The sequence below is a fragment of the Lissotriton helveticus genome, chromosome 5_1, assembly GCF_964261635.1.
Source record: "Lissotriton helveticus chromosome 5_1, aLisHel1.1, whole genome shotgun sequence".
NCBI classification, from domain to species: Eukaryota; Metazoa; Chordata; class Amphibia; order Caudata; family Salamandridae; genus Lissotriton; species Lissotriton helveticus.
Genome location: NC_136065.1, coordinates 380,313,670 through 380,457,848, shown reverse-complemented (window position 1 = coordinate 380,457,848; position 144,179 = coordinate 380,313,670). Strand labels below are relative to the sequence as shown.

The 144,179-nt window shown below is 44.4% G+C and overlaps 1 protein-coding gene across 1 annotated transcript; it reads left to right on the top strand.

The window, feature by feature from the left end:
- Nucleotides 1-29,546: 29,546 nt before the first annotated feature.
- On the top strand, nucleotides 29,547-120,883 carry LOC144752477 (taste receptor type 1 member 1-like). Its single transcript, XM_078640399.1, has 5 exons — nucleotides 29,547-29,852; nucleotides 49,856-50,605; nucleotides 53,573-53,785; nucleotides 57,237-58,206; nucleotides 119,886-120,883. Exons 1-5 carry the CDS (start codon nucleotides 29,547-29,549, stop codon nucleotides 120,815-120,817), a joined length of 3,171 nt encoding a protein of 1,056 aa, XP_078496525.1. The 3' UTR covers nucleotides 120,818-120,883.
- The last annotated feature ends 23,296 nt before the right edge of the window (nucleotides 120,884-144,179 follow it).

The window sequence follows — 144,179 nt, the reverse complement described above, 5'->3', positions numbered from 1 at the left end:
ACCCCAGGCCATTAACGTTCCAAGTGAGCACGGTGATCCCTGTATCATGTCTGTGCGGAGTATCTAGTGTACTTGCCATGTTTCAAGACAACGTCTTTCCCGAGCAGGAGCTCGGCATGGGAAAGACCCCCGGTGTGGGTTGGTAGAGCTCTGCTGCTGTGTGATGGACTTCCCCCCCCCTCTCCCTAACTCTCTCAACAACCCCAACGTGGGGTAACACTGTAACCAAACCCCATCCCACACCCCCCTCCCCACCTCCCTCCCCTTCCAGTTGCATCCCAAACCGGGCCTCAACTATCCGCGGGAGAAGGCCTGTCGCCCTCCCACACATCCCACCCTCAATAAACAGTAACCAGCGTTAAAAACACAAAAACAGTGGTGGGGACGTGCCGACTTGCTTGCTCCGCATCGCCGAGCCGCCATCTTTTCCCGCTCCCAGTGTACCTTAGTTCACGAGTGTGAGTCTTGTGTGTCCACTAGCCCCTCATGGCCTGTAGAGTCTTGTTCCAGTTGCCGGATTTCCTTTGCCAGAGGGTGCAACGAATCACTCCTTGAATCTTCCTCCTCCCCTCCGGATGCGCGGCCTTCCGATTCCTCCACCTCGTCTTCCTCAGAGCGGATTCCATTCCTCAGGTTACCAACTCTCGAGCCCGCCACTGAGTCGGCACCCGGTGACAGCGATCTGCCCCGTCTCCCGTCCTGCAAGTTCCTTGTCCTGTATGGAGTCACCGGCGTCTTGTTCTGTGTCCTCCTCATTCTACGACGCTGCGGCTTCGGTCTCTCCCATGCCGGCTGGTCTCGCAGTGACCGGTCGAGCGCTGCCCGACCCGCCGCCTCCCTACTATTCAGGATAGGGCGCTCCTCGAGCCACTGCCAAGCGTCGTCTGGGTGTGAAAAGAAGATGGTTTTGCCCTGATAGATGACCTTGAGCTTGGCCGGGAAGAGGAGCATATACTGGATATTGAGGGATCTCAGTTTCGCTTTTACAGCGTCGAAGGAGCGGCGTTGTTTGGAGACCTCCTGACTGTAGTCCGGGAAAATCATTATGGTGGTATTTTCAAAGCGGATCTCGCCCATGCCCCTGGCTTCCCGTAGGATCAGATCTCGATCTGCAAAGTTCAGAAATCGCGCTATGACCGGTCGTGGTCTCGCACCCTCCGGTGGCTTGGCCAGAAGCGCCCTGTGCGCCCTCTCTATGATAAAGCACGAGGAGAATCGCGCCGTCGGGAAGGTCCTTTTGAGCCAGTCGAGGAGGAAGGCGGTCATGCTTCTTTCTTCAATCCCTTCTCGAAAGCCCACAAAGCGTAGGTTGTTCCGCCTTGACCTATTTTCGGCGTCGTCCACCTTCCACAGGAGTTGGCGGTGGGAGGCCTGGAGTTCTGCCATGTCCTTCTTAAGTTCAGAAACCGATTTCTCAGTGTCTGTCAACCTTGACTCGGCTACCGTGACTCTGTCGGTCAAGTTTCGGAAGTCCTGGCGTAACAGCGTCACTTCGGACCCCACCTCCCCAATTTTGGTTTCCAGGGCCGCTCGTGAAGCTTGGATGTCCGTCCTAGACGCCTGTATGGCCTCCAGTAACATATCCGTATCCTTGCGTGTGCCAGAGTGTACGGGTTGTGTGTCCACCATAGGTCGCGGAGCAGCGAAATTGTCCATTGGGCCCTTGCTCCGCGTCTTAGGTATCGTGTCCCCCTTGCCCATGCCTGGGTCGTTCAGATGCCAGGAGCTACTACGCCGGAACCCCGCTCCTCCGTGCTACCGCTTCACTTGTCCGTGTATCAGGCTTCGCCCTCGCGATGTGGGGCCCACCGTCTGTCCACCTCTGGGGCCGGGCTCTGGTCGCAGATTCACCCCGGCTGCAATACAGGAGGGGGCCCCGTCGTCGCCCCTCTCCGCGCCGCGGGGGCCAGGGGGTGCTCCTCAGCCTGCGCCTCGTGCGCGTCCCCCCCGAGATTCTCACTGTCTCAGTGCCGGATCACCAGGCGTGGGCACAGGCGGTGTGGTGCCGGCGGTGACATCCAGCCGCTCCCGAACCGGAGCGGGCCACAGGGGTTCCAGGGCAGTAGGAGCAAGCCCTCCCCCTCTAGGCAGGCCTCCGTGGTCTTTCGCGGCTCGAGGGCCGTCTCTCCGTGGGTCTTCAGTGCGCGGCCGCCATATTGGTAAAGGCGGGCGCCGCCACCGAGATCAACCCCAGTTCCAGGCACTGGACAGGTGCGGCCCTCCTCACCTCGGTGGAAGGCTCACCGACACTCCGTCTCTGCTCCCGGGCACAGAATCTGCACAGCGTCGGGATCAATGCGGGGATCTCGCCGTCGCTATCTCCCCATCACCACGACGGTCGCCATCTTGAGTGGGTGGTCGTCGGTCACCTCTGTCCCGCTCCCGTTGTCCGGCGGAGGCGGTGTGTGATCGTCCGCCCGGTGGCCGAGCACCCGATCAAGCCTCTATCAGCCCGCAACAGCTATTTGCGGGAATGCCGGCTCTTGGCGCGCGCCTCTTTCTCCTGTCTCCCAGGCCGTCAGGACGATCTCCGGGGCATGGAGGAGACACCGTCACATACACTGGCCAGGCGGGGTCGGCTCCGTTTCGGGACTGCAGCAGCCCTTGGCAAGTGTCCGGGCGTCAGGTCCTCACTTTTGGTGGCGGTTCTGGGTCTTGGGGGATAGTGAATGCCGGATAATTAGCGGGCTCGGCCGGAGCTCTGGTCAGGCACGTCTAGTCGGCCATGTTGCTGGCCACGCCCCCCTCTGCCGCACCCTTGACGTACATCCAGCTCCCCACCCATAGACCTTAGCCAATCGGCCGGTAGGAGGAGGAGCTTGGAGGCGGGGCCGAGCATTTAAACTCGCTGCAGCGTGGGAAGCGGGCAATTGTGTGTTTTGTTGCTGCGCGGACCTTGCCTGCTAGCGCTTGTTTAAAAATTGAAAACCTGCTTTAGAATCTGTTTTAAATACTCACTCGATTCGCGAATCTATTTTATTTTGTAAATTGCACTGTTGTCCTCTGCCGCACCCCTGACGTACATCCAGCTCCCCACCCATAAGCCTTAGCCAATCGGCCGGTAGGAGGAGGAGCTTGGAGGCGGGGCCGGGCATTTAAACTCGCTGCAGCACGGGAAGCGGGCAATTGTGTGTTTTGTTGCCGCGCGGACCTTGCTTACTAGCGCTTGTTGTTTAAAAAAATTGAAAACCTGCTTTAGAATCTGTTTTTAATACTCACTCGAATCACAAATCTATTTTATTTTGGAAATTGCACTGTTGTCCTCTGCCGCACCCCTGACGTACATCCAGCTCCTCACCCATAGGCCTTAGCCAATCGGCCGGTAGGAGCTTGGAGGCAGGGACGGGCATTTAAACTCCCTGCAGCGCGGGAAGCAGACAATTGTATGTTTTGTTGCCGCGCGGACCTTGCTTGCTAGCGCTTGTTGTTTAAAAATTGAAAACCTGCTTTAGAATCTGTTTTTAATACTCACTCGAATCGCGAATCTATTTTATTTTGGAAATTGCACTGTTGTCCTCTGCCGCACCCCTGACGTATACCCAGCTCCCCACCCATAAGCCTTAGCCAATCGGCCGGTAGGAGGAGGAGCTCAAAGGCGGGGCCGGGCATAAATGTACACCTCCACGCGGAAGCGCAGCGGACACACGCAGTGGGCGCGCCGACGGCGCCCCGAAGGCACGCCAAAGGCAAGCCCGTCTGCGCCTGTCCGTGCCCGAATGGACCCAGGGGCCCTGAACCCTGGCCAAACCATCATCTATTCTTCTTTGGCACTAAGATCGCTAGAGCAACCGCAAGTCCTGTTAGCTCCCGCTGTTTACAACCGTATTTTAATCAATGGAATCCTACAAGATCAAGTAGGCCACTCCACTCTATCTTCCTCGGTTCCTTATTCTTCCCCCACTATTGGCCCCTTATTAGTTCATCCGATTTCCCTCCGTGTTCTCTACCTCAACACTCGTTCCCTGGTTAAGCACCAGTTAGATATATTCATGCTGTTAACTTCAGAAAAACTGGATGTACTGTTGATCACGGAGGCCAGGCTTACCCAGGACTCCACACCAGATATTCTAGCGGCACTCCCCTCAGATTATTATATTCTGACTGTCAATCGGCCCTCAGGGAAGATGGGTGGGGGTGTTGCTGCTATTATACATAAAGACCATACGTTTGTCATTATGACCTCACTTGTATTGCCAGAAGTAGAGAACATTGTCATTTCACCTGACACCAATACTGGGTCTTTGGCACTGGTGCTCATCTATCGCCCACCCCAGACCATGCCCTCCTTTCCTCTCTCCTTAAGTGAACAAATGGCCAACCTCATTATGAACCACGATAGGGTCCTACTTATTGGGGACTTGAACTACTGGTTCAATTATGTTTGTGGCGGGCCACAGACGGTAGAACTTTCTGAATTGCTCTCCAACTTAAATTTGTTCCAGCACTTGTCTGCCCCAACTCATTTAAAAGGGCACACCTTCAACCAAATCTGGTATTATAACCTCACATTGTCGCTACCATTAATCTCTCCCTACATCTGGTCTGGCCACCATTTGATTACATTTACAGCCACTTTCAACGGCAGGATCAAGACCCCCCAAGGTGGCGGGAGGATTGATGAGAAAATGGAGAATCCTTGATACTCAGGGATTTATTAACACCCTAGCCAGCTCTCCACCTACTTTTAACTCTAATATTAATTCCATGGAAAAAGGCATCGTAAACTGGCTATTGGTGGCCAGTGATATACATGCTCCCCTCACCAAATTTTCTCGTGCTAGACACTCTGATGCCCATAAATGGTTCACCACCGAATTAAAAGACCAAAAACGTAAGCTCCGTCAATCAGAGAGGAAATGGAGGCTATGCTATTCCATTGAAGATAGACAGCAGTAGCTCGCAAGGATTATAAAAAAGCCATACTAAATACTAAAGCTGCTCATTTCGCAGCGAGAATACTCAACGCCCATAATAAATCTAAGGAAATTTTTAAGATTGTTAGCGACTTAAGTAGTGATGAGAGAATATCACCCAGTCAGGCCCAAACCCAAGAACTGTGCAATTCTCTGAATAATTTTTTCTTGGAAAAAATCGCCATCATCAGGGCCAGCATTCCCCCACTGTCAACATGGAATCACTGGATGACACCTCCGGAAATTCACTTATCATGAACCACTTTTCAGCTATATGTTCTAACACACTATCAGATCTTATGACCCATGTCAAGTCAGGTTCTCCCAATGATTGCTGCCCACCCCCTTTTACTTAGGGACACTTTCTCTGCGTTACCTCATAGCATTCTCCCTTTTCTGAACGAATCCCTCAGTAAGGGTGAGGTACCTAGGGCCTTTAAGAACGCTACAATAGTTCCTTTTTTAAAAAAACCAGGGGCAGACCCCCTGATTTCCTCCAACTATCGTCCTATATGCCGTCTCCCCTTCTTGGCTAAGATCTTGGAGGCTCATGTGGCTAGGTGCCTTTCAAGCTTTATTGAAGAATCGGAGTACTTAGAGCCAAACCAAGCTGGCTTCTGGCCTGCTCACTCAACGGAGTCAGTAATTCTTGCGGTACTGGACACATTGAGAGCAAATGCTGACATGGGGGTCCCCCAGGATCTTGTGCTCCTGGATTTGTCGGCTGCGTTCGACACGGTCGATCATAACATCTTGCTGAACCGTGTCGAACAAGCAGGTATACAAGGTCCTGTATATAAATGGATCCAGTCCTTTCTTACAGGCAGAACTCAAGCAGTACGTCTTGGTGCCTTTACTGCCCCTAAATTGTCCACTCCGTGTGGGGTTCCGCAGGGTTCGTCCCTTTCCCCACTGCTGTTCAATCTTTACCTTAGGCCTTTTATTCATTCACTCAAAAACAAGAAAATTACCATCTTCAACTACGCCGACGACCTCCAGCTTGTATTCCCTCTGGATTCCCCTAACGCTGTCGCGGAATTTCAATCTACCATGCTCCACATCCAGCGTTGGATGGATCTTAACCATTTGAAACTCAACCCAGGCAAGACGGAATTGGTGCTGCCCGGGAAGAGCGATGTCTGCTGGGGACCGCATTTCTGGCCGTGTGAATTAGGACCTCCTAGTACCCCTTCCCCTTCCGTGAAAAGCTTAGGGGTTATCATTAACACTGATCTCTCACTTAGAGGACAAGTGGGGGCAGTGGTTTCTACTAGTCTCTTCCAATTGCGTAGAATCAGGAAGATTGCTCATTTGTTGTCCCACTCAGCCCTCGTTCAGGTCGTGATAGCGCTGGTTCTTTCACGCTTGGATTTCTCAAATTCTCTCTATATTGGTCTACCTCAGTTTCTGTTCAAACGTCTACAAATAGTTCAGAATCTGGCGGCAAGGTAAATTTACAAACAGCCAAGATGGCAATCAACTAGGCTCTTGCTGCTAAAACTTCATTGGTTGCCCATGGCGCAACGTGCTGCTTTTAAGATGGGCTGCCTAGTCTTCAAGGCGCTGCATTGTAATAGCCCAACATTTAACACTAATATGATCGTAAAGCACATCCTCAACACAATTTACGTTCAGCCCACCTTCACCTACTTACCATCCTGAACATCAAACTTAAACGACAGGGAGGCTGCAGGTTCTCTTACCTTGCCTCCAAATTCTGGAACTCTCTCCCATTGACATCTAGGAGCTGCGACAATCTTCTGGGATTTAGAAAGGCCCTGAAAACATGGCTGTTTGGGCAAGCCTATTAACTGGTCCTCACGCAACAACTTGATACATGATTAGCGCCATGAAACCTTCGGTGACTTTGCACTTTACAAGCTCTTGTTAACATAACATAACATTACAGTGCATGTCATCAAAATGGCACACAAGAGAGCCAGGAATAATAACTCAGAAGCATTACTGGAACAAAGACCTCCAGAAATATCAAAAGCACTTACAGGTGTCACAAACTACACTCACAGTTCTAACAAAATCAAGAATAATATTAACAGACAATGGAGTATTATAAATAATGGGACAATGAATTTTGATCGCCCATGGTTTGCTTTCAAATACATCAAGAACCTAAGAAACATGTTGGTTCATACCAGACCCAGACAAATGTCTCAGAAGTAGCATTTTGAGTGGACATTACCTCACACAACAGGTCATTTCCTGTGTGGGTAATGTAATGTATATAGGCTGAAAAGACCATTAAGATAGATTGATTTGGAACATGGAAGAAAGTGGTCCTTGAATAAACATACTAACTGTAACACAACGAATTGAATTTACTTGATAATATGTCCCTGATGATTAAGATAAGTAGGGATAATGATGAGAGCGGTAAAGACACCCATTAATAAACATAGAAGTGGGATCAGGTGCAAGAAAATACCACAAAAATGAGGGTGCACTTCTTGGAGATGAATCATACTCCAGATGATATGGAGTGGTTTAAATGGGAATCTGTGACACATAGTGACAATTCATGATCAATCCTACTACAGAAGGAACAGAGAAGGGCATTACAGTTGAACACTCACATGAATGTATTAAATGATGATATCCCATGGAGTGAACTAGCAAGCTTGGGGAATTAGTCTCCATACAGGAGGGGCTGCCCACTGCTCTCTGGTTTTATCAGGAAGAGACCCCACGATGAAATATACATATCACTCAAAGCGATTGTCATATATATGACCACCTTGTTGTAGGGCTCCATGTAGAACAATTCCAGGTCTGAGCCCTTCTGGTTCTCAGACCTGGTAGTAATTTAAAACAGACAGTGAAACTGATCCCTTGTGGTTCCTATATTCATGTCCTTAATTTTAATGGTAAATAAAACTGATTGATTTCTGAACAATCAAGGTTAAAAAAGTTAAGGTAACCCTTTTTATAATTTATGTGTTTTATTTAATCTTGCATTTCCAAAGACCACTAACCATTTCAAGGATGTTGTGTTTTTAGACTTTGTATCATGTAGCATATTACTCTTGTGCACATTTTGATCTGAGCCACCTCCAGTTGTTTATAACATCCCATGATTGAGAGCCATGGGGCGGAGGTTGAAGGCAGTAACAGTTTCTCAAAGTGGCTGTCCGTGGGACAAAAAGGTACTCAGAATACATTGTCATCCAATCCATTGCCTCTCTACAGAGCACACATGGCAATGGCCACATATTCTAGTTGCATTTGTGATTCTGTGGAAATGTATGTGAAGGAGGTACTAAGTTGTCATACTATTGACAAGGTGAAAGTAAAAGAAAATATAGTATTTACAGGTGAGTGGATGCACTTTGTGTTGGGGGATGGTGAAGTGAAAGAGATGTGAGGAAGTGTATTCAGGAGACAGTGAAAAGCCTGTGCTGAGGAGGAAAGAGATGAAGTGTAAGATATTCAGATGGAGGAGATGTGGTGAGAAAAAGGGCGTACATGTCGAGCAGAGTGAACATAACATAAGTGACTGAGACTCTCTGGAGACACTAGCCATTCCAAAAGACTCATTAATGTTTATTTCACAGTCTCGCAATTTTCAGAATTGAAACATTTTCAATATTAATTAATTAATTATTTACAGCTAAATCATTGTTGTTACTCTTTTTTCTAAAACAGCTGACAACCTTTGACAGAGCCAATAGGCGTGGCAGGTTTTTTTTGTATGTCAGAAGTTGTGCTATATATCTGAATACAATAACATAAAGTACAGAAAGAAACCAAAATATTGAATGGGTAGTACACTATGGGAATCACAGAAATTTAGTTTACACGTTTAAGGCTCACCCTTAGTTACCCAGGCTACACCCTTTTTGAGACCCTCACCGCACATTTGCCTCCCATTGCCTCCCATTTAAATCTGTGGTATAAAGGGTATCCGCAAGCGATAATGGAAAGTGTCCCAAGCCACACAAGACAGTATGGGAATGACCGAAATTTTGTTTTCATGTTTAAGCCATTCCCTTAGTTACCCAGGCCACGCCACTTTTTGAGACCCTACCACACATTTGCATCCCACTTAAAGCCCTGATATCAAGGGTATCTGCAGGGCATAATAGAAAGTTGCCCAATCCACACCAGACTGGCAGAAAGGCACAGCAAAAAAAACAAGGAACATATGCGCGCATAAAAGTAGAGCTATAGCCCACTAATACACCCCACTTAGGGGCAAATTTACAAGCCCCTACTGCCACAGTAACATCCCTTTTCATGACGTTCTTGCGACTATAAACCCTTCACCTTATTTAGAAGGCAGCATTAAGCCCCTTAACATTGCTTAAAGCCACCATGGAAAGAAGGCATTTTGCAGGACACAGAAATAGCAAATCGCCATGAATGATCGTTTATGTGCAGGATTGTGTCCCTTCCTGTACATAAACAATCATTAAACAAATGGCAATTTGCAACTTTTTTGTGTACTGTACAATGCAGAACACATCATCGGCCTCAGGATTGTTTATGTGCAGGAAGGTTCCGTGCACATAAACAATCATTCCCCCAACGCAGACCCCTTTGCACCCTGCACATAAACAATCATTCCTCCCAACACAGACCCCCTTGCACTATGGTGAAAGGATGTCTGCGTTGGCGCTAGGCAGCCATGTTTAGCGCCAGAGCCAGGGGACACGCAGGGGTGTGCCACATTCTTGTGGACGGGCGCATACCTGTGCTTTCAGAATGGCGGAGCGTGGTGTTAGCAATGTTTGCTTAATGCCACGCTTCGCCATTCTGTTGTAAATATGCCCGCAGTCTGCCTGCTCAGGTAAAAGCTTCCTTCCGCCACAAAGCTTTGGGTAAAATCCAGATGCCTTTTAGATGCCAAACTTCGGTTTGAATGTTGAGATATGCTTAAGCAGTAAACAGCTTCAGCCTACCTTGATTCTAATATAGACACTGTCAGTCAAAATACACAGTGCCCACTGTTGGGTAAAGACTAGCGTGATATTGTAGGTATTATAGAATACAACTAATTATCCTGGTGCTCTGCCTCCAGTTGAGGTATGCAAATAAAAGTGAAAATAAGAAGGTATTTTTTCCCTGCGGATTTTATGTATGCAAAGCTAAGTGTAAACATGGGAGTTCTCTTGAGATGCTGCATCTGTTTGCATTACTATGTAAACCTTTTTTGACTCTGGCGGAGCGGTAGCTTTTCCTACTTCAACCTTGCAACCACATCCATATTTCTTCTACACACAATGTGTAAATGCTGGGTTCAATCTGTCACCAACCTGTGGTAGTGTGCCTTCTTCCCATATTCAGTTCCCTCATCTGACCATAAACTCATTGCATGATCAGGATCTTGCTTCTTTCACTCTGTCACACACCTCACTTAAACAAACCTTTACTTTCATTAACATTCTCGAAGAGAAACAGGCAATCACAAATTGGGAACCACTGCCTACATGAACATAGGTCCGCCAGCCTACCCACTCTAAACCAAACACAAAATCATCCTCTGCTAAAACATCTCTGCCACTGGAAACAGAGAAAGACATATGCAAACCCAGTCTCTCCATTTACCATATAGCCTACCATACAGCAAATAAGCAAACATTTCATGCAAACATTTTCTCAGTAACCAAAGGAAAACATGATAAACTTCAGAAGCGTTTCAGATATATTTTCCTTCAATACATTTTTGTTTTATAAATTGTGAAGTGCATTCGGGGAAAACAGATTATTGCAAGGAATTGAGTATTCTTATTACCCACCTCAAATAATAACCATAATCCTTGTTATCATGAACCATTAAAGTCAATAAATTTACCTGAGCTCAGCCCCCTGACCGATACGGCAGAGAGAATACAGGCAAAATATGAAGTATTTATACAGTACTCAAACAGTAATAAGGGCAAAACACAATACCTTGCTGAAAGTCCTAAAACAATTTAGAAAAATTGAATACATTTCAACAAATAGAATCAAATGACACCAAAACGGAAAAATCCAGTGAATAAAAATGGAGGTTTGAATTCTTAAGGTTTTTATTTAAAAATAGCACCAAAAAGTGTTAAGTGTCAACCATGATCATCTTGTTACACTTGACCAGGATACAGGTAAATTATAAGGCTGACCACAACTGTGCGCAGGTTGGATACAGACGCCTGTTTTGTCCCAGTCAAAAAGTTACCTTAGCACTTAGTAACTTTTCTGGAGCAAAAAGTCTTCAGCTGGGAAAAGCAGCAGCTTGTGGCTGCAGTGGGGTTCGATGATGACGGAGCAGACAGCCGAGGTTTCTGTGAATTTGTTGATGAAGGTGGGAAAGCTCCAAGCGGGAAAAGTTCATGTTTTATATCCAAACAGCTCTCAATGTCAATCAGATATTGGTGCTGGCTTAGTTAGGTGAAGTTTCCTATGGTCGGACTTAAACTTTTGTGGAGCTTGAATTTCCTCAAAGGGGCAAGGCTGCAGGATGTGTTTGAACAGAGCTTGGCATTGTTGGATGCCGGCCGACAGCAGACCCACTGAATCAGACGTTCTGTTGCACAGAAGAACTTAGCAGCAGCTACTACGAGCTCAATGCCAGCGGAGATGCACCCTTTGTGAATCATCTTGGCAGGTTGGTCCAGTCCCATGTCATTTCTCAGGGCAAAAAGTTGGCGAATCATTTCTAAGTCCCAGATTTCAGGAGCTGTTAGGTACAGTGCACTTTGACACCAGCCAAGGGCCTAGGATCTTGGGGGTTAAGACTCCCTCTAGCAGAGTCCAGCAGCAGGGTCCAGGTCAGGTCCAGTTTCAAATAGTCAGCTGAGAATGCAGGAAATGGCATCTTAAAGCTTGTTGTGTCCCTGTCGTCCAAACAGGAGGTCAGCCTTATGACCCTTGGAATCCACTCCACCGTCCTAGTTACAAGATGGAGAGCAGGTAAAGTCTTCAGGGCTCTTCTTGTGTCTCAGAGAGCAGGTCTGGTACTCCTCTGTTCTTCCACAGGTCCAGAAGGGACATGAGACGGGTACTGTGGATGCCACTTATATGCCTGGCGCCAGCTTGTAGGTATGGCAAGTTCTGGCCACTCCCTAATCAATGTGGTAAGAGTTTGCAGAGGTAACCCTACCCACTTATGCAGCACTTCCTGTGTGATATACTGAAACAATCCAACATGGCCCATCTCTCCCTAAATCCAACATGTCAGAACCTGTATTCGCCTAGTCAGAGCTCCCTATGCCCACTCAGAGATGTGGCTGTGGAAACAGGCAATCTCTGCCCTGTGGTCACTCTAAACCATTTCTGGGGCAGTTCCCACTCCTGCAGAGATTGGTGCCAGCCTGACTAGAGGGACAATACAGGGGGCAGGTCTAGGTGTGAGCTACATCAATCTGTGAAAGAGTATGCCTCCTTTGAAGTTCACCAAGTGCCTGGGCACATCCCTTAGGCCTTCTGTCAAGGGAAAGACAACACCTCCCAATACCCAAGGCAATTTGTACCCGACTTGTGAGCAGTTCACACCTCACCAGAGTAGAGCCAACAGCTTCCAGGTGACAGTTAAAATACTTACAGGCTTTATTGAGGGGAAAAAGTGATTTTTCTACAATACCTTTTCATTAGTAGATAGATAAATTTCGACTTTACCGTTAAATTAGGTTTTGTTACCAAACCGAAATTAACATTATAAGGCTTTACAATGCTATCCAGAGTTTCTGGATGAAAGCAACCTTCGTGCCACAGTGAAAATAGCTTTTAATTTTTTTTAACCGTAATTACATGTGGAACATTAAGGGGTATATTTACTAATCTTTCATGCAACACAGGGCTGCAAGCTAACTTGCTGCGCTTATTGCCGTGAAAGGGGGAGAGTAAAAATATTTACAAAGACCTTCTTGTTATAGCGCAAAGTGTGCTGCCTAAAACCACTGCAGGAGCCTTTGCACCAAACTAGAAAAATGCAACAGCACACATTGTTATGCCTCACTGGGAAAGGCGTTGCATTTTGATGCATTCCCAGGTGTGCTAGATTCAGTAAATCTGGGAATGTGCCAAAATCCTTGGGTGGATGCATGGGAACCTCCACTCATTGAACGACTCTCAGCTTGAAATGTAACTGCATTGTGTTACATTTCTTTACAAAGCCACAGAAGGTGGTGCAAATCGCCTCTTGCATGGCTATGTAAATATTACTGAAACCTTTATATTGCCTTTTCATTGCCTTCCTCGACGCAAGGACAACACAAAGGCTTGATAAATTTGGGCCTGGAATTTTAAATTCCATGCACTCTTCCTTTATGGGAACTAAGGCCTATTTTAGGGGTGAATTATTAGTATTAAAAAATGTAGGCCTATCAAAAGGGTTGCTGTTGACAGGTCAGTTTGGTAGTTAAATGCTTTGCCAGGCTACAGTGGTTGATCGGGGTCAGGCTGCTGTGTCAATGCCGTGGGTGGCACAATGTGTGCTGCAGCCCACTTGTGACATTTAACCCACAGATCCTGGGTACACATTGTACCATCAGGGTGTATATGTATGTTAAAGATGGCAATCAGGTGTATACCAATTTTATGTTTAAGTGGGGAGTACAAGCACTATACCACTGTTTAGCAGAGGCAAAGTGCTCAGAGTTCTAAAAGCAGCAAAAGCAGTCAAGGCAAAACATTGAGGGAACCCCACACAAAATAGGTTCATTTCCAACAATTATAAACATTCATAATACAAGGACGCAATACCATCAATAATCGCTTATCACTACATATCAAAATAAAAACAACTGTTAGCTATAAAAGTACCACAACAAAATAGGCCAAAAATAAAATGATAACATCAAATGAAACCCGTTAGAATATACTTCAAAACAAATGGAGAATCACAGATAATAATTTCTTTATATGTGTGTTAACTCCTTTATAGACGGATAACAAGGAAGCAGACAAGCACACTGACATAGGCCGAAAGTTCACAAAAGCACAGCAGAACAAGATTAAGCCAGCCAGTACCATGCAGTGTATTTTTTTACAAACATGTGATGTGTCCAGACAAACAAAAGGTTTATTCATAATTATACAGCTACCACCATATGTAGCTTCCCAGCCATGAATTGTTTTGTAATGTAGCATTTATATAGTGCTAACTACCCCCAGGTGAGGTGCTGAGGCCCTTGCCCACATGGATAGCAAGCTACACTGTGTAGGGTGTGTGATTGGAAGAGTGTTGTGTCTCCACTGAGCCTATGAGAGACGTGTTTTCATGTTGTATGTGATGACCACTGAGGTGTTGTGTTATCGGATGCAGCGGTTAGCAGTGTTTCGATAGAAAGGACATGTAGCAATAGCTATGTAAAATAAATCCCTTTATTTTTATTTTATTTTATTTATTTAATTTAAGGATTTATAGAGCGCGTAGCTACCCTCGGGCGTCCCAGCGCTTTATGATCATTCACAAGGATACGTCATGGCTTAAAACTACTTGATGATCAGATTTACCTAATCTAAACAGTCATTGTCCTTCCTGCCTTGTGCAATAAACAGTTCAGTGACTTAGTGGATACGCTGGTTAAAATAATGCAAGACCTCACTGGGGCTGGAATCATGCAAAAAGATTAACCTACATCTGGAATCTGATTCTCTACAGTATTTTTTGTTCACTTTAGTGTAACAACGTCCAAACATTTTTATCTCTGTGTCCTTGGTGCGTCCTTCAGAGCCTTTCCCCCCCACTCTCTGTCTGGAAGATCTTGTCTTAAATCATAGATGCATCCTTCTGTAAAAATATTTTCCATCAGACAGAATATCTACTAAATAATAACCTCACATTACTCAAAATAATGTTCTTGCCTAATTATTAATATGTAGTCACTGCCCAGCCAAGAGAATGTACACACACAAAGGGGCCTATTCACAAACTACACTTTATAATATGTATGTTTAGTACTACTTCAATAGCACAAATCATGTTCAATAAGATGCTATTTAGAAGCCAACATGTGGAGAACTCTGCCTCCACATCTCCTATCTTTTCTATGCGGAGATCTCTGCCCTGACTGGGGAGAGCAAAAGCATATGCCTACATTTTTAATAGTAAATTTGAGAGGGAAAGGGGATTCACTGAAAGCACCACACATGGCCACTAGCAGATACTGTAACACAATTCCTTAGAAAATAATGCAATCAGATACTTAATATATCACCCCATAAGAAATATGGTTAAATACAATTATTGAAATTTTAGATCACACATACACACACACACCCACACGCACACACACACACACACACACACACAAACATACAGATCGTTTTAAGTATTAGCAGTTATATTCAATTTAAAATAGTTTTTTTTATGAAATATATTATTATTTACATTTAAGAATAATTGGAATGAAACTGTTAAACTTATAATTATAATTAAGTTAACTAAAAGTATTTGACTAAATAGGCCTGGAAACTCATTACTGCCTAATAGTTAAATATAGAAATCAGAATAAGGGTGGGATTGTTTGGTTATTTTAAATAATAAAAATTAAAGTATTATTTATTTATTCGATTTTTTACTAAATGTTAAATTTGATGAGTTGATATGCTGTAAAATATTATTGTTTAGTTCATGGTTAAGAATAATTATTTTAAGTTAATTTTACATTAACATATTCTTAGTACTTTTTTATAATTAAGCTTAAATTTCCCAATACTTTAACATATGGGCATCTTGTTAATAGTTGTAACTCACACTTGTAAAGATACTGTTCTAGCAAGCTTCACTCCCCTATTTTGAGGGGTGGAGACATATAAGTTTGCACCTAGTTTTAAACTTTCACTCGGAAATGGTGACTAGCACAAAAGTGTTAAGTTCCTACTGTATGGTGTGCATGTGAGTAAATCCACAGTGTAGCTTTACCTTTGTGAATAGGCCCTTGACAATCTTTAAAGGAACACAGAATGTAACATACATGATAGTGGCTCCAGTAGAGCGACAATAAGCACCACAGAACCCCATCTAAAATAGCGTTATTACTAATTATTCTAATTTTTTTTAAACAAATGTAAATTCTTTATAAGCAGAGTTGGCCTGGAAAAAAAACCCAGCCCCAACAACAATTTTAAAAGTGAACCCACATTGCACCAATTGATGATGCCCGTGGAATGGGCCAGTTTTCATCCCTGTCTTACAATACGGCTGTACATAGCGCAAATTTAAGCAAGATTTTTCAGATAGTTTGTCAGAGCAATTTAGGGCTTGATCATTTCAGCCCATCCAGTCTTAAACGAATCCCCCGGCAAATGCCATGTTGGTCGAATGGCCAGCTCGACCATGACAAGCCCTCAGCTCCTTGAATGAGATCAGCCAGTGTGTTGGAACATCTTATATCACATGATGTGTTACGTCTGAAGTGTCTGTTCAGTACAGCTGGCAGCCATGTTCTTTTGTCTCTGTAGAAAATAATGTGAAGTTAACTTTATCCCTGAAATATTGCCTGTAGGGATATCCAAAACCAGCAATGTCAGATTCTTGGGCATGTATAGATGTCAACAGATATCTAATGAAAATGTTCTACCAGAAGGATCAGTAGGTACTTCTTTGCTGCTGCTCCCCATCTTTTCTCTTTCAATTCAATTCAATTCAATAATTATTTATTCTGCCAAACAGGCCATAAAATATAAAAGAGAAATATAACATTGCGTAACAGACCAAAACAACATCATTAAAAAATAGAAGACCACAATGCAGACATCGATATAACCGTAGATCAGTGGTGCAGAAATATATTTTGTCAATAAATATCGGCAAACAAAGATAATTGCACAAAGTACTCATATAAATGATTGGCCTTACAAATTATCAATATTAAAACCACTAAAAACAATAATAAAAACAGTGAACAGAGTAAAAAGAATGACACAATTCAGAAATGCCAAACATGATAAAAAAATTCATCACAACCTTAAATAATAAATTAGCCCTCCGTCGTTCTCCTGGCTCTGAAAGCTTTTCTCTTTCATTGGAATCAGTGCTTTTAAAATGGAGAATTTATAAGATAAGATGCCAAATCAACCCCCAATCATGTTTTGCTGGACATGTTTGCACTTACGTTTTAACTGGTGCTATGAGAAACACAACGACATAAAAATCAGCACTCCCAAAAATAGTCAAACCTAAACCTTTAGCCTACAATCCCTCTGTACTTGCAAATTAGCAACCGAGGTATGTTTTGGCCTGGCTAGACCTCATCAGTGAGGCTGAGGGTGTCTCATCTCTGCAAACACACCTCACTTAACACTTCTTAAAGTGAAGGAAAACAAAGTAATGAATGGAACTTTCTATTAATCTGAGAAACTGATAACTACTCTATGCTGCATTCCATCATGTCTTTGCTCACTGTGCGATTGCAAACAGTGACTAACCACATACACATCCACTTTACCCCCACCCCAAAAGAGACACTCCAGCCCAGCCCAGCCCAAACTTCAGTCCTTATGGAACAGAAGCGCGAAAGAGCAGAAACATGGAGGGCAACAGATGTCTGGTGGGATGAAAACTGGCCGTACATATCCAAACCTGTGATAGATAAATAAGGGTTGGAGGAAGATTTTAGTCCATCCTCAACCAGACTGACCGAAAATACCAAAGGGTCTTTGAGGTTATGGCCGCACTACAGCTAATTGCACAGGGTCACATTTGCATGGAATTCAGCACACCTCTCGCACATCCTGCCCATTTTGAGGCTCAGTCACTGGGTGCTTTTAATAGAGTTTGGGTTTTACAACCTGCATGTGACACATGTAACATGCATCCCACAAAATGCAATGCATGGAAGGAAGTTGGAGACCCAAACTATTGGGGACTGCACATATATCAGCAGAGGGGAGGGGGGCAGGTATGCCCCTTTGCAGGGAAAGGTAACATTGGATGGACCCCCCTTGCTGTAAAATCTCTCTCCACTCATCTATCTTTCAGGGCCTGAAGAGGAGAGTCCAGTACTCTGCTGAGCAGTGATCTGAAACCTGAAGCCAGTCTTCTAGCTGCCTCAAAGATGTAAACATGCAGGGTAAGTGAATAAGGAAATATAGAATCAGCCATATAAGATACCTTTGGGAAAGCTGTAGGTACAAGCAGAAGTTTCATCCATACATTTGGCCTGTAATACAAAACCACAAAGCCAGCTTTAAAATTGACTTCCATTAAACTTCTTAAAATATGTTTAACCCCGATTAGAAGACACATATTGGTGTAATTTATTTTACAATACATATTGCATGTATATTTTTATATAACCGCAACCAGTTATCTTACAACAGAAGGCATTTGGGACTAAAGGGCTGATTAGGATGGCGGTTGGACTTTCGTACGACCGCCACCCCTTCATAAAAGGGACCGCCCGACAGGAGCAGAGACAGCGACGCTGGAGAGGAGAGAGGTAAGGGGTTTGCGCTTAGGGTGGGGGTTACTTTTGTAGGGTTTAGGGTAGTGTAAAAGTAGTGTTGTAATGTTTGTGTTGTGTGTTTGTTTAACGTTTTAGTGTGGGGTTTTTGTAGTGTAGTGTAGTGTAGTGTTATAGTGTTTGTTTAGTGTAGTGTATTAGGGTTTAGGGTACTGTTGTAGTGATTTAGGTTTTAGGGTAGAGTTTGTGTAGTTTAGTGTTTTTGGTTTTAGGGTAGTGTAGTAGTGTTTGTGTAGTGTAGTGTTTTAGGGTTTAGGGTAGTGTAGTAGTGTTTGTGTAGTGTAATGTTTTAGGGTTTAGGGTAGTGTTGTAGTGTTTGTGTAGGGTAGTGTTGTAGAGTTTGTGTAGTGCGGTGTTTTAGTGTTTAGGGTAGTGTTGTAGTGGTTCAGGGTTAGGGTAATGTTGTAGAGTTTGTGTAGTGTAGTGTTTTAGGGTTCAGGGTAGTGTTGTAGTGTTTGAGTAGTGTAGTGCATTAGGGTAGTGTTGTAGTGTGTGTGTGTAGTGTAGTGTTTTAGGGTTGTGTCGGGGGGTCGTGTAGGGTAGTGTAGTGTTATTGTAGGAAGAGGGCTGGGGCGGGGGAGGGTTGTTTAGAGGTACTATATTAGTGTGTAGGGTAGAGTAGAGTAGAGCCCTTGACTGTTGGTGAGGCAGGACCCATACAATTTGACGCTTACTCAAGCATGTGGCCTAATCTTTCACGAAGGCACCTGGGGATAATACTCACATGAAAATAATATAAGTGCGGAACCAGCGCGAGTTATCACAATAGTGGGCAGATCCTCACAAATATAACGGACTGCCACATAGGATCAAAGAGGTGGAGAAAATCATAAGAACTGAAAAATTAAACGATGGATCCCCACCCAGGAAACTATATAGCTGGAGCTTGGAGCCAAAGTAGATAAGCGGAGGACATTGAATCATCAGGTCCATCCAAGGGAAAAACTCAGGAACTTTTTTTTTTAAGTTCAAAAGGCTTTATTGAATATTGCACATGTACCACAACCGCGTGCCTACAACCCGGGGGCCGGCAGCGTATATCAATAATAACAACCTCTAATAAAACACAGCCCATCAGCCGACATCTCGGGGGACCGGCGGCGAGTCAGAAAAAGGCACCCCGAGTGGCCGCGGTACGTGACAGGCATAGATGACATAGCACTTTCAGTTGAACTTTGTTTTTCCATTCAACCAAAGAGACAAAAACAAAAACAGCATCACAGGCATGTAGGCAGTCAAGCATCAGGGCAAGCAGCATATGATTTCTCAGATACCAAAAACACTTCGTGAAGACTGTACAACACAGCAATCGCAGCAGAACGGACATAAATAAAGGGGAAAGGGTCAGCATGCGCGGGCCAGCCTCACATCAACACATCCCTCCCGCAGCCAAGAGCTCCCTACGTTTATGATTCAGCTTCCAGAAGTGCATCGGGCTCGGCAACAGAAGCCTCCCCCGCTGAACCATCCCGCTCCTCGTCAGCAGCCACAGCAGTCTCAACAGGCACATCCGCATGAACCGTACCCCCCAGTATTGCCGCCCAGAAGTTCTTAGGCCTATTCTTGGGAGGCATCAGGTCACTATACAGCTCAGTCTGAGTACAGCAATAAACCAGTTCCCTCTTCCACGCTCACACCGTAGGCGGGGGCCTCTTTTTCAGGCCCTGGCAATACAACGCTTGGCCATCATGAGCGCCATATCCACAATTCGTCGCTGGGAGGGGCGCAAGAGTTTGGAATAGCCCAGGAGAGCCAATAAGGGTTCCGGGGTTAGTGTCAAGTTCAGCGTTTTATTAATTTCAACGAAGACCGATTGCCAAAAGGAAAAGACCGTGGGGCATGACCATGCAACATGAAGGAAATCTGCCAGGGGGGCCCTGCACCTCTCACACTCCGGGGATTCGCGGAGTCCGTATCTGTGGAGCCTCTCCGGCGTATAGTACGTCCTGTTCAGAAATTTAAAATGCGTGAGCCTATGGCGGCCATTAAGAGAGATTTTGCGGACGCTGGCGCAGCAATAGCTCCAGAGGTCCTCGGTCATATCGGTGCCTAAGTCGTGTTGCCAGGCCAGGCGTGACTTAGTATAATCCGCATACAACTCCGTCTGGGCTATACGATAAAGATTGGAAACCAATTTCTGAGAAGATTTGGCTGTAACCACATAATCAAAGGCTGTTACCGTCACTGGTTCCGCCATATCAGGCCCTAGAAGGTCACGCAGAGCACCACGCACCCTGTGGAACTGGAAGCGCGCCATCAAGGGGGGGTCCTCCACCGTGTTAGTCACCTCGTCCCACGTCCGCGTCGTGCCACCCGAGAACAAGTCACCCATGGTATGGATACCAATCCGTCTCAGTGCCAGAATCACTCCTTTTTCCCTACAGGGACTCAGCCAGTAGCACCACTCAAGGTTCGCGCTCGGGGAGTATAATAGCGAACATGCCTGGGCGTTCGCCATGAAGTGCCAGGCGTGGGTAACCGACAACAGAGAGTCGACCAGGCCAGTACGGCGATTCCGAGACTGCATTAACAGGGCCGGCAGGGGGGTCGGGTCAGCGACTACCCGTTCAATACGGACATAAGGGGCGTCCTGTGGAACGTTGATCCACGAGTAAGCATGAGCGGACTGCGCCGCGCGGTAGTAGAGCTCCAAGTCCGGGGCGTTGAGCCCGCCCGCCGCATATGGTCGTATTAGAATATGCCAAGCGACCATAGGCTGCTTACCCGCCCAAGCGAGTCACACCAGCAGCGATTGAAGTCTAAGTACCATAGGGATAGTGTTGAACAGGAAAAGAAAACGCGGGAGTACCACCATCCTCATTAACGCGATGCGTCCCAACAGAGACAGCGGGAGGGAGATCCATCTCTCTACATCGTCCTCCAACTTTGAAACAGCGCAGCCATAATTTTCCCGGAGAACGATCTCCGAATCAGTATGGAGCCGGATGCCAAGGTATCTGACCGCCTCCACTGTAGTGGAAACTCAGGTTCAAACTGTACCGTAGCCGCTGTAAGCGGAAACATGATCGATTTCATCCAGTTCACACGCATGCCAGAAAGAGCGCCAAACCGGACCACCTCCCGCAATACCGGGGAACGATGATTCTCGGGGTCTCGAACATAGAGAAGCGTATCGTCCGCGTAAGTAGAGACGATAAGCTTATACGTAGGGAAGCGGATACCTCGATGGTCATGGTACTCGCGAAGGGCGCAAGCAAGGGGCTCAGCCACCAAAGCATAAAGTATCGGGGAGAGCGGGCATCCCTGTCTCGTGCCCCTGCCAACCTCAATGGACTCAGAGGTCAGGGGGCCAATACGGATCTGTGCCTTCGGCTTGGAATACAGGACCGGTAATAACGGCAGGAAGAGAAGGCCAACACCCATCCTGCGATGAACATGATGCAGAAAAGTCCATTCTACCGAATCGAATGCCTTTTCCATATCTAAAAATACGTCAACGGCCGGTACCTCCGGACGAGTATGCTGGAAAGCGGCAAAGACCGTTCTAATGTTATAAACAAGATTGCGCGTAGGGACAAAGCCAGACTGCTCTGGGGCTACCAGGGTCGTGACCAGAGGATGCAAACGGTTAGAAAGCAATTTAGCAGAGATCTTTGTGTCAACGTTCATCAGGGTGAGTGGGCGATACGAGGCACAGTCATTCGGTTCTTTGCCCGGTTTAAGGATTGCCACAATTATAGCCTCACGCATGGAGGGTGGCATGGAGCCTGAGTTGGCCATATCATCAAACAGGCTAAGCAAATGGGGAAGCAGCAAATCGGAAAAAGCCTTATAGAAAGCCACCGTGAGGCCGTCTCTGCCCGGAGCGCTTCCACCCCTCATGGAGGACAGTGCCAACACCACCTCCTCTCTCTAAAAGGGGCGAGCCAAAAACTTACGGTCCATATCAGAGAGCCACGGGAGCTCTATGTGTGACAGGTAGTCTACTATCCTTTCCTCCGGAGCGGGTCCCCTCGAGGCATACAAAGCCTCATAGTAGTCCCGAAAGCGCGCAGTTATCTCATCGATCAAAAGCGGGAGCCCGGAGTCTCCAGATCTCATTATCGGAACGGAAGAGCGCTCTCTGCCCCGCTTAGCCAAGCGGGCCAGCACATGTCGCAGAGAGGAGCCTCCCCGGGTCCCAGGTGCAGAATCGCAGGCACTGCACACTCCGCCTGTCTCGTCTAGTCCAAAGGAGTTGTAATGGCGCTCGGGGGGGGGAGAATCGGTGCGCAGGAGAGTTAGAGGCGCCCGCAAACTCCACGTGGCCAACAAGCCGCTATATAGATACTGGTATAAGGGGGGGGAACAGCTGGTCACAGCACCCGAGTCTCCAGGCGCAGGCGTGCAATCCACAAGAGCGTCAAACTCCACCCGCAAAGTCCGTCCGCCGGGCCATGGACTGGGGAGTAAATCCAGGTTACCTCCAAATGGGGCTGAAGGCAGTTAATGCAAGTGTAGGGAAGAGTCACACCAGCCTCCTCGATGCAGTCCTCGTAAAGGAGCCCCCCTACCGCAATCAGTGAAGAGTCAATTAGGGTGGGGAATGACACCCTCCGGTACTCGGCATACAGCCTGGCTCCCGTGAAGTAAGTCGGGGCGAGAGCAGACACCACCGCTCACGGAGACCTCCAGGCAGCAACTCAATCAGCCCCGCGTCAGTTCGAGCAGCTCCACCAAGGCCAGACGCCTCACAGCTCACCCAGGCCTCACAGGACTCAGACGCTTCACACGCCGGTCTTGGCTCCGGCGCATCAGATAGTCCGAATCAGGGAGAGGGGGAGAGGGGAAGCCCCCCGTCAAGCGCACACCCCCGCTCACCGCCGAGGAGATGAGACGCGACCTGCTTCCCAGCGCGGGGTCGCGTAGGTCACAGCGCCAGTGAACACAGCTCTGGGGATGGCCGTAATGTTAATCGAGGCCGCGGTCTCGTGGGCCCGCCTCTCGCCACCACACCGGACTGCAGATCTCCGTTCTCCGGACAGTGGGCCCAGTCGCTCCGACACAAACGGGGCCGCAATGGTCACGCTACCTTTAGAGCATGAAATTATCGCATTGAAAGTTCCATCTCGGTTGCCGGCTAGCTCCGCCCCCCAACTCAGGAACCTTTACAAGGGAAACTGTATAATATATTTTGTCTTGAAGAAGGTGGTCGCAATAAGAATAACACCAACGAAATGCGTCGACGCATTTGTTTACAGTATCTGGTTGTATCCAGGGAACGTGTGGGGGTCTAATAGAATATAGAGGACTGTAGACTCCACCATACATGAGTAGATGAATTCCATAGGAAACAACTTTACCACTGATGTGATTATTTGACAACACTGAATTGTTGCTGTCTCTCACAGTTTTTATAATGATGTACTGTTTTTTTCATGTACTTGAAGTGTTTTTATCTGAAAAATTTGATATAGAAATTGAACTTATAATAAAAATAACCTTTTTATGTATTTCTTTGCCATTCTCATCATATATGTGGTGATTGACTAGTGGGATCTGGGGGTCTTTGATTGTGCGTGGATGAGTATGAAAGCATGAGATAACTAAATAGGGACTTTTGTGCAACTAACAATTCACCCAAGAGAGTTGCTTTACTTATTTACCTAGGGTAGAGTAGAGTCACTTACCTTGCAAACTGTTACCATGACTATAGCTTTACCACACATGCCTTTGAGTTGTAAAGGCATGGGCGGTAAAAGCATAGTCGTGGTAAAAGTATGCAATGTAATGGCATGTCGTTGTCATTACATCGTGTAGTAATACCCGCATTGTAATGGCACGCGTGGTATTGTTATGCGATGTAATGACATACATCCGGGTCAGATAGGCCCATAAGACAGTCTGGCAGTGTCAGAAGGGCTGGTCTGACAGGTCGGTGTGTGGGTTGTTCTTTTTGGGCTGATTGTGAGCATGTATGTTATGGTCTGCTGGGCCGGTTTTTACTGATCATTTCTCTCAAATGCATGCAGTCTCCCTTACCCTGCAGAATAGCTACACAACTGCCTTTAAAAGTTCAAAACTGCTCCTAATTACAAACCTGGTCCACTTTTTTAGCTGCCGTGTACGGTAATGGAGGCCACTTTAATTTTGGAGCTTAGGCCTGTTTTCTGTCCCGGTCAGATACCAGTTGTAAAGTGTGGCAGTGGATATTTTATCCCATACTTAAGTCACATACAGGCAGGGCTTTAAGTGGGCCGGGTCCTGCTGGTGCTCAGCAATGGCAGTTCAAGAAAGGAGGTGCTAAAACGGGTCCTATGGGGCTCTCCATTTTTGCCCTAATGCTTAGGGTGAAAAAACAATCTTGACTCTGCAGCAGTACCACCCATCACTGCCTGCGATATAACTTCAAAGAGATCCATTGTAGTTCTTTTACAGACTCATAATTTCAGAACTGAAGCATTTTTTATATTCTATACACCGAGTCATAGTTGTTGCTTATTTATCTTATACAACTAACAACAATTGGCAAAGGCTATAGCCCTGACTTGCTGTAGGTGCAATGTTACTGGCTGTATGTTACCACCATCTTGTCCATTCCCTCGTCCTTTCCCCTTTTCCCTCGTTTCCCCCTTTACGATCCTTAAATGTTTCTTCCTTTTTCTGATTTGCTTTTTCTCCATACCCTTGTATCCCTCCCACCCTCCCTTGGTGTTGTGACTGCGTCCCCCCTCCGACCCCTCTTAATAGAACTCTGCTCTCCTGGTTTTTTGGGTCTTGACCTGAGAAAATCTACTATTTGTATATCTTTGTATATAGAGATAACTCTAATCACTAGTATATGCAGTAGACCTTTGTACTCTCTACCATGACTATATGACTCTTAGAGTATATCCATTCGTATCCCTTCCCTATGTATATAGAGATAACTCTAATCACTAGTATATGCAGTAGACCTGTGTACTATCTACCATTCCTATGTGACTCTTAGAGTATATCCATTCGTATCCCTTCCCTATGTATATAGAGATAACTCTAATCACTAGTATATGCAGTAGACCTTTGTACTCTCTACCATTCCTATGTGACTCTTAGAGTATATCCATTCGTATCCCTTCCTTGAATGCTTCTCCTTGTGTGACTATAAATTGTACATTTGCAAAAAAAATTCTGTTTGTATCTTTTATGCAACGAAGGTAATCCTGAGTCCTTATGTATCGCAACTGGTTCTTATGTAAAGCGCTCTGACACCTTTGGGTAATGTTCGCGCTATATAAAATCGCATTAAATAAAAATAAATAAATAAATAAAAGTCTGTATGAAATGGCAGACACACCTATATAGCAGTCTGGAGGCGCAATATGCTAAGTTCAGATATTTAGTTTGTGTGTTTTAAGTCACGCCCTTAATTACTATGGCCACGCCCCTTTGAGAAACTCCCTATCTTTTTCATTCCACTCAAACCAAACACCCTGCATATAGGTTGCACCTTGTCACGCTTACATCACTACACGTCAGTTTTCCTTCTTTCGATTATACATCATGCAAAACAAAGCAAAACATACCACTCTGTGTTTTTTTTAATGCAAATACCCGCAGTAGAATCCGAGTCAAGTGTGCCTGTTGGACAAATATTTGTACGGCTCTCTCCTTGCCCGCAGGATGTCCGCTTGCATATTTATTGTCAGTGTGCTTCTGTTTTGCCCAGAACATCTGGCGACTGATTGCCAAAATGGGAGTCCCGCCAGTGAATTTCAGATTCCGGGCGATTACATAATTGGTGGGGCCTTCCCAATCCACAGTGGGGTGGCAGTCACTAAATCCAAACCGGAGGTCGACGTGTGCCAGAGGTAAGTGGGTTGGATTTAAAGTTGATGTGACTATTTTAATATACAGATTAGACGAGTGTTACATAACAAATAATCTGTATCTTTTCCTGTTTTACATTTTCAATTATTTGTTGATTTTAGCATTTTATTTAGTTTCTGCAAAGCAATATTGACAGATTTACAGGTAAATGGGGGTCTTTCCTAGAAAAAGGAGCCTGAATGACTGCCCCAATCATACCTTTTCTTAGGACACGTCCCAATTTCTGAATAGGCCTGCCCACCACTTCTGGAACAATAAATGGTAAAATTAAAGCATTTTCATTCTGAACAGGTACACTTATTTAGATGTCTCTATAATATTCCAATAGGAAACATCTGTGAAGTTCCTGCAGAACCTCAGAATGAAACTCAGCACCTTTAGAGGCATTACATGCTTAAAGCAGGACCCTACTTTACTCAGTCAAATATTAGGCGTTGTCTTTTGCGAAACAAAAATTATGAATATGATATATATGTACCTCTGTTCTTGGTCGAGCACTCTTTCCCAGTTGGATTCAAAGTTTTCGGTAATGAGATGCAACTGCCAAAAAAGCAAAGACAGTAATTGTCACAAATACACAAAACAATTAAAGAGGAGAATTACCAGGACGGTATGAAAGAAAAACATGATTAAACCTTTGGAATATGTTATTGTTTTTAATTTATATTGCATTGAACATATTGTTTAGAAGATTCGAATTTTAGTTTTTTTTTCAGCCAGCACATTTTTGGTCCAATTCCTGGCATGGTGGTTTTTTAAGGCTGTTGGTTGTAACTCAGAGACAAGAACATAGTTGCATGTACTGTTACAAGTTTTGAGGCACAGGCTTATGTGGGACAAAAAATGTTTGACACACATTAAATGAGAGCAGATGAATATTGATTATGATTAAGATTGAGGGACACCGGTTGGTAATATCCGCATTTGTTTACATACACTTAATGATGTGGCCCACTATAGTTCAATAGGTCTGGAATTTATATTAGGATTTACTTAAAGAAGCGCACTCAAGAGTGGGAGCAATGTAACACACCAGTCCAGATACACAAACTGCATTTTTAGTATGTTAAGTAATACTACAGTAGTAGAGTAGTACTTCTTACTTACTATAAAATGCAGTTCACAAACCTACGAGTGGAAAATTCTACTTCAGTCTTTTTTATTGGGAGATCCTCACACATATAAGTTTACAACTAAGTAGTCAATGTGGAAGTGACATGGGGAAGTGGATGGAATATAGGGACTACATACTACTAAATGGGAGTTTGGGGAGGAGTAATGAGTGAGTTAAGGAGGGCTAAGGGAGGGTCAGACACCCGCCCACAAAATGATAAGCCTATTGCTCTTCTTAAACAGCCCTTTTAAAGTTATAACAGTGAAATATGTCCCAATAAAGTGCAGACAGGGAGTAAGTCAGGCACCACACACAGCCAACCACTGGTACTGCAACACCCTCCATAGAAAATAATAGAACTCCATTAGAAAAATGTTAAAATAAATAACTTTATTTTGACTTAAAAAAAAAAAAAAAAATATATATATATATATATATATATATATATATATATATATATATATCTATATCACATACAATTCCTTTCACAAGAAATCAGAGGCCGGCGGTAGGTTCGGGGAAACAGCTCGCTTTCTTCATCAAATGTCAGTGGCATATGTATATATATCCAAACACAAAGTTACTCCTACTGGACCTCTCAGGACCCATGAAGAGTGGCGCGCATGCCGCATGCCGGAGGAGATAACCGGCTATTAAGTATTCAAAAGTTCAAGCCACTCCGTGTGCGAAGCGCGTTGTGATTAAACATCCTTGACAGTTCCTTGGATCTTTGTTGACCTTTTTCCTGAGAGCGCGCTGGATTACTTGAACTTTGGAATATATATATATATATATATATATATTTCTCACACTCCTGGTGCAGATAGTCAGTATTAAATTCGAAAGACCAGAACCGGAGCCCAAATATCGTTCAGTGCTATATTTATTGGCACACGGATAAACAAACCCTACGCGTTTCGAAGCGTTAAGCTTCTTGCTCACGGGTGAGCAAGAAGCTTAACGCTTCGAAACGCGTAGGGTTTGTTTATCCGTGTGCCAATAAATATAGCACTGAACAATATTTGGGCTCCGGTTCTGGTCTTTCGAATTTAATACTGACTATCTGCACCAGGAGTGTGAGAAATTTTGAGGGGACGGCGACCCCGCCGTGAGCCCGCTGGTAAAGCGGCTTGAGCACGCCAAGAAAAATGTGTGATTGATATATATATATATATATATATATATATATATATATTGCAGCACTCCGTCATTCATCAGCATACACGCTTAGACGGAATATATATATATATAAGAAATATTTATGATACAATGTTGTACTAACTTATTTAATTTACAAATAAATGTAACATTCACTTTTTTTAAATTAGTTACAATTATTTTATTTTATTCTGTATATAATGTTTTGTAATTTTTACAGCATAATGAATGAATATGAACATTTTACTTTGGTGCAATTTTTTAAAGAAAACAAAATATATATTTTTATTTACTTTGATATGTAAATGAATAAATATTGAATTCAAAATTAAGTTAATAGGGGCGTAGCCTGTTTTAATATTGTTCTATATTAAAAAAACACATTTACATTAATATTTAGCAAAACATATTATTACAATTTTTTTTAAGTGTAATAAACATTTCCCCGATATTTTACCAGAGGGACATCTCTGACCTGGTGTGGGAGAACTCTGCCCACGTGTGAAATGTTAACATTTTAACTTTACACCTGTAAATTTAGCTCCATCCCCGGTTTCAGGGTATGGAGACATGTAAGTATACGATCTGCAATAAATGTATACCCGTAAATGGCGAATAGCTAAAAGTAGAACATTTATTAAGTATAAGAGTAAATATACACGTGTAGATTTATTCAAGTATAAAATTACCTTTGTGAATAGGCCCCAATAAGTTCTTCAGAAGATTGTTTTGACTTTGTTTTAGAAGTGACAAAATCAGGTGCCAAGGGGTATTTATAACTTGCACGCATGAGTCCCTCTGCCTCACTCACCACAATATCCCAGGTCTTTGCGGATTTTTGTTTTTTAGACTATTGTTTATCAATATAGAATTTACCAATGATACTTTCAAAAGATGCAACCTCAATACACACAAAAAAATGTCACCTGTTTGTAGAAGGATTTTCTTTTCTGTAGGTAAAATATGTCACAGACAGGTAGTGACAGCAAAAGGTGACAGTGTTCATAGACAATTTGGTGGCTGAAAAACCTGCTAAGGGGTTTATTGTAGGAATTATGATTGTTAGCATTGTAGTTATGTATTGCATGCATTCAACAGAGTAATGGAAGAACTCTGTGTACAAGCCTATTTTTGTCCTAATTTTGTAGAATGGGTTCCTTTGATGTCCATGGGTATCACCTATTTCAAGCAATGAGGTTTGCCATTGAAGAAGTGAACAACTCTAGTGCCCTGCTCCCTGATGTCACCTTGGGCTATGAGATATTTGATACCTGTTCAGAGTCAGCAAGTGTGTTTGCAGCATTGAATATCCTTACTGAATGCACGAGGCCTTATGTGAAAATACAGAACAGCTACGTCAAATACCGACCCAAGGTCATGGCACTGATTGGTCCAGATAGCAGCACCCTCACTTCCACCACATCAAGCATCCTCAGCAACTTTCTAATGCCACAGGTGAGTGTTTGTGTGAATGGGAATACACCAGCCAGCCATACTATACAACTGCTAGTAAGTCTCGCACCCTTAACACAGATTCAATTACTGCTCTGATTACATTTGAAATGTGTATTTATCTTAGTTTGTTTTATGGGTCCTCAGACTACCCAAGACACCTGTTTAATTACACAACAAAAAGACAATGCAAACCATCATGCTTTGTCACAGGAATGTATCTTTTTCACAGTAGGAGTTTCTGCTGAGGTGTCTTTTACCACCGCACTGAGCTCTTTAATGAAGAATTAGAGTTCCTAGGAAAGCCTGTGGGCAATAAGGTTGAGAATAAAATGTTTTTGCTCAATCAGCCATAATTAACTACGTTGTATTGGGTAGATTCTGACCTTCTATGACTTAGATTGAAGATATTCCACATATATTGTCACAAATATTAAGGTTCATGAGAAGGGACTAATGTCTACTTTGCAATATACTAGCTCTGTTAGTATGTGGACTAAAGGGCAGAATTAATGGACTGCAGCTTGATATACATGTTACAGCATCAGATTCTGCACACCCTAATTTCCACAGAATATACAGAAAGATCTCACAACTGACATTTGAATGATTCATTATGATCATGCCCTATATATATATATATATATATATATATATATATATATATATATATATATATATATATATATATATATATATATATATATATGTCAGGAAAGTTTGCCTACCTATGATTAAGGCTCACTGGGAACCGAAATGCCACAGGTGTTGCCGCCCCCTGGGTGTTAATAAAAAGCACCTGTGCCCCAAGTAGAGGTTAAGTGTCCTTCTTGTGATGTATACATATGTCTATCATACTCCTAATATGCGTTCCCTAGATGCCTAGTATATATATTCTCTGCCTGGAATCTCCCATTAGCTTATTCAACCCCATTACCTGAAGATGATCTACTGAAAGCTCTGTCACCTTATGGATGAAAACAAATAACATTTGCACAATGTGTGTCGAGGCCTTGTATGTGGTGTTAAAGGTGCCATGATAATGTTCGTACTAAGTGGAATCTGTAAGCAATGTAGTTTCAGAGAAACTAATCCTGCATTGTCACACATGCAAATGTGTGTTGAAAGTCATCGTGTGAAAGAGAAGGCAATTTAGGAAACATGTGTATGGTAATAATCGCGGCGTTTCTTCCCAAGCCTCACTAAGACACATGACAAGGCGGAGCAGTTACAGTCCAGCCCTTAGGGGACACTATGAAGAGGTGAAATCTATCACTACAGACCTTACTGAAGGGCCTAGTCTTGTTGACTCAGCATTTTTAGGTCTGGCATAGAGATAGACAACAAGAAAACAACATCTAGTCACTGCACTAATCTGCACCCCAAAGGACACATCGAGTCACGACCAATATAAAGAAATAACTCAAACAGATGGGCTCACCAACAAACATAAAGATATTGTCACTACGAAGTTTCAAATTGAGCCTTCCATGGGTAGTGCAAGACTGTTTGCTTAACGACTGCTCCATGACTGTGACACCTGGTATTTCCACAGGCTTCTCAATTACTGTGGTACTTGACATGAGGCCAAATAACCCAGAGGTAATGATTTAACTCATTCTCAAGGAGGTTCAGGAGTGGGTCACTACTTGGGTCAGGTTGCATGTTGCTTTAACTGTGGAGACAGCAAGTTTCTATGGTGGGGACCAGCTAGGGACTAGCCGATTTGTATTGATTCTGGATAATACGTCTACCAGGATTTTGGTTCTTACATTAAAAAACAAGCATTTGCAATGCAATAGGCCTCACATTTTTTTAGAGTTAGAGCTATTGGTGTTGTGATGCTAATGTTTTTTACTTATGTGAGATAGAGCGCTTGAGTGTGAAAGTGATAGAAAGCGAGAGAGAGATGTATAAAGTGATAGAGTTTTTTGCGAGTAGAGTGAAAAGAGAGAATGAGGTAGTGTGTGAAGGAGTTAGAAAAAGGCAAAGTTAGAGAGAGACAGAGAGAGAGAGAGACAGAGACAGAGAGAGAGAGAGAGAGAGAGCGCTTAGTGGTAGGTTCTTACAGCTAGTGAGATAACTGTGATAGAGGGAAGAGAGAGAAATACATCAAGTGATTGTGGGCAAATTACTTCATCTCCCCGTGCCTACCAAAAAACATGTGAACAGCACTTGAACAGTCTGTGTGCGACTCCATCAGTAGAGTATTGAACAACTTATGAAACAAGCTGTTGCAATGTGATGACACATATGCGCATATGCGTCACAATGCATATAATTCCAAGATAGCAGACGCCTATCTTGGAGTGGTGAATAAAAAAATGAAAAAAACATATGTACACAGCAAATAAAAAACAAGCATTTACAATGCAACGGTTTCGCCTTTGTAAAAGTTAGAGCTATTGGCATTGTAAATGACAAATTTTTTATTTATGTGTTGGTTTTGAAAACAGATAAATAAATGGCATTGCCTTTACAATGCCAATAGCGTAATCTCTCGCAAATAGTAAAAATGATTAATAACTAACCTTCTTATCAAAGGACCAAAAACCCTGCCTTAAGTTGCAGTCATTAAAGAGCATGCTGACAATTAGGAGCTCCCTGAGTGATGGTGTGTGTTTTGTAGGTGTGTGTGTGTGTGTGTGTGTGTGCACATGTGTATTGCTGACATGCAATGCTCACATTCAATTAGGAGCTCCCTGAGTGAAGGTGTGTGTTTGTAGGTGTGTGTGCACGTGAGTATGCACATGTGCACGGGTGTGTGTGCATGATCATTGTGTGAATGAACGTTCACGAGTGTGTATGAATGAGCGCATGTGAGTGTGTGTGCATATGCATGAAAATGTATGTGCCACTCTAGTTCGTTGGTCTGCAAGGATTTTTCATCATGCCCTCTGAGGCAATCATGGACCAGAAACAATGTTTACTGCATGTGTGAGTGAAAGCAAGTGAATGTCAGAATGCATATGTCTGTATCTGTGGCAATGTGTTGAAAGTGGTGCGTGCATGTGTGAGGGTAAGTGTGTGAAAGAGAGAGATAGTGTGCAAAAGGCCTTGAAGGGCTGGTGTCAATATGCAACAAATGTCAGCAACTCATTCTCCTGCTCATCTATGCAATCATAATCCAAAATGTACGTGTGTGTTCGTGCATGTGCACTCGTGTAAGTGTGTGTCTGTGCGCATTTGTGGAAGAATGCACAAGTGAATTAGAGTTTGAATGTGTGAATAATGCGTACACCACTCTAGCTAGGTGGTCTGGCATATTCGGCCTCCCATTAACATACTCACTGAAGCAAACATAAACTAAACCAAATCTTGTATGAGAGCTGTAGGGTCTGTTTCCTTTGCGAAAATAAGAGGTGTGAAGCAAATTACCACATGGGAGTCAACCCCGAGCTCCCAAAGTGTCATTGCCTGCAGAGGAATTAAATCAAATCGTGATGCCTATTACCCCTGTCCCTAATCTTAAGGTTCCCAGGTCCACTCCATAAGCAATCCATTGTGTCCTTGTTATCGCGTTTCCTTAACCCCATTGAGATGGACCGAGCAAACCCAATTACACAGATAATGCCTGCGGTAATGTCAGCTCCGGGGTGGTGTCGAGGGGACTGCAGGGCCAGAAACAAGGCCAGTTCTGCTGCCCCTGGGCCGAGGCACACCTCATCCCTGCTCCCGCGTCACTTTCTCTGCCACATACACGCACACACAAACAGGGCCACAGAAGCAAGGCGCTCAAACAGCACAACACCAGCATGAACACCCAACATTCACGCAAACACGCACACTCAAAATGACGTGCGAGCCCAAAACACAATTACAGGAATACTTCACCGAAGCACACACATACAGCAATCAAAACATGCACGCCTATAACAATACAAACTCCTGTCAAGGATGGAGTCAATGATGTGGAACAGACACACTGGCACAAACACAAGCACACCCACACATAAACAGAGGAGCACACACACAAGCAGACACAGGGACACACACAAGCACACACAGATACACATACAAGCACATACACAAACACAGAGGAGCACACACACAAGCAGACACAGGGACACACAAGCACACACGGATACACATACAAGCACATACACAAACACAGAGGAGCACACACACAAGCAGACACAGGGACACACAAGCACACACGGATACACATACAAGCACATACACAAACACAGAGGAGCACACACACAAGCAGACACAGGGACACACAAGAACACACGGATACACATACAAGCACATACACAAACACAGAGGAGCACACACACAAGCAGACACAGGGACACAAAAGCACACACGGATACACATACAAGCACATACACAAACACAGGCATACACAAGCGTACGTACAGACTCATACACACAGGCGCGCACACACACAGGCAAAGTGGCAGTCTGCAGAGGTAAAGAGCATCAGGGCAGTGAGACGGGTGGGGTGAAGTCGGGTTGTTGGAATTCAACAGACGACGGGATAGGCAATATTTAAATTTTAAAAACACTTAACTTGAGCTCCCCGTATCACCATTAAATTGAAAGGTAAAAAACTTGGTTTCTTGTCCCACGCAGGAAAATTAGTTTCTAAACTGTGCGAGTTGTTTTACAAACACCTTAAGTCTCAGACCGTGCGTACTCAAAGCTTTTCCCGGGTGCTGACAGGTTTGCTTTTGCTGCTATTCAAGGAATAGAATGCAGGTTAAAAAAGCAATTTTAGCTGCGTTATTTCCCTGCAAGCTTTCTTCACAGACTGTGATTCAACTTGCCACATACAGCCAACTTTTAGTTGCTTTCAATAGACATCTTATCTACCATATAACGAGATTGTGGTGAGCGTAGAGCCAACCATCTGTGCACCGTTGGTTGTCGGCTGCCATGTTAAAACATGAAGCTCATTTGGCTCTTTGTTGAAAAACAATATAATAACAGCAGCAGTGAGAAGAGTAGATTAGGGGCAGTTTGTTGCTGGTGATCTAATACCGAGATGGCACAGATGGTCTATCAGTCTGTGGGCAAGCACCCTATGTTCTGAGAAGAGTGAGCTGGTAAACAGTGTGCTGAATATGTCCATTACGACTTTATTTATATAGCGCACTTCCACCACAAAAAGGGTCCTTGCCTCTAGCTGACGAGCTAATGGTTAAGAGCAAGCATGTTAATGTCGATAGGTGTGTGCGCTGCTGGTGATAGGTGTGTGCGCTGCTGGTGATAGGTGTGTGCGCTGCGCTGCTGGTGATAGGTGTGTGCGCTGCTGGTGATAGGTGTGTGCGCTGCTGGTGATAGGTGTGTGCGCTGCTGGTGATAGGTGTGTGCGCTGCGCTGCTGGTGATAGGTGTGTGCGCTGCTGGTGATAGGTGTGTGCGCTGCTGGTGATAGGTGTGTGCGCTGCTGGTGATAGGTGTGTGCGCTGTTGGTGATAGGTGTGTGCGCTGCTGGTGATAGGTGTGTGCGCTGCTGGTGATAGGAGTGTGCGCTGCTGCGGATATCTGGCAAAGCAGTTTGTGCACCAGTGATCGGCAGTGAACCTGCTCGTGATCCCTGGTCTATGTGCTGATGCACGTTCATGGCACGTGCTGGCAGATGGATGACTGGGTATACTGTCGTAAGAATATAAATACCGGTGGGAAGCATGGAAGGCCTCAATGTGCCGCCCCTGTTTTGGCACTGTAACCTGAAATGCCGTGGCGCAGACAGTTTGAGAGACTCTGGGCAGAGACACCGAAACGGCTGCAACACTCTCCTTTCTCTCACACTGAGGCCTCCTAAGCTAGCGTGGCCCCAATTCGTTCTGTGTGAGTCAATAGGACATGGTCGGGTACTCACAGCGTGCAGCGATCGCTGTGCTCGTTAGCCACAGTCTCGATGCCGCCAGCTCGGGCCACTGCAAGATAGCAGCTCTGGAAGCCCACGTCGATGCCCACCACGGACATGGCGCACGCAGTTCAAGCGCGGCTCTGTCTGTACTCGCGGGTGGCGCTGAGCGCAGAAGCCGGGCTGCCTCACAGAGAATGGAGGCTATCTCAGGCTCCGCCGGGTACATGAGATTTCCATCACGTGTGTGTTGTTTGTTTTTTTGGGGAGAAGAGGTGTAAAACGCAGCAGAATCGAGTCTGTTTCTGCTCTTTTCTGATTCCTTCTCCCTGGTTCCACCTCCAGCTGCGGGTGACAGCAGAGCTCCGCACCTGTCACCACCCGCAGCCAGGTGCCTGTGAGCGGCCGGACGCCCGGGTTCAGCGCCCACCTGCTCGCGCTTCCCCCTCCAGGCGCTGCTGCCCGGGGCGTATTGAGTGACAGCTCGGGGTCGGTTTCCCTGCTCTTCTTTTATCGGAGAGTTACATTCAAGAGCTCGCCCTTACACCCCTTCGCATACACTTCTCAGAGAGAAAAGTGTTGTGGTGACAAGTTCCTTTCAGGAGTTTTGGCCGCACGTTCAACAATATGCGTTCAAAAGCGGCGCTTTCTCCTAAAATGCCAGATTCTCCGCACCTGGGTTTATCTTTGCGAACAGGCAGAGGTGCTCGCAAACAGCGTGCACCAACCTTCTCGAGTATTCGTCTCTAAGTAATAAGGAAAGACCGGCAGCCGAGAGCAAAATCTCGTCCCTCTCACAGTGTGTGGGCGGAGGGAAGGAGCGCGAGCCGCTCGCGAGATCTTTGACATCACAATCTACATCCGCCTGAAGCTAGGATCCTCCAACGGTATATGCCTTCACATCGTTGACAGCGCAAGGTCGGTGTCAGGTCGCTTTGGTATCCATACTGAAGTCATGCAAAATCTGCAGGTCGCTGTGCCTTCTGATCCGCACGCCCACCCATGTGAAGGACAGGCAAGGATAACTAACAAGTCAGGTCCCGGGCCGGCCAGCCAATCAGAGCGCGTCCCGGGAATGACGTCACGGGGGTGTCCCGGGCCGGCAGCCAATCGCAGCGCGGCCCGGGACAAAGGGGCGGGGCTTAAAAAAAGCACCAGAAACGCCCCCGAATCGCGTTTTCGAGAGAAAACGCGATTGACAGCCTCTGCCTCCCAATGGCTAGCCTCCATTTATGGAGCTAGCCAATGATAGGCAGAGGCGGGTCATCACCCCAGATAGAAATCAAGAGGCTTTGCTAGCGCATGCGTACTTCGTACGCATGGCTAAGGCAAAACCTAAAAACGGAGTGACCTTAAGAAATAGGAGCGGTGGTGCCCTCCAAAAAAGAAAAGAAAAGTGCGATTTTTCAGAGAAGCAAGAGGGCGTGACAGGAGACAAGTAAGAAATATTTTTAAAAGCCTGTTGGGCGATATAATGGATGAACTATGGGGTGGGGAGGAAATTGGAATCAACATTGAGAGTGGGGGATTTGAGGATCGGCGTAGCTTAGTCAGTGAGGTTTGGGGAGGAGAGAAATCACCAATTTCTCCAACTAAAACAGCAGTAGGCCGCAGATTGAATTGGTGAGATGACCGGGGTGTTGAATGGATTGTTAACATGAGGAGCCAACTACCCCAGGGCTGGTAACTCAGAGGTTCTGGCCTTTGACATACATATCTGTTGTCTATCCCAGGCACCAGGAGCAGGGGATTATTGACCCTGTTCCAGGTACTTGGAGACAGGAGCGAGAGCCTTTGTCTTTATTAATGTTTGCCACATGTCACAGGTAAAACTGGTAAACACAAAATAGATTGTGTGCCAGAGCTTTACTGCTCTCTTCCGCGATCTCTGCATAATCTAAAAGGACCACTTGTGTGTGCAACCTGAAAGTATTGGGATGAATTCTCAGTTCCAGCACTCATCCTTTTTTCTAAACCGAATAAAATAAGTGCCATGAAATATGTAACAGCAACATGTAAAGAGCGGAGGAGGCAATATAAATTTAAAGTAGGATTTATTTAAGTAAAATCCAAGGACCCACTGGAGCACAAACCAAAGCGTCTAGATCAGATCAGCTCCAACCGCTTCTCTGATCTAGAACACAGGTAACAACAACATTCCCCATTACATGAGTAACATTCTCATGACACATAGCAATTCTAGAAGTGACATCACAGATAAGGCAGATAAGGCAAACAAGGAAAGAATGATATTACCACACAATACTTGTTTTTACATGACATGGATCTGCTAGACGGTGGCAAAAAGTGTGAAAAGAACTTCACAATTAAAAGTGCTTTTAAAAAACTACCCATTTGAAAGATAGGGTATTTAGTGCGATTTTAAAAAACAGGAAGACTGTGCTGTTCAAAGTATGAACCAATGAACACAAAAAACGGGAAAACTCTGCCTGTAGAAGGCAATTGAGAAAATGATGGAGATGGGAGACAATACAAAAAAATTGCATAGCATAGTTTCGTTTAAGAAAAAGAAACAGCCAAGTGTCAACAAAAGAAAAAGACAGACGACCATAGTAACCCAATTCATGTTTGAAATCCTTGTTATTTAGAATGGAGGAAATCAAAACCACAATTTGTTACGATAATCCTGAGAAGTAAGACTCCTTCATATTAGGGTGCCTTTTAGCTCCATTCAGCAGCTGGTCAAAGATGTTGAAATGGTTTTCATCCTTTCAAAATCTTTCATCCTCTTTTTCTGTAGTCGACACTGTAAGAGTTTACCTTCGGGATGTTTTGGAGGAAGCCGATACAATACCACGTACACTGCAAATTGGAGGAGGTAAAATACCATGTCACGTTTTGACAAATAACCAGGTCCACTGGAATTATGCGGCGGCGGACTAAATTACGCGGCAGGGTTAAACATATTATGCGGCAAGAAAAGGCAAATTATGCGTTATAATGCTGTACATTTTATGATAGTATTAATTTATTGTTTTTACATTTTTACACCTGGTAATAGTGTTTGGGAATAGAGTGCACCTTATTACTTACAATTTAACACCCAAATACAGTAATAAACAACTTAAAGATGACCAGTCAAACTGAGCGGTTTGGTTGAGGGACAGTCGCTCTGTGAAGGTGGGCACAGCACTCACCTTCCAAACTACATAGTTATTTTGAGGATACCTTGGCTTGCATCCTCATGACAGAGTAGTGTCTCTTGTGGTCCTTTCGAGGCCACCTAAAGCAGTAGACTGAACCCGGCTTCCCTAGGTGCAAGTTTTGTCCTTGGTGCGGACACCAATGTCTTTGCTTTCCCCCCTGACTTATCGCGGATATCAGCTCACAGTGAGTAGAGGTTGGATTTTTTACTCCCTTCCAAGGGAAATGGAGTGGAGTGAGTAGCAGATGCAGAGCGAAACTCGTATACACTAGGGACCTCCATACCTATGAGACGGAGTAAACCTTGGCCGTTCGACCAACAGCTACCACTGGAGAGTCAGCAAAGCTTAGAGTAGGTCTCGCTTTTGTATTCCAGGATCTGGGAGAGTAAATGGAAAAGGGCAGAACCAACTCACAGTCCGGCGGACTCCCTACCAGGCCCGGCATCTGGAGAAAATGCTTGGCATTCCGTGTGTTCTATGTTACTCTGTACGATTTAAAGCATTGTAAGATACCTGTCTAGTGGATGAATGCAAGAGTGAAAACTAAACTAAACAGGACTGAAGTGAGTAGGGGGTGGGACATCAAGAAAACCGACTGAAAATCAGGTGGACTCACTGAAGTGGTCTAATGTAAGCCTGGGCGGCCAGCTACGCTCCGTGCACGGAGTGCCGCCTCCTACGCATTTTGCGTAGCCGGCGTAGCCAGGCGGCACTACGCGCGCTCCGCAGACGGAGCGTAGCCGGCCGCCACCCGCCTCCCTCCCGCCCTCCCTAAATACATAAATAAATGTATAAAAAGCTTTTTAAAACACTTACCTTGTCTGCCGCGTCCCCGGGGCTCCCTCTCGCCGTCCCGCGATGCGCGCCGCCATTTCGGATCCTAATGCGCATGCGCGGGCGGCCGCGCATGCGCATTTCTCGTGAGGAATGCGCATGCGCGGCCGCCCGCGCATGCGCATTAGGGTCCGATTCGGTGGCGGCGTGAACGGCGGGACGGCGAGAGGGAGCCCCGGGGACGCGGCAGACAAGGTAAGTGTTTTTAAAAGCTTTTTATACATTTATTTATGTATTTAGGGAGGGCGGGAGGGAGGCGGGCCGCGCGGAGTGGGGCTACGCGGAGTGCGCGGGTGGGCGTAGTTGTGCGCCCACTTCGCGTAGCTCCGCGGAGCCCCACTCCGCACACTACGCCCAGGGTTAGTCTAATGGCGGGAGGAGGGGGAGCCTAGAGCATGGGCCAGGCAGATGTTCTATCGCAGTATCGCCTTTGAAGTGAGATGTTCAGTGACATTTCATCAGATCTCAAAAGAGTGGCAGCAGCGGAGCTGCGCCATCTGCTTAGGCTCTAGCTGTAGTCTGCCGGCAAACAGTGGGGGCCCGGTGTGCCTGGCAGCCTGTCATGGCCTCCAGGGCCGGACTGAGAACCAAAGCCGGCCCTGGCAAAGTGCCTGGCCGGCCCCCTAGGGGTGCGACCGAGCTCTTTGCCGGCCGGTTTTCGGCCGATTTTGTTACAGGGCCGATTTTGCAGCTATGCTGCAAAAACGGCCCTGTAACAAAAACTGCCCCCAGGGCCCAAAACCAGCCCCCACCCTTGTGGCGCACCGGGGGATTGCCCCGTGCCCGCAACGTCCAGTCCGAGCCTGATCGGCTCGCGCCTCACCAGGGTCTGCCCTCTAGCCTTCCAGGGTCAGCGCGTTCCCCCTATGAGTCTCACAGCCCTTGACAACACTGCACAGGCTGGTTGCCGAACACACACAGGCTAAACACGGGCAGAGCACGCCCCTGCCTTAGCACAGCCCTCGCAAGGGCTGCACATCAGTCATCCAATATAGAGGGGCCCCTGCTCTCCTGCCTAGGGCACTGCACTGCTATCCAGACGGCGCTGCCCGCCATGCAAACACAGATGCCCAGACCCCCTTGAATGGTGGTCCAAACTGACACCACGACAACGGCCTGCAGCCAGACACCGAGAGGCAGCGTTCGGCACAAAACAGCCCGGCTGTCGTGCGCAGGTTGACTCAAACCCACGTGCAGGCCCACAGCACAGAACCGCTGTTGCTGCTGATAAACACATGAAGGCCAAGGTCCCCTGTCAGCCGCAGCCCATGCCAGCAGAGCAGAGCTTCGAAATACCGCGAGGCCACTACCCACCTGCCAATGTTTCAAGACCACTGTCCGCAAGGCACTGCCCTACAGGAACTAGTGGTGCGACCGCACCACAGAGGAGCGGGGGAAGGGAGCGCAGCTGCGAGGTGAACGCGCGCTGCTGCGCGTGCTAGCCACCATCAGGAATGGGCGTTTCAAAGGCAGGACATTGTCCCTCCTTTGCCCAATCGCGTGCCTGCAAACCAATTTCAGCCTGAGAAAGCAAAACCACACGCACGAACGTGTGGTTAGCTTTCTAAAGCCCCTTCAAGAGGTCTAGCGTTGTGCAGCAGTGCTGCGCTCACAACGCGAGGCGCGAGACCTAAACATATGGCAATGATACACATCACTTCACTGTGTGAGGAGTTTGATGTCAGACAAATGTTGTTTAAGTAATGATGTTGTATTAAAACAAACAGAGGCTATGTGATAAAGTAGTGTAAGGTCATTTTTATAGTTCAGAAATAGTTGTAGAATTTAGGTTACATCATTTTGCATGCAAGTCTGACACAAGATTTGCAGCTTTGGGCAGCTAGCGCATATTGCTTGGGTGAGTGAAGATTTAGGGCCTCATTACAAGTAAAGGTGCAATTTCTCACACATGGTAAATAACGATACCCTGGGGTTTGTTATTTACCTGGTACGAGAAATAGCACCAATTGGAAGTTATTGGGAAATAACATGAAGGTTTTGGTGTATAACACACCAAAATTCGCTTGGTACAGTAACTACCATACATATATACCCTGTTAAATTCCGGAAGGTTTCAACTGCCAAAATTCAACAAATAAAAACCAAACTCATAATTCCATCCCATGCATAAAGAGTGGTTAACTAAAAGGATGGAATTAACCACCCCATTTGTAAACAGGGCTTTAGCTTCTATTCTTCATTTATTCTTATGTGTGAGGTGAATATGCGATGTTACATAGCATGAGGTACAACGCATGCGATTACAACACGGTTGTTACAACGACTGTGTTGTTACAACGCATATCATTACATCACTCGTCATTTCTACGACTTGCTGTAGGAGGCACGCTGGACTTAGGAATAGTATAATTTACTATTCCAACCCCAGCCTGCACAACAGTAGGGAAGGTGTTGGAATAGCAAATTATACTATTCTTTAGTTTAGAGCGCCCCCTACAGCAAGTTGTAGAAACAACTTGCATTGTAATGGTTAGCATTGTAACAACATGGTTGTTGTAACAACCGCGTTGTAATCGCATGCGTTGTACCGCATGCGATGTAAACGCTGCTTCCCGGTTGAGGTGCGAGGTAATGCAGGCAGGTGAGTAGAGTTTGAGTGCTGCAGATAGTATGTACGTGTGTGTTTGTGTTTATTCTGTTCTCCTGTGTTGTAAATTTGCTGGTTGTGTATGCTGACTGCATTCCGTGTATATTTGTGATTGTGCATGTGTTTAAGCATGAGCTAAGCGAACAGCCCATGTGTCAGGGTTGGCTGCTGGAGAGGGAGTCTTTACATATGTTAGAGTAGGAGATTTTGTTGCATATTTGCTGTTGCATTGTTTTATGTGCATAACTGTATAAGTCCCTATGCTGAAGGAGGTTGATTGTGGTTGTGGGCCCTGCACATGTCGCAAAAATGTAGTCTATAATGCGAGACAAATGTATTTTGGGAAGCCCAAGAAGTCGCATTGCAAATGTCATTGAGTGACACACCCTTAGACACTGCCCATAAAGCAGTCTTAGCTCCTGTTGACTTTCTCTTTACTGAATCTAAAGGGGGGGAATCACATAAATCATAGGCAGTCAGAACACTTTGCTTAACCACCTATTCAGTGGAGAAGTGTGGCTCAAATGGTTAGAGCGGCAGACCCTGATGCAGAGGTCTGGTCTTGGACCAGGGTTCAATACCCGCCTCGGCTGGTCTTGGGCTCAATTTCTTTGGACCTGATAATTCTCGCCTAGGTGCCTATTCTAATCATGGGTCCCACTCTGCAACTCTGGGCAACAACTTGCTTAATCTCCACAATGGCCCCAACAGCGCTGGGATGCCTGGCTTCACCTGGGGGGTGCCCAGGAGTGGACATTTCACAGGGAAAAAGCCAGGAAGGGTTCCTAAGCGGTATACGGACAGCGCCGGGACACTTCCGTTGGAGGTAGCGGTGCGTTTTACAAATGCTGGCATTTTATTTTTTATTTTATCGAAGAATTTTGGTGAAGCCTCCTTTTGTAAATTCCAAAGGTTACAAATAGGAACTGGACATTTTTGTGCTCTGCTGAACGAACCTTGTAGATAGATAATGCTCTATGGAGGTCTAGTAAATAAGAGAAGCATCTTTACTAGAAGAAGGCTAGGGAAAAAAACAGGCAAAACAACTCTTCATTTGAATTAAAAGAAGTAGACAGTTTTGGAAGAAAAGCTGGATGAGTTCTCAGTACCAATTTGTCTGGAAAGAATGTAAGGTATTGTTCTTCCACCAACAATGCCCTAATCTCCCCCAGTCAACCAGACCTAATGGCAACTAGAGAAACCATTTTGATTGTTAAAAATGTCAATGATTCCAGAGGTTCAAATGGGGGACCTTGTAGAACTTTAAGGACTAACTGAAAGTCCTAGCCGGGAATGGGTGAGTGGCTCACGGGCATCTTATTTGAAAAGTTCATGAGCAGTCTAACAATTAAGCTTCCAACCTCCAAAACGTCGGAATCCCTGAAAGCCCTAATAGCTGCCCATTGACTTCGCAGGATGCAAACAGCAAGACCTGGCAAAAATCCATCCCTTAAAAGTTCCAGGGTAAGTGCAGTAGAAAAGGTGGCAAACCATAACACCATACTTCAAAATGTTCTAACTCCTGGAGTAATTTTTAAGAGTGAAGGCCCTCTGGACTGTTGAATCATAGAGACCACCTCCTCAGGACACCCTTCAACTATCAAGCTCCAAACTACTGGTTTTGTATGATCTAATTTTTAACAATATTGACAGTAATTAGAATGTGCTGGCTAAATCACAGCCGCATCCTCTGCCATTAAAAGAGTATATTCTAACTCTAGAGAAAATATATGTTGGCTAGAGCACAGCATCGTCCTCCTTTCATAAAAATAAATGTCACACCAACAACTGCATTCTCCCCAATAAACCAGTACAGAGAGTATACACAGACTAAAGCACAGCTGTGCCTCTCACAGGACCAAGGAGAATGTGCTACATAAAACCAGTGTGCATAAATAAATATTAAAGACTATACGCTGGGAAAAGCACAGAAATACTCTAATTATCCAAACACACAGTAAAGGAGGATGTACTGGTAAAGGCACAGCTACACTCGATAAAATCAATTACTTGAAGATGCACCGGTAACTATCCCAAACGCGTCTCCTCCTGCTGTTGCCTGTGTGAAAGGCAGAATTGCTTTCAGAACGAAAAACATCAGTATTAACAGTGTAAAAACAATACATAAAAATTAACTTACCTATTGGATGGTCTCACCAGAGACAAGAGAAAACATATTGGGGAAGGGTTACTCCCTCTTTTATGTTTACAGATAATGGAGGTGGAGTGTCAACCCTCATGTTTTAGTAGGATTTGTGGAATACAATTTGGGGTGGTCTATGTTGGAAGTGGAGCAGCACAATTTAGCCTTACATGTCATAGAAATGCAACTGTGTACTCGTAACTGACATTATATTTACTGTGTGCCGTAACTTACTTAACATGAGTGAAGCATTTAAACATATTGATGAAATGAAGTTAGCTGTCAAGGGACGCAAGGGTCAATTACAACTACATGGGAAGACCTGACAAGGGCATTGGTATTAAAGGCCTCTACTGCTTGTTGGAGAGTCATAAATAAGCCCTGTTTTCATGATGCTAACAAACCCGGGCTAAGCAATAACATTCTGCCGGCGCAATGGCATGATCACTTTCAAGGGGATTATAACTATCATCCAAGTATGGACCAGACACAGGAGCAGAACGTGGAGCATAACATACCCCCACCTATAATTTCAGGAACAAGGTCCCAGGCCCAGATGGGATCCCAGCCGATCTTTTTATAAGCAATGTGGATTTATGGGGGCCCATCGTGACTATTGTCATAAATGCAGCCGTGGACACAGTAATGCCAGCATTTTGGTCCAGAGCCATGATTGTCCCCATCTTTAAAAAAGGTAACCAGGACAGTACACAATGTTATCGTCCGATCTCTCTTATTGATGTGTCCGCAAAGGTTTTAGGGCGGGTGGTTTTAAGCCGGTTGACAGATTGGGCTGAGGAGCATCAAGTCATAACTGATGCCCAATTTTGCTTCAGGCCAGGGAAATCTACCACCGATCAATGCCTCAACCTATATCTCATTTCAGCCAAATACACAGTGGTCACTCCAGGGACGATGTATCTGGCATTTATGGATCTGACTGTGGCCTTTGACAGAGTAAATCGTGGGAAACTATGGGCAATTATGGGCGGGCTCATTAACATCGTAAAGTCCCTATATCTGAATACTAGGGCTGCGGTCAGATATAGCCAGGATGGAAAAATAACAGAACCCTGTACGTGTTCCAGCGGGGTCAGACAGGGTTGTATATTTGCTCCCTTTTTGTTCACGCTACATACAAATGGTCTTGACCGTGCACTAAGTACCTTACAGGCAGACACCCCCAGGATAGGTACCCGTGGGATTCCCGTTCTGCTTTACGCAGACAATGCGGTACTCCTGGCTTGCCCCCCCAAAAGTCTGATGGTCCTGATAGATGGTTTTGTTTCATTTATGGGGAATCTGGACTTGCCCCCCAATCTTGCAAAATCCTATGTTATGGAAGTGGGGAAGAAGCAAGGTAAATCCTATAACTACACAATTGGATCTCATTGTCTAGGAAAGTTACAGTCCTTTTCATATCTGGGGATTTCCTTTGATGGATGATTACATTTTAAATATTTATTAGAAGAGAAATGCCGAGCTATAAACAGATGTACAGGATCAATAATGAAGTTTGCGCATAGGTTAGGACGCTGGTCCCCAAAGTAGATTCTGAGATTATATAGCTCCATGTGCTGTGCTAAAGTGCTATATGGAAGTGAGATGTAGGGATTTACTGAGGCTAACAAACTGCACATCGAAGAGAACATGCATTCCAGGCGCCTGTTAAGAGTCCCTAAGAGCACGCCAGCCCATATTATCCATGAAGAATAGGGTGTTGGATAATTCACGGATAGGATGGCAGTCAAACCCCTAGTTTGTTGGGTAAAGATTTGGGCTAATGAGGAGGCGGCTTTAAGCAGGCAGGTTATAGAAAACTGTCTTTCCCTTGACCATGGGCTAAAAATCCCCTGACTCAAATATGTGAAGGAGTCCTTTGAGAAAATGGGATGTGCAGATTTATTCACTAATCCTTCTAAAATGAGCACGCAGGACAAGGCCTTGGTCAAGGATTGGTTCCTCAAATATGCTTTGAGGCTTTGGGATGACAGAGAGTTAGCCAAACTGTCAGTGAGAGAACATCTAGTAGTTAAGTCTACTGAGGACATTGAACCATACCTGTATTGTTTAAGCGGTGCCCATGATAGATTCATGATGACCCGGTTTAAGCTAAACCTTTTTCATCATGTACTGGCAGAGCTGGCAGGGTTTACATTGTCAATAGAAATGAAGGGGCCCTCTGGCTGTGACCACAGGTATCCACAGGACACCCTTCATTTTGTCCTATTATGCCCATTCTATTCACACCCCAGAAGTCTTTTTCTGAAGGGTATTTTAAAGAAAGCCAGATTTAGACAAGCGCGTGTGGCCTTGTTATTTTTAAAATTGGCCCCAGTTGTTTTTACACTTTTTTGTATCATTAACTTTTTAAGGGCTGCATATAAATTAAGGATCACAAGGGGCAGCAGAAGTCCATTGATTTCATGCTAGGCCATTCATCTATACTGTTTTTTAACATGTTTTTGCTTTTTATTTGTAACTTTTTAATCATTGTGTGTTACAGGCCTAAACCAAGCTTGAAGAAGTATTAGAGGGGTGAGGGATAGGTCTTATGTGATGTGTAAACTCCTTACTTACTGGTTGAAGTTGTATTATGTAGATTCCAGATTGATGAACTGTTTTTAAAGTCTGTACCTGTAACCTTTTTCCTTTTGATATATCGTATCTTTTATGGTATTTCTATATGCCGAATAAAGATTGTATTATTATTATTATTATTATTATTATTATTATTATTATTAATAATAAGAATAATAATGTGTTAACTGTAGAGACTAGAGATTTGTGTGCATGTGCACTGTTGTTCAGTTTAAAAATTAAAGCATGTATTCTTTATTCACATTTTACACTTACACTTCAAGTTATATTTGCATGTATAAACATGCACTCTTTTACTCACATTTTACATTTATTTTTCAAGATGCATGTGCATATGTATAACCATGTATTCTAAATGTAGATTAAAATGCTTAACTAAAATTAGCTTGACTACAGGCTTCAATTGAAATACTTATTTGCTTTCTCAGCATGTTTTTTCTTTTCCTTGCAGGTTTATTTTCAGGCTTTTGTTAGCTAGAGAAAATGTATTGTATGTATTAGACTGCTGATAGAGAAGGAAAAACTTGGCAGCGAAGGTGGAGAAATAACAGTTGAAAGAGGCATTTTGTTCATCATGTACCAGGATGGCAAGATGTTCAAGGTTGAGAACCACAATATCAGTTGGATGTTTCGGTAAATAAAAGTAATGTTGCAGAAGCACGAAAGTAGTGACTTGATTGGCTCCTGGTTGTGTGAAGGAGATAAGGATGTTTCTGAATCTCCTGTTACCTTTACATTGGTGTTCACACAGAGGTACCACTAATTCCCTTTAGACTTTGAGAGGTACAGACCTTTCTGCTTTACTATTCTTGCAGGTATGAAGCTTTATGCTAAACACCTATTCCTTTTTCTAAGGCTTCTACTGGGGTCTGATTATGCTGATACCTTCTATGCGACTGATCTAGAGATCCTTAATGGAATACCCTATATTTGATCTATCTTTAGAGGAGAGAAGGGAAGTTTCTTTATGGAACACTTGTTTGATTTAATCTGTCTATACAATTGTGATTATCGCAATTTGATATGTCTTTCTGTTGTGCCTCAATATCCTGAGATATTTCAGCTTACCTATTGTACTCTTGCTTTATTGGACTTACTTTTAGGCAAATGCACTGGATTCGTTGGTAATCTGAAATAAAACCCTTTAACTATATTCTACGATTCCTGGTCCTTAGCGTGGAGTCACATCTGCTCCACAAGTTAAAATGTATTGATGTTTTTTTCCCTTTCAATGCTTCACGTCAGCTAACAAAGGTCCATGTGGCCAATAGGGAAAAATCTTTGACAACTTGACTAAGAGGTTACTTTGTAAAGCCAGGTGCTTCATCAGAAGCTAGACCCTCATTAGTAAGGACTGGCACAAGGAAGAGAGAGGAGGAACTAAAGTGTGCAAGCGAATGTAGATTGGTTAAGCATCCGTGAGAGAGTTTGCGAGAACTCTGCATTAGCGTGCAGAAAGTTATACTTTACATTTTTAAGAAAAAATCTTTTTATTAACATTTTCAAATTAGAAAAGAAAAAGTCTGGTACAGGCAGATTGCATTGTAATAAACTATACAGAGTAGTAGTAATTCAGTACATTGGATTTAAGCATAGAGTTCCCAGGGATAAAGAATGAGATCAGCCAGTGAAGCTTTCATGAATAGTGTAGTGTTGTTTTTTATTTAGAGTAGTATGCCTAGTTCTTTTCGGAAGTCTATGCTATGTGTTTTAGCACTGTTTGTCATTGTTTCCTTTTGTGACAAAAGAGATGCATTTTGGCTATGACCTATAGTACAATCTAATGGATAAATTCCCATCCCTGTACAAATAGGAGTTTGCACAGCGTTCAAAATTCTGAATCGTGGAACAATTCTCTCACTCCGATATCTTCCCCGACAGGTCAAACTTGTAGTAGTTTATCATGGGTAGAGGCATGAAAAGAGGCATAGCTCTAAGCAATCATTGGTTTAATTATTGATTCAACATGTTATGCCCCTTTTTCAAGTGAAGAACTACATAGGATTTATTTGCTAAACCTGGTAAATACCTAATCTGATGTAATGATACTTACAGGATGCAGTAAATACCTCATCCACTTCTGGGCCACTAGAAATTGAAGCCTTCGTATCCTGTGTTTACCTTTGTCTGAGTACTCCTTTTTTCATTGTGTGGAGCATATGTTGTAAGTGTTCTATGCATAGTAGGGTCCCTAGTGTGACAGCCATGGTTTGCGTAAATTATAAAGCAAATAAAAATAGTTTACAGTTAGATACCCACTAAAATGAGCTTACCTTCTTGCCTGAACTCCAACCAAGGTAGTAACAGAAGAAAAGGAAATACCATATTCAAAGTTCTGCTTCACCATCATCAGAAGGGACCGCTCATCCGCAGATGCATCATCATAAAACCAAGGCATGAGACTATGTCTCATTGCTCAGCTGTTCAGCCATAAGATCCATTCTGCACCAGTAAATGCAACTGGGTTGATCCTAGCCCAAGTTCTGCAGGCCGTCAATGGTAGGACACCAAGTACGCCTAAGTGCCTTTTATCAGGAAATAACATTTCTAGCTATTTATGTGCCTTTCCCACAGAGACTGGAAAAAACTCAATTGTGCTGGAGTGCTTTGGTTATAGTTCAATCTCCCTTGATCGGAAACCGTTTTTTGAAGGTGGTTGCAAGCATATCCTCCACCTGTCTCCAGAGGTAGATAATACTTCAATAGATGTAGGAATGGCAAAAAAAATGGTAAGGTGTGATGCTCTTATTGATGGTTCATAAGATAAATAACAACTTTGTATTTAATAATTTTCTAGCAGATGTTATAACTTGCCGTATGTTGTTGACTTCTCCAGATTGGTTATGAATCCACAAGCGTCAAATTAGCGCTCAAGAATTTCTATCCTTCTTTTCTTCGAACCATCCCAAGCGATGATCTCCAAGTGAGCGTGCTGCTGCACCTACTCATCAAGTTTAACTGGACCTGGATTGCAGTTGTTGCAAGTGACAATGATTACGGTCGTCAGGGTTTACAGAGCTTGTATAGCCAGGCCGTCAATAATAGCGTCTGTGTGGCTTACCAAGGGGTCATTCCTGAAAATGTAAACGTCAATGGATCAGCTGTGCAACATATGCTTAGACAAATTAATCAGACCCGGGTTCAGGTTGTAGTGGTCTACTCTTCTAAGCGGCTCGCTAGAGGATTCTTTTTGATAGCCACTGGGGAAAATATCACAGATAAAGTGTGGCTAGCCACAGAAGACTGGTCAGGATCAAGCCTAATCACTGACATCCCAAATATTCAAAGCATCGGCACTGTGATAGGGGTGTCTGTGAAGGAGAGTGTGGATCTCCCACTGAAGGAGTTTGAGGCTTCCTATGTAAACTCTGCAAAAGCGCAAAACGCACCACTTGGTGGGGGCTGCAACCAGGTCTGTGAGAAATGCCAGAGGTTCACTACAGAGACTATCCCCACACCCAGTGTGTCCGATTTCCGTGCTGCCTTCAACGTTTACTCCGCAGTCTATGCTGTGGCCCATGGCCTCCACAACCTGCTGAACTGTAGCACAGGAAACTGCAGTAAGGACACCGTTTATCCCTGGCAGGTGAGCAGATTCTCCAGACTATCTATTTAACTATTGTACCAGGATAAGTCAATTAAATTTGATAGTGGCATAGAATTTACAAAATGAGTAATACTATTTCACTTTATAGCAGTGAAATGCCTGTTATTTATTTTCTGAATTATGTAAATAGAAAGTAGCTGTACATAGATGCAAGAGTACCTAAATATGCAATATTTTCTTGCATTATGACTGTCAATGTGTGCTTTTTGATGAGGAAGGACATGGTTAATGTCATTTGTGTTTTAAATTGACTGTGTTTTTTTAATGCATTCTTTTTGTCGGATGTGAGGTTTCAAGTTAGATTTGTTGTAGACCCCACAGGCAGAGGTCCAAATCATTCTCCAATTTAATTTGAGCACATTTTCACGCCATAGATAGTTGAGTACCATTCATACAGAGTTATGTTAAAACATGTCCTAAAATCACTTTAACTCCAGTTTCAAGTTGTATGTGGTACATGTCATGTACATCATGTACAGTGGTATCTTTTTTTAAACGACAAAACTACATTCTGATGAAGTATATTTCTGCTTGCCCTAAGTGTAACCATCTTGGTATATATCCCAAGTGTAGACTTAAGTTCCACTTCTCTACATTTTCTAAATTTAATTTGATATTTTAGGTATTGTCATTGGTGTCACAGGGCCTAGCATACTATTGAATCCCAGTTGGGTAGCCAAGGCTTAAGGGATACTTTGATAGAACAGCAAATCTTTACTTTTGGAAATGGCTATAGGTATGGAACCCATATAGAGAATCTGAGTCAATAATCACACAATAATATCAATGTACAGTCAGAAGTATACAAAACAAAACAAGCCTTTATTTGCATATAGGTTAGGTATAGCAGTTAATCTAAGGCACCAACCTCCATATACTAACAATAGAAGGCCCTTGCACTTCCTGGGGATGAAATCTTACACAAAGTGCTATAATCTATTTATTTATCATTATTTGTTTGCATTTTTATATATCGCAGCAGACTGAAGAGATATCATTGCGCTTTGCATCTAACTTACAAATCGATATAGGCTCTCTTACAAAGAACATGAACCTAAATATTAATGCAACATTAAACTAGGAATGGCAAAGACTAAATTTGAAAATATCAGTGTTAGAAGATGAACATTCAGTAGATTATAATGATGCATCAATAAAGACCATAAGAAGAAGTGCAAGATGTAAGCTACCATATGTAAACATGAATTATGGAAGAGAATCTTGAAAGACTTGGGCTACATATCGCCAATGATTAGAAGATATATCCATTTCATGTTGAGGCAGACAGATTTACAAGGAAGATTTATTTTTGTTTGAAATTATTTGATTTTAATTCTGGTTGTTCTTCCTCACACATGAAAATGACAGCAGGATATGTCATTGAATAATTTTTGGAACAAGATATGAGTTAAGATTGTTTTAGCTTACACATATTTCACCCTTTGCGCCATTGTGAGATGAGGGCTTTCTCAAGGCTGAAAACAGAAACATGGTGTGTACCTTAGGAGAAACTGTCCTACTCAAAATATATTGAAACTCACTTTTTATGTTTAGTATAAGTGCTTCAAGTGAAGAACCATTGATTGATGTTGCTGAGAGCAAGTGTTGGTATCTGGTGGATGTGTGTTAGTTATACATGTATGGAAAGTTGGGCTGTGCAGCTCTTGCAATGCTCACTTAGGGGCCAGATGTAGGTAAATTTTATTTTACCACCTCTTAAATACCGCATCATACCGACTCGGTATTTAAGAAGTGGTAAAATAAAAGTACCGAGATGTAGGTAAAAGCAGATGTGCATTTACCGATTCGGAAACAATCGGTATTTACCGATGCGGTAAATACCGACCGGTAAATGCCCATGCATTCCTATGGGCTTTGAAGCCCATAGGAATGATTGGGCATTTACCGGTCGGTATTTACCGCATCGGTAAATACCGATTGACACAAGGGTGCAGGGGGTGTCACTTTGACACCCTCTGGCACCCCCAAAAGAGGCTCGGGTGCCATGTGGCAGGCATACCTGCCCTAAGGGCAGGTCTGCCTGTCATATGGCATAGGTGTGCATGCACACATGTGCAAGCACACCAGAATCGGTATTTTACCATCAAATAGTATTTGATGGTAAAATACCGGCTTTTTAATGCTTGTGGGACTCAGAAGAGTCCCACCTACATATCAATTGTCCCTATTCCGTAAAAATACCGACTCGGTATTTTACATAATCGGTAAATTTACCGAGTCTGTAAAATACAGGGCCCTACATCTCAAATTGCATTTACCGGTCGGTAACGGCCGAATTCGGCCGTTACCGACCGGTAAATGCCTACCTACATCTGGCCCTTAGACCCTAGTACCAGGCATATCTTGTGTTGTCATCCACTTTTCAAGTTTTACTAATGTTTTCATTAAATATTTAATAAAAAATTAACAATAAACATAAGTAAGGTTTTTAGACTCTCTAAAGAATGCAAAAATTCTAAGCAATTTATAGTATACGTTATGGCTTTGATTTTTCACATATGTGATGACATATCGGTGTGTGTAAAGATAGGAATTCAGACATTTGCAGTCAATATTGCACCTCAGTGTTTCCCCCTTGTAAATTGTAACAGGTCAAAATTACCTGGTGGGAGAATACAGTAGAGTTCTGCAAGTAATTCCTCATTTTCAAGAGATAATTTACCTCGTCCTGTAAATACAGCTTCCTTGAGTATCAGAATATTCTGTGTGTGGAAAATAATTTTCCCCCACCTTCCCAACCCAAAATCACAGACTTAAAGAAAATGGTGTATTCAAGACCCTTAAAGCACTGGTAATAGGATTACTTGCAGATAGCAACCCACTCATTTCAGCAAGCTTGGATGCGGGAAGAAAGCCACGAGGCAGTGTGAGTTACTGAAATCTGCAATAGAAATTGAAATATTAACTTATTTTTTTCTTTTTTAGCTTTTGGAAAAAATAAAAAAAGTCTCCTTTACAGTGCACAACCAGTCAATATCATTTGATGAGAAAGGAGAACCACTTACCGGCTATGATATTGTTATGTGGAACTTGATTGAGAAGAATGTGTCTGTTCGTGTGATCGGATCCTATAGTCAACGTACATCAAAATTATCTATCAACATAGATGAGCTGAAATGGCATACAAAGGACAACACGGTAAACTCATATTATCTGTGAGATATTTTTCAAAACTGTTGATGAAATGGTAGCAGTTATGAAGGCTATGAAGAAGCTGGAGGCAAAATCAGATAGCAAATCAGTTTGCACGAGGGATTCTTGCAAAATAGCCTAAAAATTTCTGCATTCATAGTACATTATACTCTTTGGTTCAAATGTTTTTTGTTTTTTTTCTTGGCATGAGATACTCTTTCCCACTTTTCCATTTATCCCCTTAACTGTGCAATGAATTAATCCATCTTATACAAAATTTTATTACTGATGAATTTAAAAATTACAGTTTGATCATTGTGCTATTAGGCTTTGCCAGACTAAAAAGCTTTGTTATTTTTTACCTACCTTCTTCATAGTGCAACAATCAGTGGAGGCTCTTTCACTATGGCGTAGGAGCATCTCCCCCACACCACCAAAAGCCTCAAATCTTGCAAAATAAAATGATAAAAACACGGGTGTATTGTCATTTTATTTTTCAAGTTCTAGTCTGGGGGCAGGGCCATAATGGGGCAGTCAGGAGAGGAAGGGGTGGGCACTGCTATCAGTGCGCATGTCGGTTTGGCAGGCCATCTCAAGCTGGCTAAATTGACATGGGCGGTGAGCTGTCCCCAAATCAGCAGCGTTGCTGGGTTAGAGACAGCAAAGCACAGGCTTCCAGTCTTTCTGGGAGCGCAAATTCACAGCACTCAGGCCAATCCCGATGCTACTTTCAAACATGATAGCAGTATCAGGATTGGTTGCAGGGAGCCTGTGCTGCAGCGAGGACTCGGAGAAGAGGATCGGCGGGCCTGCGTCAGGTACGTTTTCTTTTCCTTCCTTCTTTTGAATGTTTTTGTCCCATACCCCCCACCCCCGCCACCCCCTTCCTCCCGCTCAACAGCGACTACTGACAACAGTAAAATCATCCTGTGCATATCCACACCTTACAGAATGGAAACTGACAAACCCTTGAAATGCTTTTTCCTGTTTTCAACAGTACATTGATTAATGATCCTCTAGGGATCATGAACTAAGTAGCACGAGTCTACTGGTTATGGTGCAGTATTACCTTTATTCTAAATGACAATTGATCATGAAGCGCATAATACTACATAGATTGAAGGACTTGGTGAACACAAATAATATCCTTTCAAATACTCATTATGGTTATAAAAAGGGGATGGGCACTGTTGATCAATGCCTGAACCTGAGCTCCTGATAGGAAAATATACTATGGCAAAAAATGGCTCAATCTTCCTGTGGTATTATGAAGGAGTTGGGCATAGACATTAGACACTTGTACAACAATTCTATTGCCTACTACTTTCGATTTGGTAGAAATGGCGAATGCACCGATAGCTTCAACATTAAAAGAGGCGTTAGACAGGGGTGCATATTAGCTACCTTTCTATTTTCCCTGTATACAAATCAAGTGGGGACAGCCTTAATGATAAATGGGAGGGACACTACATATGTTGGTTCCCACCCTCTACCCGTTCTACTCTACACCGGTAATGCAGTGTTGATTGCTGTATGGGGGAGAGGGCTGCAAGAGCTTATTGATGATTACATATCATTTATGCATGACTGGCACCTGAAAGTCAAGGAGTCAAAACATATATTACGTCCAGTGGGGCCCAAGTGAGGAAAAGCCTGCCTTTTATTATTAATAAGTTCAAAATAAGTGAGGCCCCATCATTCTCCAACCTGGGGGTTCTTTTTGTTAGCAACTAGACATGGAAATTAATGTTATCAAATAGGATATCACTGCTGGAGAAATCCATTGATAACCTACATAGATTTTCTAAACAACTTGGAGCCAAACCTGTGAAAGAACTGTTGATTGTTCATGCCGGCAGATGTGTGGCAGTGACAACTTATGGCGCTAACATCTTGGGCATGGCGAATTAGGAAGGTGCTCAGTGGGTGGAAAAAGTATTTTTGAAAAATGTGTAAGCCGTCCCACCCAGCTGCTCTAACTATATTTGTCATGACAAATTGGGTGGGCCATATATTAGGGATAAGCTGCCCCCCTTTTACTCTGGCATTTGATTTGCTTACGTCATGAAACGCTTTTAAATAAATTGATATTAAAGGACTGCATGAACTTAGACCATGCTCTAGAGATACCATGGTTAGCATATGTTAAATCTGATTGTGAAGAAATCGGACTCCTTGGGGGGCGTGGCTAGCAAGCCATCATGGCGGACGGAGGCTGTTAGAGCTACGGTGCAGCCGGGAGGAAACCACATCCTGTATGCCGTGACGGGGGGGCCGTTCTACGCCACCAACGGTGGGATCCTGCTACTAAAGTACCCCGCTCGACTCGACGGAGGTTTGGAGACCCCAGGACCTGCGGCTGTCCGACGAACCGCGACGAGGCACCTGCGGCCTGGCCCCACGTTGCGAGCCGGGGCCTCGAGTGCGGGCGGTGCCCGGGACGCGGAACGCTGCCTGCCGGGGGAGATCGGGGGCTACCCTGGAACGATCGGCTGACACATTGCCCGATTGCTGGCGGAGCCCGGGGGTGCGGGCTGTGGCCACCCCCTCCCCCCTCGATACCCCTGGTGTGCGACTTGGAGGGTCTGGAGGCGACCGCTCGGAGGAGGGGGCCGGCGCATGGACGGAAGCCCTACCTGCGGGGAGTCTGGAGCTGCACCGCGCCGACGTCCGGGACAAAAGTCCGGAAGGACAACCACTGAGTGAGGGACACACGGAGACGCCGTGGAAGGCGCTGCATTGCCCCATCTGCTTTTCCCCACATCCCTCCCCTCCCCCACCCCCCGCCGCCATTGCTGATACTGGAGAGTCGTGGAGGAGGGTTACTGTGAGTGCCGACGGCCTGGAACGGGGCCGGAGAAGCGGGGAGAACCACTGGCAGTGCCCTATGTGAGGTGAGAGGTGGTATACGAGGGGGAACCATCGGCCTAGGACTGCGCTACGCTGGAGGGGTGAGGATCCAGATGGTCGGCCCCAAGCCCAGTGAAGATGTGGGTACAGGCCCGAGGGATGAGTGGAGGAGCGGGGAACATCGCTGTTGTTACCCTGGACGGAGAGTGCGGGGCTGCCCACCCCGGGTCCGGGGAGAGGGCGGAAACGGGTGCCCGCCCTGCGGACTGACCCCTGATGCCCCTTTCGGGTGAACAGAGGCGGGAGCGGCCTGCGACATTCCAAGCACCGGTGCCCTACTTAGAACACTGTTGACAACTCGGTTGCCCATCGAGGCCTGGAGGGACCGCAGGGTTGAGCGGGGAGACCGAGTGGAGGAAGCACGGGTGGTGACAGGTGCCTGTCCTGCGACGTGGCCCCAGCCACTGGGAGGGCCTCTGAACGGCCAACATGGTGCGGAAAGGTGCAAAGGCCACGGATGGCAGGGAAGGGACATCTGTGGGGCCTACCCCGGACGCGGGTGTGGGGGGTCCCGCACCTCTAACACTGAACTCTACCCTCTCGGAAGACCAACAGGGGGACAAGCTGCATAATACTCAAGGAAATCAGGGACTCTAGGGCCGCGATGGAGATGCAAATGGGCACCCTTACCACTAATCTCTCATTGCTTAAAACCGACCATGGTAAACTGGCGGACAAAGTCAAAGACCAAGGGGCGACGCTGGCGGACCTTGCCCCGACGGTGGCGGAACACTCCGATTCCATCCAACAAATCCAGCGCCAGGTGAAAACTCTCATGGAACGTGTGGAGGATGCAGAAGGCCGCAATCGCCGCAATAACTTACGCGTCATTGGCCTTCCGGAACGCAGTGAGGGGCCCCACGCGACGGAATTCATGGAACAATGGTTCCGAGATCACGTAGCTGCAGAGGGACTGTCACCGTTCTTCTGTGTTGAGAGAGCACACAGGATCCCCACTGGTCAACCGAGACCGGGACAGCCACCACGGCCACTGATTGTGAAGATCCTTAACTACCGAGATAGGGACACATTGCTTAGACAGGCCCGGATGAAATCCATCATAGAGTACGAAAATAGGCGTATCTCACTATACCCGGATTATAACAACCAGGAGCAGAAGCAGAGGTCATCATACTACGAGGTGAAAAAGAGATTACAGACAGCCAAACTCCGCTACGCCCTGTTATTTCCTGCGCGCCTCAAGGTGATCCACGACAATAAAACACACTTCTTTGAAAGCCCCACGGACGTGGAGGAGTGGCTGGAGGTGATGGATATTGGGGAGAGCCCGGACCCAACCCAGGGTTCGTCGGCCGGCGGATCCAGGGACGGATCGGATCATGCAGAGGACAGATCAGGTGCGTGTGGCACAGAACCGAAACGGCGTAAACCTACTCTCCATCAACAAAAACAAGGACAGGAAGATGCTGCCATTCTGGTGGGCTTGTTCAGGGAAGACCGTGGAACTATAAATACGGACACCGAAGACAGCACTGTCCACTCGGACTCGGAGAACAGTATGGTGTTATTCCCGACTGTAACACCTAGAGCGGCAGATGAACTTTTGGACAACGCCCAGGAGTAACTTCTAACACGGAAGGGACCTGGAACTTCAGGTCACATTGGTATCCTTTTCCTTCATTATAACCAAAATGCACAGCGACATCTTGGTGGGAGGAGGGGATCCACGGATGGGGTACATGAGTGTGAGTCTATAGTGACATGTTGACCCTGGTAGTAACCGAGCTGGGCTTTCTAACCATTGTCTCTGCCACGCGGGTCTTACGCACCCCACGCTCATGTGCCACACAGGTATATTACGCTGTATAATTAGGACACATGCCCCCCCTCCCAAAACGCGGCTAACAATAATTGACGATTGTATGCTATCTCTCCCGGCGGCGCTGTTGAGCCGACAGCGCAGACAAGTATGGCCCTTTGGACACGGCCCAAGCCTAGCCAACCCCCCAGAAGCGTATGCAACATTGATTGTTTGGTTTGGATTGATGTTCTACAGTTTCATGTTCGGCACAGCAGAGTTCCGAGGCTGCGCCTCCAGAGTTTGTGTTTGGGGAGGGGAGGGAACCGTCTCCGGGCTAGCACCGATAATGTACATATTGCAATGTGAAATGATATTTACTGTGATACCTGTATCGGGATATGGCTGAGGAGAAAGGGAAATATAGGCTGGTTACTTGGAATGTGCGAGAATTAGGAGCGGTACAGAAGCGACACAGAGTACATGCCTTCTTGCTTCGCCAGCGTGCACACATAGTATTCCTGCAGGAATCCCACCTAACGCAGTCCGAGGCGCACACGTTACGGAAAAAATGGAGAGGAACCATCTTTTCCACTACGTACTCTGCCTTCTCCAGGGGGGCCACGATATGGGTGAGATACGGTGCCCCTTTCGTAGAACTGGAGAGGAGGGTGGATGAACAGGGACGCTACATACTAGTAAAGGGCACACTAGATGGTACAATGGTGGTCTTGGGTAGCATCTACGCCCCGAACTTTGAACAGGACAGATTTCTCACAACCGTCGACCGGGCCCTGGCAGACTGGATAGATATCCCCTGGATCCTGGGGGGTGACTGGAACATGATACTAGATGTGGACCTGGACAGATCACACCCCCCCACCTCCAGGCGACAGGGGTACATAAACTGTCTGACACATTTAGGACATGGATTCAGGGATGGGGCGTGAGGGATGTATGGCGTATGCTACACCCGGAACACAAAGAATATTCGTACTACTCCCCGTTGCATAACCTACATACCCGACTAGATAGATTCCTCTGCACCAACTCCTTACTGGCAAAATGTACGTCCTCAGACTATCTCACCAAAACCTTTTCGGACCATAGGCCGCAAACACTAGACCTACACTGGGGTAGGATACCCTCACCGGTCCCCACCTGGAGACTCAACCCCTCCCTACTTGAAGACTGCCCGTTCCGCGCACACCTTGCCGACACATTAACCAATTACTTTAAGGAAAATTGGGACTCTACGTCCTCGAGCTCGGTTACTACCATGGGACGCAATGAAGGCTGTGCTCAGGGGCGCTGCGATAGGCAGACTGGTGGGAGCCAGACAGGAAATTCATGGCAAACTATGTGACGTGGAGGACTGCTTGAAAAAGCTTGAGACTGAGGTAGGGATTGACCCAGAGCGCAGGGGCGACTTACAATTGTGTAATATAGAGCATGCAGAAGCCCTAGAAACCTTACGGGTCATAGATTATGGGGACTATCTGAGACGACAGCAGGCGGAGGCGGATAGATCCGGTGCACTGCTAGCTCGTCTTATCCGAGACGTCCCTGAGGTCCCGGTAATCACGAGCATCCGGGATGGAACAGGCAGACATGTGCACACACAACTGGAAATCAACACTGTGCTCAAGACCCATCTGGAGGTACTCTATGCTCCTCCCCTGCAGATACTAGAGATGACATGTTAGATTTCCTAGGAGACTTGACATTTCCGACCCTGACCCACGAAATTCAGACGGCCCTAGCCAGACCCATATCGCAACAGGAAATAAAAGTAGCTATCCACACACTTAATCGGGGTAAGACTCCGGGCATGGATGGGCTGCCGGGGGAGTTCTACCAAACCTACTCCGAGACTCTGGTACCCATCTTAGAACAAATTTACAAAACTGCTTTTGAGGTTGGCCATCTACCGGTCACAACCATGCAGGCCTTGGTGATATCCATTCCGCAACCCGGCGCAGACACCCTTGACGTGAACAACTATAGACCCCTCTCCATGCTCTCCTCGGAGTATAAAATACTCAGCAAAGCTATTGCCTTATGAATACAAGCCCATCTCCCTGGCCTGATCCACACTGACCAATGTGGCTTCCTCCCAGAGAGAAGCACCTCTCAAAATACGCGACGACTACACGCCCTTATGACGACCACCCCACAAGAACTGCCGCACGCGGGCTGCATAGCCCTAGATCTCCGACAGGCGTTTGATTCCCTGACATGGGACTTTATGTTTTAAGTTCTAGGCCGATTCGGCTTCCCGGATGCCCTGATAAAATGGATTTGGCTGTTATACACGAACCCAACGGCTAGAGCACGAACTGGCGGATACACCTCGGACAGTTATGACGTTCACAGGGGCATCCGACAGGGATGCCCGCTGTCGCCATTGCTGTTCGTACTTACATTAGAGCCCCTAGCGATTGCACTCCGAAGTTGGGCAGCGGAGACGGGCATACCAGTTGGGGATACCCATAACTTGATCTCCATATATGCCGACGATATACTGGTGTTCCTCCGTAATTTGCAGGGTGATCATTCCCAACTAGCGACCATCTTTGAACGATTTGAGAAAATCTCTGGCCTGGCCATAAACCCAAGTAAATCCCTGGGCTTCTTTTTCCGGGAAGGACAGCAGCCTACCCATGTACAGTTTGGACCCTATGAGATCCAGGTAGCGCCCACCAAGTTCAAATATCTTGGTATCAACGTATATCGGAGTCCCGAAGACCAGATTGAGGGTAATGTGCGGAGAGCAATTAATGGCCTTCGAGGTAGCATGAACTTTTGGACATCCCTACCCCTCTCTGTAATGGACCGGGTGGCGATCTCAAAGATGGTCCTGCTCCCCCGGATACTGTACTACTTCGTAAACTTGCCGGTGCTACTCCCACAACAAATTTTTACCACGCTGAACACGCTACTAATCAATCTCATATGGGGGTCAGGAAGACGGCATATCAGCCTCAAGAAATTACAACTGAATACCAGACAAGGGGGTCTGGGAGTACCAGACCTGCGTAGCTACTTCTACGCAAGCCAACTCCAATGGTTGACACGCTGGGTGGCGGGTAGGAACCTACATGAGATTGCTTATACAGCAGACAGACTGGCACGCGGAGATCTTCACTCCCTTTTACTGCCTGCTGCCAAGATCCCCAGAGACTGCCACCCCCTCCTACACGTAGCTCTGAGATGTTGGCAAAAAGCACTGTTGTACACGGCGGGGATCACCCCCTACGCAGACAACATTCCCCTTCTAGGACTCCCAACGCCACAAGGGAACCTGTCACGACGCAGATTGCAACCCTGGACGGCGGCCGGCGTGGACAGGGTAGGAAACCTGTTTGGGGACGACACTTTACTGGATCATGCCTCTTTCGCACAATACACAGGTGCCCCACAACAACTGTACCTCCTACACGCCTCGGTGACCTCCTATGTGAGACGCACCTGGGCCCCACAACGCACTAAACCAGTCCAGCACAAATTGGTTCATCTCCTCCATTATATGGGAACGGGTGGACACCTAGTACGATGGCTCTATGTGGGCATTAGAGAACATGCAGCTCTGCCCCTTACCACCCTTAGGGAGATTTGGGCTACGGATACAGGGGAGGCCATAACAGATGAGGAATGGAAGTTTATCATGGGTCATCATAGGAGGGTGTCCAGAAATGTTAAATTCAAATTTATACAAGCCATGGTTCTACATAGAGCATATCTCACCCCCCAAAGGCTCCACAGGATATTCCCTGCCACCCCCCACAACTGCCCTAGATGTCAGGAGGACGAGGCAAACATTCTCCACATGTTATGGACATGCCCGAGAATACGCAACTACTGGGGGACGATCAGAAATATACTATACTCTGTAACAGCCCTGCAGATCCCCGAAGGGGCGCTACCCTGCCTGATAGGCTATAGGAAGAGAACTAAGACCTGTAAGGCACAACTGAAATTTCTGGACTTAGCCCTCTTGTTGGCACTTAGAGTTCTCACTATGAGGTGGAAGTCACCCAGATCCCCAAATGTAGAAATGTGGCGGTCAGATGTGTTGAAATGGGGCAAAGCGGAAGCTGCAGCGCTGCGTAGAGAGGAAGAGAAGGGCCTTCGTAAATTTCCTGTTGCGCAGGAATGGAACCAAATACTGATAGAGTTGGAAGATGTAGACCTAGAGATGTCACAGTGATATTCAGTCTGTTGTGTGCCAGACCCATGGACTTTCCGCACATACGGATAAATAGACAAGATGTATTAATTAACCAGGCCTGACGATTGTAATACTCTCTGAGAAAAACTAAAAGCTAATATATCCCAATTAAGGAGTGTGTACAAAGGAATAGCCGGGAGACGGGGTGGGGGGAGGGAAGGGTTTGAGGGACAGTTTATGGGCAGACGATACTGCAATTTGATTGTTACTGCTTATTGATGTGATGAAACAATATCTGGGAAAAATGTAAGACGTGATGAACAATCGGATACGGAAATAATATGCCTAAGTTAAGTTAAAGAAAAAGGAAAAGACTGATGCAATGTAACCTGTATACATGTAACTTGTAATAACTGTCACAGTCATGAATAAAAAGTAAAAAAAAAAAAAAAAGAAATCGGACTCCTTGATCTCTTTTCATCAACTGTTTTCTGCTTATAAGTTGGTCACAATTCAGGAGGGACCACAATTTATACAGTCTTTAGTTCAGAATGAACAACACTGGGTTGTTTTAATCAGATTCCGTTTTAATTTCTTACCATTATTGACGGGTTACCCTGAAATGTTGTTATACACTGGTGGCTCCCCCCTCGCCCCCCCATCCCCAGCCACTGCAATGGTGTCTCCCCCCAATCAAATTTACATTTCCTGGCCATATTGTTTCTGCAACAATTGCATAACCCTCAAGTATATAGTGAAAGGGTTTCTTTTTTATGGCAGAGTTTAAACATTCTAAATTGTGCTATGATATTTGTATGTATTATTCTGAAGTGTCTTTTCAATCGTATCCTCTTTTTAAGTTTTTTTTAGCTATAAGGATACATTTTTTTAATGATGTGTCGTATGATTTGCTGCTATATTTATGTATGTCCTTTTTTATGTTACTGATAAGTATTGAATAAAACTTTCTGACTGACTGACAATTTATAAATATAATGTAATTGCAGAAAACTATATCAATATTGTTTTCTCTGCATGTGGAGTAGAGAAAGAAGTTCTCCAGTGGATCTTATAGAAAGTCTCCCTTTCCCTCTGTATTTTCTTCATAAATTTAGATTGAAGCTAGTCAAAGACTTTCAGTACCACTTTTCATTTTGCCGGACTACTTTCCCATTGTTTTATAGCAAATTGTATAGGATAGCAAGTGCAACTACGAGATTATACTCAGTCCCAGGCACTTACTGTTTTTGTGAGCCTGACAAGCAGGAGCCGCAGCAACAGACAGGCCCCATCACACTCAGCAGCCTGGCTGCAGGTCTCCATGGCAGCATAAACTTCATGAGACAGTGTATGAACTACTTAACACCTTCCATGCTTCCGTCGACCAACGGCCGCCGCGAGCACTACCTCCGTAGTGCTGCGCACGTCTGTTGGCCGACACGGCCCGCCCACTCATTAAAACCGTCGCACCGCGGCGGAATTTGCGCTGCAGTTAAGCGGTTAAATGAATGCAGGATCTAACAGAAAATATATACTTCCTTAAACAAGAACACAGGTAGCCATTAGACAGAAAGTGTCCGGCTGCACAACAACAAGCAACAACTGTTGCTACTCTTGAAATATGCAATGGAAACATAAAAAAAATACCAGATAACGTCAGATATATAAGTGTTAGCAATGCACTCTAGGGGAAATAAGTTTGTTTGCTTTAAATTATGCAGTGTTCCTGCGTGTAATGCGTTGAAAGTCATGCTCCGTTTGCATGACATTCGTGCAGAAACTACAGTGTTTTTGGTGCTCCTGAAAACACATTTTACTCATTGAATACTTTCCTTTGAACTACCTCTGCAAAGACACTAGAACGTCAACCCCAATTTGAAACTCAGGGCTTCAAAGCAGCGTGTAGTGCCTGGAAGTTAGTCAAATGAGCTATGTATCAGGGCTTTTAGTTTTACATAAGCCTGCAAGTGCAACACTGCTATACAGATCTCCTCACTGTACTGGGACGCTGTGGTATGGGCACTGTTTCAGCCTGTCGCTTGGCGATTAGTGGTGCTGTTACAAATAAAAAGACAATGAAGTGGCAGTTAGCTTTCGCTAACTCCAAGTGCTGTGCAAGAAAGTGTTCTCTTACAGCCGCAAGAGTAGTGTTTCTAATCATATTACACTGACAGTGCATCTGCTGGTGAGATGCACATTTTGCTAGTGTTTAAACCAAATCTTCCATGACACCCGAAAATTGCTAGTAATTTGACAGGTGTGCATTGTTTAAAATATATTACCTGATTTGGTGCTAAATTGAAGTGAATATTTTTTTGTCTTTTTCACTGTGTTTTTCAGTAGGAGAAAGACACAGCTGATCTACATTCCTTCCTTTAGGCGGCTGTCTGTGCTTCCAACCAAGGTGTTACCGATTCTATTTGTGAGCCTTTGACACGTAGACATCCGCGGTCCATGCAGGTAAGAGTGTTGAGGCTGCACGGGGGCGGGGAATTTGAGGGACGATGTCGAGGGAAATTACATTATTTATTTAATTTTCCCTTTGCATCGTCCCTTGAAATCCCCACCACTCGGCCCCACCGCGCCACTGCAGTTACCTGCACGGACCGTGGCTGCATGCAAATGCCCCTGCCCTGTCAGTGAGCTGCTGATTGCTCTTTCAGAGTGCCAGGCCCAGCTGTAGCGCAGGGAGAGTCTCCCCCTATAGGTCTCACAGCATGTGCCTCAGCGTTTTCGCACTACTCCTGACACAGTAAGTTCAGTCTAAGATTAGCTGTGGCCCTGCCATCGAACCTGGCTCAGTATTAACTTCCGGGGCTGGATCCCCCTATAGTCCACCCCTGCCTCACTGCCCGTTAAACTTGCATTGGAGCAGAATTCGAAAATCACAACTTTCCCATGAAAAGAATGTGATTTTCGCACGTACATAATTAAGCAGTCTACGCATGTGCGCTGTGTCGGTGTCAGGGCCTTCAAGGTTTCAAGGCTGGGCACTCACCACGTCCTCTGACGTTTCGGGTCACCGAGTTTTTATCACCCTAATTACGAGTACCTCGGTGGAAACAATGCCGGGCCCCGGGGGAAGCACAGTCGCAGACTAGTCTTCCCCCGGGGTCTTTCGCGCATGATAGGACAGGCAGGGGAAGGGGAGGAGTTAGGGGGTCGGTATATAGGCGCAGGGGAGGAAGGGAACTTCCTCTTCCTGCGCCTGGCACCATCGGGAGGGAAAAGAAAGGAGAGGTTAGTGTAGGGATAGTGTTAGGGTGTTTTGTGCAGCAGAGTAGTGTCCTGGGCCTGTTGCTGTAGCGTCGGGTGGCTGTCTCACGGCAGCCGGTTTCCAGTCACGCCGTAAGCGTGAGCTTTGGCACGATGTCGGGCGTCTCGGCCGACGAGGTCCGGGCGGCCTTGTTGTTGCTGGCCAGGGCCGGCCGTGAGGACTTGCTCCAGCCGGGTGTGTTGGGTCAGGCTTGGGTGGGGGCCACGAGGGGGACACGCGCGGCCTCGGCGGGGGTCAGCGCAGCTGTACTAGCGTGTCAGGACGACGAGCCTGACACGCGGGAGCACGAGCTGGAGCGGAGGGGGGGTGGAGCGCCCGGAGGCTCGGCGAGGGGCGGGAAACGTAAGAGCCTGCCCCCGCGAGCCTTCCCACCGCTCGATTTTGTGCCGTGGGCCTCGGGAGCTGCGGTGGGGGGTGCAGTCCACTCGGGCCATGTGCTCACACAGTGTGTGGTGGAGGAGGGGGAGTGGGTCGGGGTGAGAGGCAGGTTTTGGCACCTGGGTTGTCCGGGGATGACGGTGGGGTGCCCGGGGTCACTGGGAAAGGGGGACAGCCGGAGGACCTCTCGGCCGGGAGGGCCTGCGGGGAGGGGACTGTGTCGGCGGCTGGAGAGCGGGGGGCTGATGCCCCCCTCGACCTGTCCGTCAGTTCCAGGGTGCCCACTCCTGCCCTGGTTGGGCGGGGGTCGGCTGGGGCCCCTGAGGGCCCAGGTGGGTCGGTGGTGCCTGTTCCCCTGGGCGATGGGAGGGGCTGGTCCCTGGGTCCTGTCCAGATGGGTTTTGCCCCCCAGGGGGCCGAGTTCTTTGGCTACTGCCCGCCCCCGCCCCCTATAGTCTGGGGCTCTATGTCATGGGAGGACAGGGCCAGACAGGAGCGGGTTATGGAGCAGATCCGGGAGGCGAGATGGGCAGAGCAGTCTGGGGCCGGGGTGGGGGCGGTGTGGAGCCATGAGATTGAGGGGCCCCCTACCCCGACCTCTGAGGAGGAAAGGGAGGTGGAACGGGAGGAAGAGCAGAGGCGAGTCAGGGCCAAGACGGCGGTGGTGGCCTCTTCCACCCCCCGAGGAGTGCCGGCAGGTGTAGGGACGGCCAGGACGGCTTTGAGGCCCGATGGTGCTGGGGCCCGCTCAGGTTGGAGCGACCTGAGGGGAGGGTGGGGATCCAAGCCGGCGGCTGTCGGCAGAGCCCGGGGGTGCCTGGCGGGGCGCAAGACGGCTCCAAAACGCAGGACTGAAGCAGCAGGGCAGTCTGCGGCGGCTGTCCCTCCACCGAGGGCTCGGGCTCCTGCGGCGCGTGGTGTGCCTGGAGTGCGTGGCTGGGGGGGTGTGCAGAAGGGTGTGAAGAGGGCGGTGAAAGAGGTTGAGAGTGTGCGTTTGAATCCGGAACCGGTGCTTGAGCTGGACTATGGTGATGAGAGTGATGAGTTGGAAGATGGGGAGGTGCGGGATGACGCAGCGGGCTTTGGGGGCGCTGCGGACAACGGCGACATTGGTGTTTTACAGGCCCCGGTGGTGACGAAGACCAAAGTTGGGACGGCGGCGGTCCAGGTGGCGGCGCCCCGAGGACGGCCGGTGGAACGGACCTCAGCACTCACAGGTGAGGGTTCCTGGTGGGCTGCCTGGGAGGAGGGTTCCCGGGGGGGGGGGGCGTAAGAGGACCTGTAGGTCGGTGGGAGTGGGAGACGGGTCGGTCCGGGAGCCGGCGACGCCATCGGGCGGTCCACTTGAGGATGGTGAGAAGGTGGACGGTAAGTCGGTGACTACGGGGGTACAGACGGATAAGGGGGACGGTAAGGACGAAAAAGGGGTGAAGGTCCCGAAGAAAATGCCGTACATGGGGTTGGCGATGCCATTAGGCTCACATCTCTCTGAGAAACTCAGGGCGCGGATTTGGAGGCACGAATTCGTGGATGTGTTTAAGTTGCTCCATAGGGAGGTGCAAGCTAAGGAGGGATCGAAGGAGGAAGAGTGGGAGCTGACTAGACGCCCCAGGGTACCTGTGACAATGGAGAACTGGACTTCAGCGTTCTTGATTTATGCTAGTATCTACTGTGAAAAGTATCTGGACAGGGCGATTGCATTGTTCAAGTACATGGACATCATTCGCAAGGCTCAGATGCAGTTTGGGGGATTTGCTTGGCTGAGTTATGACGAGGAGTTTAGGGCCAGGGTCAGTGCGAATCCGGAGAAGAGCTGGGGGGAGGTGGATCAGGAACTTTGGGTGCAGTGGATGGCGTCCACGCACTCCACTGCTTCCACACACACAGCTAGCGGCTTGCCGGTAGTGTATCGGTCCTTTCCGCCGCGTCCCGCCCAAGGTGGGGCGGGAGGTGGCGCAGTGCCCAGCACCATCGTTTCGGGTCAACAGACTAAGCCGGGAGGATATTCCACAGGGGCCTGTTGGAGCTACAATAAGGGGTACTGTTCCAGGTACCCCTGTAAGTTCAAGCATGAGTGCTCGAAATGCGGCGGAAAACATGCTCTCACTCAGTGTCTCACACTTGCCACGCCGTCGGAACAGTGGAGGAACGCACGAGGGCGGGGCCACCCTGGTCAGAAGGGCGCCTACACCGGTTAGGGCGGAGGCGATGGCCCCGTGGCTCTCGTGCTACCCGGATCAGGAGGCGGCGGCGCGGCTTTTCTGGGGTTTCACGGAGGGTTTCCGGGTGGGCTATCAGGGCCCCAGGGAGCGACGTTGGGCCGACAACTTGCGATCTGCAAAGGAGTTGCCTGATGTGGTGGGCGCTAAGCTGAGGAAGGAGGTTGAGGAAGGAAGGGTGGCTGGCCCGTTTACTGACTGGCCTTTGGACGATCTGATCATCTCTCCGTTGGGTGTGGTACCGAAGAAGGAGGAAGGGGAGTTTAGGATGATACACCATTTGTTGTGGCCGGAGGGGCAGTCAGTGAACGATTTCATTGCAGAGGAAGATTCTAGGGTGCTCTATGCGTCGGTGGACGATGCGATCCGTCTGGTGAGGGTGTGTGGTTCTGGGGCTGAGTTGGCGAAATGTGACATCAAGTCAGCCTTCCGTCTGCTGCCCATTCATCCGGCGGATTTCTCGCTCTTAGAAATGCAGTTCGGAGGGGCCATCTACGTGGACAAAGTTTTGCCCATGGGGTGCGCCATCTCCTGCGCGCTGTTTGAGCTATTTAGCACTTTCCTGCAGTGGGCCATGGTGAGAGTCAGTGGGTGCCGTGAAGTCACCCACTACTTGGATGATTTCCTCTTCCTGGGGAGGGCGGATTCCCGGGATTGCGGCAGGGCCCTGTCGCGATTCCAAGAACTGGCCCTTCATTTCGGTGTGCCTCTGGCTCCGGAAAAGACGGCTGGTCCCAGCTGTTGCTTGACATTCCTGGGTATCGAGCTGGACTCAGTACAGTGGCTAGCGAGCCTTCCCGCGGCCAAGGTGGCGGAAATCCTGGCTTGTTTGGAATGGGCGGTTGAAGAAAAGCGGATCCCTTTGAGGGCGGTTCAGAAACTCCTTGGTTTCCTTAACTTTGCTTGTAGAGTGGTGAGAGCAGGGCGGACGTTCTGTAGGCGGCTCGGCATGGCCATGTCGGGGGCAGTACTCCCACATCACAGAGTCAGGGTTTCCATGGGAGTGCGCGCTGATTTACGGACCTGGATTGCGTTCCTGACGGAGTTCAATGGTGTGCCCCTGGAATTTGACGAGGAGAGGGCGGTCTGGCAATGCCAAATTTTCTCTGATGCGGCTGGGTCAGCGGGGTTTGGTGTTTTCTGGGACGGGAGGTGGTGCGTGGAGAGCTGGCCGGCTCACTGGCTCAAACAGGGAAGGAGCATTGCTTTCTTGGAATTTTTTCCTCTGCTGGTGGCCTTGGAGGTGTGGGGGGGGGGAATTCAGGAACAGATCAGTGCTTTTCCATGTGAACAACATGACGGTGGTGGACCTGGTGAATCGTCAGAGGGCGAGGGACATGAGAGTGCTGCGTCTGTTGCGGAGGTTCATGTTGGCTTGTCTGCGGTTGAATGTGGTGTTTCGAGCGAAGCATGTCCCTGGGGCGAATAATGACATTGCGGATGCTTTGTCTCGTTCACAGTGGCAGCGGTTCCGGCACCTGGCGCCAGGAGCGGATGCGTGCAAGACCGAGCTGCCGGCCGGCATCTGGGCCTTGGGGGAGTGAGGATGATTGGCCTGGTGGAGGGGTCTGTTGCAGAAACGACAAGGAGGACGTATCGCTTGGCATGGTCTGAATTCAGTGCTTTCATGGGTTGGGGGCAGGATGGTGTTTGTGTGGAGTCAGTGGTGGAGCAGGGACTGAGACATTTTGTGCTGGACTGTATTGACAGGGGCTTGACTGCGACTACGATTTCGGGTAAATTGGCGGGGATATCCTTTTACTGTGCTTTGTTTCTGGGTTTTGATCCGACCAAAGATGTGATTGTGAGCAGGATGTTGCGGGGTTGGGGTAGGGAATGCAGGAGTGGGGGGGGTAGGCTGCGGGAGGCGGTTACTTTTGAGTTGTTGGTCCGGCTGGTTGTGGTGTTGCCGGAATGTTGTTATGACCTGGTTGAGGTTGGCCTTTTCCGTTTGTGCATGGTGTGGATATTTTTTGGGGCGTTCAGGGTGTCTGAGCTGCTGGGTACGAGGAGCATGGCTGGCAGGTTGTTTGAAGAAATTCGGGTGGACGGTGGTCGCCTGGGTATTTGGTTGCGGTGCTCGAAGACTGATCAGTTGGGCAGAGGTAAATGGGTATGGCTGAATGAGACGGAGGGCGGGCCGGTGTGCCCTGTGTTTGAATGGCGGACTTTCCTGGGGACGGCGAGTGTGGCGCGTGGGGAAATCTTTTGTCACGCTTCAGGCGCGAGGTTGACGGCGGGCCAATTGTTGGCGGTGTTGCGCGAGGCTTTGCGGCGATTGGGGCTGGATGCGTCTGGTTTCGGGACTCACTCCTTTAGAATTGGGGCTGCGACAGCTGCGGCCCGGTTGGGGTGGTCTTGGGACAGGATTCGGCGGATTGGGCGCTGGAAGTCCCGTTGTTGTGAGAGGTATGTGAGGAAATGAGATGGTCCCAGGTAGGGTGTTGGTTGTTTCATGGTTGTTGTTTCTTGTTCTAACATCTTTTTCTTCGTAGGTTGCGTGGGTGGACCGGGAAAAAAGACGGTGACATGGATTGTTGGGCACTCCTTCGTGCATTGGGCATCCAAATATGCTGAGCGACAGGTTTACGGCCGTAACCTGGGACTGAAAGGACACTTGCACGAGGTACAATGGTGGGGCAAGGGCAGCATGCGATGGGGGGCACTACTGCCGTTGCTCGCGAAGATGGTCCCGCAGAGGGGATGCCCTGATTTGCTGATAATACATCTTGGTGAAAATGACCTGGTGCAGCTGTCTGGTTTGGCGCTTTTACAGCTCATGCAGAGGGATCTGGAGGTACTGAAATCTAGGCTTGCGGGGACCTGCATTGCCTGGACTGAGTTAGTCCCCAGGAAAGTGTGGAGAGGGGCGATGAAACATGGGGCGATCGAAAAGGCACGACGGAAGCTCAACAGGGCAATGAGACTATACTGTGCTGACAAGGATATTAAAGTGATTGCTCATGGAGGGATTCGACTGGAGGAACCTTTGGCTTTTAGGGACGACGGAGTACACTTGTCGCAGCTGGGCAATGCTTGGTACATGATGGAGATGCGTGACGTTGTGAGCAAATTATGGAATGAGAATATCTGGTGTGTCAGGGAATGATTGCGGGTGTGAGGGTGCGGGCAGCCTAACCTAGGTCGGGGGGGTGGGGCAGGGAACGGCCCTACAGGGGGTTCCCTGGTTGGCGGTACTTGCAAGGGACAGGGAGGTCAAGAGCAGGCACACCCATCCCTTGGGGGGGGAGTTCGAAGGGCGGATAGAGGCATGACTGGAAGGACGCAAGGAGCGGGCTGGATGACAAGTGACTGATGGGCAGGAATAAGGTATGATGGAGCTTGTAGGACTTTGTGATGAGGTGGAACGGGTGAAACGAATGAGGGGGGAGTATGAGTGGGGGGTTTGATGTTATTTACTTGTTGATGTTTATGGTTTGTACAGATTACGCAGCCTGGTCTAATAAAATGGCCTTTTACGCTTACACACTGCGTGGTCTGTTTATTGCACGATGCCGGGCCCCGGGGGAAGCACAGTCGCAGACTAGTCTTCCCCCGGGGTCTTTCACGCATGATAGGACAGGCAGGGGAAGGGGAGGAGTTAGGGGGTGGGTATATAGGCGCAGGGGAGGAAGGGAACTTCCTCTTCCTGCGCCTGGCACCATCGGGAGGGAAAAGGAAGGCCACCCACCCACCCGGCAGTTGGAGGTGTGGTTTTGGGTAGGTCCTAGGCGTTGCCAGTTTAGGCCAGAGCTGCTTTAGGCGGTACTTGGAAGGGACAGGGGGGTCAAGAGCGGGCACACCCATCCCTTGGGGGGGGAGTTCGAAGGGAGGATAGAGGCATGACTGGAAGGACGCAAGGAGCGGGCTGGATGACAAGTGACTGATGGGCAGGAATAAGGTATGATGGAGCTTGTAGGGCTTTGTGATGAGGTGGAACGGGTAAAACGAATGAGGGGGGAGTATGAGTGGGGGGTTTGATGTTATTTACTTGTTGATGTTTATGGTTTGTACAGATTACGCAGCCTGGTCTAATAAAATGGCCTTTTACGCTTACACACTGCGTGGTCTGTTTATTGCGCGAAGAGGATCCGGGACAGATGGATGGGACTGCAGCAAGGAACCATCGGCTCTCCGAGCCAGTGACCTCGAGGGAGGGTTGGGACTTCCTGGAGAGGCCGAAACTCGGGACTTTACATGAACAGTGACCAGCGACTCGCGAGAGAAGCACTAGAGGGCTCTGGTTAGGAGGCAGGGGCTCACTTCGCCGCCTGCAACTCCGAGTGGCTTCCATTCTGCTGGGTACCTGGGGTGAGTTAATTGACCTTCGTGTAGAACGAGGGCAGGCGCGCTAACATGATGTTCTGATTTGCATCAGTGGGACCAGAGAGCCTGGAGGCTAACCACACAACAGGTACAGGTCTGGCCGTTAGATGCATTTGTTGCGGCACGATGTGGGACCTGCAGCACCTGTCCCTCTCACTTCCCCCAGGGCCAGCCCATCGGAGGAGAAACAGGCCCGCCGCGGTCCACAGGGTGGCCGAAGAATGAGAAGAAGGGATTCGTTAATCTGGGAGTCCACAAGAAGTGATCCATATTTTGCTTACGTTTCCACACAGAACACTGAGTCGTACACCCCTCTACATCGATGACACTACATCTATGATCACAAGATCAATGCCCTTAGAGCAATGTTACCGCTACAGAGAATTACACTATATCGAGTAAGGCAATAGGTTTTAATACAATAAGAAGGTGCTTACGTTTATCTAAGGTGCACAGGCAATTCAATAGTGCTATGTATGTAATTACATTTACTTTCATTTAAAATATTTAGAAGTTATAGGAAAATGTTTATTTTAACTGTACATAATGAAATTGATTTTAAATTAAGTAAAACTTAGGGGTTAATTAATTAAGTGCATTTAATTTCAACTAATTAAACTGCTTGGGCTATCATTATAATTAAGAAATTAAATAAAGTTTGGTGGTGGTCTATGGTGTTCATCTGCACAAAATAAATCCTTGAAACAACATACCCTGCTGGGGTGTGGTGTTTTCCTTGTCAGAAGGAACCTTTGGTGAAAAAAGATTAGGAGGACAAGCCCGTCCTCTGCACTGGCACCCGCTGTAGAAAAGTGCGCTCTCCTTGGGCCAGGTTGTGTTGGGAATATATATATATATACATATATATATATATATATATATATATATATACATATATATATATATATATATATATATATATATACATATATATATATATATATATATATATATATATATATATATATATATATATATATATATATATATATATATATATATATATATGTATATATATATATATATATATATATATACCTTACCCAGTCATCTTGAATGTGGCGTTCCGTGGCGGGGTAGCGAGCCCCTATCTCCCAATCCAAAATTCTGTTCCACTTTCCCAAACAGCATGCTTTGGACCCAATCATTATGCATATTTATCCGTATATATATTTATATATATATATATATATATATATATATATATATATATATATATATATATATACACACACACACGCACACACACACACACACACACACCACACACACACACACGCAGACACGCAGACACACACACACACACACACACACACACAGACACGCAGACACACACACACACACACACACACACACCCCTCAAGCAGGAAGTGGTCTTGGGACTCGGATATCCGTAGATCCGAATCCCATTGGTGGAAAAAAAAACTCACACACCATATCCCCGCTGTGCATGGCCAAAGGCATGTGGGGGTGGTTGACCGCCCTGCAGCCAACTGTCGTGTAGTTCCTATAGTACCCATGCAGGACCTGCGCGTTTGCATTACATATACTGTGGGATTGGTGACAGATTGGCTCCGTGCACCCCCACCGAGAAATGTGAGCCTGTTTGCATTAGCTAGCTCACAGTGCCACTATTGTCTCCTCTTATTGGGGAGAGAATAGTTTCGGGCAACCTCAGAACATGACAACCCTGATCCCTCAGGATCGTGGAACAATGTACTACTTTTCGCTCAGTCACATGTGCTCATTTAGTTTATCTCAGAGATACACAGAATAAACAGTCTGGCCCTTTCAATAAGGATTTATTGAATAGTTGTTATTCTCGTGTAGAATATATGAGCTGCAACAACCATTAGACAGTAGCAGATATATAAGATTAGCAGTACAGTGAATATAAAAGGATAGTAAATTTCTACCATCTTGCAATAAGCATGAATAAATACATGAATATAAAATGCATGATAAAAGTGTGCATACTCCTACGATGCCTATCTAGATGTACCTGTGTACCTAGCATGTGAGTAGGTGCAAAGCCAAGAATCCCTCTAGGATTTAGTTGAACCCCATTACCTAAAGTGAGAGAATGTACCAGCCCTTCTTGGTCTTGAGTTGGACACCCGCAAGGGATGTTCAGACTGCTGTCAGCTGGTGCATCTGCATGCAGGAGCCTCAGCGTCTCAAGTCAGTGTGTCGGCCTGGAAGTCTCGGTTCCCTCTGACTAACACTATCAAGAGGTGCTATATTTATATAGAAAGTATCTAGGGCTCCTTTGTCCCTTGTTGCTTGTATTAGCCATTGTTGGATTTGAGGATGATGTATGGGATGAACCGTGTATGTAGATACGGGGAGGAAGGTGGTGTAACCCCAGCCTGGTTTCTAAGAACCCTTATGAATATTCATTCATACTGCGTGAGTCTATCGATGGAGTTATATGACTTTATTGTTTAGGAGAAACCCTCCTTCTGCACCCAAGACTAGAACTAGGTAAAGGTACAATCCTAAAAGGCTTGTTACAGTGTAGTGTAGGTGAGGTAATATAAGTGAAGGGGTATGATGTTACCCAAGCCTATATTAGGGCACCTATATGAAACATAACACAACCCTCACTACACACGTCCGAAGGCCATGTGTATTAACATACAGTATTCATATATTACTTTATGTTAATAAATGATAGAAATTCACTGAAAAAAACAAAGGTCAGAAGGACTTTATAGTTGGGTTGACATTTTACCCACACAAAACCATATAAATTCAGCAGTTATAGTCATACTTACAGTAATAGCTATCTTAAAAAACAATAACTTGTGCAATTAAGTAACTTTAGGGTAAGGAATTAGTTACTTACCTGTACACTATAGTTCTCCAGTATTATCTTTCATAGATTCACATGCTTGTATCTTCCCCGTCGTCATGGTGGGAGTCTCACGGTAACAGAATGACCAAGCAGTATCATAGAGAAGAAAAACTGCATAGAAAATCCCCATAGGGGCTGTATTATTTGGTAACCAGACCACATCTTTGTTTGGACCAAAAGCCAGCCAATCAGCATTGCTGCCCTGCCCTCACACTCCCCAGCAGAAGCTTCCTGCCTCAGATTTCCGTCCCCGAGTGAGAGACATGGATAAATACCGAGAAACAGGATCTGCCTGAGAAACGGGGAGGCGGGCGGGCGCATGTGAATCTATGAAAGATAATACTGGAGAACTATAGTGTACAGGTAAGTAACTAATTCCTTCTCCAGTATTACATCTTTCATAGATTCACATGCTTGTATCAGAGTAGTAAGCAGTGCTCACCAAATTAGTAGCGTTTCCAGGACAGAACTAAAAAAGGAAGCTCTGCCGTAAGACAAAGGTATAACAATACACATCATAATATAAGAAATACGATAAATGCATGTTGACACATAAATCAAAGTATTGCATAGACAACAAAACATGCCATTATGTCATACCTTACTGAAAAAGACGTTTCAGAACAGCTTGTCCCACTGCCGTGTCCTCTTTCCACGCAGTGTCCAGACAGTAGTGTCTCGTAAATGAGTGCACGCTCTTCCACGTTGCTGCTCTGCAGATGTCAGGCAGCGCCACTCCTGCAAACAAGGCCATCAAAGTTGCCATCTTCCTTGTGGAATGTGCATGTACCTTAGAATCTAGCGGCTTCCCCGCTTTTTCATGACATTTCAGGATAGCTGCGGAGATCCATCTGGCAATACTCAGTCTTGACAAAGGAAGACCCTTCCTTTGCCCTTCAAAAGCAATGAACAATTGCTTGGACTTGCGGAACGTTTTTGTCCTTTCAATGTAGAACTTTAGGCATCTGGAAATGTCTAAAGAATGTAAGGCTCTTTCTGCCTCCGATGAAGGATTGCTGAAAAAAGTAGGCAAAATAATGGGTTCATTGAGGTGAAAAGATGTTGCCACCTTGGGAATAAAGGTAGGATTTGTCCTTAGGATAACCCTGTCTTGACGAAATTGTAAGAAGGGTTCCTCCACTGAAAAGGCCTGGATTTCACTAACCCTCCTTGCTGATGTTAAGGCGAGAAGGAGGGCCGTTTTCCATGACAGGAACTGCAAATCTGACTTGTGAATAGGCTCGAAAGGAGGCCTCATAAGCTGTGATAGTACTGTGTTGAGGTGCCACGGCACAGGAGGGCGTTGGATGGGTGGATAAACCCTAAAAAGTCCCTTGATAAACTCCTTTATTATCCTGGAGGACCAGAGAGATGGTTCATTTGGCTTCCGCCTGAAGCGCGATATTGCTGCCAAGTGTACCTTGACCGAGGCATGCGACAGACCTGCCTTAGATAGTGACAGCAGGTAAGGGAGGATACCTTCAGGTGGTACTTCAAACGGATGCAAGTTTTGTCTGCTGCACCAATGGCAGAAACGTGTCCATTTCGCTGCATATGTTTTGTTTGTTGATACAGCTCTAGCCTGTGAGAGAACATGTCTGCATTCTTGTGAAATGTCTAGATTTTGAAACTCCCGCTCGTGAGGTTCCATGCTGACAATTTTAGAGATTGTAGATTCGGATGCAGAATTTGCCCTTCTTGCATGGAGATGAGGTCTTGAAATGTCGGGAGCTGGATTTTCTCGCCCCTCGACAAAAGAAGTAGGTCTGGAAACCACGCCTGTCTCGGCCAGGCTGGTGCTATCAGTATGATCCGGCACGGTTCCAATCTCATTTTGCGCAGTATTCGCGGTATCAACGGGAAGGGAGGGAACGCGTATGCAAACCTTCCTGTCCAATCCATGAGGAATGCATTTCCCTTGGAGCCCTGTTGATGGTATCTGGACGCGAATTGAACGCACTTTGAGTTGTTTTGCGTTGCGAACAAATCTAATGTGGGAGTGCCCCACCTTTGAAACAAGAGGCGAACCTGAGTGTGGTGTAGTTCCCACTCGTGCATCGCCTTGGTAGTACGGCTCAGGGCGTCCGCCCGTGTGTTGAGGACTCCCTGAATATGCTGAACCTGAATTGAAATTCCATTGGTTATGAGCCATTTCCAGATTCTTTGCGCCAATGTCGACAGTTGTTTGGATCTAGTACCGCCCTGCTTTAGCAGGTAAAACATGGTAGTGGTGCTGTCCGTTTGGATCAGTACTGACGATTGGCGTATTCTGGGAAGAAATGCTTGAAGACCTAGGAACACCGCTTTGAGCTCCAACATGTTTATGTGAAGCTGAGCTTCCCAGTCTGACCAAAGGCCCTGAATTTCCAGCTCCTGAAGATGCGCACCCCATCCTTTCAGCGAAGCGTCCGTTGTCATCACGAAGTCGTGATCTAGAGGAATGAAGCTCAAGCCTTGATCCAAGTTCTTTCGAATCTTCCACCATGACATTGCCACCTTCATATGGCTCGTGATGGTAATGCGATCCTCGAAGGTACCTTTGGCCTGGGCCCACTGCTCGTCCAGTTGTTCCTGCAAAGGCCTCATTCGAAGCCGACAGTTTGGCACCAGAGGGATGCAGGATGACATCATCCCCAACATGGATTTGTATATCCTCACGGAAGTGGACCTTTTTGCTTGAAGAGCTGCCGTTAGCCTCATGATCTTTCCCATTCGTTCTTCGGAAGGGTAGGCTTTCCCTGCACTGGTGCATATCCATGCCCCCAGGAACTGGATGCCCTTGGCCGGAGTCAGCGAGGATTTCTCTAAGTTGGTCTTCAGGCCCAATCGCTGAAACAGTCGGATGCAGCTCTGAAGAGATGTTGCTGCCTCCCTGAAGGATGGACCTGTCACCAGCCAGTCGTCCAGATATGGGTAAATGTAATGCCCTTGCAGTCGTAAATGGGCTGCCACCGGGGCCATGCATTTGGTGAATACCCTCGGGGCTGACTTGAGTCCGAATGGCAGGACCTTGAACTGGAAGTGGCGACTCTCCACAACAAATCTGAGATACTTCCTGTGCTTCCGAAGAATTGAAATATGGAAGTACGCATCCATGAGATCTAAGGAGGCCATGTAGTCGTTTTCTTTTATCAGTAGAAGAATTTCTTGTAACGATAACATTCTGAAGGGTATCTTTTTTATGTATCGATTTAGATCCCTTAAGTCCAATACCTGCCTCCATTTCCGGGTTTGTTTCTTTTTGATGAGGAAGAAATGCGAGTAAAAGCCTCTCCCTCTGAGATGTTGCGGCACTTCCTCTATGGCTCCCTTTTGCAGAAGCGAGAGAACTTCCTTCTGCATTTCCTGGCGATGTTTGTTGAGCCTGAGTACTGGGGGTTGATCCGGAGGTATCTCCACAAATTCCAGAATGTGGCCCCTGCTTATGACATCTAAAACCCATTTGTCCGATGTAATGGACATCCAGTTGTTGTAAAATTGAGACAGATAGTGGTCTTTGTCGTGGATCCGTTGTGTGGGGAGCGCCGGCCTGAAATCTTTGACGTCTATTAGACTGCTGAGGTTTCCCCCTGGCGTTAGATTTGCCTCTGGACTGTTGTTGGTAAGAGGAGTTGGAGGACCTGAATTGGTTGTTAGTGTTATACTGTCGATATCCCTGCTGATTGTACGGCTGATATCGGTTGGATTGAAAAGAGGATCTTTGATTAAATTGACCTCTTGAACCTCTCTTCCGAAAGGACTGAAACCTTCCTTGCTGAAGCGATCCCAGCGCTCGAGCTGTATCCGTGTCCGACTTTATGCCTTGCAACGCCTCATCGATATGCTTTCCAAATAAGTTTTCACCGTCAAAAGGCATATCAACGATTTTCGCCTGTACCTCCGGACGAAAAGACGTCGCCTTGAGCCAGCCCTGTCTGCGAAGCGAAACCGCTCCAGCCATCTGCCTGAAGGCCATGGACGAAATATCCATGGCGATGTCGATAGATTCGGCAGCAGATTTAGAGCCTTCCTTAAGTATGGCTGCCGCTTCCTCCTTTTTGTCCTCTGGGAGAGCAGAAAGTATGGGTGCAATATCAGACCACATTTGCCTGTTGTATCGTCCAAGCAGTGCCATAGCATTTGCCGCTTTAATGGTAGAGGCAGCCATGACTGCAAACCTCTTACCTGCTCCATCCATTCTCCTTCCCTCCTTGTCAGGTGGCACTAGGGAAGTAGCCACCGGGTTCTTAGAATTTCTTTGTGCCGCCTGCGTCACAACTGATTCAGGCCTGGGGTGCCCAATGAGGCAGGCTTTTGTGGACTCTGGGGCTCTGTATTTCTTGTCAATGCGGGGAACTGAAACCGCTATAGACGCAGGTGTTTTCAAGATCTTCAGTCCCTCCTCCCAGATGTGAGGGATAATTGGAATAGAGCGAAGCGACCTCTTGTTTTCATCTTTGAAGTCATACAAGAAACAATCCGTTTGTTGTACCTCAACATCCAGATTGAATCTTTTGGCCGCCCTTTCCATGAGATCATGAAAACCTCCGATATCTTGAGGAGGGGAGGTAGATTTGAGTGGTTCAGGCGATGCAGTCGATGGTAAAATGTATTCGTCCCATTCCTGTCCTGAAGCATCCTGAACGAGTTCTCCTTCTTCAGGCTGCTCATCCTCGTCGGATTCCGTAAGGTCGTCCCTTATAGTAACAACCTGCGGCGATCTCACCCCCTGTTCTTGGTGAGCAGGTGCTGCAGGTGTCTGAGAGGAAGGCGTCTGCCTAGCTGGTTGCGAGGAATTTGCCTCTGGGAAGCGACGGTAGTAGTCATTCAACATCAACCTAAGATCAGAGACAAGGTTGAGGGGTATAGACATCGTCTCCTGATGATCTTCCTCCCTCGAGTCCTCATGCTGCTCCTCCTCTTCTTCATCATAATCACCAGATTCCTGAAATGACTCATATCTGGAAGATTGTGGTCTGTCCTTGAAGGAATAAACCTCCTCTTCATCCGTGTCTTGGCTCTTTATCTGCAGCTGAGAAGGACTGTAGGCGGCACCTGAGGACTCCTCGCCATCTGAGTCCTGCTCTAGCAATGAGGACGGCGGCAAAGGTGAAATCTTTGTCCATGAGGTGAACTCTGCAGCTTCACTGATGGTAGATGAACCCCTTGTAGACTGAAAAGACCGGATCGAGATCATGGTCTTCGACTGCGGTGATTTGAATGCTTTTGCGGATGAAAGCACGATTTTCGTCGACGGAACCGTCGTCGACGGGCCTTTCGTCGACGGAACCATCGTCGGCGGGACTTTCGTCGACGGAACCATCGTCGTCGGAACCATCGTCGACGAGACCTTCGTCGACGGGACCTTCGTCGACGGAACCATCGTCGACGGAACCATCGTCGACGGGATCTTCGTCGACGGAACCTTCGTCGACGGGACCTTCGTCGACGGGACCTTCGTCGACGGGGCCCCCGTAGACATCTTCGACGTCGAACCTGTCGTCGACGGAGTCGTCGTGGTCGTCGTCGACGGCCTGTTCGTCGACATTGAGATTTTACTCGTCGATGTTGTAATCGTAGACGTCGCAGTCGTCGACGTAGCTTTAGACCTTATCGTCGACGAAGCCACAGTCGTCGACGAAGTCGTCGTTGACGGAGCCGAAGTCTTCACCACAGACCTTGGAGCAGAAGCCAGCGAGCTGGTAGAGGGTGCAGACCCAGGTTCCTTAAGACTGGACTGTTTCACCACAGGAGTAATAGGAAGAGATGAGGTTGATTTCTCCTTAGTTTTACTCTTTTTAGACTCCGCTCTCTCCACAGAAACAGAAGCCTTTCTTTTCTTGGGAGTTGAATGAGAAGATCCCTCCTCAGAATCTGAGCCTGATGTGGCCTTCTTCTTCTGAAGCCATAACAGTAGTCTAGCCTCTCTGTCTCTTTTAGTTTTGTCAGAAAATTTTCTACAAAACTTACAGTCTTTCACCAGGTGTTTAGGGTAGAGACAGTAAAGGCAGTCCTCATGTGGGTCCTCAGAGAACAGTCTGGCCTTCCCACAGGACCTGCATGGCCTGAACAGCCTCTTTTTAGAGCCGTCAGCCATTATAAGAGAAATAAGTACACACAGTACCTTAATGTAGTAGACAGGAAACAAGATTCCAAAAGGTCAAAAGTTCACTCAGGAACAGAAAGAAAACTGAGCAGAGCTCAGGGAGACTCCTTATCACACGAAGGCGGTTGGAAATCTGAGGCAGGAAGCTTCTGCTGGGGAGTGTGAGGGCAGGGCAGCAATGCTGATTGGCTGGCTTTTGGTCCAAACAAAGATGTGGTCTGGTTACCAAATAATACAGCCCCTATGGGGATTTTCTATGCAGTTTTTCTTCTCTATGATACTGCTTGGTCATTCTGTTACCGTGAGACTCCCACCATGACGACGGGGAAGATACAAGCATGTGAATCTATGAAAGATGTAATACTGGAGAATTTCATAGTTTCTTAACATATGTATAACTATAACTATAACAGCTATAACTTACAACTCACTTCTTTCTGATATTTTTAATAGAAAAGGGTTATTACTAAAAAAAAAAAGGTTGTACAAAATCTGGATGAATATAGCCTTATTGGACGGGGGAGGGGTTTTCAATTGAGGATGGACTTTGAGGCTGGCAGAGAAGACACATATTTAACATTTCTTTCTTCCCATTTTGTCTAGATTCCTGTGTCTATGTGCTCCAAAGAATGTGATGCAGGTCATAAAAGAGTATCAACTGGAGTCCACCTTTGCTGCTTTAACTGCATGGCTTGCCCAAAAATGACCTTCCTCAACTCAAGCGGTAAAGTATAAGTGCAAACACTCATGTCCAGAATACTTGGCTTTATCACATTTTTTTAACGCCTTTGGGCTTTTAGCCAAAGAACTAGGCAGCAATATTTTGGCTTCTTTTGTCACACCAGAGTGAAAACTATCAAAGAACATCTCTAAATATTTCTTGGATGAGTCTGGTTTAGTTGTAAAAAAAATCCAAATATATATATATATATGTATATATATATATATATAGATATATATATATATATATATATATATATATCCCTTCGATTCCTCTCGCTTCCACTTTTCTCCAGCAAAAGGTCACGGCACAGCAGCAGGCAAGTTATATAAATTATTTATTTAAACACCATGTGCAATAAAAGTGCAAATACAGCACGGCCTACGCGTTTCGGCTACGATTAGCCTTCAACTGGATATATATCAATCACCAAAACCGATTTCCTTCTGCTGAAGTAACCAGGAGGGACACAGCGGGGATACCAGGAAACAGAACTTTATTAAAAGCAATGGCATGACGCGTTTCGGCGTAATGCCTTTATCAAATGCCATCATACAACAAGTTCTCTCACCAGCAGCTTTTAAATGTTCACGGCTCGTGTGTCGGTAGCGACAGTCCAGCTGAGCCGCATTGATTTAATGAGATTCCACTGCAGTCTGCATCGGCATACTACAGTTCCCAGCAAGCACTTCCCTGGCTTGCTCAGCTACTTTCCTATCACGGCTCAATCCCGTAGTGAGCGCTGGAAGGTGACAGGTATGCAGAGTGTGGAAAGCATGCTTTAGGTGAAAAAACAAAGTTGCTGCTAAAACAAAGTCTCTTCCTTGGTCCCCAACGCCCAGCTGCATAAGTCATTGTCCATTGTGCCCTGAGACGTCGAAACAGTGTTCTTGGCCTCTCTGTGAAGTCACAGACTGTGTCTACAGCGGGGCAAAAATGTCCTTGGTTGCGGCGGTCTGGAGACACCCAGTACCCTGGAAACGCCACAAAAGTTGCCCTTGTTGCTCCAGATGCTTATTGGGCGGGTCCCCCTAGCGCACCAGGGGCAAGCGCGCAAAATATCACCAAAACCGATTTCCTTCTGCTGAAGTAACCAGGAGGGACACAGCAGGGATACCAGGAAACAGAACTTTATTAAAAGCAATGGCATGACGCGTTTCGGCGTAATGCCTTTATCAAATGCCATCAAACAACAAGTTCTCTCACCAGCTGCTTTTAAATGTTCACGGCTCATGCGTCGGTAGCGACAGTCCAGCTGAGCCGCATTGATTTAATGAGATTCCACTGCAGTCTGCATCGGCATACTACAATTCCCAGCAAGCACTTCCCTGGCTTGCTCAGCTAGTTTCCCATCGCGGCTCAATCCCGTAGTGAGCGCTGGAAGGTGACAGGTATGCAGAGCGTGGAAAGCATGCTTTAGGTGAAAAAACAAAGTTGCTGCTAAAACAAAGTATATATGTGATCAAGAGCACTTCTGTGCTCGAAACGCGTCGCAGAGATGAGATCTAAATAAAATATCTTCCTGCCAGACCCTTGAGGCACGTCTCTCTCTTTTCACCTTAAGTGGAAGTTATGGTGAAAAGCATACGCAGCATTTCCTCAGACTTAGAGGCCTTTCAACTCTCCCAGCTGGTTTCTCAGTCCACCCATATTGGGGGACATATTCTTGACCCCTTCTTTACCAACTTGCCGGAGACTAAAATTACATCTATTTCTCCGGTAGAGTGGACTGACCATTTCCTCGTATCTATTCTTTGTCCTATATCGGTTACTCCCTCTACCTCTTCGGCGAGACGAGTACCTAGGAGGTTATGGAACAAACTCAGGCTAGAAGACTTCCATCGTCTTCTGTTAGAGGAGCCGCTGGGTCCATTGAATGGCGTAGAAGAGGGATATGACCTCTTCTGCTCTTGGCTTACTAGGGCTCTGGACACTCTGATACCTATTGTATCGACTAAAATCAACACTAGAGAGTCGAGTCCCTGGTACAATGGTGCCTTACGTGCCTTGAAGGGAGCCTGTAGGCGGGCGGAGAGGGCATTGTGGAAGACGTATGGGGCTGATTTAAAAGCTGCATACTCTATGTCCGTCAAGCTCTATCATCGGGCTATCTGTCGAGCTCGAGCGGCATTTTATGCCGCAGAATTTCGAAATAGCACTAACCCGTCGAAGGCCATTTTCAAGGCCGTGAAAGATCTCATGGCGAAGCGGACTACCTCTATGACCGTGAGCTCCATCTCCCACTGCGAATCCCTTGCTTCCTATTTCTTGGGAAAAGTCCAAGCAATTTATCGGACATTCCCTAGCATAGGGATCGGTCTGGGAAGTTCCGATGGGACATCTCATCAAACCACCCTGTTCTCATTTCCTCCTCTCACTTTGGAAGGATTTGACAAACTTGCGCTGCAAGTTAAATCTGGATCTCCATCTGATCCAGTAAGACCTGCTCTCTTTCGAGATCAGATCTTTATGGGGCGCCCTGCTGTGCGTGCCCTTGTCAACCTCTCCCTAGAGTCGGGTATAGTTCCAACTAAGTGGAAGCAGGCGGTGGTGTCCCCAATTATCAAAAAACCTTCCTTGGACCCGTCTAAACCCGAAAGTTACCGACCCATCTCGTTGCTACCCTGGCCGGCAAAGATTACAGAGGCCCATGTCAATCTGGCCCTGTCAGAACATCTGGCCCGGACCAATGCCCTCGACCCCACACAAAATGGCTTCCGTGCTGGACACAGCACGTAGACCGCTCTTCTTGTGATGGCGGAATATCTTCGTGCAAGGTTGGATGCTGGTCAAACGGCGGCGCTGATATTGTTAGATCTCAGCGCCGCCTTTGACACGGTATCCCACAGCATCCTCCTGCATCGGCTCGAGGAGACTGGGATTGGTGGCCAGGTGTTGCAATGGTTCCGCTCCTTCCTAGACAATCGTTCCTTCTGTGTTTCCATCCCTCCCTTCAAGTCCAGCTTCCAGCCTCTGGCCATGGGGGTTCCGCAGGGGTCCTCGCTGAGTCCCACGCTATCTAATCTTTATGTGAGACCGCTGGCTGATGTCGCCAGGCAGTGGGGCCTTACTTTGGTCTCGTATGCCGACGACACACAGCTGGCGGTCACTCTCAGCGGGGACGCGGAACAAGATGCCCCCAGGTTTCAGGCTGGACTGAAGGCGGTGGCAAGCTGGTTGACAGGAAATTGTCTCCAGCTTAATGCCACCAAAACGGAGGTAATGATTGTCGGAAGAGGAGTGGAGCTGTGGGGTGACCAATGGTGGCCTCTAGAGCTGGGACCCACTCCGACCCCGGTGTCGGAGGTGAAAAATCTGGGGGTTTGGCTGGATGCGGGCCTTACCTTTGTAGGACACACTAAAAAAACAGCAGCCTGTTGTTTTGGTCTGCTGAGAGGCTTAAGACCAGTACTTAAATTTTTTGATGCCCCAACCAGACAGCTGGTGATCCAGGCAACTATCATCTCTCGCCTGGATTACGCTAGCTCCCTTCTGGTTGGGGCCAACCAGGCTGAGTTAACTCGCCTGCAACGGGTTCAAAATGCTGCGGCAAGAGCAATCGTCGGCCTGCCCAGATTTTGCCCGGTGGCGAGTGTCCTTCGCTCCCTACATTGGCTTCCAGTGAGGAAGCGCATTCTCTTTAAGGTCCTTTGTTTGACCTTTAAGATCCTGAGAGGTATAGGCCCTGAAATTTTGTCCAGCTGTCTTTATTTCTATGTCCCTACCCGCGCCCTCCGCTCTCAGGGCCAGGCTCTTGCTGTAGTCCCTAGATTCAGGCTCTGCCGCATGGGGGGTCGTTCCTTTAGTGTAAAAGCTGCATTAACCTGGAATTCTCTCCCGGTTGAAATCCGTTTGTTAGAGGACCTTATGACCTTCCGGAGAGCAATAAAAACTTTTTTGTTTTAGCTGCCCCCATTATGTCTTATCTTTTCCTGTTGTGTTATGTTTCTCCTTGTCTATGCGCCGGGACGCTCCTTGGCTAGAGTAGCTGTGCGCACAAAAAATTAACATAACATAACATAACACATATATATATATATATATATTACCTACTGGCGGTCGCAATAGGTAGTTATAGTTAGGATTGGCTACCATAGGAAATCCGCAACATTCTATTGGGAATAACTTTGGCGCCGATTGAGGGATCTGCCTGTAATTTTCCTTAAAATGGTCTTGCTGCGCTCCGCTCCTTCCCTGAAAGTTTCGGGGGGATTCGTGAAGTGAGGGCTGAGAAAAAAGGGGGGTCCCAAAACGTGTTTTCCCCATGTTAATTTCCATAGGACGGTCTGACAAGTCTACAGCCCGAACCGCTGAACGGAATTACGCCAAACTTGGCAAAATTGTAGGGACTGGTACGCAGATGTGCCTTTGCTATATTTGGTGTAAATTGCTCCAGTGGTTTTTTTGAAAATTAACTTAAAAAACACACATATATCTATAGGCGCGCTCCAAGCACTCACAGGTGCGCGTACCGGGGAGCGCACCCGGCGCGCCACGGGAGTGCGCGAGCGGAAAGCTGATTGGCTGTCGGATGTCTGTCAACATTCTAAACAGTCCGGAGAGTCCACCATCTAGTGTCTCGGTAGAATCGAGACACAAGAGGTGAAAAAGAAAGGGGGAAATAATTAAAAGGGGGCAGAGTAGACACCCCCTGACCACCTAGGTTTTCTGAGGGGGGCCTAGAAGGACCCTGAAGGGCAAAAAAACTATATATTTTTTTAAATTCCGTGGGGTAAGCGCTGGCTGCGCTCACCGGTGCGCTCTCCGGTACGCGCACCCTGAGCGCACCACAGGGAAAAACAGTGTAAAAAAATAGAGTAAAAAAAAGAATGTAGAGTGTTTAGAGGAAAGTGATGCATTGCTGTAATGTGTCACAAAAATGATGCAACTCCAGCAATGCATTCTTTCACATAGGGCCAGTCTTATGTGAAAGGGCCTGCATCAGTCTTACGGCTGCTGTTAAGCAGGCGCAAAATTTGGACGCAAGAGCGTCATAAAAGTGACGCAGTGATATCTCTTAGATGTCACTGTGTCACTTCTACGACCCTTCCTTATGTCAATACACACCCTTTGCATACATTACAGCTGGCGCAGGTATAATGTGGCGCAGGGGTTTACAAAGTGACGCATCTACCTAGATGTGTCACTTTGTAAATATGACTCAACAATCTGCATTTTTTACAGCACTGGCGCGTCACAAAAAGTGACGCACCGGTGGCGTAAAAGTGACGCATGGTCTCATAAATGAGACCTACAGTCTACTCATGCGTCATATTTAATTTATGACACATTATGTCGAAAGAAGTTACAGATACGTCAGTATTTCTGACGTATCTGTAAGTGCAAAAGTGATGCATTGCTGGAGTGTGTTACAAAAGTGACACAACTCCAGCAATGCATCCTTTCACATGGGGCCAGGCCCATGTTAAAGGACCTGCGTCAGTGTTACGCCTGCTGTGAGGCAGGCGCAAAAATGAGGCCTTCAGTCTTCTACTCTTATTTTTTCTTTCACTTTCTCTGTTTCTTCACTGCCTTAATTACCTGGTCTCACACTTACTTGTCTTTATCCAGTCTGTATCTCTAGTCTTTCCAAAATATCACTTCTCTTTTCTTACCCTTCCACACCCCCGTTTCTTTACTACATTTTCTTTGCATATCCACATTCCCCATGTTCACTCTCCTTCTCCTCACTCTCCTTCCCCACACTCTCCTTCTTTCAGTCCCCCTACTTCACTTCCCTTCTCTTCTCGTCCCTTTCTGTGCTTTCTCACTCATTTTCTTCTCGTTTATCAATGCACTCCACTTCACTTACTCTTTTTCATTTATTTAAGAACACAGCTCTTTGATGAGAATTGGAGGTAGTTCTGAAAAGAACTTTTTTTTCTTCTTTCTTTCTTTTTTTAGAACAAAAACAAAAACAGGGCATGGGAAACTGCTCAACAGGAGCAAAAAAACAAAACAAAATTAGGGCTGGGAACGGCAGCGATGGTTATCCAATGCTCGAACCATGAGCAGAACACTTTGTTCCCCATAGCAAAGTAACTTATCACAATATCTGCATTTAATAACACCTTTATTAAAAGCAGGCTGGATGTTGGGAATCTGCTCTTGTGATTGCTCCCTCCCTGATGCAGTTTGTCCTCCGGTTGAAGTAGAGGCCCCATCACTGGGAGCCTCTTGTGCCAGAGCCCTGACACTTTCCCGGGCAAAATTCTGGGGGTGCCTCCTCTCCACATGGCGAATCATTGTGGAGTTACCAAAAGAATATTTCTTAGTGGGGTCAACCCGTGACAGGACAGTGTGACAAATCCTGCACTCCACTTTTGGAGCATTTACTTTCTTCTGGTCATCAGGAATAGAAAAAAACTTCCAAATAAAGTGTTCTTTTACTTTCGGCTGAGGAGCCTCTTCATCAAGAAATTCATTGGAGTCATCTTCACTGCTGGATGGTCTGGCAGCCATGATAATCCAAGATTTTATTCCCACAAAGATCTGACAGCAAAAAGGCAGGTCTTGCAGTCACAAAAGTGAAAGAAGAAGTGAAGGAAATGGGTGGGGATTTCATTCTTTGTAAAAAAAACTGTTAGGAACCAATGAAAAGAGTTATTTTAAGGTCACATGACTTGACACGCTTACGCTGCGCGCACCGGAGCGCCTCCGGGGGCGCTCACGTGACGCGAACGTAGGCGCTTCCGGGGGCGCTCACGCGGCGCGAACGTAGGCGCTTCCGGGGGCGCTTACACGGCGCGCCTGAGTGACGTTTTGATAGCTTTACGGAAATGCAAAATCATTTTCATTTCGTAAATCAAAAATACTGCTTTTATAAGTATGATACTAAATGTCTTCCATTATTATTTTGTTTTCATGCATATTGTTTTTTACGAACGCTGAAATAGCGCTCTCGGTGCGCTCTCGGGAGAGCTTACCGGTGCGCGCACCCTGAGCGCACCGGTAAAAAATGTAAAAATATATATATATACATTGAACAAATTTTTTTTTCAAAAAATATAATTAATAGTTATAAAAAACAGCTAATAACAAAAAAATAGTAGGTTACTAAGTCAATATACAAAGGAATTACTTTAAAAAAAACTATAAAAATCACTCAAAAAACCATAGGTTTCACAAACATTATAGTTAAGAATTATGTTTTAAAAAACCTTTGAAATTCACTAAAAAAACATAGGTTTCAGAAGCATATAGTTAGGAATTAGCATTTAAAAAAACCTTTGAAATTCACTGAAAAAACCATAGGTTTGACACTCGTTATAGTTAGGAATTAGCATTTAAAAAACCTTTGAAATTCACTGAAAAAATCATAGGTTTCACACCAGTTATAGTTAGCTGAACATTTTACTCATACAAAACCATTGAAATTCCCACGTTATAGTTAGTTGGACTTACTATAACTCGCGCGCCCGCAATCCACTGCTGTTGATGTCACATATTACATCATTCATGACATGGTCAGTGACATCACTGATGACATCACTGATGACATCTCAAATGACATCACTGATGACATCACTGATGACATCAAAAAAGACATCACTGATGACATCACTGATGAAATCTTAAATGACATCACCGATGACATCACTGATGACATAATTCATGTGACAATACGATGCACCTCCTCACACGCTAATCTAACCTTTGATACACCCAGTGTTAAATACAGACTACCATTCCAGAAACCATTGACACACCAATACCAGTTACTACATACGCACTCACTGATTCCTAAGTCTACACACATATCCACTCATTCACCCATACAATCACTCATACATACAGTCAGTCATCAATACAACACTATTATATGCACTCATACACCTATACAGACACTCACACACTGCCACTCATTCATAGAGTTACTCACACACCTAGTTAGTCATGGAAAGAATCAATCACCCTCCCATTTCCTCATTTATACAGTTATACACACAAAACCTTACTTATTCAAACATCGATTAACACATACTTACTCTCTTTTACAATCACTGATAGAACTACACATTGATCCATACAGTCACTTACGCAATCACAGGCTCTCATGTATAGTCATTTATATATGCCAACTCTCACATGCACTGTGTTTTATATATGTACTTACATGGACATGTAGCACTGAGATATCCATTCACTCACCAACACACCCATGCACACAGTCAACCGCCCATACAGCTCTTTGCACATGCACTCTTGAACCCATATACCAAGTGAATCAACTGCTCACACATCTATGCACAGAGTCACACACCTCCCAGCCACCCACAAACACACTCACCCTCACATACAAATACTTTGGCAACCAATCAATAACGCATATAGACACTCATATTGCTACTGATCAACACATGCAGCAGCTTACACAACAACAGACATACTGATGCACACATTCAAATAGATTAGTCACTAACCAATACCTTCAGTAAGACACATTTAATCACTCACTCATACAGTCAGTCACGCACCTACTAAACCCTTCATCCAGTCACTCATACATACACTCATTCTTCAATATGTAAAACATATTTAAACTTTACAGAAACACACAGTCACTGGATGATGTCATCAGTGATGTCATTTGAGATGTCATCAGTGATGTCATCAGTGATGTCACTGACCATGTCATGAATGATGTAATATGTGACATCATCAGCAGTGGATTGCGGGCGCGTGAGTTATAGTGAGTCCAACTAACTATTACGTGGGAATTTCAATGGTTTTGTATGAGTAAAATGTACAGCTAACTATAACTGGTGTGAAACCTATGGTTTTGTCAGTGAATTTCAAAGGTTTTTTAAATGCTAATTCCTAACTATAACGAGTGTTAAACCTATGGTTTTTTCAGTGAATATATATATATCTATCTATATATATCTATATCTATATATCTATATATCTATATATATATCCAAACAAGTGCAACCTCCCAGGCTCCAACCGTAGCGACCCAGGAAATCACGCGGTTCCAACACAGCTTTGTTGTAGGCACAAGTTTATTTACGAGCTGAACCAAACAATCTGACGCGTTTCGGGCATCCGCCCTTGCTCACAGACAGTCAGTGTTGGGAATATATATATATTACCTACTGGCGATCGCCAGTAGGTAGTTATAGTTGGGATCGTTTTCCATAGGAAATCCGCAACATTCTATTGGGAATAACTTTGGCGCCGAATGAGGGATCTGCCTGTAATTTTCCTTACCTTTGCCTCGCTGCGCTCCGCTCCTTCCCTAAAAGTTTCGCGGGGATCCATCAAGCAGGGGCCGAGATAAAAGGGGGGTCCCAAAACGTGTTTTCCCCATGTTAATTTCCATAGGGCGGTTGGACTCACTTTTAGCCCGAACGGCTGAATGGATTTCCATCAAACTTGGCAAAATTGTAGGGACTGGTACCCCGATGTGCCTTTGCTATGTCTCAAGATATATGCTCCAGTGGTTTTTACGAAAATTAACTTTGAAAAAATATATATTGGGCTACATTGGGCTATATATATGTTAGAGCCCAAATGTAGCCCAATGTAGCCCAATGTAGCCCAATGTAGCCCAAAGATGGCCACCAGAGACAAAAAAAACAAATGTAGCCCAAATATCAGCCAGATGTAGCCCAACTATAGCCCAATGACAGAATGTCCCAGAGTGTTCTAAAGAACAACTAGAGCGCTAACAGTCTTACTTATGACATAAGTATGGCACACCTGAAGTCATCTTGATTGGAATAAAGTGTTAACACTTAAAACATTTAATTTGCAAAGGAACAAAATGAGGGGGTTCATTTTGCCATAGAAATTATGATTAGTGCTGAAGAAAGAAAAATTAGGGCACATTTTGAGTGACTTCTCAAATCCTCTTATATTTCATTAAAAAAATTCTGATATGCAGTCTCCCAAGATGGCCACCAGAGACAAAAGAGCCCAAATGTAGCCCAAATATCAGCCAGATGTAGCCCAACTATAGCCCAATGACAGAATGTCCCAGAGTGTTCTAAAGAACAACTAGAACGCTAACAGTCTTACTTATGACAAAAGTATGGCACACCTGAAGTCATCTTGATTGGAAAAAAGTGGTAACACTTAATACATTTAATTTGAAAAGGAACAAAATGAGGGGTTTCATTTTGCCATAGAAATTTTATATATATATATATATATATATATCTCAGAAACAAGAAGAAGCCACACTGCCGTCCCGGGTCCCCAGGAAGAACAGAAGACTCCACGATTCCAATATCAGGCAAAGGATTATTTATTAAGCAGCGCATAACAAAAAGTGAAAACTGACGCGTTTCGGGCGGATGCCCTTGATCACAGTCAATTATAAACCCCTCACAGCTGAACTTTTAAACTGCTTGTGCATACCATGTGACACCTATAAACACTGAAAACATACTTAGATTACGTGTATGATGGCATGAGTTCGGGATGAAGGGAAAAAAAGACACATAATAACAACGTGACTTAAGCTTCCCTGACACAAATAAATAGCTGAATAAATTCATGTAAATTTGTGGCAAAAATCTGTCCGCATAAATGCTTAGTGACACATATTTACAAATGTTAAAAGGGCAAGGATGATGATAATCTTCATCTGTACATATATTTGATGAATAAGTTAATTGAGTGATATACAGGCTATGTTATCGTCACATACTGAACTTTAAGCATACTCTAAATAATACATAAATACAGAATATAGTCATTATATATACATAAATATAAATATCACTCATGTATATACATAATGTTACTGTCTATTATTACTATGAACATATGTTCTAGAGATCATATACCATGTACATGTATGTTGGAGATACTATATTCAGTAGATACCAACTTCATGCTCAATAAATACTATACAAATATACAAAAATACAAAAAATCAATTTTTACCCTGTTTGCATATTGGTGGGGACATCTTTATATATTGATGGCAACCCCACCTGGGTGCACTCAATGAGGGGACATCTGAGATGCGATGGCAACCCCTAGTTTCCCGAACAAATTTCCTACGTCTAATAGTACATCTTCCCAAAAAATTGGATTGTGTGCCCAACATCTAGTGAGTAAATTATACAAATGAAACATGGACGAACGAATTCGTTAAATAATGTTTCATTTTAAATGTAATATTTATATATATAACCTGGCTCATCTAAAAAGAATGATGGTAGGTTTAATTCAAAGTTCAAAATGTGAAATATATACATGGGGCAAAATGAGGGAAAAGAACAAATTATTACTAATGAACAGAAAAGGGGGGTGTGAAATGATTAAATTAAATTTACTAAAATAAATCAGTATGTTGACATAAGATGGGAGGCGGACTGAATTTATAAACCAATAGACATATATTAGTACAAATCAGAACAGATGTCAGATCAAGGCTGCTATATACATGATATAGTGACTTATAGAAAGTGATATAGGTCCTCAGTGGTATTCAGACCATTCGGGACCTTAGTGTCGAGCTCTAGTATCATTCTAGATTCCAGTTGGCGAAGTAACTTATCTCTGTCTCCTCCTCTACGGGGACGGGGTACAGAGGTAAGAACATAGTAGCTGAGACATTCCAAGTTGTTACTGTGCACATTTTTAAAATGTCTCGCCACCGGGTAGGCATTGTCGTTATTCACAATTGCTCGGAGATGCTGCAAAATCCTGACGTGCACCGCAAGCCGAGTACTCCCAACGTACCTCAGGCCGCAAGTACACGTCAGGACATATACAGCAAATTCCGTTCTGCAATCGTATTTGCCTTTAATCTGGACAGGTGTGGGGCTGAAAGGAGTCATATAGGTGCTAGTATTTGCACCAAACTTACAGGCCCGGCAACTGGAGCATTTAAAGAAGCCCTGACGCTGCGGGAACCAAGGTTTCTGTTTGAGGATTTCAGGAAATGCATTGGTGACATGATTGCGAAGAGTCGGCCCTCTCCTGAAAGTAATTCTAGGATTGTCAGGGAGTTCAGGTGAGATGACATTGTCAGTATGTAAGATTGGCCAGCTCTTAGTAAGGATTGATCTGATTTTCCTACTCTGGCAACTATACGGTGTAATGAATCTTAACTCAGACTTTTCAGGGGTTATTTCAGTTGTTGGACTCCTGCTATTTTGCTGGAGAAGGCAGTCTCTAGGCTTTTTATTAACTTTTTGAACTGCCCTTTTCAGAGTGTCAACATGATACCCTCTCCTTCTGAACCTACTCAACGCTTCAGTAGTGCATCTCTCTAATTCATCCTCGCTGCTGCAAATTCTTTTAAGGCGGAGCAGTTCTCCATAGGGGATGTTTTCTATTGTGTGGTGCGGGTGAGCACTACTGGCGTGCAAGGTTGCATTGCCAGCGTGGCTTTTCTGTGAAGGGTAGTCGCAATTTTGCCTGATTTATGGTAAACCTTCACATCTAAAAAATCAACTGATTGTTCACTGATGTGGTGAGTGAATTTTAAGTTGTAATCATTGTCATTGAGTTGATCAATAAAGGCAAGCGCACTTGATGCATCCCCTCTCCAAATTAAAAACACATCATCTATAAACCTTACCCACATCTGGACATTTTCCATAAAGATCTTGTGATGTGTTCCCATGAGGACCTGCCTTTCCCAAAACCCCACGTGAAGACACGCGTAGCTCGGGGAAAAGCAGGCCCCCATTGCCACCCCTCTCTGCTGTAGATAAATATCTTTGCCGAACATAAAGAAGTTATGATTGAGACTCCATGCTGTTAATGTAATGAGCATTTTGCTATGGTTGTAGCATTCAACCGGCCTTGTACCTAGAAAAAATTCCAGGGCCTTCAAACCTTTCTGATGTTCTATGCTCGTATACAGAGCCTCAATGTCTAGCGTGATTAGCAGAGAGTCTGCTGTTTTTGTAATTGCTTCCGTGGGCGCAAAGTTTGCAGTCAGGCGTTGACTAAAAAATCAATTTCTTCGCCCAAATCAAGTACCATTGATGGTTCATCCCCCTCTTCTCCTGTTGTTGAATTGTCACTGTATATACTGCTCAAATTGGAATTGGAGTCACTTGTACTAGGTGATTGCTCTCTTGGTTGCTCTCTTGTATTAGTCTGACTCGAGGATGTTCCCCCATTCGTTGGTGGCAATGCCTTGTTTTGGTTAATTTTCAGGCGCTTCGCATCCTCAAACTTACGTGCAAACGTGTAAATTTTGCCATGCTCGTAATCATCTTTATCACGTGCAAATTTCCACGCTTTGCGAATTTTTATTTTCTCTTCATGTACATTGACTCTCTCCTGGATTTCCTTTCTCAATGATGTAATGAGATCATTCGGTTCAAATTTGAGCAGTTCCTCATTAATCGTTGCTAGCTCTTTTAACAAAATGTCACGGTCTATCTCAGCATACTCTATTAGAATAAGTATCAAATTTCGTGAGGCTACCAAATTGCTTTTCCCCCATTTTTTCAGCATATCTGGGTGGGGTTTCTCATAATTGGGTGCCAGTAAAATGCGTAACCCTCGTGGAACACGTTCCTCTGCTATATACATGGTCAATGACTTGTGTTCCCACCATTTGGTGACCTCATTTTTCATGACCTTCTCCAAGCGTTTCATGAGTGCCTTGATTTGTGTTTCATCCGATGGGGGGTGTAGTTGCATTGCCCCCGATGTGCCAGCTATGTTAGTAGCTCCCCTTTGAGGGATTTTCGGCAAGTTGTTAAAAAGTATTAACGAGGCCGCCTCCCGCCCCTTTACTGCGTCTTCCGACATCTCGAGTTCAACTTTTGTTTGAAAAGCGCGTGTGCTTAATTTCTGAATGCAGCGAGGACGATATGATTCCACCGCCCTCCCGCAAATGCCTATTTTCCTCCTCACCGCCAAGAATGTTCACTCACCGCCTGCGGGAAAACCCCCACGATGCGCCGACAGCAGCTTACTCGCTCGTAGTGTTCAAAATGCTACACTTGACGTGCTTCCTTCAGCGCTCGGCGTTTGTGGGCGGATTACTGCTTTTCTTTCCCAGCAGGGCGCGTTACTTCCTCAAGGCAGGGTCCGTCGTCAAATTCCTGTTCACACAGAGGTATCCGTCCTGGTTGACGACGTCGGACCACTTTAAAGGAGTGGAATCGTGGCGGAAGCAACCACCTTCCGCGGAATAAATCTCAGAAACAAGAAGAAGCCACACTGCCGTCCCGGGTCCCCAGGAAGAACAGAAGATTCCACGATTCCAATATCAGGCAAAGGATTATTTATTAAGCAGTGCTTAACAAAAAGTGAAAACTGACGCGTTTCGGGCGAATGCCCTTGATCACAGTCAATTGTAAACCCCTCACACCTGAACTTTTAAACTGCTTGTGCATACCATGTGACACCTATAAACACTGAAAACATACTTAGATTCCGTGTATGATGGCATGAGTTCGGGATGAGGGGAAAAAAAGACACATAATAACAACGTGACTTAAGCTTCCCTGACACAAATAAATAGCTGAATAAATTCATGTAAATTTGTGGCAAAAATGTTTTTTTCAGTAAATATATATATATATATATATATATATATATATATATATATATATATATACATATATATATGTATATATATATATATATATATATATATATATATATATATATATATATATATATATATATACATATATATAATAGGCATTTGCTGCATACAATATATTAGGGGCCTCAATTGAAGTGATTTAGTCTGATAATACTGTCATACTGTCATCAGTAATTAATAAATACTAATATCATATAGCATAATATTATTGGTTGTACCATTACCACCTCATTCTAAGTTCCACATTCAGGAATAGCTGCTAGCGCTGTAATAGCACAAGATGTTCCCTATTCCGAGGTGCAAACCTGGCAATGTGCCTTATTTTCCTGCTCAAATTCCACCAGGTTTAACAATTTGAAAAATGGTTTGTTTGATTAACTGATTAAATTATAATCCTGATCCCAGTGAAACCTTCGACAGACACCCGAATCAGGATAACCGGCTTGTTTGGAAGGAAAATCTTAGTGCGTGGACAGTGCCTCGTCGAATATATTTAATACTCATTGGCTTTGCCTTCTATGCACAGTCAGCTGAGAACGTACATTTAAAACAAAAAATCTTATACAACCTCCTTTATCAAATGGGGACATTATTTCTGGTAGGGCAAGTTTAAATACAAAGATAGGATGAAGACCCAGTTTGAAAATTTAAAAAGAAAATCTTCATACATTGAGATCCAATAACTTTACCAAACTGTCTTGAGGTTTCACACTTCTTCAAACTCCTGCTAATTTAACTCTTTTATTTTTCAACATTTTGCTAAAATCTGTTTGGTGCCTCACCGTCTAATTTATTCAATCCAAAACACGATTTTTTGCATAAGTCTGGTCTGTTTTAAATGTTAAATATTGCATGCCGTGTAGTTTCTTATCTAATGTATCTGCAGCGAATCTGTCTCGTAATGTCCCCTTTTAGTCATACTTAGATAATACGGGGCATTTACTGGAGCTGTGTACTTTCAAGGTGACTTCCACCATCTTTAGTCTTAACCAGAGTATTTGCATTGAAGCGCTGTGTCAACTGTATAGATACTGCACAGCCTTGCCGTCAGTTAATTTAGTATTAACATCTGAGAAAGATGAGAGATGCACCAATCCCAATAAGAACTCTTCTTGTGGTTATTTTTCTTGTAAGCCTTCATTAAAGCAACTTCTCTTTGGACTTCCATAGTCACGATTAAAGGCATTTCTAGTTGTGGCAGTAGACATACCATGTAACTGTATGTCAGAGTTTATGCTATCAAGAAACCATACACCATATATTGATAATTATTTTAAATAAAATTCCAATTTAATACTGTGTAGATTCTAATTATGATGCGAGCCTATAAAATCCTATGTTGCCATTATTTTGATCTTTCTTAGAGTTGTCTTAGCCTATCTTAATTTTGAGACTTCTGAAAAAGTTTCAGACCAAAATGCATCTTGGCTAATGTGAATTCAGCATGTTAATGTCTTAAGGCTAGATTAGAATACGACTCAACTGATGCAGACCTACCCACTTTCATTATCCGAACCATTTCAGCTTTGGGAGTGAGTGAGTGGGAATAAGATGAGCTGAGATACATCTATACTTTAGAGCATCCTGTATTGGAATGGAATGTCAGCTGCAAATACTCCTCCACTTGAACCTGTAACTGTTCCCTCTGTTGAGTTTGACAGTGATTTTTTGAAGAGTATGTGGAATTCCCAGTATTAATGATTCTCAAAAAGGGGGCTAGAGGAGGTTTAAAGAAGAGCAAGGGTTTGCTCCTCTGATTCATATAGCCTAACACAAAATGAACCCTTGTGTCTATATAATGTAAGCCTAGTCGGAGAAAGCACACCTACCTAGAAGGCATCCTTTTAAAGTATGATTTCCCTCACCCCCCAGAGGTGGCATGCTTAATCAATGGGGATTCTCTTCATATCATGATGCCTACTCGTGGTACGGGCTACATCCCCCCCTCACTGAGAGGGAGGAGCTCAGGGATGTTTTAGTGCTAAATGGAGGTACATACTAAATACCCAAATGAAAGAGCTGGGAGCTGCAGTGCAATGTGGAAAATAGTGATTAAAACTAACTGTAGGATTCCCTGCATACCTTTATTCGGGTGACCCTTGCCTAGGATATAAAACAGTAAGGCACAGCAGAATAAATTAAGCCCACTCATGTGTCACAAAGGTCTACGTTTTAGCCAAAGACCCCCAAGGTATTGCGGCTTTCTTCAGGACCTACTGCTAAAAAGTGCTTAAAAACATTTACTCAAATATACAAAACCTGTGATCCCTTTGAATGTTAAGGGGTGATAGAGAACCTGGCGGTACGAGCAAACATTGGGTGTCGCACCTCAATTTCTTTGGCAAGGGGCAGAGGGGTCTCTTTCCGTTTAACTGATTGCCGGCATTCCGCTCGCCACGCCAAGGAGAGGAGGAGTCTTTGTGACACATTAGCGGGTTGCTGTGCCTTACTGTTTTTAATCCTAGCCATCATGATACGAGGAGGTTCCACAATGATGATGCACACCCTCCCTGATGGGTGATGGAAACGGTCCATTAAAAGGATGCTTTCAAGGTAGGTGTGTTTTCTCAGGCTAGGCTTACATTAGATAGATCCAAGGGTTCATTTTGTGTTCGGGAATTCACAGCATTGCCATTTCTTTCTTGACATTGTATGATCTGCCAAATTGAAGGATGGGTGAAGCCTTTGTATCCTTTAGAGAGAAAAACTGAGGAGTCATCCTTTGATCAATGGTGGGGCCAGCAAGATGTAAATGTAGCTTGTCCATATTGAACTGAGCTGCATTGAGAGACTTGCTATTTTCCTAGTTGTATCCTTCAAAGAATGACTTGCTGCTTTCCACCAATCTTTGAAATGCTGGTCATTTTTCAAGATGGATAAGGAGATGTTTTATCCAATCGAGTCAAACCTATAATTTGCACCACTGAAAACTGTTGCTAGAGACAAGTAACAAGGCTATAAAGGATAGAGAGTTTTTTTAACCTTTTCCTTTAGCTAAATAGAAGGAGTTTACCCTTTCAGAAGAGGGAATATATGTTTCTGTTCAAGCAGCAGACACAGGAGACAGAATCTCAGCCCTCATTTATTATAGTGGTTATGACCCTCAGTTTATTTTGTCCCTTATAAGAGCTTGCTCACAAAAGAAACTTTTTAATGTTCATGAAAAAATCATGCCACACCTCTCTGCACTGTGACTATTTTATGTACCCATACACTGTTAATTGCTAACTAACTTTTCCTTGTAGAGCTTATATATGTGTGTATATGTATATATATATACATATATATATATATATATACATATATATGCATAATTTCAACCTCCCAAATAAACAAAAAAGAAAGAGCCATCCACTCCGATAACTGCAATTTAGCTTTAGTTTATTGACAAATGAGGATAGCGCGTTTCGACTCCAAGGAGTCTTGGCCACCTTTACATAAATATATATAGTCACTGAAAAAACAAAGGTTATAGGGATGTTACAGTTAGGTTCACCTTTTACCCACACAAAACAATAGAAATTCAGTAGTTCCAGTTCTAGTTATACTTATGTCAAAAAAACTAAAACTCATGGCGTAAAGATACCTAACGGCACAAGTTATAGTTTCTTCAGATACATATAGCTATAAGTATAACTATAACTGCTGAATGTCTATGTTTTTGCATGGGTGAAACTAAACCTAACTATGACGTCCCTGACACCTTTGTTATATTCAGCGAATTTGTATTTTTTTTTATGTAAAGTAATATAACAGCAGATGGGTACTCGCGGATCCACAGTGGATCCTCGTCCCTAGATATAAAAAGTTTTATTTCTTTACTAACTCCAAAACTGCTAAAACGATTCTCACCAGATTACAAAAAGGCTTATCTCTGGACCAAGAGCTAGATTTCTGCCAAATTTGGTGTAAATCCGTTCAGCAGTTCGGCCTGTAGCCGTGTCTAAAAATTACAATATCTCCATGGACATTGCATGGGGAAAAATTGTTTTGTGACACCCCTTTTACTCAGCCCCACCTTGACGAATCACCTAGAAACTTTCCATGCAGAAGTAGGCAAAGTAGGCCCCTTTTTTGGAAAATTTCGTGAGGATTCGTTAAACAGCGCGAAAGTCATTAGGAAAACAAAAAAACACTTTGTCTATGGAAAAAGTTGGTCCTAACTATAACTACCTGCTGGCTAGCATCAGTAGGTTATATATATATATATATATATATATATTCGCTGAAAAAAACATAGGTTTCACACCAGTTATAGTTAGCTGAACATTTTACTCATACAAAGCCATTGAAATTCCCACGTTACAGTTAGTTGGACTCACTATAACTCACGCGCCCGCAATCCACTGCTGATGATGTCACATATTACATCATTCATGACATGGTCAGTGACATCACTGATGACATCACTGATGACATCATCCAGTGAATGTGTGTTCCTGTAATGTTAAAATATGTTTTACATATTGAAGAATGAGTGTATGCATGAGTGTCTGCATGAAGGATTTAGTAGGTGCGTAACTGACTGTATGAGTGAATGATTAAATGTGTCTTACTGAATGCATAGGTTAGTGACTAAACTGTCTGAATGTGTGCATCATTATGTCTGTTGTTGTGTAAGCTGATGCATGTGTTGATTAGTAGCTATATGACTGGCTATATGGGTTATTGATTGGTTGCCCAAGTATTTGTATGTGAGGGTGAGTGTGTGTGGTAGTGGCTGGGAGGTGTGTGACTCTGTGCATAGATGTGTGAGCAGTTGATTCACTTGGTGTTTGGGTTCAAGAGTACATGTGGAAACAGCTGTATGTGCGGTTGACTGTGTGCATGGGTGTGTTGGTGAGTGAATGGATTTCTCAGTGCTACATGTCCAAGTAAGTACATATGTAAAAAACAGTGCATGTGACAGTTGGTATATATCAATGACTATACATGAGAGCCTGTGATTGCGTAAGTGACTGTATGGATCAATGTGTACTTGTATCAGTGATTGTAAAAGAGAGTAAGTATGTGTTAGTATATGTTTGAATAAGTAAGGTTATGTGTGTATAACTGTATAGATGAGGAAATGGGAGTGTGATTGATTCTTTTCATTACTGAGTAGATTAGAGAGTAACTCCATGGATGAGTGGCACTGTGTGAATGTCTGTATAGGTGTATGAGTGCATATGATAGCATTGTATTGATGAGTGACTGTATGTATGAGTGATTGTATGGGTGAATGAGTGGATGTGTGTGTAGACTTATGAATCAGTGAGTGTGTATGTAGTAAGTGGTATTGCTGTGTCAATGGTTTCAGGAATGGTAGTCTGTATTGAACACTGGATGTATAAAAGGTTAGATTAGAGTGTGAGGAGGTGCATCGTATTATCACATGGATGATGTCATCAGTGATGTCATCAGTGATGTCATTTGAGATGTCATCAGTGATGTCATCAGTGATGTCACTGACCATGTCATGAATGATGTAATATGTGACATCATCAGCAGTGGATTGCGGGCGCGCGAGTTATAGTGAGTCCAACTAACTATAACATGGGAATTTCAATGGTTTTGTATGAGTAAAATGTTCAGCTAACTATAACTGGTGTGAAACCTATGTTTTTTTCAGTGAATTTCAAAGGTTTTTTAAATGCTAATTCCTAACTATAACGACTGTGAAACCTACGTTTTTTTTAGTGAATTTCAAAAGTTTTTTAAATGCTAATTCTTAACTATAACGATTGTGAAACCTATGGTTTTTTTCAGGGAATTTCAAAGGTTTTTTAAATGCTAATTCCTAACTATAACGTTTGTGAAACCTATGGTTTTTTCAGTAAATTTCATAATTTTTTTAAAAGTTAATTTTTTTGTTACCTACTATTTTTTTTATTAGCTGTTTTTATAACTATTAATTATAATAATTTTTTTTTAAATTATTTGTTCACTGTATTTTTCTTTTTTTTTAATCATTTTTTCCTGGTGCGCTCAGGGTGCGCGCACCGGTAAACTTACCTGTATCATTTTGACTTGGAGCGCTCAGGGTGCGCGCACCGGTAAGCTCTCCCGAGAGCGCAGCGAGAGCGCTATTTCTGCGTTCGTAAAAAAAAATATGTATGAAAACTAAATAATTATGCAAGACATTCAGTACCATGCTTATAAAAGTAGTATTTTTGATTTTCCGAATGAAAATGATTTTGCATTTCCGTAAAGCTACCAAAACGTCACTCAGGCGCGCCGCGTAAGCGCCCCCAGAAGCGCTCCGGTGCGCGCAGCGTAAGCGTGTCAAGTCATGTGACCTTAAAATAACTCTTTTCATTGGTTGTTAACAGTTTTTTTTACAACTAATGAAAACCCCACCCCTTTCCTTTACTTCTTCTTTCACTTTGGTGAGAGCAAGACCTCTTTTTGTCTGTGCTAACAATTTGTGGATAGAATGGCTGCCAGACCATCCAGCAGCAGTGAGGATTCAGATGGTTTCATTGATGAAGAGCCTCCTCAGCCGAAGGTGAAAGAACATTTTATTTGGAATTTTTTTTCTATACCTGAGGGACTTAAAAAAGTAAATGCACCAAAAGTTGAATGTAAAATCTGCCAAACTGTACTTGCTCGAGGAGACCCCAGAAGGAAGTACAGTTTTGGTAATTCAACCATGATTCGACACGTCCAGAGGAGGGACCCCCAGAACTATGCCCGGGAGAGTGTCAGGGCTCTGGCACGAGAGGCTCCAAGGGATGGTGCTTCTACTTCAACTGGAGGAGCAACTGTATCGGTAAGGGGGCGACCAGAACAGCTAATCCCAAATATTCAGCCTGTTTTTAATGAACCCACAATCAAATGCAAACATTGTGATCAACTACTTTGTTATGGTGAACAAAGTATTTTGAACATTGTTCGAGCAATAGAGAACCACCGCTGCCGTCCCCAGCCCTAATTTTGATTGTTTTTTTTTCCTCCTGTTGAGCAGTTTGCCATTCCCTGTTTTTGTTTTTGTTGAAAAAAACGAAAAAAGAAGAAAAAAAAAGTTATTTTTAGAACTACCTCCAATTCTCAAAAAAGAGCTGTATTCTTAAAAAAATGAAAAAGAGTAACTGAAGTGGAGTGCAGTGAGAGAGGAGAGGAAAATGAGTGAGAAAGCAAAGAAAGGGACGAGAGGGGAAGGGAAGTGAAGTAGGGGGACTGAAAGAAGGTGAGTGTGGGGAAGGAGAGTGAGGAGAAGAGTGAACATGGGGAATGAGGATAAGTGAAGAAAATGTAGTAAAGAAACGGGGGTGTGGAAGGGTAAGAAAAGAGCAGTGATGTTTAGGAAAGAGTGGAGATACAGACTGGATAAAGACAAGTGAGTGTGAGACAAGGTGAATAAGGGAGTGAAGAGACAGAGAAAGTGAAATAAAAAGTGAGAGTAGAAGACTGAAGGCCTCATTTATGAGGCCATGCGCCACTTTTACGCCGCAGGTGCGTCAGTTTTTGTGACGCACCAGTGGTGTAAAAAATGCACCTTGTTGAGGCATATTTACAAAGTGACGCATCTAGGTAGATGCGTCACTTTGTAAACCCCTGCGCCACATTATACCTGCGCCAGGTGTAATGTATGCAAAGGGGGCGTATTGACGCAAGGAAGGGTCGTAGAAGTGACACAGTGAAATCAATGAGATTTCACTGCGTCACTTTTAGGACGCCGTTGCGTCAAAATCTTGCGCCTGCCTCACAGCAGGCGTAAGACTGACGCAGGCCCTTTCATATGTGGCTGGCCCCATGTGAAAGGATGCATTGCTGGAGTTGCGTCACTTTTGTGACACACTCCAGCAATGCATCACTTTTGCGCTTACAGCTACGTCAGAAATACTGACGTATCTGTAACTCCTTGCGACATAATGCGTCATACATTAAATATGACGCATCAGGAATGTCGCAAGGAGAGCGCACTGAGAAGTGATGCATCGCTGCTTTCACGCAGCGATGCGTCATTTCTCATAAATGAGGCCCTGAGTGAGAGAGGAAAGAAACATAAGTGAGGCAGTGTGGCTGTGCTATAGGGAGTGAGTGTGATAGAAGAGGAGTGACAGACTAAGGGGTCAGAGAGAATGAGGCTAACAGAGAGAGAATGAGGTAAGAGGAGTGTAGAAGTAAGAGGACAGAGTGAGTAAGAGAAGGAGTTAGTGAAGTGGAGTAAGGAGAGTAAGGGAAGGGAAAAGAGTGAAGGAGTAAAGGAAGGGAAGAGACAGGAAGGAAAGTAAAGGAGAAGGTAATCATACTATGTTGCAAAAAAAACATCAAGGCTGTTTGACCTCTCAATCTACTAGCTAATGAAATGCAATGTTTGTTTAAATGATTTTCTCTCAACCATTGAAATGACTTCTTACAAAACACACATACTGCTTGCAGAGACAGAGATGGTAGATTACATGTAATATCGTGGACATGTGCCTAAGATCACACCAAATCATGTCCACTGGAGTCAAAATTACGCAACTAACAGAGGTATTTACAACCTTGATTTACCAAATGTGGACATTGTATGGATTGGACAGAGAGGATTGAGGAGTCACCAATTGATACCATTGGTAAAATCCTTTATGCATATACCACACCCTGACCTTATAATTGTGCACTGTGGTGGAAATGACCTAGGCACTTTGACTGGGGTAGGTCTGGAAATGCTTTTAAAGGACATCTTTGGGCAATTGATGTCACTTTTTCCAAAAACTGCCTTGGTATTTTCTAATATATGTCAAAGGCAAAAATGGAACTGGTCCAACCAATTTTGTCCACAGATTGAGAAAGCAAGGAAACATGTAAATAAAACAGTTTCTGCTTTCCTCAGAGACTATGGTATGGGTTCCATTTACCACAACAACTTGCGTTACAACATGCAAGGCATGTATAGGAGAGATGGTGTGCATTTTACAGATGAGGGGAATAGAGTTTTCCTCTTGAATATAAGACTCTGCATTGGTACCTACTTGTAGGTACAAAAAACACCAACATAACACAACAGCTCTTTTCAGAGCTAACTTACCTCTAAACACTCTACTTTATTTTTTTAGTCTATTTTTCCCGTGGTGCGCTCAGGGTGCGCGTACCGGAGAGCGCACCTGGGAACGCACCCAGCGCTTACCCCGCGAAAATTACAAAAAAAATAAAAACTTTTTTTGCCCTTCAGAGTCCTTCTAGGCCCCCCTCTGAAAACCTAGGGGGTCACGGGGTATCTAGCCTGCCCCCTTTTAATTATTTCCCCTTTCTTTTTCACCTCTTGTGTCTCGATTCTACCGAGACACAAGATGGCGGACTCTCCGGACTGTTTAGAATGTTGACAGACACCCGACAGCCAATCAGCTTTCTATTCGCGCACTTCCGTAGCGCACCGGGTGCGCTCCCCGGTACGCGTACCGGTGAGCGCTCGGAGCGCGCCTATAGATATATATATGTGTTTTTGAAGTTAATTTTCAAGAAAACCACTGGAGCAATTTTCACCAAATATAGCAAAGGCACATCTGCGTACCAGTCCCTACAATTTTGCCAAGTTTAGCGTAATTCCGTTCAGCGGTTCGGGCTGTAGACTTGTCAGACCGTCCTATGGAATTTAACATGGGGAAAACACGTTTTGGGACCTCCCTTTTTTCTCAGCCCCCACTTCACAAATCCCCCCGAAACTTCCAGGGAAGAAGCGGAGCGGAGCTGGCCAGAAGTTTGGAAAATTACACACAAATTCCTCAACCGGCACCAGAGTTATTCCTAATAGAATGTTGCGGATTTCCTATGGTAGCCAATCCTAACTATAACTACCTACTGGCGACCGCCAGTAGGTAATATATATATATATACATGTATATATATATATATTACCTACTGGTGGTCGCCAGTAGGTAGTTATAGTTAGGACCTAGTTTCCATAGGAAATCCACAACATTCTATTTGGAATAACTTTGGCGCCGATGGACGAATCTTTGCGAATTTCTCCAAGAAAATGGCCTGCTCAGTTCCGCTCCTTCCCTGAAAGTTTGGGGGTGATTCGTTAAATGGGGCCGAGAAAAAAGGGGGTTCCCTAAACATGTTTTCCCCATGCAATTTTCCATAGGGACCTTTAGCCAGGGCTACAGCCTGAACGGCTGAACGGAATTACACCAAATTTGGCAGAGAGGTAGAGTTCGGTTCGCAGATTGTGCTTTTTGTTAAATGGTGTAAATTCGTTCAGTAGTTTCTGAGAAAATTACAAGTAAAATCATAGCGATATCTAGAGACGGAGTACGGCACGCGTACGGAAATCCGTACAATTACGAGCACAAGCTGCATGCTGATTAGTTGTCAACTGTCTGTCAACACTCCAAACCAGGAAGTGTTGACAGCCATCTTGTTCGTCGCTAGAACCGAGTCACAAGAAAACAGTAAAACAAAGTTGAGATATAAGGAAAGGAGGCAGGGTAGAAACATCCTGACCCTCTAGGCTTGGTCAGGGGGTCTTACATGGATTTTTTAGGCTCAATTTTTTTTTTTTAAATAAAAAATCACGGCGTACGCGTATGGTACTCGTACGCGGTGGAAAAGGGAAAATAAACTGGGAGTCCGTTTTATTCATTAGGTCTCGGGGGGGAAAATTCCGGGGGTAATTTTTAGAGCTACATTTCTATGATAGTATGTAAAAGTTTCTGGGGGTTTTTTCTGCACCAGTTGTACTCTCTACGCATGCGCAGCCATGTTTCCAAGCCCATGTTTTTTTTTTTTCTTCAAGTTTGCCAAGCAAACCTCTCCTCATTTGAGGTATTAAATTTGCCGCTTTCTTTTCCCGGGTCGTGTGTGTCATCCGCTGCTATACTTTTGTAATATATTAATAAACATATTGTATTTATATTTATTTGAAATGTAGTGTCGAGGCGCCAAACGTTGATTACATACTCCGTCCACCGCCATTTTAGTAGTTTTCCTCCGTTATTTTTATTATACCTGTTACTTTCATTTTACCCTCCGCATATTTTGTCTGTGATCGATGAGATTTCGTGTCACAGACACCACGGTGTTTGTCCTTGGCCTCCGATCTTATCAGACTTGGTCACCTGTATACCTAGAAAGTAATTTGAAGGACGTAAGCCACAGCCATTAAAACGTGTGTTCTTCAACACAAAGCCATTATTAAGATTATGCGTTTATCATGCGTGGTAAATGCATACTAGTTGTAAAAGCATGTGTGGTAAAGTGATATGCGTGCTAATGGTTTCGTGGTGACGATCACGCGTTCTTATGAATCAGGTCTGGGCGTGGTGGACTCCAGGGCACCAGGCGGAGGGCCACGCAGCCCCTCTCATACAATATAGAAGTAATATAGCATTTTTGAAACTTAAAAAAAATGATTTCATAATTATCCTAGATATTGTCTTCTGTTAGTATGTTCATTAAATACATGAATATATGTTATTAAACAATTAAAATCATTCGCGTCTTTTGAGTACGGGGTGCCGTAAATGACATCACACGGAAGCTTTGATGCGATACGTAACGTGAAAGCGTATTCGTAGCGTATGCTGAGAATGATTAGCAGTACAAACTATGGTGCGATCACTCTCTCACTGTCAAATCAGAGCACAGAGCGCGCTATGAGAATAGTTAGAAGTGGTCACTCATTGGAGATCCGATTCAGCTGTGTGGCTTATCCACGGTATCATAACGTTACTTTTTAACCTGTTTAAGTTTGAGGTTTGCATGAAATACTATGCTATAAGCAGATATGGATCTTTAGCCAGCGCTTATCTCCATGAAGCTTGGTTATTACCATTTACATATAGGTGCCTGAGGGAGGGAAAAGAAGTCTATCTGAATGGCGAGGATTGCACAATAGCACCAGATCACTCCTTAATTTGTAGACACATACAATTGCATGGCTCTTGTAATGAAGATGCGCCTAATTTGGCCTGAGTTTTGAAAGGCACTCCGACACCTGCTATCATACCAACGTTCAGTTAACTGGAAACGGGAGTTATTTACTTTGAAATAATGCAGATTGTTGTGCAATGTTAGCAGGAATCGCTTACATGATTACGGTAACTGAGCGTGCGGTTTGCTTTAAAAAAGTTGTGTTTACTCCTCTGCATGGGAAGCTGGATGTTTCCATCTGGCTGTCGATTCCGACCTTGAAATCAGAGTCAACCAAATGAGTCGTATAAGAGCTCTATTGTCTCAAAGAGAGGTCGCTCTTACATCTGCTAGAGAAACATTTGTCCCTCATGTATCAAACACCCGCACAGAAGTGCATGCTTTATTAAATACAGACGTGCTCTTGAATTTTGGGGAGCTAATTTAGAGTATCTTTAATGCGTCCTTGACTACGGGTTTACCGTACTTTTTTGAAGTTAGAAGCAGTGGCCTTGTGACTTCTTTTCAAACTATATTTGGTGTCTTTTCAGGATTTTTTCATTCGATTTTTTGCAGCATCTTTGGTGGATTCCGCTTAATACTCGCATTAGTGGCCGGTGTGCTTTTATTAATTTGTTTACTTAAATATGGATGCACATCCTGCAGCAGACGACAATATGTCCCGGCTGTTGCTGGTCCACAACCGAAAGCTTAGTTATTACGGAGCGCTGCCTCTGGCTACATTGAGTGCAGCTTATGGATTATCGTTTCGATTCTCCTTTTTCACATGCGTTCAACCTGTCTCCCATTGCCTGAGCTGCGATTTCGACTGGGCCGTGGATTTGTGTCTCTGCAGTACGGTGTCTCTCAATGCGGATTATGACCAGCTGATGAGCCCCTTAGTGGTTCATGACTTGCTCTGTTCTGGCGGCGGGAATATGGCCTTAGCAGCGATACATGGAATAATGGGAAGTTGGAATGTTTTTGCAGCTGCGCTTGAGTTCTTGGCACGCAGTTACATTGAAGATGACCCGAGTTTTCCTCCGATGGTGATAAAGGCTCCGGTCATTGAGGAACATGTATGTTCATTCTCACTATTGAATTGGATGGCTGAAATGTTTTCAGATGAGAACAATGACTTCCTGTTGGAGGCTGTTGCTACATACTGTGCTTATACGCTGTTAGATAAAGACTCTTTGATATTTCTACGTATTCTTTATTATTTAGCTACTGTATTCTATCAAACAGCAAATAATTTTTTTTGCAAATTTGAACTTGACTGCTTTTTAGGCTTACTCTGCGTTCCTAATTCTTCCACGTTTATATCACGTGCTTCGATCGAGGGAGGGTGTCGTGAGCTGAGCCTTGCACTCACACCGTGTTAAGTTAGCATGGGTTTATTAGAAGCTTAAACACCATTTTTGCTGTCCTGCTCTGCTTTGCACACGACACGCACTTGTGATATTGTTTAGAGAAGGCTGAGTATTTTGCTTTACATGAGAATAATTTGGTATGCTACATTTGTAGACTGCCTCGATAGTTTAGTGTGTATAGTGAGAGCATGGAACATCAAGGTTATCTTGAATACTGTGTCTGTTATTCAGAATGATCCTCGCACGTTCGAGCCATAACACATATGCAGCTGTGGCCACCTCTGATACTGGCGCGTTTCATAATGCATTGTGGAGGCAAAGTTACACACAGTTGGAGAACATTTGTATTTTGACAGTTTGTGCAGAACTCAATGTGATCCACTACTGCTGAGTACCAGAGGTATGGGTCTGCCCATGTAATCCTATGAGACTTTCTGTAGTTATAAACTAACGTGCTAGTTAGGGAGGGTGAAATGTAGGTATATTTTAAATTTGTTTACCTTTAGCATTATAGGATGCTTTTTCCCTTTGTATTTTATAGAATAGTAACAATGCTGACAACCTTGTTTCTGATAATATGTTTGTTTGTATTATCTAAGGTACTGTGCATGAGATTATGGCATTAGAAATAAACATTTCAAACTTGCATGTGTCTTTATTTACTCCTTGTTTTGGACTGGTGTAAGACTATAATGAAAGAGTGCTCTTGTTATCCACCTTACTTGATGTAATCTAAGTCGCATGTTCTGGGTTGACTAGTCATTGGTGTTTTTGCTCTAGGACGAAGAACCAATGAGTCACTGATTGCTAGTCTGGTAGGGGGTTTGTGTAGTAAGGTGGGTTTTGGTACACCATAATTCACTGAGGTCCTAAGTCTTTATACACAGTTCTGTGTAGCCACCGACGAAGGGATTTTTCATTCCCGAAACATGTTTGGCGTATAGACTGCTGCGGGTCTCTTTAAGATTCCCTGTTGCAAGCTGCAATTAAATACTTAAAACGAACGGATGGTGTACAGTGGCTTCTTTCCGTGGGGCAACTTTGTGTGTTTAATTGAATTAGCAGCTGCGCCCAGCTGCGAGGAGAGAAGCTCACCGCGTCAACGCGGGTCCAAGCCAGCGCCAGTGTGGTGTTGGCTGAGGAGACACAAAGTTCGTCTAATTGCAACTACAAAGCGGAGACAGTTGAACTTTTGGAAAACCCACAGCTCCACTTGGATTTTGATGGTTTTATTTTGGGGCATACATGAACGGTAATTGTCGGCACTACAGGACCCATAATGCTGAACTAAGCCACGCCCACTGGGGCGGGATCCCGTAGTACATAGTGCTGACTTATCCGTCCTATGTGCCTCTTGCCTGCCACTGACGAAGGGATTTTTCATTCCCGAAACATGTTTGGCGTATAGACTGCTGCGGGCCTCTTTAAGATTCCCTGTTGCAAGCTGCAATTAAATACTTAAAACGAACGGATGGTGTACAGTGGCTTCTTTCCGTGGGGCAACCTTGTGTGTTTAAATATATATATATATATATATATATATATATATATATATATATATATATATATATATATATATTTGGTTTTCAGCAAAGGTGGTTTAAAAGCGTCGCGCACTGGCTGCCGGTGCCGCGTTGGGGGAAAACCACAGTTCCCAAAATTACAATATTCAACAAAGGGCGCTGCACTCCCGGAGGCTTGTAAATTGCATTTATTTTATTAGCACTCGACCAGGCTGGTGGAAGTTGGACAATTGAATTAAAGACTACGAGAGAGAAATATGCACTGGGCATTTAATATTCAACTGAACTAACAACACTACAATTCCCACCATGCCGTGCATACGTACTTAAGGCTGGGAACTGCAATCACCACTTGAAAAAGACAAGACTGTTGAAACGCGTCGTGGTGTGCCTTGCTGGTCGAGTGCAAATAAAATAAATGCAATTTACAAGCCTCCTGGAGCAGCACCCTTTGTTGAAGATATATATATATATATATATATATATATATATATATATATATATATATATATATATATATGTAAGCTCTGTAATCAATTTCCTTTACAAAAAAGATCTTTTTATATATAAAGCTCACCGCTGCCTTCCTGCCGCTGTCCATAATCGATCCTATCTCCTCAGTGGCCACTACCAAGGCCGATTCTGTACTATGGTTTTTTCTGAAACCATGTTCACCACCGTCAAGGATCTCGTTTTTGTTTAAGTATTCTGACAGGATCAAAAAGGAAAGGAGATGACAATGGAATTAGACTGTTAGCACATACAAACTTATTCAGGAAGAAGTCAAAATATACATGTTGGTTAGGTGTGCTCAATGGAACAGGGGACACTTTGTCACCAAAATAGTGTTGCATGTGTGAACTAGCCACATATAAAAGTCTGCACAGAGTTTGTCCAGAGCACAACCTCTATACACCAATTCCAAGGTCCATAATCTTCATGATTCTTTATCAGTTGTGTCCAGCAGTATACAAAAATACGTATACAGAGAAAGGCAATTTTAAAATTCTTTAACTGATTACAGTTCAGCTTGAGCACACAGCCAACATGTGTTTCGTCGAATGACGACTTTTTCAGGGCTGTAGAAGTCAAAATAAAAATGGCAATAAGCAACAACCAAAAGACAAGTTTAAAGACAAAAGAGAAAACAGAGAAAACACAAATAACACAAATATGTAACAGAAAAATAAACATTATTTAACAATAGTAAACACATGTCTACTTAGTTGTTAGAGACATGCCAAGCAATTCTCACATATGTTTGGACTTTTCTGCTTGTAATTATCAAAGACATTTGGATATCTTAGAAGGAACATAAATGTGCCCTTTAACGAGGGGAGGTTTATAAAAACATGCAAAGCCAGTAAAGAGATAGAAGTACCACATACTTATCAAAAAAGCTTTAGACCCATCAAAGAAAATTCACCACAGGGTGACACCCCTCAGATATAGCTGTTATGTGACTGATATACAAACAAAGGTGGGATATATAGAAGCAAATCAAAAATCAAGAAAGAACCTGATTATATATATATCGGCTACCTAATCAATATTATAATCGATAGAATATGTAGCACCATATGTTGGTATATTTCTCGTCCAAGATAGTCAGAGTCAATCCAGCGCGACACATTTGTGTCAACCCTAGACTGGAATCAAACATGTGTATTCATAATTCTAGTAAGTCTACCTGGCCGCAAAAAAAAGAGATAAGGTTGCCCCACAATCATAGAAACAATACAATTATAAGTATCAAGAGAATATACACTAATAGAGTTCGAGTCACAAAAAGAAATACAAGAAAAAAATGTGTCCTGGCTAATGTTGTTGATCATTCTATAGAGTATGTATTGATAACAGTGTGTCAGTCCGGTAATGTATTCGAGGGGTTCTCCTAAGACCCCAGACGGAAATCCAACCTGAAAATAATGAAACAAACATGTCCTACAGGATAAAGTCATTATTTAATAAATACATTATTGGCAAAGAACACTAATTCATGCGAAATGCAATTGAGATATAAGCTGCAAGAGAAAGTACCCCATAGATACCAAAAGCTCTGAAACAATAAGCAAGAGAGGGGAGATTCCTACCTTCGTTTAGGATACAAACTCCCCGTATCACTGAGCAGTGTAAGCATGCAGGCCTGGACCTTGATAAGCCACCAGCCCTATACAAAAATGTCAAACACTAGTGTAAATAAACAGGCAGAATCATGTACACACCCATAAAGGTATATAGGGAAAGAGGCATCATAAACTGTAAAAATCAAGGAAATAATCACCATATGTTTGCATTAGTTAAAAGTGTAGTTCATCATTGGAAATTGAGGGACACCTTATTATCTAGCATGCCATGGTTGAAAACTGTACCCAGGCATATTCCTTAACGTAAAAAAACTCCACACTATATAACAGTGAATTGTATACTTTATATGTCGCATAGATATCCAAAGCGCTGAATTCACAGTATCCTTAACCAGAGTCCTGACTCCATATTATTCGACAAGTTTAAAATTAATTAAACAAAACATCGATACTTAAGAGAAAGGAAAGGAGACATCGTGTAAAGACACCAATACTGCCGCCAAATAAGTATATGCTATACAAATTCATTGAAAGCTGTAAGTAACAAGCCGGGGAATTTGACCTGTCACCTGTTAACATATGTATATTTTTACGCGTAAAGAGGACACCTATTAGCAAACCAGAAATTTAACATTCAAGGACATGAGTGTAGCGTCATCTGGTAGCATAGTGTTATGTTATGTTATGTTAATAAGCTTTTAAAGCGCACTTCTACCCAAGGTGTCCTGGCGCTGAGCCGTGCCTAACTGGTTATCAAAACAATAAAATGCCTATTCGGAAAACCGCCAATTTTTCAGCCCTCTCCTAAAGGAGAGGAGCTCTATATCATTCCTGAGATGTAGTGGTAGGTTGTTCCAGGCTTTAGCAGCACAAGTATTGAAACTTCTGCCACCCCAATTGGCTTTTTTTATTTGGGGGCGGCTACTTGCTTTGCCTCCGCGGATCACAGTGTTCTCCCGGGGACATACCATTGAAGGCGTTTCCTCAGATATTCAAGGCCCCTGCTGTCAGAGACTTAAAAAACGTGCAAAGTGCTTTGAATTGTGCACGCTGTTTCACTGGGAGCCAGTGGAGCTGCCAAAGTTCCTTCCTAACAGAGATAAACCTAGGTGTGCCTGTTAGCAACCTGGCTGCGGCATTTTGTACCAGCTGGAGTCTGTTTAGATGTTGCTTGTGAATATTGAGATACAGACTATTACAATAGTCCAGCCGAGACAAATGAGCGCTGTGACTGCCATCCTCAAACTATCCTCAGGTAGAAAGAATGTTATTTTCCTCAAGACTCTGAGTAGATAAAAGCTTGTTGAAACAACTCCGCTAACCTGTTCCCCAAAAGTACATTTACATTATTGTCCATGATCACCCCTAAGTTCTTGGCTTTCTTAGTATGGGCCTGGAGTATTCCCATTTCTTCAGGCCTCCAGTCAGGGGTCCAGATGTTAGGGTTGTTGCCAAAAATGATGACCTCCGTCTTGCCTGTGTTTAGTTTCAGGCAGTTTGAGGACATCCAGCCAGCAATAGCTTTCATGCATTCACAGCATTTTAGGCCAGTTTCCAGTTCCTTGCCTCGCTGTAGGGACAACACAATTTGTGTGTCGTCCGCATAAGAAGTTATCTGGAGACCAGACGATCTTATAAGTGCTGCCAGCAGGCCACATAGATATTAAAAAGCGTGGGACTAAGGGGGGAGCACTGCGGGACCCCGCAAGGCAAGGAGATTGGCTTCGACCTATGCCTACCCAAGTCCACCGCTTGAATTCTATCAGCCAGGAAAGATTTCAAAAGGTTCCAGGCTTTGCCCTGAATCCCTGCAGCCAATAACCGGTCCATCAGAATTTCACGATGGACTGTGTCAAAGGCTGTGTCAAAGGCTGCAGACAAATCCAGCATAATCAGAATTGCCCAACCACCTTGGTCTACCGCCTTTCGAACCTCCTCCATAGCTTTGATCAAGGCAAGCTCTGGGCTGTGTTCAGCACGACAGCCGCATCTATTTTCAAAGCAAGAATCTGTAGAAATGTTCCTACCTTAGTTCAGAGAGAATTCCAAAACACCAGAAAGACCATCCAGCTCAACACACGTACGTTTCTAGAGACGACCGATTGGAAAGCGTCTAATTTGAAAGCAAGCATGTGTGCAGCCTCCCTATCGAACAGATAGGAGTAGCTCGGAGTTCTAAACGTCACTGCTGCTCTCGTCCAGGCGGTTATCAAGACTCTGTATTTTGAACTCGTCACTATCCTCTCTTACGATTTGTACCCTGAGTATATTGCTTACTGTTCTATGTTTGCCTTCTTTTGCACTGCTTTGTACTTGTTGTGAAGCGTTCCGATACCTTCCGGTCAGGCAAGCGCTATATAAAACCTCCTAAATAAACAAAATAGAAAGAGAGGGCGGACTCCCTCTAAACCCACGAAAAGGAAATTCCGAGTGTCGTGCCATATTGAAACAGTGAAAGTTGGTTAAAACCTACCCATATGTTGAAGTCCTAAAGGGTATTTTTAAAAAGAAAAAAGTACACTCTATGATATTTTGTTTGTTAGTACAAAACAAAGAGAAGAGAAGAAAAGGAAGAATAAAGAGCAAAAGATTCCAGCAACAATATCTTTCCGATGTTAGAGAACATTAGTTAGTAGAAGTGGCAAAGTATAGGAGACAACATACTAAATTCATTGATTTCCAATTAGATAGCTTGTCCACAATGCAGCATATTAGTCCTGATAAACAGAGACAAAATTGTATTCATCAATTTTTTGGTTTTTGTATATGGCATGTATAATTCACACTTAGCACGTATAATTCACACTTAGCACATGGAAAATGGATCTAACAGCAGAACTTGGATAATTATTCTGAACAGCTATTGGGAAAGGGGTGGAGCCATAGTTGCAACGACTCCATGTCAACAAAGCCCATATGAACAAGTTAGGAATTGCATATATTGATACCAAGTTTTGCACAGACAACACACTGGAGAGATTATATGTGGTACATGGAGCATCACATCTGCTTGTTAGATCAAAGGTTCATTGTTATAGTGGTGTTCCATTGTCCCCTCCCATTTGTGAGATAATACTAATAATAGTCAGTCTTTCAAGAATACATGTAACTCTCTATCTAAATTAACCCCCCATTCTACTACTCTAAATTGAATGATCCATTTGGCCTCCAATCGTCTGAATTGTCCGGTTCTATTTTCTCTCCTCGGGTTATTGGGTATGTGGGCTAGGCCTGAAACTTCTCCAGTGGTAACTCTGCCGATCCATGGTTCTCATTAAAATGTACTGCTAGTGGGTAATTTCTGTCTGCCTTTCGAATTGCCCGGAAATGTTCCTGCAGTCTCTTTCAAAGGGTGTATCGTGCTGCCAATATAGATACAGTAAGCCACAAATTTTGAATTACAGTTGATGAAGGTATTGATAGTATGTGTCTGTGGTGTATTGTAAATAAAAGTCTTGATTCTAGTTGAGATGCTTTTCAAGAATTTTCACCGACATTGCCAGGCAAAAATCGAATTTTCCTTGAAGGGGTTAAGAGATGGTTTATTTAACAGAGGAAGTATGGAAGCATTTTTCCATTCAGTACGGAACTGTCCTGAAGTGATGATGCTGTTCAGTAGGATAGTGAGAAGGACTGCTACCATCTCAGCTATATCATGTAGGGTTCTTGGGGGGAAGGGGTCCAAGGGAGCTCCTGATTTGGTGTGTACAGTAAGCTCAAGTACCCCTTCGTTGGTAAGAAGGGGGAACTCACCAAACTAGGGCCAAGGCCTAGAGATTCATCTCTTAAATCACAAAAGTTGGAATTGCAACCCGAGTCAAATTCTCCATACACTGCTTCAACTTTATTCTTTAAAAAGCTGGCAAAATTGTCACATAAAGATTGTCTAAGAGTCACTACACTGCTCGAGTTAAGGCTGGAAAGCATTTTTATTGTATTAAAAAATTCTCTTGCAGAGTTTTATGCTAAAGATTTTTTTTCTGTGAAATACTGTGATATCCTTGTGATAATCCTGAATATATTATTTATGTTTACTTCTTTCAGTTGGATTATAGTTTCTTCTCCAAATCCTCTCCTGTATACAGTATTTTTGTACGACTGCCCTAAGATTCTGGGAGAACCAGGGAGACATTGGCTTGGTTCTATGACTTTTTTAATTTTGAGAGGAGCCCGCTCTGAGACTGTTGCATTGGTCCAAATGTCATATTTGCAGGGACATCTTAAGGAGTTTGGGGGCCCTGGGCCAAGCTTATTTCAGGGGCCCCTGTTTAGAACAGCTTTGAATTTATTATCTAATTTCCGATTTTTCATGCCCTTTTTGGCCAGGTCAATGACACTGCACAGGCACACTGGTCAAAATTCAAAATGTGTTTTCCATCTAACATTCAAAGATAGCAATATGTGTTATGTGTATTGTAGCATAGCAGCAGTTCACTAATATTATTGCAAATAATCTCAGCGACCTACTGCTATTTCTCATATGTGAGGTCCTGTTTAGAGCTAAAGGGAACTTTTATATGAATGTTGCATGGTGTTAAAAAACAAACAACGCATGTCGCAAAATATATGTAATAGACTCCCACACATCAATTGTATTAAAAGTGAATTAAAACAAAATGGTATTTAAAACAATCCATGTTTAAGAATCATTCATAGTTATCAGGGCAGGACTGTGTTTAGAAAAGAGACAATCTATCAAGTGGCTGGGTTCCTGGGCCAGAGCGCACTTTGCCCATGCGTAAAATGTCTCTGCATACTTGGCCATATCTACATTTAGATCATGTGACAGAGTGGGGCTGAGTAGCTGTCAAAATATTTGTAAGTTCCATTATATTGATTTTTTTTACACCCATATTTTTATGGCCTGTGATATTCTGTTGGGTAATGAGTTTGAGGCCACGATTTTTAGGCTGCAGTCAACAGCTTTATGGTAGTACGGCTTCTGGCTGCAAATCTGGGTGTCTTGAAAAAACAAGCAGTCTAAGACATGCCCGCTTAATGTGTAGCAACATTCACCAGTTGTTTAAGATTGAAACAGCTTGGATTATTGATGAGTTGTTCTGTTTCTTTGTTTGTCTGAGAGAGAGGATTGAAAGGAGAGGCCAGCCCATCTACACACCCTACTAAACACACTCGTCTTCTGAGAGAGAGGTCCCAAAGGAGAGGCAGGCTCATCCAAACACCCTACTAAGCACACCTGTCATCTGAGAGAGAGGTCTCAAAGGAGAAGCCAGTCCATTTACTACGCACACCTGTCATGTGAGAGAGCTGTCTTGAAGGAAACACCAGTTCATACACACACTTGTCATTTGAGAGTGAGATCTGAAAGGAGAAGCCAGTCCCTCCCCACTGACTAATGCGGACACCTGTTATTTGAGAGACGGGTCTCAAAGGAGATTCCGGTCTGTCCCCATGCACACTACTACGCACACCCATCATCTGACAGAGTGATGTGAAAGGAGACGTCAGTCCATCTACACACCTTGCTACGCACCTCCATCATCTGAGAGAGAGGTCTCAAAGGAGTGGCTAGCTCATCCACACACCCTACTACAAACATACGTTTATCAGAGAGAGAAGTTTCAAAGGAGAGGCTAGTCATCTGCACACAGGATATATTCTCCAGTCATTTTACCATACATACACTCAAAAAATAATGTGTTTTCTTTAAAAAAAAACTAGCAATTCTCTGAAAAAATCAATGTTATAGTTAAAGGCAATAAAATTATTTGTTTTTGTGTTTTAAAAAAACCTTGAAATTCACTGAAAAAAACAAAGGTTAAAGTACCGTTATAGTTAGGTGAATTTTTCAGTGACAACATGTAATGTTTTGAACTAAAAAAGGCACAGAAATTCACCAATTACAATTAGTAGCTCTAACTATAAGTTGTGCCCTGCCATGCACTGCTTATAACATCACATATGACACCTCTCATGACATGTTCTATGACATCTCTGATGACCTCACAAATGGCTTCATTGACTTGTATCATTGCTCTGTGAGGTGCTTGCATTATGGATAGAAATTCACACTATGTATGCCTTTTTTCCTTTCCAGATTTATATTCCTGCAAACCCTGTGAACGCGATCAGTGGTCACCGCCCAGGAGTAATGCCTGCTTTAACAGAACGGTGGAATATCTCTTCTGGTCAGATCCTATCTCTATGATCCTCCTGGCAGCCATCACCATCCAGCTCTTGATTACCATCACCATAGCTGTGGTCTTTTTGCAGAATTTGGACACACCAGTGGTTAAATCCGCTGGTGGCATCAGGTGCTTGCTCATGCTTGCCTCCCTGGCATGCGCCTGCTGTTCCCTGTACCTCTACTTTGGAGTACCCACCCTGAAGACTTGTCTTCTACGTCAGCCACTCTTTGCCATCAGTTTCACTGTCTGCTTGTCGTGCATCGTCGTCCGGTCCTTCCAGATAGTCTGCATTTTCAAGTTGGCTTCCAAAGCTCCCAGGTTGCATGACTTTTGGGTCAAAAAGAATGGACCAAACATTTTTATAGTGGTCAGCTCAGCTATACAGGTTTTGATCACCATCATGTGGATCTGCTTCACCCCTCCTCAGCCGGTGGCCGAGTACAATAAGTTTGAAGAACAGATTCTTCTTGAATGTTCCGAGAGCAGCTCCATAGGCTCCCTGTTGGAGATTGTGTACATCGGCCTGCTCAGCAAGGTCTGCTTCATCTTCTGCTACATGGGGAAAGACTTGCCGGCTAACTACAACGAGGCGAAATGCATAACCTTCAGCCTCCTGGTGTACTTCCTTGCATGGATCTCCTTCTTCACAACCTACTTAATCTACAAGGGGAAGTATATAACGGCTGTCAACGTCCTCGCCATCCTGTGCAGTCTGTGTGGCATCTTGAGCGGCTACTTTGTCCCCAAATGTTATGTCATTCTCTTTAGACGCGAGCTGAACACTACCGAGCACTTCCAGTCATCTATCCAGAACTACACCAAGAAGCGCAGCTCCGACTGAAACTGGAAGCCTGGAGAACCAAAAGGAAAAAAATCAACCGACCAGTCTAGTTGAATTTTCGCTTTGAAATTTGCCCCTTCACTTAAGTCTTTTTTCTTCTTTAGGGCCATATGTATCAAGGAACCAATTTGCGATTCTGTAATAGCGATTTTTAAGAAATCGCTATTTCAGAATCGCAAAATGGTATGTATCAAGAAAAACACAATATTATCTTGATATTGCTTAATAGCGAATTCGCAAATTGCAAATTCGCAATTAAGGAATACTTTCCCATTCATTTCTATGGGCCGGGAGGCCCATAGGAAGGAATGAGAATTTTTTCTCAATTTGCGATTCGCAATTTGCTAATCGCAAATTGAGAATAATTTCAAGGGTGCAGGGGTGTCCAAAGGACACCCTGTTGCACCCCTGAAATAAGCATAGGTGCACATGTGGTGCACATACATGCCCTAAGGGCATGTATGTGCGTCACATGGCACTTTGAAAAATGCAAAAATTTGCATTTTTCAAGGAATTTGCAACTTACCATGGTAATTTGCGATTCCTTAACGCCATTTAGCAAATATTTTTGCCTTCTTACATTGCATTTAAGGAATCGCAAAAATTGTGATTCCTTAAATGCAGTCACAAAATAAGGAATCGCAAATTTTGCGATTCCTTATTTTGCATCAGATTTTCCTTCATACATATCATTTTGCGAATTTGCATTCGCAAAGGCCGAAATTCTGCAAATTTCGGCCTTTACGAATGCGAATTTCAATTATACATATGGCCCTTAATCTTGTTTTTAGAGATGTGTTTTGTTGTTTAGGTTATTAGTGGTTCTTTTGCCAGTCAACAACCAGCGAAAGCCCACTTCAGCTTTCAGCACCATTCGAAGCCGTACCCTCCATCCTGCGTCAATTAAGTAGATGCTACAAATATTTAGGTTTTGTGCAGGTTTTTTTAAGTTGTTGTCCCTAAAACCCTACCCAGTGCAGCTTAATTTATTTAACGGCCTTGTACTTAAGTCCTATTTATTGCCTTTGCTAACTGTTGCAGTTTTTCTGTTAGATATGTTAACTTCCGCAAATAAGTAAATAAATATAGACAAATTAATGAAAGTAAATTGTTGCTGTTGGGTGATATTTACTTGTTTTTGGAATTATTGTTTCAATTGCACCCACTATGCTGAGAAAACAATCACATATCAAATCAAGCATTGGCGAAGCCAATAGGTCTGTGGTTGGCTGCCAGTCTTTTGATTTTGCCAATGTTTATTTTTATTTGTCATATATTTTGTGATACTTTATTACTGGCATTGTTGCTGAGCACTTGCCAATGTAAAATAATAACATTGGTTGAATGAAAACATATTTTTTTAACACAGTGCCATTGGAGTCCCTTGCACCAAAGGAAACTACTTAGTGTGCATATGTATTCCTCGTGAACGAGCAGAATGCCATCACTCAGAGTAAAGTTAGCTATTGATTAAAGTGGGCCAACCCATCAGCTTATGCTTTATGCTTTAGTGAGCGGAATAAAAAATATGAATGACACAACAACAGACCAATGGATGAAGGGGGCCGACATATAGCCCCTATAAGTATATATATTATTTTGGCAAAATCAAAAGATCTAGCCTAACGCCAAACCTAGAAAGCAACTATAAGAGTGTTTTAACTCTTTATGCTGTGTATCTGTCCTGTATGAAGTTTTAGTTATTAACTTAATGTTACACCAAACGCTTACAAATGTTTTTGAGCCACACCTCCTTCAGTGCAGTTGAAGTTTGTCCCATACAAGCAGCCAAAATCACTGAGGGGCTTATTTACAAGGCCATACCTATTTTTTTGATTCACCAGTGGCGCAGTGTGCCTGACCATATTTTCAAGAACACATAGAGCCACCCTGCGTGGCTATTCATGTCCTTGTAAATATGGCCCCCTTTTACGCATTACTCTGCGTGAAAGGGACGATCTATGGGTGATGCTGAGGGTGTTCCCACTCAACATCCATGGATTCTGCCGCATTCCCAGGTTTACAAGGTTTTGTAAACCTGGGAATGCATCAGATTCCTGGAGGCATAAGGGAGGCGCAACGAGGAGATATACCTTTATTTCTCCTCGTTTTTAATTTTTCTTATGTGTGCTCACACATAGAAAGAGGAAAACACCTCTTGTGATTGTTTTGCGCAGGAAGGTGTCCCTTCCTGCACAAAAACAATCACCCCTACAACGCCAACAACCTTGCACCATGGCGCAAGTGTGCCTGCGTTGGCGCATGTCAGCCCATTGTGCGCCAGCGCAGGGGAAAAGAACAGAAATGCACCATATTTCATAGATACAGCGCATTACTGCCCTTTTCTTTTGACCTATGACAGCACTACAAGATTCCTTGCAGCGCAGCCCTGTGCCAAAACCTCGTAAACGAGGCCCTAAGAATTTTTAAATTGATATATTTAAGGTCTGTGGCTTACTGCAAACCTTCCTATGAGTGGCCTACTGAACACTCAAGAGAGGGCTAAATTGAAAGCCCAGTTCAGTTTAAAGTTGGTTCACTCGTGTATTCTTCCTCCAGTGTGACAATTCAACAAGTTCAGTTGTCATTCTGGAGAAGAAGTAAGCACTCAAACACTCTCAATTAATCGATTGGCTCACTTCTTATCGAATAATAACTGTTTATCTTAAAGTTCAGCATATAGTAACATTATTTCTATATGTGATAGTTTCATGTCCTCAGTCAAACTTGTTCTAAACTTGAGTATACCACCAGGGCACAACCTCCGACACCATTCTGGTCAGTACTCTATAGACGTTCTCAAGGCTAATATGAGGTATAACAAAAGTTCCCTGAACATTTTTTATACCTTGTTTTAAAGAATTTAAACATCACTTGATGAAATCCAACAATTACCACTCCAGGTGAGACAGTAGGTAGCTGAAATTAAGAAAAAGTGTACCCATGGTGTGTGTGCCGATACCACATGTGGGTATGGAGTGCCCAGAAGGGACCCTGCACAATAATAGGGAACAAGAGGAGCGAAGGTCTTTTTTTGTGAGGATCCCATACAGAAGCAGTACTCAGACTCCCTTATGGACTACTGACTTAGTCCTTGGAAACAAAGTGCTGGATGGAATGGTACAATGCTAGGCCAATGACATCGCTAGGTAGATAGCCAGAACCACCCTTGCCAGAACCCACCCTAAGCAGGCACGAGGCACAGTGGGTGGAGAGAAGGCACCGGAGGCTAGACCTGCTCATTCCTGTGGGGACAGTAAGTAGCAATGTGCTGTAATTTACCACTGTTAGAGTTCCTAATCGTGGTGGGGAGATTAGGCTTCTGGGTGGGATCATACGATTGACAGCCATGTTTTGTACTTACAAGAACCATATTTATAGCCCATCATTTTGGTGGCCCATGAAGGGGTTCAGATGAGAAGGCCCTTACACCTATTCAGTTGTTGCCTGGCTGCCTCACTGCTACTTTACTTGAAAACGTTAAATGTGAAAGAGTTTGGAAAGTATTAGCCGCCTTATAAGTTATGAGAGATGTGGTGGCCATTGCTAGATTCAAAACACTGTCCTATTCATTCTGAGTTCCTTGAATTCCTAATTCAGCCACTAACAGTTACCAGCTAAGTGGGAATTCCTAAATGTGCAGTAGTTCTGCATGCAGCATTACGGTGTCCTTCGGGTTTTTAGAGGACATATTGTCGCAGTAAACCTGGTAAACAGAGCAGAATCTGGTAAATACACGTGGAAATTGGTGCAGAAACAGAAATTTCTATGGTAGGTCTCCATTCCTCAGGGGACTATCAGAATAGTGCAGTTAACCACACACCAGGCAGTATTGAGGGCTCTGGGTGCAGTATTAATGTACCAGGAGTCCTGCTGCATTAGCAGTGCTGAAACCTGTAGTTTGGCATCTGGCACCCAGGTATGAAGAATCATGCACACCCGTCATCGAAACATTAAATCTAGGATATGGCACGCACAAGCCTGGTTTTAAGAAACACCACTATGTTGGTCATAGCCCAAGACTGAGGTACATGCAGTCCTTTTTGTGCCTTCAGGAATCAGTCGACCAAACCGGCACCTAAAGTTGAGAAGAATACTTTATACAATTCTGATGAGCTTTGCTGGAAGGGAGATCCGTGTGAGCTGCATAAACTTCATCCTTGATGAGAGGGGCATCTAAAAAATCCTGATCTTCATGACTAACTTTAGTTCCAAAAATTAGTTCAAGATATTTCCAGTCTTATTACCATCTTTTGTGCCCTCGTAAGATACAATACTTCGTAGAAGTTTCGGAACCCCTCCCTGATTCCACTGGGATTGGTGATGGAGTGCCCCCTCTATCCTTAATTTCATGATCTCCTCATATGTTACTTTTTAACTGGTTCGAACTGCCAAAAAGTGACCCATCTGCTTCCTATATTCGTAGCACTCCTTTTTATGGGGCAAATACTTTTCTGCAGCTTTATTTTCCCAGATGCTGTTAATGCCCGATTTAGCTAGAGCGAGGTTTTGCTGGACTGCCACTATGTTGTCTCCTCCTGAGACAGGAACGATAAGTTGAGCTTCAGCATCAGATAATTCCCCATACAGTCTTTTCAACATCTGAGTTTGTGTCTTCTGACAATTCAGCCTGAAACTAAGTGTCTCCCTCTGATGGCTACCTTAAAGGTATCCCAGACTATCCCAGGTGAAGCACTGCCTCTATGACGATCTAAAAATTCATGAATCCAGTTATTCATATGGGCAATATATTTCTCATCATGGAGTAGACTTTCGAATGACCAGGCCTGCACTGACCCTACACCGCTAATACTCGGTATTTCAATGAACAAGGGATTATGGTCTGACAGGACTCTTGGGTATTTCTCAATTAATGTGTCCTGGACCAAACAGAAGGACACCAAAAAATAGTCCAAATGGCCCGAAAAAAAGTGTATCCGGGATCCAGTGCCTTAGTTTTATACCAGACATCCACTCACCCATGATGGCTCTTAAGATGCTATAACACCCAAAATACTCTAGGCTTTCGGCCTGTTTGGCAGTTATCTGCCAAATCAAGTAGCCCACCGGACAAGCTGATGTTCAGATCCCTGCATAATATGATTGGTGTCGGCCATAAAGCCAATTCACTATTCAAAAAATCAAATAGTACTGGATCATTTTGTAGTGTAGTTCCTATCATCCCAATAGGCTCTGCGCATTGGAATAATACCTTCAATAGTATAGGCCTAGACCAGACGTTAACTAGGTCTACTACTGTCAATATTAGACTTAAAGTTTTGGGTTTGCCAGCTTAGCTCAGAGTTCACTAGAAACTTTCTCGAATGTTCAGGAAAGAATTAACTTCCCTGATTAGACAAGAAGGGATTTAGTTTCGGACAACCATAGAACCGACAACTTTGCTCTCCCCTAATCAAGAGTGTATCTCGAGAGTCGTGTGAACAAAAGGCAATTTATTTTACTCAGTCAGTACGTGCATTCTTAGTCTCATCAGATTGTAGAGAAAAGGAAGAGACGGGCGTGTTCAATAAAAGATGTTATTTATTGATCAGTCTCTTTTCTCATACAAGAGAAATGGATCGATATTATTGCAATACTTATAGTTAAGTAAAGTGCATACATAAAAAGCAGAAGTATAAAATAATACTGTAAAAACATTGATATGGTTTCTAAGCCATATGAAGGTTTAAAATGATTAAAATATATTACATACACATATACATTTGACTAAACGTACTCAACTGGTGTTTCTAAATACGCCTACCCCGTGTACCTGACCTAAGCCTAATACGTGGGCGGGAATAGAAAGTTACAGTTTAAGTTAAGTTTGTTTTTGCCAAGTGACTGAGTAAAGAATTCTCTGCGAGGGGTTATTCAGTTCTGTACCTGGAAGTTAGGATGAATGAGGGATGGTATCTCTCTCTCTGGTCTCGATATTCCAGGCTGCCTGCGAGGGCTACCCGGAAGCGCCGGTGCTGGATCTCTCGGCAGGAGAAAGCAGCGCGTCTCGTTCTCAGCGCGTCAGGAAGGCGGGGCTGCGCCAGCGGGGTCTGCTCTGCTCTGGGCTTCGGCAAGCATGGCTGCTCCGTCTCGTGACCACCGCGTGTGTTTGCATAGGGCAATATCGGTAATATTTATACCTTTAAGGTGCCGAGATTGACGTAAGGATGGACATAGATACGTCAATAAGGATGTCATACGACTTGATCGTTAGCACATTCTTTTGCTGAAGTTCTCGGTGAAATCAAAACAATGGCCGCAGGGTTTTTCCCAGGTTGTCATAGGTTTGATTTGTTATGAGAACTCCGTATGCCTTATCAGGGGCTGGAGGAATATCGCTTGTCTAATTAGATGGCAAGCGTTATGACCTAATCAGATAACACGTTCCTGTGCCGTAGTGTGGCTTCGTCAGATAACGGTATCTGCATCATGGGGGTTTGCTGCCTCATGGGCTGACTGCTAGTTAACTTGTTGGTTTGTTAACCAGAATAGGGTCAGGAATAGGGGGATCGATTCAGAACCTATAGGAATACATCACACCCACTCCACGCTAACTATGGACATATTTACTAATCTATGCATAGTAAAACATAGTACAACATACTACAGGGTATTGTGTATACCTTACCACCCCAAAATACATAAATGCATTTTGAAATTATCAAATATACGGAAAAATGCAGTCATATGTATAGTATGCACTCAAGCTGTAGAATATTGCTAAAGTAAGCACGCATTTGTATACATTATTGCTATTTGGTATATAAGAATTTACACATGAAATGGCTCTTAATACAGAAAAAAAGTTCGAGACCATTTCATCACAGAATAAAATAGTTATGAACATACCAGCGGGCAGCTAATATCTATAAGCTATCTAAAAATAGAAATCTTAGTTCTTTAAGAATAGTTCTTACTTTAAGCAGAAGATAGTGTCCCGAAAAATATGCAAAAATATTTTGGGGCTGCTGAAAAAAATTGCTGTCCGTGAACTGGAAGGAAAATTGTTCATGTGACTCTATTATTAAAGTTGAAGGCCAAATTCAGGGTGTCGGGAACGCCGTGTGCGAGCTTGCTCAAAAGTCTCTATTTCTGCTCTGGTGAGAACATCATATCATTTAGGCTTTCGAAAAAGCTGTCAACAGCTTCCTGGGAAAGTTCCACTAACTCGGAAAAAGGTGTAACCATGCATTCGTGCGCATGATTGTCTCCATTGACGTTCTGATTTGGATTGCTGACAGAAGGTCGTACCTGATCGATGCTGCTTTCATCTTGAACTTCACTACCCCTTAATCGTAGTGGTGAAGCTTCCACGAATGCCGTCATCAGGATTGGTAGCCTTTGAGGGCAGCACAAAGCGTGAGCCTTTGTTGGACTCAACAATGTTTCTGCATCCATTGGCGCATCCGATTGTAGCGTCAGACAGGTGTCTAACACGCATTCTTCTCCGCATAGCAGGCACCTTAATACAGGTAAAACACATCTTTGCCACATAGGTCGAAATGATAGAAACCAAGTCATGTTCAGGTCTCTAAGCCGGGATAGTCCCAGGATTTTTGTTATCCGGTCCCGGTATCCAATGGCTAGGATTGTTTCTTCCCTTGTTGCAGGTGTTTTGTCTGTGACATGGTTTGCCATAACGAAAAATAAGGACTAGGAATAGGATTCCTGCAATTAGTCCTAAAATGAGGGGAAGTCCGCCAAAAATCGAGTGGACGAAGTCTGGAAAAATACCCAGTATGGCTTTGAATGGTGTTAATGCCATCGAAAATACTGTCTTAAATACCTTTGAGACCCCAGTGGTATCAGAAATATTTAAGATTTCGTTCAGGATTTCTGCGAAATGTATGGGGGAATTAGTTGATAGCAATGAATGTATCTCTGCAGTCGTCCTTGCGACTTGTAGATCATACGTTTCCTTTGATGACGTGAGCCTGGTAGGCGTCTGAAGAAGCACTGTTTTCATTCTGCTTAAAGTATCTATTCGAATAGAAGTAATTTTCAAGTTGGGCCATGCCCTTGCCTCCCTGTCTGGAAAGGAGCTGGGGAACAATGAGTGTCCACAGCACTTGACCTTCGCAGTCGTAGTTACTAGATAAGGAGTCCCGGGCATAAGACTACAACATCTGCGATCTACAATTAGAATGTAGCTCCCATTGTAGAGTCTTTGAAAGAATGGTTCTATCTCTGTTGCAGGTGCGCCTTGCTGGTGACATGAAAGGTTATTTGAGTTCCCTTCACAGGCTCCATGCAAACTAATTCCGTTACACAGAAGTGTGCCGCTTAGTGACATCGCACAATTATTGCCACTAAGAAACACTTTCTGTCCTTTATTACTGACACATGCATGTGAATAGGGCAAGTTCCATGTTGTTTTAATGTACCCTTTCCCCAATTTTTCGTACATGCCAGCCTGTATATATTTTTGGCAGTATTGAAACCTGAAGGTTGATATTGGAATATTAATTATCCCATGTATTATCCATTCACTGACAGGTCGTTCTGACATTGTCACTGGTAATCTCTCAAGTTTCTCAATGCTCAGGATTGTATAATCAGCACCCTTCTGGGCCATACTGATTTGTCTATCAGTAAGGTTAAAGATATGGAATAGTGACGTTTTGTTGATTAAACGCCAAGGCACATAGCCTGAACGCAGATTTTGTAACGTCCAGCCAAGCTGTACAATAGAACGCAATTGAGACTGACCGTGTTGTAATAACAGTAAGTCCTGCGATAATATATCGATTGCTGAAGACACAATGCTGTCCAGAGAAAAAATTCTGGAGGACAGAGTCATTAACCCATTGTCCACTACAGAAAGTGATTTTTCCAAATTAATACGGTCAATTTCCCGTATTCTCTCTGCTGTTTCAATTTGAGTAACCTTCCAGGCCTCGTTGTATGCTGCATATACAGAGGCTGCTATGAAACGCTTTTGACGCTGTTTGCGTGGTCCCATAGTGAAATCACGCAAGTCAGCACCATCAGTAAGTAAAGTTAGGTGTTGCTTAATTTCTGCCAGTGTGGAAGTTTGTAGCCATTGAAGGCATAATTTGCCCACACTGTAGGTGGTTATTATCCCTGGGTGTTGTCTTTGAGGATATCTAGGGTCTGGCCTGGTCATTTTGAACCCCTGTGATTTGTTCAGGAATCTGTCTTGACAGTTATTAGTATCTGTGGGCCAGATCAACCACTGTTTCCAATCTGGATGTGTTCTGTTGTGGTTTAATACATAGTTTACGTCTATCTCTTCATCTGTAGAGCTATTGCTGTTCATTGTTGGTTTTGGAATAGACGGTTTATTTAAGTCTTTGATTTTGGCTAAGCCAAGACAGGTGGTTTGTTGAACAGTGTCATTTAAAAATATAATTTGTTCTGGGATCATGCAGGCTCTAAACAAAGATTATATACCCTGTACTTGCCATTCTTTTGTGCCCCAAACACTTTTCAATTCAACATTTTTGTCCCAATAATCAAAACCAAAAGTATTCATTTGTTCGAAGAATGAGTCTGAATATATCAATTTTGTGTTTGTTATCATGGTGTTTGTCCCTGTCTTATTTGACAATTTGAAATAAAATGTTTCAGCATTACTTGTGTTAAAACCTGAAAAGTATGAATATTTGTCATAAACGGTTCTTGAGCTTCCTTTTGGAGGTGTTGCACAATGTTCCCATTGATTATAATTTAAAACATTTCTAGGTTGTGCAGATCTATGTATAAAATGGTTACCATAGTGGTTGTAGCAATACATACTATCATAATTTGTAGAACCCTGCAAATAATCATGTTTGGTAAATTTAGCAGACATCACTAAGTCAGACATCATATTATTAATGCTTTCGAAGTCCCAATCATCAGCAAATGAGTTTGGTTTTACAAAGTCACTCAATGAGATCTTAATTTGGTGTGGATATTTCAGGATTTCAACCGGACCATAGATTTCGTAGTCAGTGTTGTCCCATGCTACCCCACCCGGTATAGGATTGGCTGTGAAGTTGACTGAAGAAAGTTCTCTTTTCTCGACGTGTGAAGATGTGTGTGGCTTGAGGATCAAGTTGATTTTCTGACTTGCTGTGTCCATTTTAGCATATTTTCCCTCAATGAAGCGTCCCAAAGTTAGTATCATGATGAGCCAAAGTATGAGGATAAATGCACCAAAACCCACCCAAAATTCAATCCATGGAGAAATCAGATATGTTTCTTTCAGTTGTTTCAAAAGTTCTTTAGCTTTATCTTTAAAGGTTTTTGATGATGGCTGTGTCTTTGATTCACTGAAGCCTTCAGAGGAATCATCGAAGTTTATGAAGTAGCCGGATGCAGTTCTGTCAATTGTTCCAATTGGTTCATGATCACTGTTTCTTGCATTTGTACTTGGTACTTCATTATAGATTCGTGTGTCTCTGCTAAATGTTTTTATTTGGGTTTTCAGAGGTCTAAGTTCCATTGCATTGTTGCATAGTCCTTGTTGTTCTTCTGTAGGCGTTTCGAATGTGATTAGCCTCTTTGTTAGGACCTCTGTACTGGTAGCAAACCTTGGTGTTCTGCTACTTATTGGGAGTCCACTTGGCCTACTGTTTGTTATCGGCCACATGATTGTGGTTTTACCAGGTCGATGGATACAACTCGGTTCTCCTTTTTACCAGCAAGTGGCGGTAGTACAACTGATCTTGTCCCGTTGACAGACAAGACAGGAACTGCTTTTCTGTAAGAAGGCCCAAATTCCTTCTTTACCGCGATCTTTTCTCTGACTAGATCCCCGATTTTTGGAATCCAGACAGGTCTTGCTGGGACAGGTGGTGGTTCTTCAGTGGTTGTTGGCTGCTGTTTCAACTTTATGTTGCACAGGTCTTTTCTTGTTTTGTTTAAGTCCTGCAAAATAGCCAAACGGTCTTTGATATCAAAGCTTTTTTCTTTCACCACTGAAGTCTGACTATCAAGGTCAGAGATCAACATCCTAGTTCCAAATAATAATTCGTACGGACTGAATCCCTTCAGAGAATTTCTTGGCAAGTTATTTAGACTACGTTGGACACTTATTAGATGTTTGACCCACCCAGCTCCCGAACCTAATACCTTTGCCGTTATAGATTGCTTTATGTCACGGTTTTTTCTTTCAACAATTCCGTTCCCCTCAGGGTGAAATGGACAAGAGTACCGCAATGTCACGCCCATGCTGACCATGGCCTCCTTATAAGCCCGAGAGCTAAAAGCAGGACCGTGGTCTGAATGCAGCATGCCAATTGCGTATGTGCCGATAAAGACTCGCAAATCTTTTATAACAGTTCTGGCGTCAGCCGTTCGCTGGGGCCACATCCATATGAATCTCGTACATGAGTCCACTGCAACCAAGATATATTTATAGTTACCATCCCTTTGTAAGGGACCACAGTGGTCTAGGTAAACACAGGCTAATGGTTTATCCGAGATTAGAAGGGGCGTCTGCGCTGGACGTCTCACCGTTGATACTTTCATTTTTTGACATATCTCACATTCTAGAACATAGTTCCTTGTTTGTCTTCTCATTTGTGGCCACCAGTATCTCTGTTTTAATAATGATACTGTGGCTGAGACGCCAGCATGTATAGAAGCAAGCCCTTCGTGTGCCGCTATAATGAGTCCTAACCTATGTTCCATGTTTGGAATTGCCCTATCCCCCACTCCAGGGATTCGAGCAAAAGGAACATTGTTTGCATCAGTTATGTATGAGTATTTTACTGGAAAGCCTTTCGGGAGTGTTTCTATCGAATCCTTTCCTGTAGCGCTGACAGCCTGTAATATTTCGCTGTCTATTTTTGTTTTTGACCGTGTGATGGCAGCTACGGAAGCCGTTTGCACAGCTGCCTTCGCGGCCTCATCAGCCAATGAATTCCCTGCAACGTGAACGCCATCACGTTGATGACTCAGTGTATGTATCACGTGAGTCTTTGGTAGTTCTTTTTGTAAAAGAACTACTTGTTCCCAGAGCATTTTATGCTTGATTGTGCCTCCTTTTGCATCTTTAAAACCATTCTGAAGCCAGATCTGCAAGTATTCATTGTAAGACTGAACGCAATAATACGAATCGCACACTATGAGTGTGGGGAATTCTCGATCGGTATTTTCAAGCGCCATCTTGAACGCCAATAGTTCAGCTCGCTGAGCTGTACAATCTCCTAAGGATTGTGTTTTAGTGAGTGTTGGTTTAAATTTCCCTTCGTGCCAGCGACCTTTAACAATCGCGCACGCAGCACTGTAAGCTTGTTTACCCCCTACTGCGGGTTGTGCTGATCCGTCTGTATATATTATACAGCCGTAATGTTCCAGAGGCAGAATTTCGGTCGGCGGAGGACATTCAAATTCATATTGGAGAAATTCTTGTGTTTTTAAGTTAGGATCAAATTCGTATGCCACGTCTGTTGCAGCAAGAGAATTAGCCCATTGTATCCATCTTGGATGGAGCGCTTTAGCATTTGGAATGCTCGCTTTTGTTACAGCCTCTAGGGCTGGTATCGGTGTCACGATTATTATTCGTTTACCTTGTGCCAGGGCTCGTTCTTTTGCTATAGCTGTCTGTGTTGCAGTTAGTATTTTTTCCGTTGGGCTGAATTTCATTTCAGCTTTAGTGTACAAGTGTGATTTGAATGCAATTGGTACCTTTTCTCCCTCATTAGAGGTCAGGTATGTGAATCCGCATCTTCCTGGGATGACTCGAATCACAAGATTGCGTGTGTTATCACGTGTTTCTAATTTTGTTTTAATTAACATGTCTGTTTGTAAGGATCTCAGAATTTCTGTGTGTATTTGAGTCCAATTGGTTCTTTTAAAATCTGGTTTTATCAGATCATAAAGGGGTTTGACCCTTTCTGCGTAATTTGCAATGTATGTTCTTCCGAAATTTAGGAAGCCTAGAATTGACTGTAGGTTTTTTAGTGTTCTAGGTGCTTGGAGTACGGCACATTTTTCTAGAAAATTGTCAGCCAGGCTTTTGCCTTCACTTGATAATTCATATCCTAAGAACAGGACTGTCAGATGGGCAATTCTGGATTTTTTAAAGTTGAATTTGTAACCCTCTGCTGCGAACCCAAGTATTATGGTGTTCACTCTCTTCAAGTGAGTCTCCAAGTCATTATCTGTTAAGTATATGTCGTCGACATAAGATAATGCTTCATCATCATATATTTGTAGTAATTCTGTTACTCTCGCTGAGAATACTCCCGGGCTGTTCTTGTACCCCTGGGCTAACCGACAGAATTGTTTTTGAGTGCCATTTATTGAGAACGCAGACAAATATCTGCTCTCTGGTGCTATGTTTTGACAAAAGAATCCATTAGAGATGTCTAATGTTGTTTTGTATTTTTTGCGCACTATGTTATTCATTAGTGCAGCACTATGCGAATTTTGCACTGCAAAAGTTTTGCAACATGAGTTAAGGTGTCGGTAATCCAAAACTAGACGGTATGAATTGTCTGGTTTGGAGACCGGAAACAAAGGGTTGTTCATTTGTGAGGTGCAAGTTTCAATCACCCCCTGGTATTCTAGCTGATCTAGTATTTCTTTTACCTGTTTTTTAGCTTCTTGCTTAATTGGGTACTGCCTTTGTGCAGTAGGTTGTGATTTTAACTGGATTTTGTGAGGAGGAGAGTCCTCATCCCATCCTACGTGATTTTTATATAAAGCAGGAGCTTGAGCCACTGCCCACTTTCTAGCAAGTGTGTATTTTTTATGAATTGGGATATGATTTGAGAAGGCAGGCATAATTATTTCTTCGCCATGAGGGCACTCCCTAACAAACTCTGGTGGCCAGTCTTTCTCAGCTAGAAGGATGTCATAGCCCTTGGAGAGATTATCCCAAAATAGTCCCCTTATTTTTCTAGTCTTATCCCCTTCTATACGCAATGTTATTTCGTATATTTTGTGAGGTTTGCTAACTCTGGTGTCTGCAGTTTCCACTTGAAGATATTCATTCGTGTCCACTGTCTCCAGATGATTCATAAGGACTTTGCGAGCTATGCTCACTTCTGCTGCGCTGTCTAGCATCGTCTGAGCCCATTCTCCGTTTTTCAGTTGTGTTCTCAGAATTCTCGGCATTGTTAACTATTTTAATGCTGGCTACCTTCTTTTTTGGAAATTGTAATTTCTTTTTTAGCTGAGCAGGTTCCTTGTCTTTGGACTTGGCGTGCTCTTCTCTTTGTTCTGATTGTCCTCTTCTTTCCGATTTCTGCGAGGAAGTCTGAAAAGATTGAGAGGGACGTGTATCAATGTCTTGATATCTATCAGGCTTTTTTATATTATCCCTATTTCTAAGGTTATATCTTTTCCCAGAGGGGTCACTTTGGGGTGACCTGTGTCTTTGGTTCGGAGATTTTTCTCTCCGCCTAGGAGACCTTCCTCTGGACTGGAATTTCTTTTCTTTAGGATTGGATTGTTTGTTTCCATCCCAGCTCTTTTTCTGTGATGTTGAATTATTATTAAAAAATATTTTTTCAGGACTTTCAATCAGTTGTGGTTTTACTGGTATTCCACCTAAACTATCCCTACCTAGTTCCTCATAGGATTTTTCTATGATTCTGGCAATTTCAGCTGGTTGGTCTGCTATATCTGTTTCTTTTAACCTCTGGCGGATCGCTACGTTTGCTGCTTCTCCCTTGATGTTGGCTAATAATATAGCCGAGACCTGCTTGAAGTCTTTTAGTAATTTCATACCAAGAGTTAAAGCGGGTTCTGGACCGTATTCATCTTGAATTTGTTTTAGCACATCTGGTATTACCGAAATGGATGCAACACCGTGCGTTTTTGTGTAAATGGAAGCAAAGACTGTACCCCAAGTGTCACAGTCCTCAATGTGTGGTGCGATTCCCATTGGAAGGCAGATAGTCAGAATCCTGTGTTTTTCTAATGGGGTGGTGTCTGGAAACACCGCCTCTATTTGGGTGATTTTCTGTGCCAACCAGAATGGTATTTGTTCCCGTTTAGCCGGTACTTTACCTAGGCAGGACTGTATGTTCTGTGGTGTAATTTTATTTGTGTTCCCCTGGTGAGGGGTCAGCTGTGGAATTTTAATTGCTGGTTGAATTGTTGAAGTCCGCATCACATACTGGACTAATTGTCTATGTACTTTTATTAATTGTTTTAGCTGTGTTAAAAGCTCTGGTGCAGGCATTCTTTCGATGTCTGGATGTGGTGTGTATCCGGCTAGGACCGGCCACTTTGCTCCTGGTCTACCTAAAGGACCGAGCCTGGTAATGTGATTATTATGTTTTAGGGCGCCATCAAATAAGAGCAAATGCTCTTGAAATTTGAGTGGTACTTCCACCTCCTCGAAAGGAGTGTAAATATCAGGAGGTTCCTCTATCTTGTAATAGTGGAAGTACTTTGTTACAGCATTTGCTGCTGGAAAATGTATCCATGAATAGTATACCTCTGTCTGCCGATATTCGTGTGCCTCAATTACGAATATGACTGTGCCACCTCTAGGTGTCAGTCCATTTTCTATAAGTTTTAAGGTTATAGATTTCCTTTTGATGACCGGGATGAGTATTATATCCTGGTCTGCTTCTTGCATAGTAGCATCAGCTGCTGCGAGTTCAGTTGCTATTCTAACTGCCTCTCTTTCATCTTCACTGTCCATTTTACCGACAGGAAGGTTATTCTGTTTGTTTGCAGATCAGGTTTCTTATGGAAACAAAAATTAGATGCACAATATTTTGGAACGGTGTATCCTTCAACGTTGACTATACCAAGAACCATACATAGGAGTTCTCTCCTGCGAGGTTTTGGAGGATATTACCTTTTACCCACTCCAGACGTCTTTGGAGTATTATGGGAGAAAGGGGTCTGAGTGAGAAAGCACGACTGAGTTACTCTAAATGTCTTACGTTAGTTTTATCGCCCTTTCCAAACGCGTTGGGCGCCATGTAGTGTAGTTCCTATCATCCCAATAGGCTCTGCGCATTGGAATAATACCTTCAATAGTATAGGCCTAGACCAGACGTTAACTAGGTCTACTACTGTCAATATTAGACTTAATGTTTTGGGTTTGCCAGCTTAGCTCAGAGTTCACTAGAAACTTTCTCGAATGTTCAGGAAAGAATTAACTTCCCTGATTAGACAAGAAGGGATTTAGTTTCTGACAACCATAGAACATGACAACTTTGCTCTCCCCTAATCAAGAGTGTATCTCGAGAGTCGTGTGAACAAAAGGCAATTTATTTTACTCAGTCAGTACGTGCATTCTTAGTCTCATCAGATTGTAGAGAAAAGGAAGAGACGGGCGTGTTCAATAAAAGATGTTATTTATTGATCAGTCTCTTTTCTCATACAAGAGAAATGGATCGATATTATTGCAATACTTATAGTTAAGTAAAGTGCATACATAAAAAGCAGAAGTATAAAATAATACTGTAAAAACATTGATATGGTTTCTAAGCCATATGAAGGTTTAAAATGATTAAAATATATTACATACACATATACATTTGACTAAACGTACTCAACTGGTGTTTCTAAATACGCCTACCCCGTGTACCTGACCTAAGCCTAATACGTGGGCGGGAATAGAAAGTTACAGTTTAAGTTAAGTTTGTTTTTGCCAAGTGACTGAGTAAAGAATTCTCTGCGAGGGGTTATTCAGTTCTGTACCTGGAAGTTAGGATGAATGAGGGATGGTATCTCTCTCTCTGGTCTCGATATTCCAGGCTGCCTGCGAGGGCTACCCGGAAGCGCCGGTGCTGGATCTCTCGGCAGGAGAAAGTAGCGCGTCTCGTTCTCAGCGCTTCAGGAAGGCGGGGCTGCGCCAGCGGGGTCTGCTCTGCTCTGGGCTTCGGCAAGTATGGCTGCTCCGTCTCGTCACCACCGCGTGTGTTTGCATAGGGCAATATCGGTAATATTTATACCTTTAAGGTGCCGAGATTGACGTAAGGATGGACATAGATACGTCAATAAGGATGTCATACGACTTGGTCGTTAGCACATTCTTTTGCTGAAGTTCTCGGTGAAATCAAAACAATGGCCGCAGGGTTTTTACCAGGTTGTCATAGGTTTGATTTGTTATGAGAACTCCGTATGCCTTATCAGGGGCAGGAGGAATATCGCTTGTCTAATTAGATGGCAAGCGTTATGACCTAATCAGATAACACGTTCCTGTGCCGTAGTGTGGCTTCGTCAGATAACGGTATCTGCATCATGGGGGTTTGCTGCCTCATGGGCTGACTGCTAGTTAACTTGTTGGTTTGTTAACCAGAATAGGGTCAGGAATAGGGGGATCGATTCAGAACCTATAGGAATACATCACAATTTGAATTTGAGCCATAAAAATGAGTAAAGTGTGATTGTGCTCCCTGCAAATTGACATTCAGTTACCACCGTTTGCCATACTTGTCCGATGAGCATCGTTCAAACCTACACATATTCGTGGCGCCTGTGTAGGCAGTCACGTTTGGCTCTGCTCCTCTCCAGCTCCAGACTGACCACGTGAGGCATGCAGCAGAGCACAGAGGAGCTGTGTGACAGTGTGATATGTGTAGGTGCTGCGCTGTTGTCCAGGAACACGGTTGCAAAAGAGGAGGCAGGCTCATCGCTCGTTTGAGGTTTGAGCAGCAATTACGGCTGTGATAGCTCGAGCAGTTCGACGGCCGCAAGAACGCTGTGGTACAGCGAGCCCAGTGTGCACCCCAGTCTGCTGAGATCCAGGTGGCTCACGGTGTGAGCATCCCGAGGGAGAGACGTGCCACCAAAAAGTGCACGCCTGACCCGGGACCCAATGGTGGAAAATTCGCTGTTGGCATCACGCTCTTCTGGTCTGCCCGATTTCAAACATAATCGGAGCGGTGGTGTTAACGGAGCGGGAAAGAAACAGGAATCCAAAGACACGCAGGGGCAGATTTACAATAACTGGCGCATCCCTACAAATCAGCAGGGATGCGCCAGTTATTGTGCGTCACGGCTCTGCAACCATGGATGAGCCGCATTTACAATGCGGCGCACCATTGGGGAAATACAGACAGACGCGTGACGCATCTGTGCCGTAAAGGCGGCGCATTGCTGGAGTTGCGTTGCAAGCATGACGCTGCTCCAGCAAGGCTCTGGAGTGCTCTATCTTTAAAATGCTGCGTCAATCCTTACGCCTGCTTCAAGCAGGTGCAGGGTTTTGACGCAGCATGGGCTCAAAAGTGACTGAGTGAAATCTTGTAGATTTCACTCAGCCAATTTTAGGAGGCGTTCCTGCACCAAAACCCCCCTCCCCCCCTCTCTGCGCAGGAACGCTTACATCTGGCGCAGGGCTTTACAACGTGCTGCATCTCCCAGATGTGTCACGTTGTAAATACCCCGCAGCATGGCGATGTTTTTGCGGCGCTGCTGCGTCACAAAAGTGACGCAATGTCGGCGTAAAAGAGGCGTAAGGGACTTGTAAATCTGCCCCTAAGAGTACCGAGAATCAGGTCCCAGAGGAGAGGAAATGCACAGACAATGGCAAATGACCCGCAGACCACAATCCCCCATAACAAAATTATTTTCATAGGCGGTAACTGTGGTGCAGTCTCCGGTGGGCCAGCCCTCGGAGAACTTATCTGGGCAGGCGGGCTATGATTGAGTGGCTGACAACGCTAATATGATCTGCAGTCGGTGGCTTACCATGGAACCGGAACTGGTCTCGATTGATGAAGCAGGATCTGTCACCCAGGAGGAAGAGTACACTGCACTTAGGAAAGCGAGATCTTGTGGCAATTCAGCAGCATCACAGTGAAGCTTAACCCCCACGTCAATGAAGGGTACAGGCATGCTCTGATGCGGGAGGACTTTCTCATGGAGAAGGATAATTGTGCAGGGCAGCTTTGGAGCCATCTGCTAACCAAATAAAGGGAATGGCCTCTAGGGGGGTGATTCCCTCTGGCGGCTCCTTAACTCTATCCCCATCCATTGGACCCCTGAATTGCAATGCAACAGGCACAGCCTTAGATGACTATATGGGGCACAGCAATTGGAATGGCCTAGACTTTAGCTGGGAAGCCCAAAAATCGTGTTGCTTAATCTTGCAGGGGTGAATGAAGCAAAAGAGGCTAGGGAAGGCCTTGCAGTAGCCAAAATACACAGTAAGGACTTAAAGGCTTTTGTAGAGGGGGTTGGAGTGCAAAAAGCCATGGATAACTCTCTAGAAGTGGGAGATAAATTATTTCTAGTCACTGATGGTTCCAACTCCTCCAGTCCAGGTAAGTCAGAAGACGAAAGTTGCTCGTCAGCCTCTGGTATGGTATCAGTTTGAGCAGCTCACCAGACAGGCCGGGCACCACAATTCGGAGAGCATGACAACATAGAAAGTCTAAAGACGAAAGCCATACTCAAAAGTCCACAAAGGAGGCAAATAATAACCTGCCATACTCTACATTAAAATCGGATTACTCTGCAACACAGCAGGTGTATACAGAGCCACAGGGACAACAACGCTAGGCTCACACAGGGGGTGGAGACCTTCTGCCAACTAGGAACTCAGCAGAGGAGCCACCATTCAAGATAATATATGGCTCCAATGAACAGCATCACGGTGAGATCCATTCTGATGGTTGCAAGGCTAGGTTGGCTACGAAAAAGCTGCAGGGAGCGATAAGGAAAATCCCTAAAGACTGTGTCGAGATTAGAGAGTGGATAACCTCTGTAGAAAACCACGCTGCAATACTAGAGACCGATGTGATTTTGCTGAAGGTCCAATCAGACGCTCAAGAGTCTCAAATCTCAGATATGCATTGGAAACTCAAGGACTTTGAGAACAGGCAGAGACGTAATAACCTGTGGTTTCTCAGACTAGAGGAAGGAGCTCAAGGCAACAATGTTAGGGCTTTCATGGTAAACCTGCTCAAGGGGTCTTTTCCCGAGGTAACTTCCTGAAACTGGGAACATGAAATCCAGAGAGCATATCAATTCCCCCTAATGATGAAGAAGTTGAGCTCCTTACAAGCCAAGAGTATTAGTAGGCCTACCTGGGCCGGCTCTAGGGCTGTGCGACCAGTGCCACCGCACCGGGTGCAGACTCTTCCAGGGGGCGCCACGTTTGGAAGTATTTTATGGCTTTAAAAGCACCTGATGCTGCATTGCTGGCCTCGCAATTTTCATACAGAAATAAAAATGTCAAGATAACACGGTGTTTAATGTTCTTCCTGGAGAGAGGAGTTTTGTCAAGTGGAGATTTTAACTCTTTTTATGGTAGCATAGAGAGTTAATGTGCCTGCTGCAAAGAATGTGTACCATGCAGATCACAAAGTGCATTTAGTTTAAATAGGTCAGTGCTTTTGTCAGAGAGATCCTTTTCTTACTAGCAGTTTAGATGTTAGAATCCTATTATGGAACAATGAACTAATAACTGTCATCAAAGAGCTGCATGCAACTGTAAAGTATAGATTGCAGCATTATGATGTTTTCCACTGTCATTCATTATTCTAATGTTTCCAAAAGGGTATATTTAGGTAAAAACAAAATCCTTGTTATTAAATGTCACCACCAACCATTGGGTTATGTTTAATATTGTTAGGTTGTGCTTCTCCTGACTACCAGTTTGGATGACATGTGACTCACCTTGGCTTATGTAACAATTGCTATACGCTAATACGCTAATTTACACACATAGATATGATTGATTGTCTCTGTGCACTGTGGGTGTGATGTAAAGTGCTTTGACACCCTACACTGGTATAGGTGGCACTATATAACTAATTAAATACATCTGAGAGAGAGTGGTTATGGAGACTTGAGGGGGCACTGTTAAAGGGTGGTATTGAGGGAGTTTGTGGGGTCACCTCTGGGGGCCGCCAACAAAAACTGTCGCACAGGGCGCCACCAGCGCTAAAGCAGGCCCTGAGGCCTACAGCAATCATTGCATACTTTGGGAATGTTTTGTTCCGGCCAGTTGTCTTCAAGAAAGCCCGACCTGACACTGAACGAAATTTTGAGGGGCACTCGTTTTTCGCAAGACCACACTTTTGCCACAAAACTGTCTAGAGGAGATGGATGTCAACAGCTCATCAAACTGCGTCAGGCAATGGATGTGGAGGCCTATTTGATCGATCCTGCCTGCCTGCCTTTAGATTGCTTTTAATAACCAAACCCTGGTGTTTACCTCAGAGAATAAGGCCAAAGAATATATGGGTGAGTTGTCAGGTGGGTCCTGAATTCTAACGTCGGGCAGTGGTGTTTTCTCAACACTGTTTAGCTTAGTACTATATGTATGAAATGTTGGTGCTCTATGTGTTTTCTTCTCTTTTGGTCTAATTAAGAATTCTTGGACAGAGATATATTTACCTATCTGTGGTGTGTGGGGATATAAGCAATATTCTTTTTCTCTTTTTGCCACACACGTTTGCAAGGTTTAGGGAGCTGGGGAGGAGTTTGAGCACGGGAGCCATCATTCAGGCCAGCGGTGGTCCGATTGCATCACGGTATAGGTTGAGGGGGTGGAGGCAGGTGGGTGGAGGAGAGAGGGGTCGGGGGGATAGTCAGAACTGGGAGGATTTTTTTTAGAGGTCATCTTAGTTGGTATTTTTTTTTAGGTTGCAGGTAGGGTTGGTTTTGATGGAGGGTAAACTCATTTTGCAGACGCAGCTAAATAACTTAGACAACTTATATGGCCTATGCAACTATGTTACATAGTGCCTGTGTTAACATTTGTGTGGCTTGAATGACAATGTAAAAAGACGAAAGACCGCTGAAGACCTCAAAGTTCTCAGAGCGGATATTCTATGCCTGCAAGAAACGCACATAGAGTAATCGAAGAAAAAAGTGCTTGCATTTTTTTGTTTATATATGTGTGTTTATATTAGGAGCATGCACGACATAGGCGAGGGGTGGTCATTTTAGTTTTTAGCAATTACTTTGTCAATGATGCCCATTTGATTCAGCCTGCTCAGCTCCCTCTTCCCTTTACTTGTGTCCGTAAGTGGAAAAGGATTTGCCTGTGTCTGAGTGCCACCAAATGTAAAATACCTGTCAGTATGCAGCTTGATGGGTTTCGATTAGGCACCCCCAAAAGGGGAAGCGTTGACGATAATGCACGTTATGAATGCAGTCCTAATGCTATGTACATGTTCCCTAAACATCTTTAATAAAGGGTTATTTTTTATGGGTTTCAATTAGGCCCTGTAAAATTTTAATTACACCAGAAAACTTTGAGAAATGGCCAGAATTCACATTACGCAAAATGTATGACATTTCTTAAAAGTAAGCATTATGTAATTTTTGCATAATATTTTTTTTAACCATGATGTACATCTCACATTAAAATGCCCCCAGTGGGCGATTGTTGCACACAGATAATGTCCTGCTGAGAGACATGTTCTACAGGAACCAGTCTCTTGCCTGTATCTTACAAACATTTTTACGAAAGGTGCACACGCTGGTAAAAAAGAAACAAAATTGACACGACACACAAACACATCACATTTTAATATGTAACATAGTAACGCATAACTTTCATGGAATTTTACAAACTTTTGGAAGAAATATAATATGAGTTGTGATTGTGAATAATGGGCGAATACTCTGCAATAGCCAAATATATTTTGAAACGGAAGAAGAAACGAAGAGCAATTACATTCCTAACAAGCATTTGCAATGCAATAGGTCTCGCATTTGAGCAATTGACATTGCAAATAACAATGCTTTTTATTTCTGTTTTTTTTAAAACATAAATAAAAGTCATTGTCATTTACAATGCCAATACCTTAAACTTGCGTAAATGCGCGACGTATTGCATTGCAAAAGCTTGTTTGAGGCTACAAGCAGCCGATGTCCATTAAAAGGTGTGAAAACACCACAGGACATTGGTGACAGCCTAAATTACACTTTGTTTCTATTTTTCTGGGAGAAGGGGGGCCTTGATGACAGCAGAGTGCCTCCTATATAGGTCTCGGCACGAGGCCTGCCCTCTCCTCACGCAGTGGCCTTAATTTGTAAGTGGGCAGGTATGAAATTGGACAGTAGTGACACGTGTTTTTTACAGCGTCTAGAAACAACAGATCTGAGTCGCTATATAAAGAAGTTATCATTGCTAATTAAAGGGGAGTAAGGTAACCCCTTCTTCCACTGACACTAGAACAGGAAAGCGGGTCATCTATACCATGAATAAAAATAAACGAGACCTTTTTGCTTTGCCAATGCTTTTTAGGTCGAGTTTACTCGAACATATTGCAGTCAATCCAGAAAGCTGACTTTTTACGATCCGGATTCTGAACAGTTCATGAGAAGCGAGTCACGTGACAAGCTCCTCGTGCACGAGCTTCCCCCTGCCAGCAGAATTTACCACATCAAAGGCTTCCGCTGCCCCGCCCCCACCGTCACTTATTCACGGCCGCAGGCCATGCCTCGCATTTACTTCCCCGGCTCTGCTCCCCGCCCC

Coding starts and splice junctions, on each gene's coding strand:
- LOC144752477 (XM_078640399.1), top strand. CDS start 29,547: ATGGGTTCCTTTGATGTCCATGGGTATCACCTATTTCAAGCAATGAGG. Junction 29,853..49,855: donor GCAACTTTCTAATGCCACAG/GTGAGTGTTTGT, acceptor TGACTTCTCCAG/ATTGGTTATGAATCCACAAG. Junction 50,606..53,572: donor ACACCGTTTATCCCTGGCAG/GTGAGCAGATTC, acceptor TTTCTTTTTTAG/CTTTTGGAAAAAATAAAAAA.